Source organism: Neoarius graeffei, chromosome 6 (genome assembly GCF_027579695.1).
Source record: "Neoarius graeffei isolate fNeoGra1 chromosome 6, fNeoGra1.pri, whole genome shotgun sequence".
NCBI classification, from domain to species: domain Eukaryota; kingdom Metazoa; phylum Chordata; class Actinopteri; order Siluriformes; family Ariidae; genus Neoarius; species Neoarius graeffei.
Genome location: NC_083574.1, coordinates 38132824 through 38277002, shown reverse-complemented (window position 1 = coordinate 38277002; position 144179 = coordinate 38132824).

Below are 144179 nucleotides of genomic sequence, written 5' to 3'. Positions count from 1 at the left end.
TTGTGCAGCAATAACTGCAACTAAACGTTTCCGGTAACTGTTGATCAGTCCTGCACACCGGCTTGGAGGAATTTTAGCCCATTCCTCTATCCAGAACAGCTTCAACTCTGGGATGTTGGTGGGTTTCCTCACATGAACTGCTCGCTTCAGGTCCTTCCACAACATTTTGATTGGATTAAGGTCAGGACTTTGACTTGGCCATTCCAAAACATTAACTTTATTCTTCTTGAACCATTCTTTGGTAGAACGACTTGTGTGCTTAGGGTCATTGTCTTGCTGCATGACCAACCTTCTCTTGAGATTCAGTTCATGGACAGATGTCCTGATATTTTCCTTTGGAATTCGCTGGTATAATTCAGAATTCATTGTTCCATCAATGACGGCAAGCCGTCCTGGCCCAGATGCAGCAAAATAGGCCCAAACCATGATACTACCACCACCATGTTTCACAGATGGGATAAGGTTCTTATGCTGAGATGCAGTGTTTTCCTTTCCCCAAACAGAATGCTTCTCATTTAAACCAAAAGGTTCTATTTTGGTCTCATCTTTCCACAAAACATTTTTCCAACAGCCTTCTGGCTTGTCTACATGATCTTTAGCAAACTGCAGACAAGCAGCAATGTTCTTTTTTGAGAGCAGTGACTTTCTCCTTGCAACCCTGCCATGCACACCATTGTTGTTCAGTATTCTCCTGATGTTGGACTCATGAACATTAACATTAGCCAGTGTGAGAGAGGCCTTCAGTTGCTCAGAGGTTACCCTGGGGTCCTTTGTGACCTCAACGACTATTATACGCCTTGCTCTTAGAGTGATCTTTGTTGGTCGGCCACTCCTGGGGAGGGTAACAATGGTCTTGAATTTCCTCCATTTGTCCACAATCTGTCTGACTGTGGATTGGTGGAGTCCAAACTCTTTAGTGATGGTTTTGTAACCTTTTCCAGCCTGATGAGCATCAACAACTCTTTTTCTGACGTCCTCAGAAATCTCCTTTGTTCATGCCATGATACACTTCCACAAACATGTGTTGTGAAGATCAGACTTTGATAGATCCCTGTTCTTTAAATACAACAGGATGCCCACTCACACCTGATTGTCATCCCACTGATTGAAAACACCTGACTCTAATTTCACTTTCAAATTAACTGCTAATCCTAGAGGTTCACATACTTTTGCCATTCACAGATATGTAATATTGAATCATTTTCCTTGATAAATAAATGACCAAGTATGATATTTGTGTCTCATTTGTTTAACTGGGTTCTCTTTATTTACTTTTAGGACTTGTGTGAAAATCTGATGATATTTAAGGTCATATTTATGCAGAAATATAGAAAATTCTAAAGGGTTCACAAACTTTCAAGTGCCACTGTATGTATGTATGTAGGGGTGGCACGGTGGTGTAGTGGTTAGCACTGTCGCCTGACAGCAAGAAGGTTCGGGTTTGAGCCCCGTGGCCGGCGAGGGCCTTTCTGTGCGGAGTTTGCATGTTCTCCCCGTGTCCACATGGGTTTCCTCTGGGTGCTCCGGTTTCCCCCACAGTCCAAAGACATGCAGGTTAGGTTAACTGGTGACTCTAAATTGACCATAGGTGTGAATGTGAGTGTGAATGGTTGTCTGTGTCTATTGGGGCTTTTCTACTACCAATGCGGCTGAGTTGGGCTGAGCCGTGCGGTGCTGAGTTGGGCCGAGTCGAGCTGAGTGGGGTTGTTGGGGTTGCATTTCAACTACAACCACGCTGAACTGTGCTGGCTGGAAGTGGGTGGACACATTGGGTGGAGTTAGCGAAAGTGGGTGGACGTCACATGATGTCGTTAGGTGGTGCAAACAGTGACATCAGTGACCTTTTAAGTGGTAGTCTCACGACCCGGATAGTAAACAATAAACATGGAGGACATGGAGTCGTTAGTGTTGCTGGTCTTGGTGCTGTGGCTTGTTGTCACCGACAACACCAACAGATACTGGCAAGAGCGTATAGATGAGGCGAGGCACATAATTTGTCGGAATTCTTCTTCTTCCGGGTTTACGGTGTTTACAGATGGTGGTTCCCAGCGTGCTCGCGGGGCATGTGTGGGCATGTGAGGACACTCCTCCTCACCAATCAGTGCACAGGGGAGTGCCCCCTCACGCCCCTAGCCCCACTCAGCTTGGTTTGGCTCACTTCAGCCCCACTCCAAAACCATGCGAGTTTTGGGTGCTGAGTAAGGCTGAAGTAAGCTCAGTCGTGCTGCTCTGAGGTAGTCGAAACGCGAGCTGTGTTGGGCTGAAGTGAGCTGAAGTGAGCTGAAAAAGGGTAGTGGAAAAGGCCCATTTGTGTCAGCCCTGTGGTGACCTGGTGACTTGTCCAGGGTGTACCCCGCCCTTTGCCCGTAGTCAGCTGGGATAGGCTCCAGCTTGCCCGAGACCCTGTAGAACAGGATAAAGCAGCTAGAGATAATGAGATGAGATAAACATTACATGGCATTTAGCAGACACTCTTATCCAGAGTGACATATAATGAGTGCAAAAGTCAGGTACACGAAGTGCTGAACTTCTAGACAAGAAAGTTCTAGTGCCAACTGAATAAGTGACAGCAATACCTTGTGTAATGTTCTGTTGAAATACCAATACTCAAACAGCCAAGGAAACAAACCAGCCATTTAAAGTTCAGCTAAATAGAGAACTCAAAACAGCTAACCCCAGGCTAGACAGTACACAGGTCAGAGGAAAATGGCCAAATTGTTTTGAGCTGCCTGGAAGGATATAGTAACTCATAGCAACTCTTTACAACCATGGTGAGCAGAAAAGCATCTCAGCATGCAACAGCAGGAGACCATATTGAACCATTTTTTTTAAGTGATTCTAAATTGATCATCCATGACCTCCTGTTTCCTGTGGGTATAAACATGAGGTGACAACAATACTAAATTCCAGCACACGCCAATAATCTAGTCACCAGTCTAGTCATTTTGGCACTCAGCAGCTCCACTCCCCAGCTTGATGACTACTCACTGTGACTACTCATTACATACAGTCATGTAGTATGCACTGTGCAGCATTTTTTTTCTCTGCAATGAGTCATATAGTGTCTAACTGCTCTGCAACTAGTTGCAAATACAATGATGAGAAACAGTCAATAAGAAACTGAAGAGGCAATCGAATTAATCCATTCTCATGCACCACAGATCTCTGATTCCAGTTTATCAACCATCTATTTGTGTGGGAAACCAAGCATGAAACATAAGCACAGTAGTATTACTTCTGGAACAACTTACAGTGGTGCTTGAAAGTTTGTGAACCCTTTAGAATTTTCTGTATTTCTGCATAAATATGACCTAAAACATCATCAGATTTTCACACAAGTCCTAAAACTAGGTAAAGAGAACCCAGTTAAACAAATGAGAGAAAAATATTATACTTGGTCATTTATTTATTGAGGAAAATACTCCAATATTACATATCTGTGAGTGGCAAAAGTATGTGAACCTCTAGGATTAATAGTTAATTTGAAGGTGAAATTAGAGTCAGTTGTTTTCAATCAATGGGATGACAATCAGGTGTGAGTGGGCACCCTGTTTTATTTAAAGAACAGGGATCTATCAAAGTCTGATTTTCACAACACATGTTTGTGGAAGTGTATAATAGTACGAACAAAGGAGATTTCTGAGGACCTCAGAAACAGCATTGTTGATGCTCATCAGGCTGGAAAAGGTTACAAAACAATCTCTAAAGAGTTTGGACTCCACCCATCCACAGTCAGACAGATTGTGTACAAATGTAGGAAATTTAAGACCATTGTTACCCTCCCCAGGAGTGGTCAACCAACAAAGATCACTCCAAGAGCAAGGCGTGTAATAGTCGGCGAGGTCACAAAGGACCCCAGGGTAACTTCTAAGCAACTGAAGGCCTCTCTCACGTTGGTTAATATTAATGTTCATGAGTCCACCATCAGGAGAACACTGAACAACAATGGTGTGCATGGCAGGGTTGCAAGGAGAAAGCCACTGCTCTCCAAAAAGAACATTGCTGCTCATCTGCAGTTTGCTAAAGATCACGTGGACAAGCCAGATAGCTATTGGAAAAATGTTTTGTGAAGGATGAGACCAAAATAGAACATTTTGGTTGAAATGAGAAGCCTCATGTTTGGAGAAAGGAAAACACTGCATTCCAGCATAAGAACCATATCCCATCTGTGAAACATGGTGGTGGTAGTATCATGGTTTGGGCCTGTTTTGTTGCATCTGGGCCAGAACAGCTTGCCATCATTGATGGAACAATGAATTCTGAATTATATCAGCGAATTCTAAAGGAAAATGTCAGGACATCTGTCCATGAACTGAATCTCAAGAGAAGGTGGGTCATGCAGCAGGACAACGACCTTAAGCACACAAGTCATTCTACCAAAGAATGGTTAAACAAGAATACAGTTAATGTTCTGGAATGGCCAAGTCAAAGTCCTGACTTTAATCCAATCGAAATGTTGTGGAAGGACCTGAAGTGAGCAGTTCATGTGAGGAAACCCACCAACATCCCAGATTTGAAGCTGTTCTGTATTGAGGAATGGGCTAAAATTCCTCCAAGCCGGTGTGCAGGACTGATCAACAGTTACCGCAAACATTTAGTTGCAGTTATTGCTGCACAAGGGGGTCACACCAGATACTGAAAGCAAAGATTCATATACTTTTGCCACTCACAGATATGTAATATTGGATCATTTTCCTCAATAAATAAATGACCAAGTATAATATTTTTGTCTCATTTGTTTAACTGGGTTCTCTTTATCTACTTTTAGGACTTGTGTGAAAATCTGATGATGTTTTAGGTCATTTTTATGCAGAAATATAGAAAATTCTAAAGGGTTCACAAACTTTCAAGCATCACTGTATTTGCCATGTCATGGCCAATGATTATAACAGGAAAAGCAAAAATAAACATGATCATGACATGATTCATGGTGGAGTGCAGTTTAAAAATAGTTAGGTTTCTCTTCAGTACACACTGGTCATGTCTCTCCAACAAATATTCTATGCACTTTTTTTTTCAATAGTAAATAGTGGCAGTAACATGACGGGCAACTCTGGTATTTATTTTTGTGAAAAAAGCAAGATGTGGGGATCAGTGCACTGTGTGCACCTTGTCTGAGAGCAATCATGTAGTGTGTACTCCAACACCAAACAACTGATTGCAAGCAATTCAGGTCATGTACTGTGAGGAGGTCAGCGAGCCCAAGATTTTGAAAGTCATGTTGTGCGCACTCGACATTAGTTATTTTTCAACATTAGGAAGATCATAAAATACACAGATGAAATGAGACAAATTGCTATAAAAATAGACATATGCCTGAAAATGACTGTATCTACAGTTAACAGAAAAAAAAATCAAGACATTTAAAACCACCAGAGCTGTAATAAACCTGCCTGGGAGAGGACATAAGTATATTTTCTCCCATATACAGTAAGGAAGATTGTTAGAAAGGCAAACATTTCTCCCAGGATAACGGTTGGACATTTGCAGCAAATGGTAGCATTCTGAAGTGTCTCCAAATCTTCAAATCTGCAATTAGGCACCACTTCCATGCCAACAAACTATTTAGAAGGCATGCCAGAAGAAAGCCTTGTCTTTCATCTAACCACAAATGAGAGCGTTGAAGCTCTCTAGACACTGCGGGAACTGACTGGAACTAGGTCCTATGCCAATAATTGTAATATGTGGTATTGTTAAAACATTATTTAAGAGTTTTATATACTTAACATATATGTGTTTCAATTAAAGGTGACATGATGGTCATACTTTCAGTGTGAGAGTAAGCAAATTAACCACAAACACATTTTTCATAAGGGTGGTTTTTTAAATCCCATCTTTATCAAGGATGCCAATCATTCCAGAGCTGAATGTACAACTGCGTTCCAAGTGACCTATTTGTTAGAACCAGAATATCAAAATGTAAAACTCCAAACTTCAATTAAATATTTTCAGCAACTTAGAACCCCAGATATAGAGGATTTTCTAGAATGCTAAATAAAGAAATATCACTTGTTCATAAGCACTTTGAGTGTTGCTGATTATCCACTGTTAATTATCCTCCTGTTACATTATCATCAGTGCAACTATGAACAATAATTGCATCACTTTAGCAAATATTTATGGCTTAAATAATTACAATCACCAATTATTCTCCAATCTATTGCATTTCACATATTTCATGATGGAACAGAAGGACAATTTTTTAAGATCACAAACAGCCTGTAATACAAAGAGCTGCATTCGAACAGAAATATTAAAACAATATACAGTACAAATGGACTCCAATGCTGTCAAATGCTCGATTCTGATGTCTTGCCATGCTTCTCATGTTACTAAGAAATAGCAGAGTCCTCACTAACTGAATGTTCTTGTGTCACGACAGCTTTACTTCTGATTGTTGCAAAGCATTGACACTGGAGACTCCTTCTAAAAAAATGCAAAATACCATTAAAAATCTCATAGCAAATTGCACCATGTCAATAATTGCACACTTTTTAAAATATGTTTATAGCAAATCCCTGATGTGGGTGGAGTACAGAAGCAAGGCAGGCAGGACCTGAGGTTCTTACAAACTTTTATTTTTATTTTTTTAAAGAGAGATATCCAGCCCCCCCTCCCCCCCCGACGGGACAGGAAGTCCGCCACCACCATCTGTGCCCCCGGCCTGTGGACCACCTCAAACTTAAATGGCTGGAGGGCGAGATACCAATGGGTGATCCGCGCATTGGCATCCTTCATGCAGTGAAGCCACTGGAGGGGCGTGTGGTTCAAACAAAGAATGAAAGGGCGCCCCAGCAGGTAGTATCGGAGGGCGAGGACCACCCACTTGATGGCATGACACTCCTTCTCTATCGTACTGTATTTGCTCTCACGCATCGAGAATTTCCGGCTGATGTACAGCACCGGGCACTCCTCGCCCTTCACCTTCTGGGACAAAATGGCCCCCAGCCCTCTGTCCGATGCATCAGTCTGCAAAATAAAGGGGAGAGAAAAGTCAGGGGAGTGTAAAAGTGGCCCCCCACACAGTGCAGCTTTTACCTCAGAGAAGGCCTGTTGGCACTGCTCCATCCACTGGACCGGATCTGGAGTCCCCTTTTTAGTGAGATCGGTTAGCAGACTGGTGACATCCAAATAATTAGGTATAAACCTATGATAATAGCCAGCCAGCCCCAGGAACCGTCTCACCTCCTTTTTGGTCTTGGGCCTCGGGCAGGCCGCAATTGCTGCAGTCTTGTTAATTTGGGTATGCACCTGCCCATGACCCAAGTGGAACCCCAGATACAGTACTTCCACCCACCCAACTGCACATTTTTTTGGGTTAGCTGTGAGGCCCGCTCGCCTCAGCGACTTTAGAACGGTCCTCAGGTGCTCCAAGTGCTGCGGCCAATCATGGCTGTAGATATATCATCCAGATATGTGGCTGTGTAGGCAGCGTGAGGGTGGAGGACCCTGTCCATAAGCCACTGGAACATAGCAGTGCCCCAAATAACCCAAAAGGGAGCATGACAAATTGGTGTAATCCAAATGATGTGGAAAAGGCCGTTTTCTCTCAGGACAGAAGAGTCAAGGGGATCTGCCAATATCCCTTTGTTAGATCCAGTGTCGAATAAAAGTGAGCAGCGCCTAACCGATCAAGCAACTCAATGCGAGGCATTGGGTATGCATCAAATTTAGACACCGCATTGACCTTTCTATAGTCCACACAGAACCGGACCAACCCGTCGGTCTTGGGAACCAGGACCACTGGGCTGCTCCAGTCACTGTGGGACTCCTCGATTATGCCCATTTCAAGCATGGCTTTGAGTTTGTCCCGAACTACTTTTTTCTTGTGTTCGGGCAAGCGGTAAGGGCGGCTACGCACTACCACACCTGGGGGCGTTTCAATGTGGTGTTCTATGAGGTGGGTATGACCAGGAAGGGGCGAGAACATGTCGGAAAGTTCCTTTTGCAACTTGGCCACCTCTGTGAGTTGGGCCGGTGAGAGGTGGTCTCCACAAGGGCCCGGAGTGGTCTGAGATGTTATCTTTTTCACCTCCAGCCCCAGCTCCGCCTTCTCCAGAACTACCAATGCCAGTGCCACGGGGACCCCCTCATTCCAGCGTTTTGAAAGGTTGAAGTGGTAGATTTGCAATGCCCTGCCCCTATCTGTTCGCCTCACTTCATAGTCAATGTCCCCAACTCGCCGTGTGACCTCGAAGGGCCCTTGCCACTTGGCAACTAATTTGGAGCTCGACGTGGGCAATAATATGAGCACTTTGTCTCCCGGCGTGAACTCTCTAAGGCACGTGCCCCTGTCATACAGCTGGCTTTGACATTCTTGTGTCTGCCGCAAATTCTCCTGGGTTAGGTGTGTGAGGGTGTGGAGTTTTGCGCGCAGGTCAAGAATGTACTGGATTTCGTTTTTGTGAGGCAAAGGTCCCACCTCCCAGTTTTCCCATAGCACGTCCAGAATGCCACGCAGCTTACGTCCATATAATAATTCAAATGGAGAAAACCCCATGGAGGCTTGCTGGACCTCTCGTACTGCGAATAACAGGGGCTCGAGCAACTTATCCCAATTATGTGCATCTTCACTTACGAATTTCTGGATTATGTTCTTGAGTCTTTGGTTAAATCGCTCTACTAAGCCATCCATTTGTGGGTCATAGACACTGGTGCGGATAGACTTAATCCCCAATAACGCATACAGCTCGCGCAGTGCGTGTGACATAAACTAAGTGCCTTGGTTGATCAGGCTTTCTTTCGGAATTCCAACCCGGGAGATAAAGTGGAAGAGCACTTCCACAATACTGCGTGCTGAGATATTGTGGAGAGGCACTGCTTCCGGATATCCATTGCATAGTCCACCAGAACTAGAATAAAGCGATACCCTCATGCCGACCGATCTAATGGCCCAACGAGATCCATCCCAATTTGCTCAAACGGGCTCTCGATTAGAGGAAGAGGGCGCAAAGGCACTTTTGGAGTGGCTGCGGGATTTACTAATTGGCATTCACGGTATGCCACACACACCACCAACAGACATCCCCATGAATCCCTGGCCAATAGAACTGGGCCATTATTCAGGCTAGTGTTTTATCTTGCCCCAAGTGTCCAGCCATGGGATTAAAGTGAGCTGCATGGAATACGAGTTCCCTCCAGCTCTTTGGGATTAACAATTGGGTTATTCGTTCACTAGTTTGAGTGTCCTGCGTCACTCAGTACAATCTATCTTTAATAATAGTCAAATAAGGGAAGGTCAGTGCCGCGCTTGGCTGAAGAGTTTGACCATCGATTACTCTCACTTGGTCAAACGCATGCTGCAGAGTCTCGTCTCGCGACTGCTCTAATGGTAAATCCCCAAGGGAATCCCTGAGAGAGGGAGGAGGAGCGGGCTGCTCCTCACTTTGATGCGGTGCTGATGTAGCCAGCTCTGTGACAGCTTCTTCAGTCAACACCACACTGGGATCTTCCCATGACCGACTAGTGCAGGACCCACTAAGTGTTAAATATTTCATCAGCTTTTCAAACCCTGGCCAATCAGTACCCAAAATCAACGAGCGTGTGAGATGAGGACTAACCACCACCTTTACTCTATGCATTTGGCCCCGGAATAGAATACGGACAGACACTAAGAGATAATTGTAAACATCCCTTTGCACACACAACACTTTCACAGCTTGTGATCTCCCCAATGCCTTACCTTGCACCAGGTTTTGGTGAATTGAGGTCTGATTACAACTGGAATCCACCAAAGTGTGATATGTATCCCCTTGAACACTTATCGGTATGCGATACATTACGGCCCAATCGGGGGCGATCTCTGGCGCGTTGGGGATCCGGATCATGGCTTCCACCTCCCTTGTGGAACCTTGATTCTGGAGATGCCCCGGCTCCTTGCTGTGCCAGCATACCGGCCCAGGCTTTCCCTCTGCACTGGTGTTAAGGGTGTCACTCACCTGAAGGGGGAAAGACACAGACACGGAAGAGGGAGACAGGAGGACACCACGGGTGCGACAGGCCAGCTGGGGGGGGGTGTCAGCCCCTGCCTCCGCGATGGGGGAATGGGGCGAGAGGGAGAGAGAAAGAGAGAGGGGAGAGAAGAGAAACAAGGAGAAGTGTCTTCACCTCATCCGCCTGTCGTCGGAACCGCCGCCAGATGGTCCTCCGCCAACTCGATGGCTCGCTGGAGCAATGCTGGGTGGTGACACTGGACCCATTCTACCGTTCCTTCTGGAAGCCAGGAGATGAACTGTTCCAGTGCCACCAGGTCGATGATCCTGTCGGCATTGCATTCTTCCGCCATCAGCCACCACCGGCAGGTGTCCCAGAGTTGTTGGCCAAATGCGAACAGTTGGCCGACCTCCTCCAGGGTCAGCTTCTGGAACTGCTGGCAATGTTGCTCCAGGGAGCAGCCGACCCGCTGCAAAATGGCCCTCTTGAGGTCGGCATGGTTGAGCCGGCTGTCAGCAGGGAGCTGCTGCCCCATGAGCTGCCCCTCACCTGTCAAGAGCGGGAGGAGGCGAGCCGCGTACTGCTCGATTGGCCACCCCCATGCTTGGGCTGCTTGCTCAAAGAGAGCGATGAAGGCTTCAGGCTCATCATGCGGGCCCATCTTCATGAGGGCCCATCTTCATGAGGGTGACATGAGGTATTGTTGGACACCCCTGCCGATGCCAGCAGATGCCGGAACGCCTGGCGAGCTTCCCGCTGGGTCAGCACCAAGGCTTCCAATCATTGTTCCTGGTCTTTCAGGATGGTGGTCAGTGCTTGATGCTGGTTCTGCTGGGCAGCAGCGAGAGCATGGACGAGCTACATAATTGTCAAGGACTCCATGGGGTGGTTCCCTTCTGTACTCAATCCCGGGTTTCGGCACCACTGTAGCAAATCCCTGATGTGGGTGGAGTACAGAAGCACAGCAGGTGGGACCTGAGGTTCTTACAAAACTTTTATTTTTATTTTTTAAAGAGAGATATGTAGCTTTTCAGCCTCAGACATGTGCGCACACACACACACACATTCTGGTCGGGAGCCTCTTTTCTCTGCTCTCCCCCTCCTTTTATGCTCCGTCCCTGTACCAAACACACACACATTAATTAACAGCAGGTAGAATGACTTAGCCACCCTGCCCTCCATTCACAGACTGCTGCTTGGCCACGCCCCTGCTGCCACAATGTTTATGTAGAATGTTCCCCAGCAGCACAGCAGAGGAGTGGCTAGCTGGCTTACTTAGCCAAGAAACCCTCGGAAAAGCAACCCAACTCAGAACACACTGGATGGGTGAAGAAGAAGAAGAAGAAGAAGAATATTCCCCATAAAAACCCCTGAGTAAGTCGTGAACAGAAACAAGATAAACCTTGCAACTGGAACTACAGTCGGAGTTACTGTTATAGAAAAGTAGTCAACACCTTCCAATCAGAATGAAGCATTCAGCAGCATTGTGGTATCCACAACTTTCCTGAACGCTGACCTTTCCCATGATTCATTGCTGTGTTATAACGGAAGCCATGATCTTTCTTCTGTTCTACTGCGTTGATGTTTGTAGCTTACACTAACTGCTAGGTAGGTAAAATCAAAGATGGCTAAAATATGGGTACACGGGTCCAATTTTCTGATGTGCTCTGAGGATAATATGATCAGAGTGCCCCATCCATCTACCCTCAAGGAATAGATAGACGACATGGAGTTGTGGCCCGATGTCAGCTACGTTGGCACAATCAATTATTTTATTCTTTCTGAGGGCATTGATGGTGAGGAGCTAAGGAACTACAAAAGCACGGAGGTGTACAATTATTTACACAGTAATAAAATTGGCAAAACTATGTCTAAAAGAGGGCGAGTTTGTTTGCTTTAAGGCTGAGATCGAGCTTAGCCAGAGCAAACAAAGGGAAATCCTGCAGTCATGCAGCAGCTAGCATCTGGAAGGTAGGCTATATCAGAGTAGAGAGACTGTATTATTGTATTGGTTTACTAATAATGTAGTGCTTATATACTGTAAGTCGCTTTGGACAAAAGCAAAAGCTCGGAGAGAAGCATAGGCTAACTATTTTAAAGCCGATGCTGTCAAACTTTGGAAACAATAAACATCTCATCTCATCATCTCTAGCCGCTTTATCCTGTTCTACAGGGTCGCAGGCAAGCTGGAGCTTATCCCAGCTGACTACGGGCGAAAGGCAGGGTACACCCTGGACAAGTCGCCAGGTTATCACAGGGCTGACACATAGACACAGACAACCATTCACACTCACATTCACACCTACGGTCAATTTAGAGTCACCAGTTAACCTAACCTGCATGTCTTTGGACTGTGGGGGAAACCTGAGCACCCGGAGGAAACCCATGCAAACACGGGGAGAACATGCAAACTCCACACAGAAAGGCCCTCGTTGGCCATGGGGCTCGAACCTGGACCTTCTTGCTGTGAGGCAACAGCGCTAGCCACTACACCACCGTGCCGCCAACAATAAACATACCATACTTAAATAATTCCTTGTCTATGTATTTGTCCAAGCTTCTTCAACTTCTTAACTACTTTGATCATTCCAGATACTGGATGGTATTTGTAGGCTGTTTGTTAGTACTTCAGCACTGGTCGCACTTGGATTCACTTGGCTACTGAGGCTACATGCATTTATTGTTAGTCGCTTTGAATTAAAACGCCAGCTAAATGACTGTAATGTAGTGTAATGTTTGAATAATGTACAATATCTAAACAACAATTATATTAAATTAATGTCGTTGATTCAGGTCCAAAATGCAGTAGTTAGTGAGTGGAAAGACAGGAAATGCATGTACAAATGAGCAGTGTATGATGCTGGACAGCACATCTTGCAATTCTGTTTGTGCTCAAAAAAGATTCCATTCATAAAATCTTTAAGCTTTCACGAGTTGTTTGTGCACCCGACAACACACATTGAACCAAAAAAAGACATAATTTAAAAAGACGTTTTCCTCTGACGAAAACATGGTTGTCATAGCGAGCTCCACTTGGCTATGTTCGGCTCCCTCAGCCTCAGCTGCTTGGATAAATGGGAACTTAAAAAACGGCATCTGGGAGAGGCAGGTGTCATGGCGACCCCCATTGTCTCTCGCAGGAAAGCTGTGGATAAACTGTATCTCTTTTTTGTTCTCTTAATCACTGGAACATATTTTACTTTGTCAAAGAGCTTATTTCTAATTGCTTGTTGTTTTTCTGTGTTTATATATGTACCTGTCCTCTTTCTTCACCAACTCATGAAATGTGTAACAAAGGGCTCTCAGAGACAGAGTAAGGAGCCATGCACACTAGGTTTACTGTCAGGCAAATCCAGGTCAGTACCACAACTACTCTAATATTAAGACAAATTCAAAACATAGTAAAGGACAGAAATCCGAATAAGCATCAATGTCAATGGGCCTAGGCAATGGCCAAAACCTAGCAACCCTTACAAAAAAGAAGTTTATTCAAGTGTGCTTCTAATATGCTTCTTTGAAACTAAAAATTAGAGAGAATGCTTTCAGTTTACTTTTTATTTACTTATCAGAGATATACTTAATAAAGTTATATATAAGTATACTTGGCTTATACTGAAAAATATATAGAAAAGGTTAAGCTTATACTTAACCTTTTGATCAAGATATACTTTACAAAAGTGTAATAAAGTATTAAAATATTTGTGCCTTATGTTTAAGTGTACTTGCCCTATAGTTGTGCTTCAGCATTGTTGACTCTTAGGTATGTCTGTGGTTTCATATAAGTTTTTTTTTTCCCCTCCTGAGTGGGATAGTTATTATTATTCATCTCATCTCATTACCTCTAGCCGCTTAGAGCTTGGATGTCAATTTAAATTGTCATTGGCATGTTTTTATACTTTGGCATTTAACGCAATGTTGCTTTAAATTTCGATTTTTAAAGAAAATGAATATGTTCTTAATCCTGAGTATCTGTTGTTATTTTATGAATTCTTACCTTTATAACTTCATTGTAACTTAAGGTACAAAACACTTAAGTTGTCTACTGGTAGTATGCATGAGGTAAGGGTTCGGGCTAGAAAACTAATAGTATACCTTGAAGGGTAATTGCAGTACACTTCAAAGCTAAAAACTGGACTAGATGTATATAACCAGTAACTAATAGTATACAGTGGTGCTTGAAAGTTTGTGAACCCTTTAGAATTTTCTATATTTCTGCATAAATATGACCTATAACATCATCAGATTTTCACACAAGTCCTAAAAGTACTGTAGATCAAGAGAACCCAGTTAAACAAATGAGACAAAAATATTATACTTGGTCATTTATTTATTGAAGAAAATGATCCAATATTACATATCTGTGAATGGCAAAAGTATGTGAACATCTAGGATTAGCAGTTAATTTGAAGGTGAAACTAGACTCAGGTGTTTTCAATCAATGGGAAAACAATCAGGTGTGAGTGGGAACCTTGTTTTATTTAAAGAACAGGGATCTATCAAAGTCTGATCTTCACAACACATGTTTGTGGAAGTGTATCATGGCACGAACAAAGGAGATTTCTGAGGATCTCAGAAAAAGCATTGTTGATGCTCATCAGGCTGGAAAAGGTTACAAAACCATCTCTAAAGAGTTTAGACTCCACCAATCCACAGTCAGACAGATTGTGTACAAATGGAGAACATTCAAAACCATTGTTACCCTCCCCAGGAGTGGTCGATCAACAAAGATCACTCCAAGAGCGAGGAGTGTAATAGTCGTTGAGGTCACAAAGGACCCCAAGGTAACTTCTAAGCAACTGAAAGCCTCTCTCACATTGGCTAATGTTAATGTTCATGAGTCCACCATCAGGAGAAAACTGAACAACAATGATGTGCATGGCAGGGTTGCAAGGAGGAAGCCACTGCTCTCCAAAAATAACATTACTGCTCATCTGCAGTTTGCTAAAGATCACATGGACAAGCCAGAAGATAGTTTTCACATGACGTCACAGAGTCGGGGATTCCCTGGTGGCAGCCATCTTGGAGGGCTAGCTTACCGTACGGGTCACTGAGCACACATTGTAGCGCGCGAGTTACATTCATTTATATATTATTTACATTTATAGTTACATTACTACTATTTAAAGATAGCAATGGTGCACACCTGTTGTATTCACGGCTGTCGTAATAGGTCAGATGATGAAGTCAAGCGGAGCTTTTATGGAATTCCCACTGTACGGGAGCAAACAAAGAAACTCAGCATACAAAGGAGAAATCTATGGCTTGCGAGAATCAACCGCAAGGATTATCAGCCTTCCAAACACAGCAAAGTCTGCTCCGATCATTTTATAAGTGGTAAGTTGTTTAAATAAACAATCAATTGTGTTTAAGTTTGTTTTTGGAAACCAAAACATCGTGTAAACAATCTCTGGAGAATGCCTAACTGGAACCGCTGAGTGTACGTTTACATTGTAATGTACACTTAATATCGCTCATTTGTCACGTTTCTATTTGAAACTTCTCACTTCACTCACGCAAGGGTCATTTTTGAAAAACATTTTAGGTCTATTCTGTATGATTTAATGTGTTTGGGATGCAAACAGTGCGCCTTTTGGCGGATGCCGCCTGAATCGCGCAGATCCGTTTTTTTTTTTTAGGGGGGGCGTTGGAGTGTCTGATAATAATTTCAAAGTAAATTCTGTATTAAAATTACTAAATAAGCAAATCCGTTACAGTCCATGAAACAGGAAGTATAAGGATAAGAAAAAAAACAGTTTAAATCGGGAAGCTGCGCACATTTGCGCAGCCCGAGTGGCGTGCAGGACTGCGCAAATGTGCGCAGCTTCCCGATTTAAACTTTTTTCTCATCCTTATACTTCCTGTTTCATGGACTGTAACGGATTTGCTTATTTAGTAATTTTAATACAGAATTTACTTTGAAATTACAATCAGACACTCCCAACGCCCCCCCACCCCCCAAAAAAAACGGATCTGCGCGATTCAGGCGGCATCCACCAAAAGGCGCACTGTGAATATATAAAGTTGTATATATCAGACAGCCTTTAAAGTTTGATGAAGTCAGTTTCAGGCTTTGGAGCAGGCTTTGGCAGTTTCAGGCTTTGGCAGCCTTGCATAGTCACTTGAAAATGCATCTTTGTCCACTTCGTAGGGGTCAATTCCCCCAATCAAGGCCAGTTTGGCTGCATACCGTTGTCGTGAGATGTCGTCTAATGTATCTATATACTTCTGTTTGCTTGATTTTGCCGACATTGATCTTTATTTTAGAAAACTGACTATATAACTTCATAAATTCGTCCGAGATAACGTAGCCGGTAGTGGCGATGGTCCGTTTTGTTTGCCCTCCAAGATGGCAGCTGGGGGGCGTTCCCCGGAATGCCATGACGTCAGTGAAAACTATCTATTGGAAAAATGTTTTGTGGATGGATGAGACCAAAATAGAACCATTTGGTTTAAATGAGAAGCATTATGTTTGGAGAAAGGAAAACACTGCATTCCAGCAAAAGAACCTTATCCCATCTGTGAAACATGGTGGTGGTAGTATCATGGTTTGGGCCTGTTTTGCTGCATCTGGGCCAGGACGGCTTGCCATCGTTGATGGAACAATGAATTCTGAATTATAGAGATCTTGCAGTCACATGACCGGAAAGTACACAGCCGCCATCTTGTCGGTAAAAAACACTGCTGAATACTGCTGCACTCGTGTACAAAATGGATAAATTTCAACCAACGGACTGCACGGCTCATTTTTCTAATGAACAGATAACTAGATATATGTCTAAAATAAACGACCTACAGATTAGTGACCCTTATCGATTACCGGATGTAGTTTTCACGACCGTGTCAGTGGATATGGAATTGCCAGAGGTGGAATACCCAGATGTGTATAATTACCTCATAAACTTTCCCTCGCTGTTCAGTGGTGAAGCACTGCATGCTTATAAATCTCTGGACAGTTATCTTTACAGAAATTCAGGATTTGTCAGCCGCCCTCAGATGCGGCATCTTGTAAACAAGAAAATAACAATCATCATTGGATGGGTAAGTCACTTAAGTATTACTAGTACTGATACTATATATATTAGTAGTACCTAGTATAGCACTGACCAGCCGATTATAGAATAGAATAAGGTAATTCCAGCTGTAATTCTAAATCGTCCATCTTGTTTACCATGGATCTGACGTTGGAGAGATAGAGGCTTGGCAGTGGAGATTTGAGTGGCTGTTTTCTGAGCTTAGTCAACAGGCTGGCTCTGCAGCCTCGGTTTTGCTTCCTCTCCCGATGCCGCCTCCTTCGCCTGCCAGACCAGATAACAATCCACGGAGACCCCGCTGGTCTCGCTATCTCGTCCGGAATGTTGTGCATGCGATGGAAATCGCTACAAACCGTCATTTTCTGCTGGAAACCAATGTCCAGTAAGTCCATACGGTTGTAGTGGATATTGAAGTCCGGTACAGACGAACAACACGCAAAAATACACACAAAAAACATAAACATGCACAGGTAGGGACAGCTTGTAGCTGCAGCCGTTGTAGTAGAATTGTATATAGTAGGGTTTTCCAGAAGAAAAGGTAGAAGTAGAAGGTGGAAATATGGTGTTTGACCGACAAGATGGCGTCTGTTACAATCTGGATCGGCTGTGACGTCACATGCAAGATCTCTATACCAGTGAATTCTAAAGGAAAATGTCAGGACATCTGTCCATGAACTGAATCTCAAGAGAAGGTGGGTCATGCAGCAAGACAACGACCCTAAGCACACAAGTCATTCTACCAAAGAATGGTTAAAGAAGAATAAAGTTAATGTTTTGGAATGGCCAAGTCAAAGTCCTGACCTTAATCCAATTGAAATGTTGTGGAAGGACCTGAAGCGAGCAGTTCACGTGAAGAAATCCACCAACATCCCAGAGTTGAAGCTGTTCTGTATGGAGGAATGGGCTAAAATTCCTCCAAGCCAGTGTGCAGATCTGATCAACAGTTACAGGAAATGTTTAGTTGCAGTTATTGCTGCACAAGGGGGTCACACCAATACTGAAAGCAAAGGTTCACATACTTTTGCCACTCACAGATATGTAATGTTGGATCATTTTCCTCAATAAATAAATGACCAATATTTTTGTTTCATTTGTTTAACTGGGTTCTCTTTATCTACTTTTAGGACTTGTGAGAAAATCTGATGATGTTTTAGGCCATATTTATGCAGAAATATAGAAACTTTTAAAGGGTTCACAAACTTTCAAGCACCACTGTATTTACAATATGCTATGAAGTATACTTTTATAAAGCAAAAAGTGGACTAGAAGTGTGTAACAAGTAAACTCATAGTATATTTCCAGTATACTACAAAGTATACTTTAGTAAACTAAAAAGTGGACTAGAAGTATAAAATAAGTAAACTCATAGTATATTTCCAGTATAGATAGTTTTCACATGACGTCACAGAGTTGGGGATTCCCTAGTGGCGGCCATCTTGCGGGTCAAGCTTACCGTACGGGTGACTGAGCACACATTGTAACGCGCGAGTACAAAGTCTTCAAACGAACCCAAGCAGGCTATTTAAAGCTAGCAATGGTGCACACCTGTTGTATTCACGGCTGTCATAATAGGTCAGATGATGAAGTCAAGCAGAGCTTTTATGGAATTCCCACTGTACGGGAGCACGAAGGCGAATAAACAAACTCAGCATACAAAGGAGAAATCTATGGCTTGCGAGAATCAGCCGCAAGGATTATCAGCCTTCCAAACACAGCAAAGTCTGCTCCGATCATTTTATAAGTGGTAAGTTGTTTAAATAAACAATCAATTGTGTTTAAGTTTGGTTTTGGAAACGAAAACATCATGTGAACAATCTCTGGAGAATGCCTAACTGGAACCGCTGAGTGTACGTTTACATTGTAATGTACACTTAATATCGCTCGTTTGTCACGTTTCTATTTGAAACTTGTCACTTCACTCACGCAAGGGTCATTTTTGAAAAACATTTTAGGTCTATTCTGTATGATTTGATTTGTGTTTGGGATGCAAACAGCGCGCCTTTTGGCGGATGCCGCCTGATGAGATGAGAGGATGAGGACTTTGCAGGACTGCGCAAATGTGCGCAGCTTTCCGATTTAAACTGTTTTTTTTTCTCATCCTTATACTTCCTGTTTCATGGACTGTAACAGATTTGCTTATTTAGTAATTTTAATACAGAATTTATTTTGAAATTATAATCAGACACTCCACCGCCCCCCCTAAAAAAAAAAATCGGATCTGCGCAATTCAGGCGGCATCCGCCAAAAGGCGCGCTGTGAATATATAAAGTTGTATATATCAGACAGCCTTTAAAGTTTGATGAAGTCAGTTTCAGGCTTTGGAGCAGGCTTTGGCAGTTTCAGGCTTTGGCAGCCTTGCATAGTCACTTGAAAATGCATCTTTGTCCACTTCGTAGGGGTCAATTCCCCCAATCAAGGCCAGTTTGGCTGCATACTGTTGTCGTGAGATGTCGTCTAATGTATCTATATACTTCTGTTTGCTTGATTTTGCCGACATTGATCTTTATTTTAGAAAACTGACTATATAACTTCATAAATTCATCTGAGATAACGTAGCCGGTAGTGGCGATGGTCCGTTTTGTTTGCCCCGCAAGATGGCGGCTGGTGGGCGTTCCCCGGAATGCCGTGACGTCAGTGAAAACTATCTATACTATGAAGTATGCTTTTATAAACTAAATAGTGGACTACTGGTATATATGTTTACATGTGGTATACTTGCAGTACAAAATAAATAAATAAATAAACACTAGTTGTATACTCAAAGTTTACTTCTCTTAGACTTAAAGTATACTTTTTATAAACTAAAAGTGGGCCAATTTAGTCCCAAGAAGGATTAGATTAGTTTACTTACAAGTATACTGTAAGTACATTGATATCAGTATACTTGGTACACAAAAATATACTAATGGAAATATACTTTAACTTTACTTAAGCATACTTATTAAAATTAACTTGAAGTATACTTCTTTTTGATAAGGGAAGGCAAGATAAGGTCATACATAAAAAAAAAAAGTAATCCAAAACAAACATGGCTCAGAACTTAAAAGGCTGATGAGCAAACTGCAAGGGCATGAATACTGAACTACTGAAAAGTCCATGTGCTTTTTATTGTGTTTAAACCAGAACTGAGATAAATTAAGAAATGACTCAAGATTCATGGAAGGGCACCCTCTGGCATTCTCGAGGAGAAATGTCCAGGCTCCATGTAACAAAAAGCATGCATACTGTAGATATAAATTAAAGGTAATTCCTCACCATTCCATAGAATGTAACTCATTCCTCCAAGAAATTTCAAATACACCTAAATGACAGAAAACCTGTGCAGATGAAAGCACTATACTTTTCATTTTGGTCAAACCCACAGCTATGTTTACTGACTCAGCATTAACATGATTGGCAAATTAGGAGTTTCAGTGACTAACTAGATTCCAATGGCCAAATTTCAGTGACCGACCCAGACCTTTCATGCCTCTTCTGTAATTTCAGTCAGATGATATTACAGTGACATGACTCTCTATCCCCAGAGATGGCTCCTTATTAGAAAGAGTGCATTTTAAATGTCTACTTTAATGTGCTGAACTCTCTCTCTCGCTCTCTGTGTGTCTCTCTATCTCTGTCTCTCATACATACATTCTCTCTCTCTATTTTCTTCTTTTAGAAGCAAGCTTAAAAAGTCAGAAAATGGGCTTATGATAGAAATAAGCTTTGCCCCTATGAAAACCGCTTGCAGATGTTTACTATTTAGATGCTAATTTGCTGGTTTAGATGAATGTTTCCACTCCATTGAGAGAGCTAAGTGAGATGTTTTGTGTTTGTGGCAAGTTTGATTATTGCATTGGAAGTTTGAACGGCGGGTGGGAGGTTAATGGAAGTTTCATGCACATTCATCTGCAGTCTCAAGGCACCTGTATTCCTGCAACACTAAAACCTGAATTGTGGCACTCAATAGAAGTCAAACAGGGCAGCACAGCAGTGCAATGGGTAGCACTGCCACCACACAGCTCCAAGCTCCCTACTTCATTCCAAAGCTTGGATTACTGTTTGTCTGGCATGCTGCATGCTCACCCCATTTCAGTATGGGTTTCCTCTGGGTTCTCCAGTTACCTCCTACCTTCAAGAAAATATACCATTAGGTGTATTGGTAATGTTGAATTGCCTGTAGGTGTGAAAATGTCAGCATAGTGCCCAGTTCAGTGTGTATTCCTGCCTCCTTTCCAGTGTTCCAAGCCTCTCATCCAGTGGGATAGGCTCTAGATCCACCACCATCCTTCATCCACCACCATCAATCCTGACCAGGGTCTGGTTGTTCAAAACATGGTTACTGTAATGCCAGGTTAACCTGTAACTATCCATTAAAATTTTAACTAACCGTTAGTTAACCAGCCATTAAAAAATTGTTTCTTGGAGCTAATTTAACCATATCATTAGCAAACCAATTGGTTTAGCCCTAACCAGTTGGTTATGACATCACACCATGTCAAAATCAATCCCACAATGCCATGCTCACCAAGTCTCCTGACTTGGAAAAAACTGCTACTTGCATAAAATCTAAGAGCAATGAGCACCTGCTCCTCAACGGACAATGCATGGCTTCTTCATGTTGGGTGTTCAAATCTTCTTGCAACAAATCAAATATATAACAGAGACATTCTCTACCAAATCAGTACTGATGTTGAAGTTCTGTGTCATTGTATCGAAGTAACTTGTTTGGTTCTCGCCTGAATTCTTTTGGACAGTGTGCATTAACAATCAAAAACATGCCAACAGCATTTGCCTATAAGATGAATGCCATTTTGATGTGTACAGTACATAACCACTTGGTTAAAAGATAACAGAGGCTGGGAGGTGTGTTAACTTTAACCACTTGGGTAACTTTAATGGAGTTTTGAACAACAGTTTAATGGTAGGTTATATTTAACATACATAATGTTAAATAGTGATTTAACCATTGGTTAAAAGATAACCATGTTTTGAACAACTGGACCCAGGACAAACTTGCTTACTAAAGATAAAGTGATGATGTACAGTAAAGGTGTAATGCAATGCGTCAATCTGTATCTATATCTGTTTAGTGTTCCAAATATCCATATCTCTCTTCTTCTTCTTCTTTTGGCTGCTCCAGTTAGGGGTCGCCACAGCGGATCTGTTCCACATATTTGATTTGGCATAAGTTTTACACTGGATGCCCTTCCTGATGCAACCCTCCCCAATCTATCTGGGCTTGGGATTTCCAAATACCCATATCTGTATTTGTTTAAAAATGCTATTTAATGATGGATACTTAACTATGATAATTCAAAATATGCCGTTCTCATTCAATCATCCTGAGTGCATGTACTATAACAGGATTATAACAGCACTAACAAAATATACTGTGTAATATGGACAATTTAAAAATTGAGATTATTATTTGCAGAACAACATTTTAATGTGTTAAGCAAAACTACTGAAGAGAAATTTTCAAGCAATAAACTTCCCCGCAAAGGAAATAAATCTGCAAAAATCACTAGTACAGCCAGTACTGAATGAGGAACTGGAAGAAAAAATAAAGCAAGCAGGAAATAGAAAGTAATCAGTCCACATTTCTTTCCATCTGTTATATTCACCTGTTATATTAAGGTGCTGATTACAATTGAACGATGACCTGTAATGAAACATATTATGACATTAACCTTCACAAGCTTGAGCAAGAATGTGAGCTCATAAAAAAGGCATAAAACCACAAATTACTGCCAAAGAGATGGGCATGTGCAATTTCTCTCAAAAAACTAGTTTACTACTTGGAATATATTAAAGAAGCTTTAGTTAATCATGTGTGTTCATATTTAATTGCTGTCACAAAGGCAGATACCAATACAATCCTCCGCTGTGAGGATAAATGGACTTGAATGAATTTGCATGGATTTACACCACTTAAAAAGTGTCGGCTGCAATACTTGGGCTTTGTGATGAAAAACATGGCTTGTGTTACACAAACAATTTTTTAAAAAAGCTTTTTTTTGTTGTTGTTGCATATGATTGTGTTCCAGGGTAAAATAATTTGCTCTACATGAGGATTTAAAGACTTGGTTATTAATGTGCTTTCTGTAGGTGACTAAAGGAGATGGAGATTAAAGCACCTTCTGTTTCCTCAGCAGATAACCAATGCACGCTGTATAAAACAAGAAACAACAAATCGTGCCTAACATGGATAACCCTCAGTTTTGTAAACCTTTATTTGAATCACAGCAGGGCCACTGAGCACTTGAAACAGGTTATAAAACAAGGTTGGATGTTTTGCTGCCATTAATTAAAGACACAACAGAAAAGGAAATGGAGAAAGAAATCATTCGTAACCCAACTGCACTTAGATTACTGTGGTTAATGAAAATGTCATACTAGGTTATTCGTCGCATAAACAGCTGTTTGAAAAGATGTTTCAACTGGTGTCATGTGCCTTGGAGCAAGCTGGTATGCTCTCCATGGTTGGTAGCTGTCATGTGATAGGGGAGACCTGCATAGTGGCTAGGTGGGGAAGCCATGGCCTAATGGTTAGAGAAGCAGCTTTGGGCCCAAAATGTTGCTGGTTCAATTCCCTGGACAAGCAGGAATAGTTAAAGTGCCCTTGAGCAAGGCACCTAACCCCCAACTGCTCCCTAGGCTGCTCTGGGTGTGTTTATGTCACCCTGGATAAGAGTGTCTGCTAAATGCCATTAATGTAATCTCTAAATTGGGAGGGTGTCATACTGGCTTCTTTGTTTGCTTAACTCCTACCCTAGTTTTGACCTGTGACTTGTTCTCCATCTCAAACAGTGCATTTTAGTCAAGTCAACTTTATTGTCAAATATGCTGTACATGCTTGACATACAGCACAGATGAAATTTCAGTCCTCTCTGACCCACGGTGCAAACAGGCAATGCAATAAATAAAAATAGAATAATTGAAATAAACAATATAAGCAGTATAAGCAGTCTAAATAAGAACTAGACATAGACTAAACACTCATATACATACACACACACACACACACACACACATATAAATTGGAGCAAATAAACAGTCAAGGGCACTTGAGGTATAGCAGGTAAACATGAAATAAAGCAGTATAAACAATAAACTAATAGCTGTTAAGGTGAGGTAGTGTGGAATAGTGCAAATGAGCGAGGATTTTATATCATTTTAGTGAGTCATAGTGGGTATAATTTACTAAGACATGGTGTACTATTAGTCAGGGGCATTGTAATCATTTCTGGCACCCCAAGCAACATTAATCTTGGGGTACTGAAAATTTTTTGCACACTGTTTTTAAGGTACTCAAGGAAAATGTAAGTATATGATTGAACATTGTTGTGCTTCACTGAGTTTTTCTTCTGTCAAAAATCAGTCATCCTGGTAATGGCTTCAGTAAAAGCGTTATTATTATCTCCATGTTCAGGGACCTTTTATTCAAATGTTTTTCCTTTATTATTATTATTATTATTATTATTATTATTATTATTATTATTACTAATAAACACTGCTTGGGTACACATCATTGATGACTGATTCCTTTTTAAATCAAAAAACATTTTAGGTAGCTAGCTATGGCATCTCTTGTGTTAAAAAAAAAAGTGTTTATTCAGTCAAGCACTTCTGGCCAACTCTCTGGAGCCACAAGCAATTGAGTGTACTGCGTGTTGGTAAATGCCACCACCGTTATTTGTATCTGGATGATGCAATAAAACCACTGATGGACACTTGGGAGCAAAAGAGAGCTGTCAGCCAAAGCACCATGCAAGAATGGATACACACTGAATGCAAATTAGGAGAAAGAAAGAAAAAGATCTGACTTTTTTTGTTTTGGTAAAATCTGCATCTGTTCCTCTGGAGGCTGTTTTGTCACAGGCAAACTCTTTGGAAAGGTGTTATTTCTGTGAATGCAAAAGGTTAGAGTTTGATTTTAGATGTAACGAATGTACAAGTATTACATTCTTTAGTACACGGTGTATAGTATGTACTGTGCTGTTATAGGAAAACAATAAGTGGTGGAGATTATGTAAGGAGGCCTGAAACAAAACAGAGTTACTTTCACCACATCAAAGTTGATTTTTTTTTTTTATAACAGCATGTCCCAAAGCGTTTTATTCACCTTATACATTCAGCAGCAATTTGGCAACAATTACAAGTTTTTATTTAACCATGGCACATTTCTTTTTAATCACTTTTAAAGAATGGTACTTTTTCATCTGTTTCTAGTTATGTTTAATGGAACATTCATGAAACAACCTAGTTCATGTTATCACTTATATTACAGAATCTACAGTACCAGTCAAAAGTTTGTACACCCCTACTATACTCATTCATAGGTTTTTCTGTATTTTTACTATTTTCTACATTGTAGAACAATACTGAAGGCATCAAAACTATGCCGTAACATATGGAACATGTATAGAATTATGTGGTAAACAAAAAAAAGTGTTAAAAAACAAAATATGTTTCATATTTTAGATTCTTCAAAGTAGCCATTTACTTACCTTGATCACGCTTTGCACATTGGCATTATCTTAACCAGCTTCATGAGGTAGTCACCTGGAATGCTTTTCAATTAACAGGTGCCTCATCAAAAGGTAATTAATGCATTTTTTGCCTTCTTAATGCGTTTGAGATCAAACAGTAATAAACATACAGTAAATAGCCCTATTCCACAACTGTAGTAATCCATATTATGTCAAGAACTGCTCAACTAAGTAAAGAGAAACAACATCCATGATTACTTTAAGACATTACACTACTGTTCAAAAGTTTGGGGTCACTTTGAAATTTCCTTATTTTTGAAAGAAAAGCACTGTTCTTTTCAATGAAGATCACTTTAAACTAATCAGAAATCCACTCTATACATTGCTAATGTGGTAAATGACTATTCTAGCTGCAAATGTCTGGTTTTTGGTGCAATATCTACATAGGTGTATAGAGGCCCATTTCCAGCAACTCTCACTCCAGTGTTCTAATGGTACAATGTGTTTGCTCATTGCCTCAGAAGGCTAATGGATGATTAGAAAACCCTTGTACAATCATGTTAGCACAGCTGAAAACAGTTGAGCTCTTTAGAGAAGCTATAAAACTGACCTTCCTTTGAGCAGATTGAGTTTCTGGAGCATCACATTTGTGGGGTCGATTAAATGCTCAAAATGGCCAGAAAAATGTCTTGACTATATTTTCTATTCATTTTACAACTTATGGTGGTAAATAAAAGTGTGACTTTTCATGGAAAACACAAAATTGTCTGGGTGACCCCAAACTTTTGAACGGTAGTGTAAGTGTTTTTTAATTAAGTAAAAAACAAAACAAAACATTGAATTAGAAGGTGTGTCCAAATGTTTGACTGGTACTGTACATCACATCACTTTGTCTCTATATTTATTTTCTCTCCTGTGAAGTAAATAAGAAAAAAAAAAGAAAAAAAAAGAAAAAGCAACCCCGTTATGGGACAGAGAATAAACAAAACCTTAAATCCTAAAGATTTTCCTCATGCATGAAAACTTTAAGGGATGATCAGTCCTTTAAATTTGACTGCTACAAAGCACTGACAATGGAGACCCCTTGCAAAAATGTTAAATAAATGACTCCTCAGACACAAACACCCCCACCCCCACCCCCGCACACCACCACAAAAAAAAAGCTACATCAACAGTTATGTGTTTAATCCATTTATGTGGAGAGTTCATCATACACGTCCCTGACAAAGCTGTGACAGTAGAAATGATAACAAGGCATGAAACATGAAGCATGAAATAATTTATTGCCGGAACTCTTGTCTGAACCATACTGTGAAGGAAAATGAATCAAAACCTTCTGACAGATCAGAATCAAGTATTCAGCAGTGCTGTGGTATAAATATTATATACTGCATTCCATTTCTTCTTTCGTGTTTTCCTATTTGTTCTATTTCTAATTGGTGTAGATTAATAGCTACATGTCTGAAAACTCATATACTTTATATTCTGGTCCAATGTTCAACTGTTTATAAAAGCCTAGTGGAGAATAACTATGAAATCTCACAGTGAACTGCAAGAGTGAACTCTTCAAACAATGCATCTTAGAGGGTGCAGGAGAAGTATAAATCATAGTTGCTAGTGAATAGGGAGTAACACCATTTCAGATACAGTATTTGTTCTTTGACACTATCTTGGTGAAGACAGGATAACAGATAGCGCCATATAATTCTAAGGTCACACTGTGTTAACCTTGTCTTCCTTTATTCTGACCCCTGCCATGGACTGTGGCATTATCTCACAGGGAAGCCTGCCTAAAAATAATCGTATAGCAAACTCCTTTGATGCAGCACTTTTGCATCATTTATGTTTTAAAACCAGGAAACCTCCAGTTCTCTACCAGGTTATGGTCTATGAGTCATATCTTACTGCGCCACTACTGCCCACTTAAATTTGAAGACAACTCACTATCCCTTTGGCATACTAATTCAATGCACCACAGCATGCATGGGCTAAAAAAAATGGACTTTCTCAGTTAGTGAGGTCAAATTAAAACAAAAGTGTGAGTTGAAGAAATGTTTATTTGGCATGAGGATTATGCAGCTGCCCTGAGACTGATTACAGGGTGTAATGTGGAAGATAAGCATTTATGGCAGGTTTTATTCGAACTGGTTATTGGATCTGTTTATTGATGCCTTTTTACAGGGAATCTTTGATAATAAATGATGCATGCATTCATCCATAATTCAATACTTCACCACAAAATTGGCTGGCAACAACACACTATATACAATGTCGCAAAAGTATTCATCCCCCTTGGTGTTTGTCCTGTTTTGTTGCATTACAAGATGAAATTAAAATGGATTTTTGGAGGGTTAGCACCATTTGATTTAAACGTGTCTACCACTTTAAAGGTGCAAATTGTTGTTTTATTGAGACACAAACAATAATGAAGATGAAAAAACAGAAATCTGTTGTATGCATAGATATTCACCCCCTTTCCTATGAAACCACTAAATAAGAGCTGGTCCTACCAATTCAGTTCATAAGTCACATAATTAGTTTATTAAAATCCACCTGTGTGCAATCAAAGTGTCACATGATCTGTCACATGATGTCTGTATAAATCAACCTGTTCTGGAAGGACCCTGACTCTGCAACACGACTAAGCAAGCAACATGAAAACCAAGGAGCCTCCAAACAGGTCAGAGACAAAGTTGTGGAGTAGTACAGTATAGATCAGGGTGGGGTTATAAAATTATCCCAAACTTTGAATATCCCAGGGAGCACCATTAAATCCATTATAGCAAAATGGAAAGCATATGGCACCACTACAAACCTGACAAGAGAAGGCCACCCACCAAAACTCACAGACTGGGCAAGGAGGGCATTAATCAAAGTTGCAACAAAGACACCAAAGATAACATTGAAAGAGCTGCAAAGATCCACAGCGGAGATGGGAGTATCTGTCCATAGGACCACTTTAACCTGCACACTCCACAGAGTGGGGCTTTATGGAAGAGTGGCCAGAAAAAAAGACATTGCTTAAGAAAACCCGTTTGGAGTTTGCCCAACAGCATGTGGCAGACACCCCAGACAGATGGAAGACAATTTTTTGGTCAAATGAGACTAAAATTGATCTTTTTGGCCATCATGCGAAATGCTATGTGTGGCACAAACCCATGGGAAACATTTAAATTTATTTGAATACCTTCGTCAAAGCCCAGACCTCAATCCAATTGAGAATCTGTGGCATAACTTGAAGATGGCTGTACACAAACGCAACCCATCTAACTTGAAGGAGTTGGAGCAGTTTTGCCATGAGGAATGGGCAAAAATCCCAGTGGCTAGATGTGCTAAGCTAATAGAGACATACCCCAAGAGACTTGCAGCTGTAATTGCAGCAAAAGGTGGTTTTACAAAGTATTGCCTTTGGAGGGTGAATACCTATGCACACTCTCTCTCTCTCTCTGTGTGTGTATATATATATATATATATATATATATATATATATATATATATATATATATATATATGAATGAGAGAGAGAGCATCTGTATGTATGAATCTTTATAAAAAGGATGTTTCTGTTTTTCCTGCGGTTATGTCACAAAATCTGATGACAAGAAATAAATGTTTCATTTTTGCTAAAAGCTACAATCAAACCACATCCTACCACTTATATTCTCTCCTTCTGTCTTTCCAAATGCTGACATAACTGTCTTCTGCTGCCTGCATGTGGCAGAATAAATTTGAGTCTATTGTATTATTCAGGGCTTTTCCTTAGTTTGAATCCAGAAATGCAAATGTGGATGAAAAACGAATGGATCTTATTAGGGAACAGCACGATTTTGTTCTTGTTGCTAAGAGGCCCCTTGCTGCTTTATTTCACTATTAGCAACACTAATATTTTTTGGTTTAGTGTTGCTTTAATTATGTTTTCTCTTTTATAAAAGAAATGCAGCTGGATGTATTTTCAAGACATGCGTCAATGAATAGCATATGGTACATAAAATCATGATTTGGAAGTGTAGTTCAAGTCATCATCACTGCAGCATATTATAATGAAGGAAATCATGAACAAGGGCTATGTTTAAATCTGAGAAGAATTCAGTTGCGAGTTATCATCACTGTCTATTTCCTTTTTTTTTTTTACAAAACAGACCTTTCCATGCATGTAACTGTCTGTAAGCATGTAGGCTGGAGAAAGTCTTCATTTATCCAAAGGGCAGTTGTAGGTTTCTGAATGAATCACTTGTATAACCTGGTGAGTTTCCATGCAATGACTTTTCATGGTAGTGTAGTGGTTAGCAATGTCGGCTCACAGCAAGAAGGTCCTGGGTTCGAGCCCAGCGGCCGACGAGGGCCTTTCTGTGTGGAGTTTGCATGCTCTCCCCGTGTCTGTGTGGGTTTCCTCCAGGTGCTTCGGTTTCCCCCACAGTCCAAAGACATGCAGGTTAGGCTAATTGGTGGCTCTAAATTGACCGTAGGGGTGAATGTGAGTGTGGATGGTCATCTGTGTCTATGTGGAGCCCTGCAATAACCTGGCGACTTGTCCAGGGTGTACCCCGCCTCTCACCCATAGTTAGCTGGGATAGGCTCCAGCTTGCCTGCAACCCTGTAGGACAGGATAAGTGGCTACAGATAATGGATGGATGGATGGATGGATGGATGGATGGATGGATGGACTTTTCAGGCACGTTTGAAAAATCATACTGTTCAATAAAAAAAGAAAAAAAGTGTGTGCCTCTGAACACCATGTTCTTGAGTATGCTCTGATTTAAGAGAATAAAAGAATATGCACTGGCATTTCAAAACGACAGTTTTTGATTCAAGTTCAGAGCTCTTCACTCTTCCTTTTTATATTTTTATCTATTATAAATGATAAAATGTGACGTAGTCTTGGCCTCCACATGAACATTTTGTTCCACAGGCACAATATTTTTTAGTGATGTAATCTTTCTCCTCTCCCACTTACTTCTTTGTTGAGAGAATAGTATGTTCTCCAAAAATGCCAACCATGCCCACTGCTCCACAATGCACCAATTATTATTACAATAAATTGGTCTCAATTTTCTCAGTGAATTTTCTCTATTTGTGCAGATACACAATATGACTGTCAAACCTCTAATAGTGGCTGTATCATTTCGAAAAAAGCTTATGTACTACATATTCGGCTTATATCAAGGTAGGAATGCTGATACAACAATGATCATTTCTCCCACTTATACAATACTTCTGGGAACATGATTTTCGCTCTCTGTTCAAAGTTTAAAGACAAAAATTGCAGTGATTTTTTTCCATGTTTGTCTGACCAAATTAGACCAGAGGCCAATTCACATTCAGCCCAAAGCTCAAATATTACATTACAGGCATTTAGCAGACATTCTTGTCCAGAACAACATACAACATACCCTGAGTAGCCTGGGGAGCAGGTGCCTTGCTCAAGGGCACTTCAGCCATTCCTGCTGGTCCAAGGAATCAAACAGGCAACCTTTTGATCCTAAAGCTGCTTCTCTTACCATTAGGCCATAGTATTAACAAACTACCATTGTTAAGTCAAGTCAAGTTTATTTGTATAACGCTTTTAATAATAAACATTGTCACAAAGCAGCTTTACAGAAAATTAAAGACTTTAAACATGAGCTAATTTTATCCTTAATTTATCCCCAATGAGCAAGCCTGTGGCGATGGTGGCAAGGAAAAACTCCCTCAGATGACATGAGGAAGAAATCTCAAAAGGAACCAGACTCAAAAGGGAACCCGTCCTCATTTGGGTGATAGAGTGATTATAAATAACTTGTTTCTATAACAGTGTTCTATGTAGGCGCAATAGGCTTATCAAATCAGTCTCATGTAAAAAGGGATCAGTCTCATAAATTAATTAATCATTAATTCAAGTGTCGAATAGTTTATAGCTAAATTATTAAAATCAATGGAATAACTTAGTGGTGATGTTGCTATAGTTTTAGCGTGTATTGTAGCTCTAATGTAATACATTTACCCTAGATCTATGACATTCATATAACAACCAAATGGGCGAAGGCAATTAGAATACTTGTTTGGCAGAGGTTGGCACTCAGTGAATGTTGTAGCAATAGACAGGACACAGTTTATTCCAAAGATACCATTTATTGAAATAGCTGACATGAATTAGCAAACTAATACTGATCAGATACAGCAACAATAGCAGCCAAGGAATTATTCAATATAAATGGTGATACAATGTATACAGGTAATAATCAGTAGTGTATAGAGCAATAGTCAGTAGTAAGTAGAATAATAACCAGCAGTAAGTAGAGTAAGAAATCAGCAGTGAATATGATAACTAAGGCACTAATGGTGACCAGAAGTAATAGGCTATATGCAAGTTTACAGTGTAGGGGTGTGTAGATGTTAAAATGTGAGAGGGAAATCACGTGTTTATGTGTGCCTGTGTGAGTGTGTGTGTGTGTGTGTGTGTGTGTGTAAGAGTGTGTGTGTGAGTGTAGGCATGTGTGTACATGTGCACAGCTGCGCACTAATGAGATGAGGAGGAGCTAGGGAGAGAGGGCGTGCGCAGGTGCACGACAAGGAGGAGGGGAGTGAGGCTGTGTGCTCGCAAGGGCGAGATAGGTATGGTATGTGAATGTAATGTGCGAGCCTTTGTGCTAGGCCTTGCCTAAAAGGGGATGGGCAACAAGGAGAGCACACGAGGGAGAGACAAAGGATCTATAGCTTAAAACTAGTCCAGCTAGGCCTTAAACCCCAAACTTCTACTCAACCCTTAGCTACTCCTGAAATCCCAACGTTGAGGGGTGTAATGTGATGGAGGGAGTTAAAAAAAAAGAGCGAGAGGGAGAGAACGCATGCATGATCTAACTAAATACAGATAGTAAACAAAGCCAATCAAACTACACGCGGTCTAAGACCGACCATCATGTGAATCAAAATGCATACATTTTGATAGGGCAGCCCCCCTACACCTATATAGTCACAAATCAAATGAATTCAAATAAACACTCTTCACATTAACTAGCCACAACTAAGACTAACAACTGCCCAGATGCCAGCCTTATTTGAGATCGCTCTTGCTTGGCGACTGAAAGTGCGCCGTCTGTTATCCAAAGACAGTGCAGAGCGCAGGTCCAGGGAGAAAACAGTTCTGTTCCTTTTGCTTTTACAGCTCATCAGCTGAAGATTTTCTGTGTCCCGTCGGTCGTCGGATGATCTGGAAGGAATCTTGTTTGTAGTTTGTCGACAATGTGAAAGGGAAAAGGGATCTGGTCACCTTTTCTCTTTAAAAATACTGTGTGGGCTGCAGTAACTAACCGATTCAGTTAGTATTGCAACTATGCGAGGATCAAATACATTGAACTTTGGCTAAAGGTCCGGTATCAATAGCTCGTTCTTTGTCCTTTGTTCTTCTGTAGCACAGATGCAATGATGTCTCTTTCACATGTGGGATCCACTGCCAGAGAGAAGGAATTTCAATTCCGCCGCGGGTTTAAAGCACAGTTGTGACGTCACTGTATTTGGCATCCAGTATCATCTCTGTATCCAATACCATTACAGGGACTCAGAAGAATGGGCAGAGATAGAACATGGCATCGAGTACAGGGATTTTTGTGTTCAATGCTGTACAGTGGAAGGGAGAAGATGGTTCATAAAGTGAAGCAGGGAATATGGCTACGGCATGGCAACCCCCCTACACCTATATAGTCACAAAGTATACCGTAACTGTGAAACCAGGAAAATCATTATAGTTTTAACATAAAGTCTCTTTTGTTGAAGTTATAAATTGTTCATTGATGGAAACTTGAGTGCAAAACTGTTCATGACAACTGCAGTCCTAAAGTTAGCAAGTCAACTGTAGTCCTCAGACATAAATGCATTACTGTAAGTGTCCAGAGCATCTTCCAAGTGCAACTTTCAACTGTCCATATGGGGCCATCCTCTACGGGAGCAATGTGATGAGACTCCAGCCAGACGTAGAGCACCAGGATGGATCAGGCAGGTCCAAGAAGCAGAAGAGGTCAGCATCTTACTGGTGTCTCAGGATCGACATATAACTCAGAGGGACAGACAGAGGGAATGGGCTGGGGGAAAGAGAGAGAAAACACAGGTTGTTAGGTATGCCCAGTGTCACCTAATGAGTAAGAACAGGATACACTTGGCACTGAGTGCAAGCAGGGACTCTGGCAAAACTAACTACAACAGCATAACTAAAAGGGGAGAGCCAGAAGGTAACACAGTCATGAGGGCACCCTGGGACATAAAGCAGCCGGCCACTACATCGTCAACAAACCTGAGTGAGCAAGTGAATGGGGGGATGACAACATCCACACATCCCAGTTTACCAAAACTATGCCTGAGGACCCTCCAGATCTACTCCTTTACCTAACAAAAACTATTAACAAAAGGCTTGATTAAACAGATACTTTTTTCAGCCTAGACTTAAACACTGAGACTGTGACAGAGTTCCAAACACTACATTGTACTTGAAGTGGTAACACTGTTTTCTGATTGTTCTTGCACAAAGGATTATGGTTGAGTGAGTCATCTCTATATCATATGGCCCACTGCTACATTTCATTATATTACAAAAATAATATTGAAACAGCCCATTGTACCAATTTCCCACTGTATTAACATTAAAACTTATGCATGTAGGGTTCACTATGTGGTAGCATCTGAACTATGAGATAGTTTTCACTTTCTCTATAGCCATATCAAAATGGACATTTTCTGTCTCCATGTGGCAATAAACATGCACAGTAAACTATGTTTTGTTCATTCTATTGTCAAGTACATGTTTACACACACATTTCTGAAAAGTTGTTTTACCAACTAAAAAGGTCCTTACTGTCTTCTTGGGAAAGCCGGCTTCAAGCTTTCTGCAGCTTAGTTCTACTTCCTTACTAGCGGTTAACTTTAGCTATCTAGATACGGTATACATGCAGTCAGGTTCATAAGTATTTGGATACTCATTCAATTTTCATTATTTTGTCTCTGTATACCACCACAGCAGATTTGAAATGAAGCAGTCAAGATGTGATTCAAGTGTATACTTATAGCATTAATTCAAGGAGATTAACAAAAATAGTGCATTAACTGTTTAGGAATTACAGACATTTTATTTTTACACAGTCCCTCCACTTTCACAGTCTTAAAAGTAATTGGAGAATTGACTGATAAGCAGTTTCATGGCCAGTTATGGCCTGTTTCCTCGTTATTTCATGACAAATTAAGGAGATAAAAGTTAATTCCAAATGCTGCATTCACATTTGGCAGCCGTTCTGCTAATACTGATCGCCTGGCCCCTCCTCCTCCCCTCTGCTCCTCCCCAGCCCACTCACGACTGCTGTCTGTCCTGGCTCCCCATTGGTGGAATAACCTTCCCATTGAGGTCAGAACTGCTGACTCCATGTCCACCTTCAAGTGCAGACTGAAGACTCACCTCTTCAGGCTGCACCTCTCCCCTGCTTCCCTGCCCACTGTGTAACTGTGTTTCAGTCTAGATCAACCCAGGCTGTGTACTGTCTACCCAGGGGTTAGCCATTTGAGTTCTCTATTTAGTTGTACTTTGTATAGTTGGTTTGCTTACTTGGCTGTTTGAGTATTGATTTGTCAACAGAGTATTTCACTAGGTATTGTTGTCATTTGCTCAGTTGGCACTAGAACTTACTGATCTAGAAGTTCAGCACTTCATGTCCCTGACTTCTGCACTCATTGTACATCGTGCTAAATGCCATGTAATGTCATGTAATGTTTATGGGAAATTTAAATATGCAGTGCAAAGAGGTGTCGATGCAAGTGAAGGAGGCCATGGTTACACTGGAAAAACAAAACAGACCTATCAAAGAATTAGCAGAAACTTCAGCAGTGGCCAAATCAACAATTTGGTACATTCTTAAAAAAGAAGGAATGTATTTGTGAGCAAGACCAGTGAAGGCAATGACAGTGGGTGATTGCAGAATTATTTCCTTGGTTAAGAAAAAACCCTTCACAACATCTAACCAAGTCACAAACACTCTCAAGGAGGTCGGTGTATCATTGTCAAAGTCTACAATTAAGTCTGCCCAGTTCAGGACCAAGATTCTTTCAACAGATGAAGCCAAAATTAACTTGCACAAGAATGATGGGAAGAGAAGCGTATGGAGAAGGGAATGGAGGACTCATGAGCCAAAACATACCCCATCCTTTGTTAAACATGGTGGAGGCAGTATTATGCCATGGGCATCTGGGGAAGCCATGGCCTGATGGTTAGAGAAGCAGCTTTGACCAAAAGGTCGCCAGTTCAATTCCCTGGACCAGCAGGAATGGCTGAAGTGTCCTTGAGCAAGGTACCTAACGCCCGGCTGCTCTGGGTAGGTTGTATGTTGCTCTGGATAAGAGCATCTGCTAAATGCCATTAATGTAATGTATGGTTGCCAATGGAACTGAGTCACTGGTGTTTATCACTGATTTGACTGATGATCAAAGTAAAAGGATGAATTCAGAAGTGTATAGTGCTATACTTTCTGCTCAGCTTCAGTCAAATGCTGCAAAAATATTAGGATGGCACATCACAATACAAAAGGATAATGACACAAAACATACTGTGAGAGCAACCTAAGAGCTTCTTCAAGCAAGGGAATGGAATGTTCTTGAATGGCCGAGTCAGTCACCTAACCTCAATACAACTGAGCATGAGTTTCACTTAAGGAAGACAAAGCTGAAGGCAGAAAACCCACAAATAAGCAATAAAGGTTTGGCAAAGCATCTCAAAGGAGGAAACTCAGCATTTGGTGTTGTCCATGGGTTCCAGACCTCAGGCGATCACTGACTGCAAAGGATTTGCATCAAAGTCTAATGTATATATATAAAAAAAAAATCCCAATATTTATGTGAGTTTGTCCAATTACTTTTGAATCTGTGAAAATGGAGGGACTATGTTAAAAAAAAAAAAAGCTGTACTTCCTAAATAGTTAATGCAATATTTTGCTTTTTTTCATGCAGGATAATCAATGTTAAATTTACTGTTTGAATTAGATTGAATTAAATCCCAGGTGGCTTCTTACTCACTATATGTACACAATGTATGAGTGTGTGGATTTTTCTGCTATACGTAGAGCACTATATGTCCACAACCAAGCCATTGGGACTCAATATAGGATGGCTTGTATAAGGTGCTGCTACAGTACATTAGCTTTTCATTTGCAGGTGTGGCATTTGCTGGATAGGAATGTTCACTCACTTACTTTCAGTAACCACTTTATCCTAGTCAAGATCATAGTGGACCCAGAGCCAATTTAGGAATGCACCCTGGATGGAATGCCAGTCTATCATAAGGACCATGCACACACATTCACACATTCACAACTTGAGGCAATTTGTCTTTGCCAACCCACCTACTGGGATGTTTTGGAAGAGAACCTGGAGGAACCCCACATAGACATGGGAAGAACATGCAGAGAAACTCCATAGAGACAGTCATCCAAGTCTGCAATTGCACCTGAGGCAATGGAGCTGTGAGACAGCAACTGTACCAGACATAATAGTTTGTTATAGATAGCTCAGTAGATTTCTGACTAGCTAATAGCCAAGTCAGTTAATGACTGATTATATGGAAAACGTAGGTGGGTAACTAAACTTAGCATTCAGACATGTCTGTCAGCAGCTGTAGATAAATTGTTGGCACTGAATTTACCTGTATGCAAACTAGTTTGATTTTTTTTTTCTTTTAATATACAGTACCAGCACAGTGGTGTAGTGGTTAGCACTGTCACCTCACAGCAAGAAAGTTCTGGGCTCGAGCCCAGTGGCCGACATGGGCCTTTCTGTGTGGAGTTTGCATGTTCCCCCTGTGTCTGCATGGGTTTCCTCTGGGTGCTCCGGTTTCCCCCACAGTCCAAAGACATGCAGGTTAGACTAATTGGTGGCCCTAAATTGACCATAGGTGTGAATGTGAGGGTAAATGGTTGTTTGTCTCTCTGTGTCAGCCCTGTGATGATCTGGCAACTTGTCCAGGGTGTACCCCACCTCTTGCCCATAGCCAGCTGGGATAGGCTCCAGCTTGCCTGCGATGCTGCACAGAATAAGTGGTTATGGATAATGGATACTCAGTACCAAAATTAATGCGAGAATAATCCATATTGCATTGCTGACTCTCAGCTCCAGGGTCACTAGTCTGATCCTGAGCTCAGGTTACTATCTGTATGTAGTTTTGCATTTTCTCTCTGTGTTCATTTGGGTCTCCTCTGGGTGCTCAGGGATCTCCAGTTTCCTCCCACTGTCCAAATATTTGCAGGTAGATGGACTGGTTATGATCACTTGCCCCTAGGCATGAGGTATGGATGTATGCGTGTTTGCATGATGCCCTGTGATGGGCTGGCAGCTCGCCTGGGGTGAGTTCTGCCACCTTCTGCCCAGTGATACCAGTATAGGCTCTGGATGCATTGTGAACCTGACCAGGATATGGCAGTTACTGAAGAGTAACAAAAAAATGAATGAACGAATGAACAAATGAATTTAATTCTTAATAAAAGAAAAGTCTGGGCCTGCTTATGTACCTTTCCCTTTGGGCCAATGTTTTTTTTTTTTTAATCTGTTATTTGAACCAATTTATTATTTAATACAGTAGAAAACATGTTCATCAAAACAAGTTGAAGTGCTATTATCTTGTCTGTCATAAATAGGAGTGCTGACTTTACTTGAAGAAAACAAGAATCAGTCATTTCCTGGCATTTTTTTTTTCAAGCTTACTCCCATTTCTATTCACCCAATGTATTGACATTTATGTGGACACAATAATCCACTGGCAACCATTCAGTGACATGCTTTCTACAGAACTTCTATTAAAACATATAATGATGAATGTGTTAAAGTTGCCAATATTCTGGTCTAACAGATTGAAAGAGTTTTCTGTGAAGGCCGTACTTTATGTCTTATGTACTTTATGAATACATGCACACAATTATTTTCTGAAAAGATAATGCAGTCTATAATAATATTTATAGTACATTTATAAAGCGTTAATGCAGTATGAGCAATGTTTATAAAAACATTATAAATCAAAATGCCAGTTTATGTTGTGCATTATGTTCATTCATAGACACACTGACACCTGCCTTGATTATTTCTCAAACAAGTGAGTGAATATATACATTTTTTTTTCCAAAACAAAATTAACTCTATATACAAGCAGATCAACTCCACTCCCATCACTCCCTCTAATGTCCCCTTTCCCTGTCCACCACCAGCTGGATCTTTCTCTGCTTTCTCATTAGTCGATGATCAGTATGTCCTCGGCTTAGTATCTAAATCCAGGCCTACCTGTCTCCTCGACCCTATGCCCACCTCTTTGGTCAAGATTTGCCTGCCAGTTCTCTGCCCCCTGCTGGTCAAGATAATAAACTCGTCCCTTTCAACTGGATTAGTCCTTCAGGCTCTCAAAACAGCAACTATCACTCCTGTCTTGAAAAAACCTGGAGCAGCTATTGATGATTTTAAAAATTATCACCCCATTTCCAATCTTCCCTTCATTGCAAAAGTCCTAGAGCGTACTGTTGCCAATCAGCTCCAAGAGCATTTAGCCCAATATAATCTTTGGGAGAAGTTTCAGTCTGGGTTTAGGGCCATGCAGAGCACCGAGACTGCCCTGGTCAAGGTTGTCAATGATTTGCTGTTAGCTGCTGACACTGGCCATGTCAGTATACTTGTTCTCCTTGACCTTACAGCAGCTTTTGACACTGTATGTCACAATCTTTTATTGAGCCACTTAGAAACTCTGCTTGGCATCACTGGTTCTTCTTTAGCCTGGTTCAAATCTTATCTTACCATGAGAGAACAGTTTGTGTCAGTTGGAGACTTTAGATCCCCTAAATCACCCCTCCTTCATGGTGTCCCTCAGGGCTCTGTCCTGGGACCCTTACTATTTGTAATATACCGGTACATCCTCCCTCTTGGCCACATAATACAGCATTATGGGCTCAACTTTCATTGTTATGCAGATGACATCCAAATTTACATTCAAACCAAACCCTCTCACCCACTCCCTCCGTCCAATCTTGTCAACTGTCTAAATGCAGTTAACAATTGGATGGTGCAGAACTTTCTTAAATTAAATCAAGACAAAACAGAAGCCATCCTTATTTCCACCCCTTCTATCTTGAAAAAACTGGAGCACTCACAGCTATCTATTCCTGGTTATTTCACCTTCACTACTGTTGAAGTAAGAAATCTGGGTGTTATTCTGGACTCTACTCTCTCTTTTGACTCACACATTAAAAATATTACTAAAACAGCTTTCTTTCACCTGAAAAGTCTCCAAACTCCGTTCCTCTTTAACTTCATCTGCAGCAGAAATGCTTATACATGCTTTTAAAGACTGGACTACTGCAATGCCCTACTCGATGGCATCCCAGCCAAGCAACTAAATAGGCTGCAATATGTCCAAAACTCAGCTCCTAGGGTACTCTCACACCAGGCCCTGGGATCATATTACTCCTATTCTCTACAACCTGCACTGGCTCTCAGTCAAATACCGCATCCAGTACAAAATTATCCTGCTTGTCTATAAATCCCTACATAACCTGGCCCCTCCCTATTTATCAAATCTCCTAACTCCATATCAGCTACCTCTAAATCTTCACTCCACAGATGTCCACCTATTAGCAGTCCCTGACTCTCAGCTCTGCTCTATGGGTGACAGGGCTTTCAGTGTAAATGGCCCTAAGCTGTGGAATGCCCTGCCACTAGTGTTGCGCCAATGCTCAACACTGTCCACTTTCAAAAAACAGCTAAAAACACATCTCTTTAGCTTGGACTTTTCTCTCTGATTTTTAATAACGTTATTATTATTATTGATTTCTTATGATCTTATTATTGTTGTTCTTATCCTATTGTTTTGCTTTTTATTGTTGTTTGTTTATTTATATATATATATATATATATATATATATATATATATATATATATATATATATATATATATATATAATTTCTAATTGCAGATAATGAACAGACTTGTTGTATAACCTAAACATAATAATTATAAATTTTATTTTGAGCTCTAAGTAAAGTGAGACATATAAAAAATCAAGAGTAATCAACACCATTTTTAAAGTAATTTAGAGCATGAAGTTTACTACTACTACTGATGATAATAATAATAATAATAATAATAATAATAATAATAATAATAATTGTATAACTTTTATAGTTATATCAACTTTATATAATTTTCAGGTGAAGAGCATATGAGATACTTTCATTTCTGTGATGTGTTATTAACACTTTATAACATATGTTCATAATGCATTATAAAGATAGCTATAAAGTGTCATGTATTTTATGAATAACACATAGAACAACAATGCATATAATGCATTATAAAATGATACAAATGTGTTTTGAGCACACTATAAATATGACCTTAATGGAAAGTGGTACCATTATCCTTCTGTACTAACTTTTGGATCATTATTAGTATCTGGTGGTAAAGCATTGCACCAAAAGTCCTGTCTTTGTGTTAGTTAAATGAGTCAGTAAATGCAGGGTACTAGCCTGAAGCTAACCCTGTCACAGTCCCTCGCACCTCTCCCCCATTTGCCCACTACCCATATATCCTGAGTGTGACGGTCCACAGATGGCTGCTAATTAGCAGGCAAATTAAAAGCGGCTGATTGAGATTGGGAAAAAGCCTGTGGCCTTCACTGAAATGGTCTCACTAAAGAACCAGAGAATGGCCATTCAACTAATGCATCATTTATGAAGAAGATAAACTCAACAGGGTAGCAGCAGTATTCCCTTACTCTCAGAAATGAAGGAATTAACTCTAACAAGCGTGACAACACAGAGAACAAGCAGCTGTGTTCAAAGGAAAGTGAAGGTTATTACTCAAATTTGATATGATACTGACAACGACTGCTCCAGTTTAATCCCAGGAAATAACATAGATTCTTTACTTAGAAAATGCACAGGAATGCATTTTGTTTCTGAAAAGTAATTTAAAAGGGTAACACCATCATCACAGATTCTCAGTTACATAGCTGATCCAACTGATTCAAACTTTAATCTACTGTATAATAAAATAATTTAAAATGGGAAAAAATGAATACCAGTTTGAGTACCAGTTTAGAAGAAGAAGCCGTTTTTGCCACATGCACACTCAAGCACAGTGAAATTCATCCTCTGCATTTAACCCATATGAAGCAGTGAACACACATATGCACACACACAAATAGTTAACATGAACATGCGCACACACACACACACACACACACACACACACACACACACACACACGTGAGCAATTAGCACACAAACATACCCAGAGCAGTGGGCAGCTATGCTACAGTGCTCAGGGAGCACTTGGGGATTTGGTGCCTTGCTCAAGGGCACTTCAGCTCAAGTCTGCCCCATGTTAACCTAACTGCATGTCTTTGAATTGTGGGGGAAACCAGAGCACCAGAGGAAACCCACACAGACATGGGGAGAACATGCAAACTCCACACAGAAAGCCCCCCGTCAGCCATTGGGCTCAAACCCAGAACCTTCTTGCTGTGACACAACAGTGCTAACCACTACACCGCTGTGCCGCCATTTATTATAACATGATCTCTGCCTTTATGACTACATATTTATTTAGAAAGTGCCCAACTGTTCAGTACATAATATTTTTCATGACTGACTGAAAAATACATTTTTTTTTTTGTCCTGAAAAATATTATGGAAACATAATGGATGGATATTGTCAATAAACCTGCTGAAAACATTCAGACTACAAACATGGACACTTTGAACTACACTCCCCAAGATTCACGGTGCTCTCTGTCTCCTGACTACTGATTACAGCTGTCTTTCATCTTCCTAATCACCTCTCTCCCTACTTAAGCCACTTACTCAATTCCAGTGCGAAGTATCGTTCTGCTCTTTCCAGTTCATAACAATCCTTGTTATTTCTGATTGCCTCTTGTTTTCTGACTCTTGCTATTCCTCTTCATGTTTACGCTCTTTGTTTTTCCTCTACTACCGTATGTTGTTTGCTGATCAACCAACCCTCACTAGTTTCCTGACAGTGCCTGCACCCTGACAGGATACTTCTCTGCCATTGATGTTGTGTAAGAGGTGAGGCAGACTGCTCTTAACATCCAGGGACGCTTACTAGGAGAACATCAGCAGATGCTAGCAGACCTTAACACTCGTATGGCGTAACTAGCTACTGTGATGTTGCAGGCCCTCCAAACCTGTCCCGAGTCTTCTCCGAGCCCAGCACTGCAACTTCTTTTTCCGAAAAAATTTGCTGGAGACACTCTCGCTTGTAAAGGTTTTCTACTCCAATGTTCCATGTATTTCACTACTATGCCTAACCTGTCTGATGAACACAAGATTAAGTTTCTTTCCTTCCTCAGTGGTAAAGCAATCCGATGGGCCAGTGTTGTTTGGAACAAAGGCGGTGAGCAGACGAAATCTTATGAGCAGTTCCTCACTCAGTTCAAGAGGGTGTTTGACCATGAACCTGAGGGAATTGAAGTAGGCAAGACTTTACTCACCATATCACAAGGTTCCAGAAGCAAAGCTGATTATGCCTTAGATTTCAGAACACTAGCAGCAGCCAGTGGATGGAATGATCCTGCTCTGAAAGCTGTTTTCCGCCAAGGTCTGCATCCTGAGATTCTGAGTGAGCTCGCCTGCAGAGATGAGCAACTCACACTGGACTCTCTCATCGACCTAGCTATTCACCTTAATCATCTGTTGGCCCATCAACCCTCCATTCAGGAAAGCGTAAAGCTGGCTCAAACTTCTGAGGACAGTTCACCCATGGAAGTGTCACACACCTGGCCAACATGCTCAGAAAGTTCAAGTAGGAAAAAAAGAGGGTCTGTGCTTCTATTGCGGGAGCTCTGAACACCAGCTTAACCTCTGTCCCATCTGTCCACCCCGTGCCGCTCCAACAGAAGGTCCAGCATGCAACGTGAGTCCAGTAAGAAAGTTAAATTCCAAATTGTTCAAGGTCCCAGTGTTATTAAGGTTGGCATCTTCCACACATGTCCTTTCTGCTTTTATTGATTCAGGGTCAGAGGGAAACTTTATGAGCAGTTCAGTCACTCAGAGGTTCAACCTGTCAACAACCCCTCTTCAAAGTTCACTCAGCATTAGGACCATCGACAGAGGACCCACAGGAGAGGGTTTTGTTACCACGCGTACCAGACCAATTCACATCCAAGTGGGCGTACTGCATTCAGAGCTCATCGCCCTTTATGTCACCACAACTGTAAGTCATGATATCATTCTTGGTTACCCTTGGCTTCAACTTCACGACCCCTGAATCTCATGGCAGAATAAAGAAATTATCCAATGGTCACCAGCATGCTTTCAAAGCTGTATCTCTCATCCTCAAGTCACTCTCTTGTCCACCTCTGTGGACAGCCCTCAGCCGGACTCCCTGGACAATGTCCCTGAATGTTATCTGGACCTTAAGGAGGTCTTTAGCAAGGGAAAGGCTTGTGGGCTACCACCTCACCAGCCCTATGACTGTGCGATTGACTTACTGCCAGGCATGTCACCACCACATGGGCGTACAGTTAGGTCCATAAATATTTGGACAGAGACATTTTTCTAATTTTGGTTCTGTACATTACCACAGTGGATTTTGAACAAAACAATTCAGATGCAGTTGAAGTTCAGACTTTCAGCTTTAATTCAGTGGGTTGAACAAAATGATTGCATAAAAATGTGAGGAACTAAAGCATCTTTTAAACACAATCCCTTCATTTCAGGGGCTCAAAAGTAATTGGACAAATTAAATAATTATAAATAAAATGTTCATTTCTAATACTTGGTTGAAAACCCTTTGTTGGCAATGACTGCCTGGAGTCTTGAACTAATGGACATGACCAGACACTGTGTTTCCTCCTTTTTAATGCTCTTCCAGGCCTTTACTGCACCAGTTTTCAGTTGCTGTTTGTTTGTGGGCCTTTCTGTCTGAAGTTTAGTCTTTAACAAGTGAAGTGCATGCTCAATTGGGTTGAGATCAGGTGACTGACTTGGCCATTCAATAATATTCCACTTCTTTGCTTTAATAAACTCCTGGGTTGCTTTGGCTTTATGTTTTGGGTCATTGTCCATCTGTATTATGAAATGCCGACCAATCAGTTTGGCTGCATTTGGCTGGATTTGAGCACACAGTATGTCTCTGAATACCTCAGAATTCATCCGGCTGCTTCTGTCCTGTGTCACATCATCAATAAACACTAGTGACCCAGTGCCACTGGCAGCCATGCATGCCCAAGCCATCACACTGCCTCCTCCGTGTTTTACAGATGATGTGGTATGCTTTGGATCATGAGCTGTACCATGCCTTCACCATACTTTTTTCTTTCCATCATTCTGGTAGAGGTTGATCTTGGTTTCATCTGTCCAAAGAATGTTCTTCCAGAACTGTGCTGGCTTTTTTAGATGTTTTTTAGCGAAGTCCAATCTAGCCTTTTTATTCTTGAGGCTTATGAGTGGCTCGCACCGTGCAGTGATCCCTCTGTATTTACTTTCATGCAGTCTTCTCTTTATGGTAGATTTGGATATTGATATGCCTACCTCCTGGAGAGTGTTGTTCACTTGGTTGGCTGTTGTGAAGGGGTTTCTCTTCACCATGGAAATTATTCTGCAATCATCCACCACTGTTGTCTTCTGTGGGTGTCCAAGTCTTTTTGCATTGATGAGTTCACCAGTGCTTTCTTTCTTTCTTCCTCAGGATGTACCAAACTGTAGATTTTGCCACTCCTAATATTGTAGCAATTTCTCGGATGTTTTTTTTTTCTGTTTTCGCAGCTTAAGGATGGCTTGTTTCACCTGCATGGAGAGCTCCTTTGACCGCATGTTTTCTTCACAGCAAAATCTTCCAAATGCAAGCACCACACCTCAAATCAACTCCAGGCCTTTTATCTGCTTAATTGAGAATGACATAATGAAGGAATTGCCCACACCTGCCCATGAAATAGCCTTTGAGTCAATTGTCCAATTACTTTTGGTCCCTTTAAAAACAGGGTGGCACATGTTAAGGAGCTGAAACTCCTAAACCCTTCATCCAATTTTAATGTGGATACCCTCAAATGAAAGCTGAAAGTCTGGACTTTATGTCCATGTCCATTATATAACTATAACTTGAATATGTTTCAGTAAACAGGTAAAAAAACAAAATTTGTGTCAGTGTCCAAATATATATGGACCTAACTGTATATATCCCCTCCCCCAAAAGGGACACAAAGCTATGGAAAAGTACATTCAAGAAGCCCTCAAGCAGGGTTACATCCATCCTTCCAAATCTCCAGCTTCTGCAGTCGTCTTCTTCATGGAGAAATGGGGTGGTGGTCTCCAACCATGTATTGATTACATGGTATATAAACCAGGTATCGGTAAAGTGCCCATGTCCTCTTCCTCTTGTTCCTGCAGCCTTGAAGCAACTCAGATCGGTGAAGATCTTTTCAAAATTTGATTTACGCAGTGCGTACAACCTAATCAGGGTTAAAAAGTGTAATGAGTGGAAAACTGCCTTCAGCACTAATGCCGGCCATTTTGAGTACTGGGTAATGACATATGGCCTTCTTTGGCTCCTAGCGTGCTCCAATGCCTGATTAAGGATGTGATACAGGATATGCTAGGCAGATATGCCATCGCTTATATAGACAACATCCTGATCTACTCCCCAGATGAAGGAAGTCACCAAGAACATGTGAGTGCAGTTCTCAAATGCCTGCTTCAGAATCACCTCTATGTCAAAGCGGAGAAGTGCGAGTTCCATCAGAATCATATCTCCTTCTTAGGATATATCATCAGCACTGAAGGAGTTAGTATTAACTCATCCATGGTCTCTGCGGTCATGTCCTGGCCTATGCCCACGTCCATAAGGGACCTTCAGCATTTCTTGGGCTTTGCGAATGTCTATCGCCATTTTATTAGGGGTTTTAGCACAATCGCTGCTCCCTTGACAGCTCTGCTAAAGAAGGGACCTAAGCGCTTCCAGTGGATCCCCGCAGCAGAAGAAGCCTTTAGCCGTCTCAAACATGCCTTCACCTCCGCCCCAGTCTTACAGCATCCTGACCCATCCAAACCTTTCACCCTCAAGGTAGATGCATCTGACACAGGAGTAGGGGCAATCCTGTCACAACATTTTGGGGAGAAACAGAAACTTCATCCAGTAGCTTTCTTTTCAAAGAAATTCTCTTCTACAGAAAGGAACTACAACGTTGGTAACAGAGAGCTGCTTGCCATAAAACTAGCCCTTGAGGAGTGGCAACACTGGCTAGAGGGACCCATTCACCCATTCATAATCATCATGGACCACAAGAATCTTGAATATCTCAGGAAAGCCAAGAGATTAAACCCTCACCAGGCCAGGTGGGCTCTCTTTTTCACACACTTCAATTTCACCATTTCATTCTGCCCCAGCTCCAATAATACCAAAGCTGATGCCCTATCTTGAGTCTTTGTTCCTTCTCATCAAGATTCTGTCACCTACCCCATTCTCCCATCCCAGTGCTTTCTACAGTCCATCACCTGGGACCTAGACAAGGAAATAAGGAACTCACAACCTCAAACTCTCCCCAACAATCTCCCACCTGGCCTACATGTGCCTAAGCACCTTTGAGGCAGACTCATCACTTAGGCTCATGCAGCTCCTGCCACAGGACACCTGGGCAGTCAAGATACTCATCAAATACTAAGGAACAAGTACTGGTGGGAGAACATGCTCACAGAAATTAACCAGTTCATCACCTCATGCTCTGTCTGTGCCCAAGCTAAGGTTCCTAGAACCCCTCTGGCCAGCAAACTGTGCCCCCTCTCTGTTCCTTAGAGACCGTGGTCCCACATAGCCATCGATTTCATCACTGACCTCCCTCCCTTGCAAGGCAATACCACCATAATGGTGACTATCGACCGCTTCTCCAAAGCTCTTAAGCTCATCCCATTACCTGTCATCCCCACAGCATCCCAAACAGCTGAACTACTATTTCAGCAAGTATTTAGATACTATGGCTTCCTTGAGGACATAGTCAGTAACTGGGGCTCTCAGTTTATTTCATGCTTTTGGACTTGCTTCATGGAAAGATTAGGGGTATCATTGAGACTCACATCTGGATACCATCCTCAGTTGAATGGCCAAGTAGAAAGAGCCAACCAAGAAATTGGCTGTTTCCTGAGGATCTTCTGCATGCATAACCAGGGGGACTGGGCACGCTTCCTTCCATGGGCCGAGTATGCACAAAACATCCTCAGACACTCTGCAACCCAATTAACACCATTTTAGTGCATACTTGGCTACCAACCACCCCTGTTCCCTTGGGATGACACGTCAAGCCAGGTACAAGCCATGGAAGACTGGTTCACACACAGCCAGACAATATGGGAGGAGGTACACCAACATCTGGAATTGATCAACACCAAGTATAAAGACTATGGAGACAAACATGGAGCAGACAATCCAAACTCTTCCCCGGGTGGCCACGAGAAACCTCAGAGAACCCAACACCTGTAGAAAGCTTCAGCCACAATATATCGGGCCATTCAAGGTGCTATGTTGCATCAACGAGGTCTCATACCATTTGGAACTCCCCCCTCACAGTAGGTTATCCCGCACGTTCCACGTCTCAAACCTGAAACCTCCCATGCCAGGACCTCTTGCTGAAAATGCACGGGTCCAGGAGCACCCAGCTCTCAACATAGAGGGTGAACCCATCTACCAGGTAAATAAGATCCTCGATTCTAGACAAAGAAGAGGGCAAGTCGAATACCTGGTAGATTGGGAAGGTTATGGACCCGAAGAACAAGGCTGGGTCTCTGCTAAGGACATTCTAGACCTGCTCCTCAAGCAAGAATTCCATGGTCTACATCCCAACAAACCAGCACCCAAAGGTAGGGGGCACCCTAGAAAGAATGGAGCTCCCAGAGGGAGCTCCTGGGGGGGGGGGGGGGGGGTTTCTGTCAGGAAACCTGCTGAAAACATTCAGACTACAAACATGGACACTTTGAACTACACTCCCCAAGATTCACAGTGCCCTCTGTCTCCTGACTACTGATTACAGCTGTCTCTCATGTTCTTAATCACTTCTCTTCCTACTTAAGCCACTTACTCACTCAGCTCCAGTGTGAAGTATCATTCTGCTCTTTTCAGTTCATATCAAGCCTTGTTATTTATGATTGCCTCTCATTTTCTGACTCTTGCTATTCCTTTTCATGTTTACGTGCTTTGTCTTTCCTCTACCATGTTCTTAGCCAATTGCCCGACCCTCGCTAGTTCCCTGACTTTGATTCCTGTCTCACGTTTTGGCTTTGTCACAGTTTGCACCCCGCTCTCCTCTGCACATACATCTGTAAGTGTCTGCACCCTGACAGGTGTGTGTGTGTGTGTGTGAGAAACTGCTTATCCTGTGCAGGGTCAGAGGCAAGCTGGAGCCTATACCAACTAACTGTGGGTGAGAGGCGAGGTACACCCTGGACAAGTTGCCAAATCATCGCAGGGCTGACACATAGAGACAAACAACCATTCACACCTACAATCAATTTAGAGCCACCAATTAATCTAACCTGCATGTCTTTGGACTGTGGGGAGAACCTGGAGGACCCAGAGGAAACCCACACAGACACGGGGAGAAAATGCAAATTCCACATAAAAAGGCCCCCATCAGCCGCTGGGCTTGAACCCAGAACCTTCTTGCTGTGGGGCGACAGTGCTAACCACGACACCACTGTGCCACCCTTTTATATATATTATTCCACAAAATTGAGTCATATGAGTTGATATTTTGTTTTTGATTTTTGTTTTTTTTGTTCCATATTTTGTTGCTTTTTTTTTCTTTTTTTTTTTTGGGGGGGGGTTGAGTTGAGTTTGAATCCTTGGTTGGTTCAGCAAAATGCTCCTCCATTTTGTTTTTCTCTACTCACAGTATATGAGCTGAGAGCCTAGTAGTAGATTAGCCAATCAGAGTGTGCGATTGCTCATATCCAGTGAATGCTTTATATATACAGTTATATATATATATATATATATATATATATATATATATATATATATATATATGGGCGGCACGGTGGTGTAGTGGTTAGCACTGTCGCCTCACAGCAAGAAGGTCCGGGTTCGAGCCCCGTGGCCGGCAAGGGCCTTTCTGTGCGGAGTTTGCATGTTCTCCCCGTGTCCGCGTGGGTTTCCTCCGGGTGCTCCGGTTTCCCCCACAGTCCAAAGACATGCAGGTTAGGTTAACTGGTGACTCTAAATTGACCGTAGGTGTGAGTGTGAATGGTTGTCTGTGTCTATGTGTCAGCCCTGTGATGACCTGGCGACTTGTCCAGGGTGTACCCCGCCTTTCGCCCGTAGTCAGCTGGGATAGGCTCCAGCTTGCCTGCGACCCTGTAGAACAGGATAAAGCGGCTAGAGATAATGAGATGAGATGAGAGTGTATTTCTGATTAGTTTAAAGTGATCTTCATTGAAAAGAACAGTGCTTTTCTTTCAAAAATTAGGACATTTCAAAGTGACCCCAAACTTTTGAACGGTAGTATATATATATATATATATATATATATATATATATATATATATATATATATATATATATATATATATATATATATATATATATATATATATATATATATCACACACATATACATATGTATGTGTGTGTATATATGTGTTTTTTATATATATATCAGCTGGATAGTACAGTGGTAACGCTCACTGACTACGACGCAGGAGATTGGGGCTCGAATCCCGGTCGGGGCAAAACATCATCCAGTAAGGGTCCTTAGGCAAAACCCCTCATGATATATCAGCCTACCTCAGGAATGAGTGAAGACATAACTGATAGAGTCATACCGGCTCAGACGTCGCCCGGGTCAACAAGGTCTGCGTCAGTTGCTAGGGAACCAGGGCAAACTGATAAGAAATGGGCTACTGGAACAAGACATCGATGGACGAGGACAGAAAATACGGATTTGCTGGAATGCTACTATACAAGGGATACATGCAGCGATTGTGGGACCATTGGATACTTCGAAACCCACAATCAAGGCTAACAAAGAAACAGCTATTAGCCCAGTGTTCCAACATAACGTAATCGAAATCTATTATCACAACTAGAGATTAATGAAATACAACAACGATGCTACGGCAAGGGGGAGCCAGGAAGACAGGTCAGCGGCGAGATGTCATCATCCCCACAACCAGAGATTGGGTACCAAGCCCCAACAGCTAACAAAATCAACACAAGAGCTGCTGACCTGAGAAGGAAGATCGTGACCCAACTGGAAACCTGGAGCCCCTGATGAATACCGAAGCTGAGTTGCCAAGTACCTTCAGAAGATCTACTAGTAGATGTGAATGCTGCTCTGAAGACAATCTCCACAAGAACCATCACTGAGACCAACAAGCTGATACACAGTACAGCAACAGTAATCATGGAGATGCTTGGACACAAGGTGGGCTCGGGACATAACAAACAGTATCCACCATGGAAGAGATGATTAGAGGCCAAGATAAAGGCAGCATGGAGAGAAGTTAGCCAGCTAGCTGAACTACAGAAAGGGAACATGGTGAATAAAGGGGCACCCAGGAAGTACAACTCACTCTCCATACCAGAGGCACTCGAAACTGCCAAACAGCGACTAACAGCTCTGGCCACCCGGTTGAAGAGATACACCAAGGAGGGAGAGGCCAGGAGAATAAACAAGCTGTTCTCCACTGAACCAGCCAAGGTGTACTCTCAGTGGCAGGGGAACAACAACCGGTCAGACCCACCAAGAGCTGAGGTGGAAAAATATTGGAAAGACATATGGGAAAGAAAGGCATCACACAACACCGATGCCCAATGGTTAGTGGACCTAAGAGCTGACAACAGCAACCTCCCAGAACAAGAACCAGTAACCATCTCAATGGCAGACATCAAAGATGAAGAGCTGGACAGCACCAGGCCCCGATATGATCCATACGTACTGGCTGAAGAAGCTAATTGCACTCCATGAATGCCTAGCAACACAGATGAACCAGCTGCTGAGGGATGGAACCCACCCAGAATGGCTAACCCAAGGCAGGACAGTCCTAATCATGAAGGACCCCCAGAAGGGACCCATCCCATCCAACTACCGGCCAATTACCTGTCTCTGCACAACATGGAAGGCCCTGTCAGGCATCATTGCGGCAAAAATGAGTAAGCATGTGGCTCAATACATGAGCGAGGCACAGAAAGGAATTGGCAGTAACACCAGAGGAGCCAAGCACCAGCTACTGGTCGATAGAACAGTTGCCCGAGACTGTAAGAAGAGACAGACCAACCTGTGCACTGCCTGGATTGACTACAAGAAAGCCTATGACTCAATGCCACACACATGGATACTGGAATGTCTGGAACTGTATAAGATCAACAGGAACCTAAGGACCTTCATCCAGAACTCAATGGAAATGTGGAAGACAACCCTAGAGGCCAACTCAAAACCCATTGCCCAAGTCAACATCAAGTGCGGCATATACCAAGGAGATGCACTATCACCACTGCTGTTCTGCATAGGCCTGAACCCCCTCAGTCAGATCATCACGAAGAGTGGCTACAGGTACTGATTCCGTAGTGGGGCAACAATCAGCCACCTGCTCTACATGGATGACATCAAGCTGTATGCCAGGGACGAGCAAGAAATTGACTCGCTGATCCACACCACCCGGATCTACAGCGATGACATAGGGATGTCATTCGGATTGGACAAGTGTGGCCGGATGGTCTCAAAGAGAGGCAAGATGATCAGGGCTGAGGGGATTGACCTACCAGAGGGCAACATAGGTGATATCCAAGACAGCTACAAGTACCTTGGCATCCCACAGGCTAATGGAAACCATGAAGAAGCCACAAGGAAGTCAACCACAGCCAAATACCTCCAGAGAGTAAGGCAGGTCCTGAAAAGTCAGCTGAATGGTAAGAACAAGGTCTGAGCCATCAACATGTATGCACTACCAGTCATCAGATACCCCGCTGGTATCATAAACTGGCCAAAGGAGGAGATAGAAGCCACAGATATCAAGACTAGAAAGCTCCTCACCATGCATGGAGGGTTCCACCCCAAGTCCAGCACCCTGAGACTATACACTAAGCGGAAAGAGGGAGGCCGAGGGCTAGTGAGCATCAAGACCACGGTCCAGGATGAAACATCGAAAATCTGAGAATACATCAGAAAGATGGCCCCAAAGGATGAACTGCTAAGTGAATGTCTCAGGCAGCAGAATCCTGATGAGAGTGCAGAGGAGGAGGAGGAACAGACAACCTGGAGAGACAAACCCCTACATGGCATGTACCACCGTCAGATAGAGGAAGTGGCTGATATCAAGAAATCCTACCAGTGGCTGGATAATGCAGGACTGACAGACAGCACAGAGGCACTAATCATGGCAGCACAAGAACAGGCCATAAGCACAAGAGCCATAGAGGCCAGGATCTACCAGAGTAGATCAGACCCAAGATGCAGACTGTGCAAAGAAGCCCCTGAAACAGTCCAGCACATAGTAGCAGGGTGTAAGGTGCTAGCTGGATCAGCATACATGGAGAGGCACAACCAAGTGGCTGGGATAGTATACAGGAACATCTGCAACCAGTATGGAATAGAAGTACCCAAGTCCCAATGGGCCATACCACAGAAGGTGGCTGAGAACAACAGGGCCAAGGTTCTGTGGGACTTCAGCTTCCAGACTGACAAACAGATCCTGGCTAACCAACCGGACATAGTGGTGGTGGACAAAGAGCAGAAGAGGGTGGTGGTGATAGATGTGGCGATCCCAGCTGACGCCAACATCAGGAAGAAGGAACATGAGAAACTTGAGAAGTATCAAGGGTTGAAAGAGCAGCTGGAATGGCTGTGGAAGGTCAAGGGTTGCGTGGTCCCCGTGGTAGTGGGGGCACTTGGGGCAGTAACCCCCAAACTGGGAGAGTGGCTCCAGCAAATCCCAAGAACAACATCTGAAGCCTCAGTCCAGAAGAGCACAGTCCTAGGAACATCGAAGATACTGCGCAGAACCCTCAAACTCCCAGGCCTCTGGTAGAGGACCCGAGCTTGAGGATGACATGGATACCACCCCCCCGCCGGGGATGAGAAGAAGATTTTTTATATATATGTCTGTGTGTGATATATCACACACGTGTGTGTGTGTGTGTGTGTGTGTGTGTGTGTGTGTGTGTGTGTGTGTATATGTATGTATATACCCTGATTCCAAAAAAGTTGGGACAAAGTACAAATTGTAAATAAAAATGGAATGCAATAATTTACAAATCTCAAAAACTGATATTGTATTCACAATAGAAGATAGACAACATAGCAAATGTCGAAAGTGAGACATTTTGAAATTTCATGCCAAATATTGGCTCATTTGAAATTTCATGACAGCAACACATCTCAAAAAAGTTGGGACAGGGGCAATAAGAGGCTGGAAAAGTTAAAGGTACAAAAAAGGAATAGCTGGAGGACCAAATTGCAACTCATTAGGTCAATTGGCAATAGGTCATTAACATGACTGGGTAAAAAAAGAGCATCTTGGAGTGGCAGCAGCTCTCAGAAGTAAAGATGGGAAGAGGATCACCAATCCCCCTAATTCTGTGCTGACAAATAGTGGAGCAATATCAGAAAGGAGTTTGACAGTGTAAAATTGCAAAGAGTTTGAACATATCATCATCTACAGTGTATAATATCATCAAAAGATTCAGAGAATCTGGAAGAATCTCTGTGCATAACGGTCAAGGCCGGAAAACCATACTGGGTGCCCGTGATCTTCGGGCCCTTAGACGGCACTGCATCACATACAGGCATGCTTCTGTATTGGAAATCACAAAATGGGCTCAGGAATATTTCCAGAGAACATTATCTGTGAACACAATTCACCGTGCCATCTGCCGTTGCCAGCTAAAACTCTATAGTTCAAAGAAGAAGCCGGATCTAAACATGATCCAGAAGCGCAGACGTCTTCTCTGGGCCAAGGCTCATTTAAAATGGACTGTGACAAAGTGGAAAACTGTTCTGTGGTCAGACGAATCAAAATTTGAAGTTCTTTATGGAAATCAGCGAGGCCGTGTCATTCGGACTAAAGAGAAGGACGACCCAAGTTGTTATCAGCGCTCAGTTCAGAAGCCTGCATCTCTGATGGTATGGGGTTGCATTAGTGTGTGTGGCATGGGCAGCTTACACATCTGGAAAGACACCATCAATGCTGAAAGGTATATCCAGGTTCTAGAGCAACATATGCTCCCATCCAGACGACGTCTCTTTCAGGGAAGACCTTGCATTTTCCAACATGACAATACCAAAGCACATACTGCATCAATTACAGCATCATGGCTGCGTAGAAGAAGGGTCCGGGTACTGAACTGGCCAGCCTGCAGTCCAGATCTTTCACCCATAGAAAACATTTGACGCATCATAAAATGGAAGATGCGACAAAAAAGACCTAAGACAGTTGAGCAACTGGAATCCTACATTAGACAAGAATGGGTTAATATTCCTATCCCTAAACTTGAGCAACTTGTCTTCTCAGTCCCCAGACGTTTACAGACTGTTGTAAAGAGAAAAGGGGCTGTCTCACAGTGGTAAACATGGCCTTGTCCCAACTTTTTTGAAACGTGTTGTTGTCATGAAATTTAAAATCACCTAATTTTTCTCTTTAAATGATATATTTTCTCAGTTTAAACATTTGGTATGTCATCTATGTTCTATTCTGAATAAAATATGGAATTTTGAAACTTCCACATCATTGCATTCCATTTTTATTTACAATTTGTACTTTGTCCCAACTTTTTTGGAATTGGGGTTGTGTATATATAGTGTGTGTGTGTGTGTGTAATCAAGGTTTTGTAAGTGACACAAAGTAGAGTAATTAGTAAGGATATAACTTAAGATGTGAGTTGATGGGACACAAAATTCTCTTACAATGTATCCGACATTCAGCAGCTCATCACGTAATTGTGCCTGGGCCCGCCTGCTAAATGCACTCTGCGTGCAGTGAAAACTGCACTTTAAAGCTGCTGTGAAAAGGCCAACCATAAAACTATTAAACAGCACTGAACTAAAAAAGCATTTCAGTAACATATACATTTGTCTACAATCATATTACTCAATCGTTATACCGTATGTGTTTTTACATCTGTTGTAACCCTAATGGTGTTTAAGAACAAGTTAATTTTTTAGGTAAAGGTACATTAAGACTTTCAATTTTAATTGAAAATATTTTCTAATTTAATCTGCCTTGTTGTTTCCTGCCCATCCACTGTGACTGTTCTTCACTCATAATTGGAAGAAACCATGGTCGATGCAAGCTTCGCCAGCACTTTTCTGAAGACCGAAATGGGACATGCTATGACACTGGATGTTGAATGCATGCGCAAACAAGGATCACAATACACCATTCAGGACAGGGCCCAAACCTGTGGGAAAACTATAGACCATAGAAAAATGGCAATACTGCTTGGAGCAACATGCATAAAGTTAATTTCCCTTTGGTTTTCAGATTAAGATAAAATCATGGAAAAACTGACCCAATTTTAGGCCTGGTAAGGTTACTTGCTGGTTGTAGTCATGGTGGTGTTCCAACATTTGAACAAGTTAAAGTGTAGATAATGTGTCAATCATAATGATGTGTCTCAATTAAAAGTGTCCTCAGTTAAAATGTATTCAGTCAAAAATGAACTCTAGGGAAAGTCAAAAAGATTGATGTCGTAAAAAGAAAAAAAAAAGGTACCCTATGGGTACATGTGGCCAGAGCCGGTTCAGACCTCCATGGGGCCCTAGGCAAAATTCTGCTAAGGGGCCCTCTTAACTGAACCCCAAAATGTTCAACAGTCGCACCTGACACCCGGTGCTTCCACTCATCTCCCCCTTTAAACATATTGCACTAGTGTCACCACCTGTTGGTCTAACTCCAAATAAATACAGACCAAATCAAATCGAACTAAATGTGTAACAAATTACTCACCATTAAAAATGTCCCTTTCTGCACTTTCTGGATGCAAAACCAGCAATGATGTCGTCATATGATATTTGCTTCCCCACATCATGGTTGATGCTCATGATGGCCAAACCACTCAGACGTTCCTGGGACATGGAAGATCTCAGATAGTTTTTGATCATTTTTAACTTGCTGAAGCTCCTCTCAGCTGAGGCAACTGTACTGGACCTGTGCTGCTGCTTGTACTGGCTGAGGCAGCTGCATATGACTCATCTGTGCTGGTTGAAGGTGGCTCGTCTGTGCCTGTCCTATCTGGTTCTGTCCCTCCACTGGCTGACTGGCTGGACTCTGTGCTGCTTGTTAGAAACTTAAGCATAGCACCTGTAAAATATAGATAAGGCTACTATTAATTCAGCTACATCAAATTGGCTGCACTTGTTTTACCTTCAGATACTGTACTTAAAGGTCCCATGGCATGGTGGTTTGTTGATGCTTTAAATGGGCTCGTGGAGGTTTCCGGATGTTATATCCGCAGCCTTTCTCGAAATGAACCCTCGGCACGTAGATAGCCTCCTGGGAGAAAGCCCCATTTCAGCGCTTTTCCCAGTGCGTCGTTTTGCTAATGAGAAGCAGGAGGCGGGGAAGGGTAGAGGGTGGGGGCGGGTCTTATCATTAATATTCATGACATGTAAACGTGTTACCTCTGATTGGCTAACAGCACTGTGACGCTACCTCCAGTGGGTCAGAACAAGCGGATGTGGGTGTCTTACTATGGCGAGAGAGAAGGAACAAACCGCGAAGGGAAAAATACTACACGCTGATGTCATTAAGGTGCGACGCGAGGAAATAAAATAAATTCAACAAATGTTTGGGTTTTTACTGAACAAACAAACAAATAAAATGAACGAGTGACTTAAAAAAAAGAATGTGGGTGTCTTTGTAAAAACTGTTTTGATTGGCTATTATAACAGAGCATGCTGCATGCTTTTTGGTTTTGTAGCGCAGAGTACCTGGCTAACTGCAGGAAGCGGTTAGCTGCACAGCTAATGTAGCCATTGCAAGGCTAATGTGGCACCGATTTTAAAACACGGCAAAACGACTTAACAGTTATACACTTACTTGTTCGGTGTTTGTGGCTGATGCGGCAGGGATGCTTGGTACGGACCCAGGCTTCAGTGACAGTTGATGTGCAAAACCTGCCCTGTACTGTCCCAAGTTGTGGAAACATTCATCAGGAAAATGCTTCCGACAAACATACACCGTCTTAGGTAGACTCGACGGCGTATTATTGGAGTAAATAAAATTAAGCCACTGCGTCTTCAGGGGCTCTCCCGTCGGCAGTAAAAACAGACTCCTTTCTGTGTTGTCACATCCATGTACAGCGCAACTTCCATGTTTGGTGGCAACTTTTGAGCTGGGCGGGCAATCCATACAGTGGGTGGGAATCCAGAGGGGAGGCGTGGGGATCATCTCCCTTGCTGACGTAGTAAAGGGAAGAGTTTATCAACGCGCCGTTTTGACGCGCCATTCTCAAATGTTGGGCATAGTTTGGTTTACACATTATGAAATTTCTAGCCACTGGGGTGACTTAAGAAGGTCAGAGGAACTCATTTTAAAGTTAAAAAACCTCAGAAAGTGAAAATTTCATGCCATGGGACCTTTAAAATGTAGGTGATTTAGATTATTATTTAGCCTATTTAGCACCATTGTCATAATATTTCATGAGTTTTATTTATTCACTAATATATCTGCATCTATATTTGCCTGTGGGCTATCCAAGCAAACAAAATTCAATCTTAGTAAATATTTATCCATTACTTTCCATTTTGTATAAGTGCAGTCGTAACTACACTCAGAACGATTGATATAACACTTAAATTGTAGAAGCCAGCAAGACGCACACGGAGACCGTCCGGGGTTCACCCAGGGCTCACCACCCTGTTATGTAGGTCAAACACCGACTAGCCCCGTCCTTCCCACTCGGAGAGGAGAGTTAGCTGACTGCTGTTCCCACTGTTCATTTTCATGCAGTTTCTTTTTTCTTTTTTCACTCCCTGAGGGATAACTCCGCTTCATCTTGCTAGGTGCAAGCACATGCACTGGGAATCTGACGTGCACGAGCAGCGCGACGGACGGTCACGTCATCACTTTTTTTTTTTGTTCCCCCCCCCCCCACAGGGCCTCTATGAGTTTGCGGGGCCCTACGCAACGTGCGTACTGGGTGAACCGGTACTGCATGTAGCAACTACAACCCTGATTCCAAAAAAGTTGGGACAAAGTACAAATTGTAAGTAAAAACGGAATGCAATAATTTACAAATCTCAAAAACTGATATTGTATTCACAATAGAACATAGACAACATATCAAATGTCAAAAGTGAGACATTTTGAAATCTCATGCCAAATATTGGCTCATTTGAAATTTCATGACAGCAACACATCTCAAAAAAGTTGGGACAGGGGCAATAAGAGGCTAGAAAAGTTAAAGGTACAAAAAAGGAACAGCTGGAGGACCAAATTGCAACTCATTAGGTCAATTGGCAATAGGTCATTAACATGACTGGGTATAAAAAGAGCATCTTGGAGTGGCAGCGGCTCTCAGAAGTAAAGATGGGAAAAGGATCACCAATCCCCCTAATTCTGCACCGACAAATAGTGGAGCAATATCAGAAAGGAGTTCGACAGTGTAAAATTGCAAAGAGTTTGAACATATCATCATCTACAGTGCATAATATCATCAAAAGATTCAGAGAATCTGGAAGAATCTCTGTGCATAACGGTCAAGGCCGGAAAACCATATTGGGTGCCCGTGATCTTCGGGCCCTTAGACGGCACTGCATCGCATACAGGCATGCTTCTGTATTGGAAATCACAAAATGGGCTCAGGAATATTTCCAGAGAACATTATCTGTGAACACAATTCACTGTGCCATCCGCCGTTGCCAGCTAAAACTCTACAGTTCAAAGAAGAAGCCGGATCTAAACATGATCCAGAAGCGCAGACGTCTTCTCTGGGCCAAGGCTCATTTAAAATGGACTGTGGCAAAGTGGAAAACTGTTCTGTGGTCAGACGAATCAAAATTTGAAGTTCTTTATGGAAATCAGGGACGCCGTGTCATTCAGACTAAAGAGGAGAAGGACGACCCAAGTTGTTATCAGCGCTCAGTTCAGAAGCCTGCATCTCTGATGGTATGGGGTTGCATTAGTGCATGTGGTATGGGCAGCTTACACATCTGGAAAGACACCATCAACGCTGAAAGGTATATCCAGGTTCTAGAGCAACATATGCTCCCATCCAGATGACGTCTCTTTCAGGGAAGACCTTGCATTTTCCAACATGACAATGCCAAACCACATACTGCATCAATTACAGCATCATGGCTGCATAGAAGAAGGGTCCGGGTACTGAACTGGCCAGCCTGCAGTCCAGATCTTTCACCCATAGAAAACATTTGGCGCATCATAAAATGGAAGATATGACAAAAAAGACCTAAGACAGTTGAGCAACTGGAATCCTACATTAGACAAGAATGGGTTAACATTCCTATCCCTAAACTTGAGCAACTTGTCTCCTCAGTCCCCAGACGTTTACAGACTGTTGTAAAGAGAAAAGAGGATGTCTCACAGTGGTAAACATGGCCTTGTCCCAACTTTTTTGAGATGTGTTGTTGTCATGAAATTTAAAATCACCTAATTTTTCTCTTTAAATGATACATTTTCTCAGTTTAAACAATTGATATGTCATCTATGTCCTATTCTGAATAAAATATGGAATTTTGAAACTTCCACATCATTGCATTCTGTTTTTACTGACAATTTGTACTTTGTCCCAACTTTTTTGGAATCGGGGTTGTACTTATAAATAAAATTGTTTTCTGATACCATGTCCATACAGGAAATATAACATATATATATATTTACTCTATGAGGCAGTAGCCACAAAAATGAACCGTAATCCAAAAACGGACAATTTAAAAATCACAGAAGCAAAATATACCAAGTGTTTGTACTTTATATTATTCTACTCTTACCTCCTACAATTTTCGAAACTGAAACCTCCGAACCGAGGCTGACGTACACACACTGTCGCCGTGACAGAAACTCGTATTTCCCGGAAAAGGCCCAGCGCTAGAGCTCAGTGGTCTCTTTTCGACAACTTCCTGTAACAACTCGGAAGTGCTTCACAGCTACATCACACATGGCACCACTGGCCAAAGAAGGCGAGGAATGGGGGACGACCTGGAGTATATTTTAACATAGGAACGCGCTTTCCCTCGATAATAAGCATAAACATGTCTGAAAGCAATTTCTTTCATCTAGTCCATTTATTTCGAATGGTGAACCGAATTGTATACACTCACTGGCCATTTTAATAGGAACACTTGTATGCATATGCTCATGCACAGTGCTCTATTATTACACTCATTCTTACATTCTTAAAACACTATGACATAGTGGCTACAGCCTCTATGTGAGGCAGTAGCCACAAAAAGTATTTTTTTTAAGTGATGACATTAAATAGGAATTTGCATGATTCTTCATAGTTTTCTACATTAATGAATTTGCTTGATCTCATCTCATTATCTCTTGCCGCTTTATCCTGTTCTACAGGGTCGCAGGCAAGCTGGAGCCTATCCCAGCTGACTATGGGCGAAAGGCGGGGTACACCCTGGACAAGTCACCAGGTCATCACAGGGCTGACACAGACAACCATTCACACTCACATTCACACCTATGGTCAATTTAGAGTCACCAGTTAACCTAACCTGCATGTCTTTGGACTATGGGGGAAACCGGAGCACCCGGAGGAAACCCATGCGGACACGGGGAGAACATGCAGAGTTTGCTTGATGATGAAAATAAATGTAAATAAAATGCACAGGATCCCAGTCTACTGATGTGACACATGCAAGCTGGATTAGAGAAGAAACCTTTGAGATGCATACTTCATACAAGTGTTTTAAAGGTCTAAATTAGAAAGTAAGTAGTAAAAATGTACGAGTATTCAATTCCACTTGTTCAAGTATTTTACACACCTGATGATGTAAGTGTATAAACATAGTTTATATCATAGTTTTGGTTCAGATGAAGAATTAAATATACCGTCCATCCATCCATCTTCTACTTATCTGGATCTGGGTCATGGGGGTAGCAGCCTAAGCAGAGCAGCCCAGACTTCGCTCTCTCTGGCCACCTCCACCAGCTATTCTGGGGGAATACCGAGGTATTCCCAGGCCAGCCGAGAGATGTAATCTTTCCAGTATGTCCTGGGTCTACCCCGGGGTCTCCTCCTGGTAGGGCATGCCCAGAAAACCTCCCTTGGGAGGAGTTTGGGGGTATCCTAACAAGGTGCCCAAACCACTTCAACTGACTCCTTTCAATGTGGAGGAGCAGCAGTTCTACTCTGAGTCTCTCCCAAATGACCAAACTTCTCATCCAGTCTCTAAGGGAGAGCCCAGCCACCCTGCAGAGAAAACTCATTTCTACCACTGGTATCCGTGACCTCATTCTTTTGGTCACTACCCATAACTCGTGACCATACCGGTAGGTGAGAGTGGGAATGTAGATGGACCAGTAAATTGAAAGCTTTGCCTTTTGGCTCAGCTCTCTCTTTTCCACCACAGACTGGTTTAGCATCCGCATCACTACTGACACTGCCCTAATCCATCTGTCCAGCTTATGAATGGAATTAAATATACCATTACTGCATATTTCCAAATCATGTACAGTGGTGCTTGAAAGTTTGTGAACCTTTTAGAATGTTCTATATTTCTGCATAAATAAGATCTAAAACATCATCAGATTTTCACACAAGTCCTAAAAGTAGATAAAGAGAACCCAGTTAAATGAATGAGACAAAAATATTATACTTGGTCATTTATTTATTGAGGAAAATGATCCAATATTACATATCTGTGACTGGCAAAAGTATGTGAACCTCTGGGATTAGCAGTTAATTTGAAGGTGAAATTAGAGTCCAGTGTTTTCAATCAATGGGATGACAATCAGGTGTGAGTGGGCACCCTGTTTTATTTAAAGAACAGGGCTCTTTCAAAGTCTGATCTTCACAACACATGTTTGTGGAAGTGTATCATGGCACTAACAAAGGAGATTTCTGAGGACCTCAGAAAAAGCATTGTTGATGCTGGAAAAGGTTACAAAACCATCTCTAAAGAGTTTGGACTCCACCAATCCACAGTCAGACAGATTGTGTACAAATGGAGGAAATTCAATATCATTGTTACCCTCTCCAGGAGTGGTCGACCAACAAAGATTACTCCAAGAGCAAGGCGTGCATTAGTTGGCGAGGTCACAAAGGACCCCAGGGTAACTTCTAAGCAACTGAAGGCATCTCTCACATTGGCTAATGTTAATGTTCATGAGTCCACCATCAGGAGAACACTGAACAACAAATGGTGTACATGGCAGGGTTGCAAGGAGAAAGCCACTGCTCTCCAAAAAGAACATTGCTGCTCATCTGCAGTTTGCTAAAGATCATGTGGACAAGCCAGAAGGCTATTGGAAAATTGTTTTGTGGATGAATGATACCAAAATAGAACTTTTTGGTTTAAATGAGAAGCATTATATTTGGAGAAAGGAAAACACTGCATTCCAGCATAAGAACCTTATCCCATCTGTGAAACATGGTGGTGGTGGTGGTATCATGGTTTGGGCCTGTTTTGCTGCATCTGGGCCAGGATGGCTTGCCATCATTGATGGAACAATGACTTCTGAATTATACCAGCAAATTCTAAAGGAAAATGTCAGGACATCTGTCCATGAACTGAATCTTAAGAAAAGGTGGGTCATGCAGCAAGACAACCCTAAGCACACAAGTCATTCTACCAAAGAATAGTTAAAGAAGAATAAAGTTAATGTTTTGGAACGGCCAAGTGAAAGTCCTGACCTTAATCCAATCAAAATGTTGTGGAAGGACCTGAAGCAAGCAGTTCATGTGAGGAAACCCACCAATATCCCAGAGTTGAAGCTGTTCTGTATGGAGGAATGGGCTAAAATTCCTCCAAGCCGGTGTGCAGGACTGATCAACAGTTACCGGAAATGTTTAGTTGCAGTTATTGCTGCACAAGGGGGTCACACCAGATACTGAAAGCAAAGGTTCACATATTTTTGCCACTCACAGATATGTAATATTGGATCATTTTCCTCAATAAGTAAATGACCAAGTGTAATATTTTTGTCTCATTTGTTTAACTGGGTTCTCTTTATCTACTTTTAGGACTTGTGTGAAAATCTGTCATATTTATGCAGAAATATAAAAAAAATTCTCAAGGGTTCACAAACTTTCAGGCACCACTGTATCTATGATGCTTTGCCTCAAAGAATTAAACCTGTTCAAGCCACTAATTCTAGTCAGCCATTGTCAATGCTATGTGTTGGTGGAGAAATGTGTTAGACAATCATTATTTACACTTCTGTGGCATGGATCCATTACCTTGTGATGCTGCCACCAGGCCTGCCAGCCACTGCTGATGACCTTGATCCTGAACAACTGTCCGTGCTGTTGGTATAAATCAATCAGAGCCCCTGTATTCATTTATTACACCTGCTGTGCTTCACATTTGTACTCTGTTCATGAAACAGTTTTTGTGAGTTATACCAGAGTACTTTAACAAGACATATATCAAGCGCATGACACCAGATAAATACACTTGTGAATCTCGATAGTGCTTTTGGAGCCTTTCTCTTCAGGGGTTTATTATAATTGCAAGGCTGTAAACTATCACAGAAAGGTGTAAAATAGTGGGAAGTGGGCTAATATCAAAGACTTGGTGTTCAGAAAATATCTTTTTGTTTTTTTATATTGGTTAGGTTATTGTCTCTACATATACATACATATAGTGACACTAGATTGTGTAGTCATGTGTTTGAGTGTAAATGCAAGTCTTAAAGGGGCAAATTATTGTGTGTCAAAAAATATGTCAATTTATAAATACAGTGGCATGCAAAAGTTTGGGCACCCTTACTGAAAATGTCTGTTACTGTGAATAGTTAAGTGAGCAGAAGATGAACTGATCACCAAAAGGCATAAAGGTAAAGACGAGACATTTCTTTTCAGCGTTTAATGCAGGATTTGTGTATTATTTTTGTTTTGTACAATTGGAGAGTGAAAAAAGAAAAGGAACGCCATGCGAAAGTTTGGGCACCCCAATACATTTGAGTTCTCAGGTAACTTTTACCAAGGTTCCAGACCTTAATTAGCTTATTGAGCTGTGGCTTGTTCAAATTCTTCGTTAGGAAAGGTCAGATGATGCAGATTTCAAAGCTGTATAAATTCTCTGACTCCTCAAACTTGTCCCTAAAATTAACAGCCATGGGCTCCTCTAAGCAACTCCCTAGCATTCTGAAAAATAAAATAATTGATGCTCACAAAGCAGGAGAAGGCTACAAGAACATAGCAAAGTGTTTTCAGGTAGCTGTTTCCTCAGATCATAATGTTATTAAGAAATGGCAGTTAACAGAAACAGTGGAGATCAAGGTGAGGTCTGGAAGATGAAGAAAACTTTCTGAAAGAACTGCTCATTGGATTGCTAGAAAGGCAAATAAAAACCCCTGTTTGACTGCAAAAGACCTTCAGAAAGATTTAGCAGACCCTGGAGTGGTGGTGCACTGTTCTACTATGCAGCGACACCTGAACAAATACAGTGCCCTCCACAATTATTGGCACCCCTCATTAAGATATGTTCTTAGGCTTCTAATAAATTCATTTTTTTAATAATATAGGACAACAATGCAAAAAAAAAGAGAAAAATTTAACCTTTAATTCAAGTGCATTTATTCAGTGGGAAAAAAATCCCACATTAAGAAATAATTCTTTTACATGAAATCATGTGTGCCACAATTTTTGGCACCCCTGATGTTAATACTTTGCACAACTCCCTTTTGCCAACAAGACAGCACTTAATATTCTCCTATAACATTTCACAAGATGGAAGAACACAGAGAGAGGGATATTTGATCATTCCTCTTTGCACAATCTCTCTAAATCATCCAGAGTCCTGGGTCCTCTCCTATGCACTCTCCTCTTCAGCTCACCCCTCAGGTTTTCAATTGGGTTGAGGTCTGAGGACTGAGATGGCCATGGGAGGAGCTTGATTTTGTGTCTGGTGAACCATTTTTGTGTAGATTTGGCCACATGTTTAGGGTCATTATCTTCCTGAAAGACCCAGTGATGACCCATCTTCAGCTTTCGGGCAGAGGCCACCAGATTTTGATTTAAAATGTCCTGGTATTTCAAAGAGTTCATGATGCCATGCACCCTAACAAGGTTCCAGGGGCCTTTGGGAGAGAAACAGGCCCACAGCATCACTGATCCTCCCCCATATTTCACAGTGGGCATGAGGTGCTTTTCCGCATACTGATCTTTTGTGATGTATTAGAGTGTTTGTTGCCAAAAAGCTCTATCTTGGTCTCATCTAACCAAAGCACACAGTCCCAGTTGAAGTCCCAGTACCACTTAGTGAACTCCAGACATTTACGTTTATGCTTGTAAGTGAGAAAAGTTTTTTTTTTTTTTTTTTCCGTGCATGCCTCCCAAACAGCTTGTTGGCATGTAGATAGTGCCTGATGGTTGTTATGGAGACTTTGTGACCCCAAGATGCTACTCTTTGATGCAATTCTCTAACAGTGAGCTTTGGAGAACTTTTTACTTCTCTTACCATCCTCCTCACTGTGCGTGGTGGCAAGATAAACTTGCATCCTCGTCCAGGCTTGTTTGCCACTGTTCCAGTTGCTTTAAACTTCTTGATTCCTCTGACTGTAGATATGGACAGGTGTAGGCGAGTGGTTATTTTCTTGTAGCCATTGCCTGACTTATGAAGGTCAACACACATCTGCCTTACTTGAATGGTGTGTTCTCTTGTCTTTCCCATGTTGAAGAGTGGATAAGAGAAATAGGCCTCTGTGTCACATCATATTTATACCCCAGGGAAACAGGATGTGATGAATTACTAATTAAAGGTTCCTAGATACTCTGATCAACTTTATAAACTACAGTAGAAATGACAGAAATGCTTCAATTACATTTATTTTCTAGGAATTGTTATGGGTGCCAATAATTGTTGAACAGGTGATTTTATGAAAAATAATTATTTCTTAGTCAGGTATTTTTTTTTTATTCACTTGAGTTAAGGGTTAAATTTTTCTACAATTTTCAGTGTGAGATTATGCTTCTGCAATAAAAAAAATGAATTTATTTTAAGGCTTTTAACACGTCTTAACCAGGGGTGCCAATAACTGTGGAGGGCACTGTATGACCTTCATGAGAGAGTCATCAGAAGAAAATCTTTCCTGTGTCCTAGCCACAAAATTCAGCGTCTGAAGTTTGCAAATGAACATCTTAGCAAGCCTGATGCATTTTGGAAACAAGTCCTGTGGACCGATGAAATCAAAATAGAACTTTTTGGCCACAATGTGCAAAGGTATGTTTGGAGAAAAAAGGGTGCCAAATTCCTGGAAAAGAACACCTCTCCAACTCTTAAGCATGGGTGTAGATCGATCATGCTTTGGGGTTGTGTTGCAGCCAGTGGCACAGGGCACATTTCATTGGTCGAGGAAAGCATGGATTCGAATCAATACCAACAAACTCTGGAAGCAAACATCACACCATCTGTAAAAAAGTTGAAGTTTAAAAGAGGATGGGTCCTACAATAAGATGATGATCCAAAACACACCTCAAAATCTACAATGGAATACCTCAAGAGGCACAAGCTGAAAGTTTTGCCATGGCCCTCACAGTCCCCTGACCTAAACATCATTGAAAATCTGTTGCTAGATCTCAAAAGAGCAGTGCATGCAAGACAGCCCAAGAAACTTGTAGAACTGTAAGACTTTTGCAAGGACGAATGTGTGAAAATCCCCCAGGTAAGAACTGAAAGATTATTAGCTGGCTACAAAAAGTGTTTACAAGCTGTGATACTTGCCAAAGGGGGCGTTACTAAGTACTGACCATGTCAGGTGCCCAAACTTTTGCTTCAGGTCCTTTTCATTTTTTGGTATTTTACACCTGTAAATCTCATCTCATCTCATTATCTCTAGCCGCTTTATCCTGTTCTACAGGGTCGCAGGCAAGCTGGAGCCTATCCCAGCTGACTACGGGCGAAAGGCGGGGTACACCCTGGACAAGTCGCCAGGTCATCACAGGGCCGACACATAGACACAGACAACCATTCACACTCACATTCACACCTACGGTCAATTTAGAGTCACCAGTTAACCTAACCTGCAAGTCTTTGGACTGTGGGGGAAACCGGAGCACCCGGAGGAAACCCATGCGGACATGGGGAGAACATGCAAACTCCGCACAGAAAGGCCCTCGCCGGCCATGGGGCTTGAACCCAGACCTTCTTGCTGTGAGGCGACAGCGCTAACCACTACACCACCGTGCCGCCCCGACACCTGTAAATGATGGAAATAAAAATTTAATCTTGCGGAAAATATTAAAGAAATGTGTCATCTTTACCCTTATGCCTTTTGGTGATCAGTTCATCTTCTGCTCACTTAACTATTCACAGTAACAGACATTTTCAGCAAGGGTGCCCAAACTTTTGCATTGCATATTATATCTCATCTCATCTCATTATCTCTAGCCGCTTTATCCTGTTCTACAGGGTCGCAGGCAAGCTGGAGCCTATCCCAGATGACTACGGGCGAAAGGCGGGGTACACCCTGGACAAGTCGCCAGGTCATCACAGGGCCGACACATAGACACAGACAACCATTCACACTCACATTCACACCTACGGTCAATTTAGAGTCACCAGTTAACCTCACCTGCATGTCTTTGGACTGTGGGGGAAACCGGAGCACCTGGAGGAAACCCATGCAGACACGGGGAGAACATGCAAACTCCACACAGAAAGGCCCTCGCCGGCCACGGGGCTCGAACCCGGACCTTCTTGCTGTGAGGCGACAGCGCTAACCACTACACCACCGTGCCGCCCTGCATATTATATGTGTATTATAATTAAACTGAGTAATCTCTGAAGGGGCAGCATGGTAGCATTGTCACCTTATAACTCCAGGGTCCCTGATTGGTTCCTGACCTCAGGCCGAGGTCAGGACCTGAGTTTCTGTGCATGTCCTCATCATCCTAACCCTATTTCTTCCCACTCTGCATGTACCAGTAGGTGCACTGGCTACATTAAATTGCTTGTAGGTGTGAATGTGTGTGCATGGTGCCCTGGGATGGACATGTATCCCATTCAGAGTGTGCTCCTGACTTCACAACAAGTGTCCCTGGAATACTCTCCAGCTTCACCACAGACCTGTCCAGGATAAAGCAGTTTCTGAAGATGAATGAATGAATGAACACTGTGAAATACTGTGAAAGCAAGGGATAAAAGATACATTTAAGAAGAAGAAGAATTTATCACTCCTAGACTCAAGCACAGACTTAAGCACAGTGAAATTCCTCCTCTGCATTTAACCCTTCTGAAGCAGTGAACATACACATGAACACACAAGTGAGCAATGAGCACACACACGTACCCAGAGCAGTGGGCAGCTATGCTACAGTGCCCAGGGAGCAGTTGGGGGTTTGGTGCCTTGCTGAAGGGCACTTCAGCCCAATCTTCAGGCCATGGCTGCCCCGTGTTAACCTAATCGCATGTCTTTGGACTGTGGGGGAAACCGGAGCACCTGGAGACACAGGGAGAACATGCAAACTCCACACAGAAAGGCTCCTATCGGCTGCTGGACTAGAACCCAGAACCTTCTCGCTGTGCCAGTGCTAACCACTATACCACTGTGCCACCATCTGAAACAACTTAAATGATGTGAACTTCAGGATGTGAACATTATTTACGTATTTCCTAATGTTATACTGCAGTGTGAAATATTAGGATAACCAACTTGACTCAGTACAGCTCCCCACTTGAGTGGATAAAAAAGTGTGAATAGAGAATAAATGAGACACAACTCTTTTTTTTTTAGCAAACTCTGCCTACACACAAAACTGAGTAGCAGATGAGTTGAGAGAAAATTCGTGCATGCACAATTTTGATATTAACTTTACATGTGCTTTACTCAACTCTGAATACAAGCCAGAGACTGCATTTGAAAAGAACTTAAAATGACATTGAAGTTGGGTGTCATTAGCATCTCCAGCACTCTTTTTGTTAAGACTCCCCCCCAGTTGATGGAAGTTTCTATCAACGTCAGCACTTTCCTCTTTACATTCTAAGGGTTATGTTCTGAATGTTGATTTAATATAATACCCCAGCATTTAAAGTCACAGGATTGTCCCAATTTAATCAACCTTGTCCTGACAGTCCTGTACTCTCCTGTATGATGAGACTCTTCTTATATTCACTCCATTTGTTGTAGGAGATATATACTGGCTGGTGACTAGGAGGTTCTGAAATATAGCCTTTTTAATGCGTCTTGACCTTGATTGCTTTAACATTTCAAATATATTCAGATTGTTCACACATAATTTACTGCACTGATAAATGTGATGCCTTGCCTAATTATTTCCAAATCAATTAAGACATTTAGCATTAATGAGCTAAAATGGCTTAGATCATTTTTACCACAGTTTGCATTAATATTGTGGCTTTTTCTTTAAAGAGGTTAGTTTTAGGCTCAAGAGAGGCCTAAAAAATTTTTTAAATGAATCTTGACAATGCCACAGCCACTTGTGGCATGGAGTGAAAGGAGCAAAAATTGGCCATACTTTCAGGGTGGGAGGGATGGCATGTGCTGTCTCCACAATCAGTCACAGAAATGCTAGCTAACACTAGCCAGTGAGTTCATTTCTGAGGAAGACAGCAAAGAATGTTTTCCTCCAGGGTGTTATGCTGCCCTTTCACAGCAGTTAAAAAATGTGTGTGACTGGCTTCCTGTGTCTTAGAGGAACCACATGCTAGACTTCACCCTCTCTGATTGATAGCTGTTGCAAGATAGGGGAGAGCTGGCTGGTGGGTGGCAATTGGCAGGTCAATGTATTGGGGTGAAAATTGGAGGGGGAATCTCTTTTAATTGTGGAAGACATGCTGAATTATCAATAGTGAAATTATTATAGTTGGAAAAAAGAGCACTTTCCTTTAAAGTAGTAGTCACAGGAGTACATGACACATGCATAATCCCTTCATACAACTCACATAAACTATTGCTGGGTTTCAGTCACATGACTTTTCTTATCGGTTTTACCAGAAGTGAAATAGCTGGTGGTCTAAAGGCTGCCATAGTGCAAACAACTAGCAATAACTTATCAGAGTATGCTCGTAACCTAGAAGCCACTGCTCGCTTTAGATATATTCAGAAGATTGCTCTGTGCAATTGAATTGACCCCTACAATCTGGGAAAGAAGGATTTGTCATACGATCTCGAAAACTACCCTTCAGTTGAGTTCCCCGACATCTCGAACTATCTGGTGTTGCAGACATCCTTCAACACTGCAAAACACATGAAAGCATGGAAGAGTATGGAGGCTTACAACTTTATTCTATGTGGCTGGGTAAAGGACCTCGGTATCAAGTCACTGCCGAATGAATTCTGTATTGTTTTTGCCCGTGTAAGTATGCTTTTTTAAGCTTTTCATTCGCATCTTTAAAACGAAGCGCTGCAAGTTGAAGTGTAAACAAACAGCAGTTTGCTTGATTCTCACTTGCATTGGCTCTTATCTCTCAGGTAAATCATTCACAAAGATCATCCAAAACCCCGTTAAAGACCTGGATCTTTGTTAAACAAGATGGAGAAGAGATCATGGCGCATTGTAACTGTATGGCTGGGGAAGAATTTTGTTGCAACCTTCATGCATATGGACTTTGTGAGGAGTAAACAACGAAACAGCTGGGGACTTTAGCGCTTCATGACTAAAAAAAGTACCATAAAATAATGACACATAGCAAGAAAAGTACTTGGAAAACACTAATGACATAGCTGAGAGGGATATACAAATCTTTCACGAGGTGATCACTGCAAACTCGAGCATGCTTTGACTCGGCTCCCTTCAATTTCAGTGAGAGGTTCAAAAGCCACCTTTCTCAATGTCTTTTTGTGAAATCCTGTGTTTGTTCACCCTTTTTTATAAGTTCACAGGGAACCTTGAAGAAACTTTTATCAGTTTCACAGTTTGATTGATTTGAACAACCTAAAACAATGCAAGTGTATGTTTTCATGTGAGCAATGCACCTTCTCCATACAAACATTTTGTCAACTGAGCTTTGGTAGACCACCAGCTAAAGTTTTGAATAACTAATGAGGCAGATGTGACGTCATGTGAAACCCAGCAATTTATTCATGCAAATTATTTTATGTAATGTACAGTACATACCATTCATTTTCCTTCAGCTTCTTCTGGTTTGGGCCATACTACAACAAGCTGGGAAGGTTAATCAGTTCTCTATTCCTAGTCCTTTTGGAGGTTTCCTGACATTCCCAAGCCAGCTGTGAGATATAATCTCTCCAGTGGGTCTTCAGTCTGCTCCTGGATCTTTAATCAGTGGGACGTGCCTAGTACAGCTCGAAGGGAAAATGACCAGGGGGCACCCTTATAAGGTGCCCAAATCACTTCAATGAGTTTCTCTCATTTCAAAATAACAGTGGTTCTACTGCAAGGCTCTCTCAGCTTGCCAACCAGTCACTGAGAGTCACATCAGCAAACCTTCAGAGGAGCCTCATTTCCACCACCTATACTTGTGATCTTATTTTTTTTCCATCACTATCAGCAGCTCCTGACCATAGATTAAGATAGAGACATGGACTGACCAGTAAACATACTGTAACACTGCTGTCATGGACCTGGTCCATTTGTCAATCTTGTGCTCTCTTTCTCAAACACTTGAGAAAAAGATCCCAAGATATTTAAACTTCTCCACCAGGAGCAAGCTCTGTTCCCTCATCTGAAGGCAACAGCTCACTTGTTTTTAAGAGAGAAGCATGGCCAGAGTTGGTGGTATGGGTTTTCATCCCATTGAGCAAGGATCAGTGTGTCTGTGAAGGTTCTCAGTCATCCAGGTCATAGTAAACCATAGATGCTAAAGGAGGCAACTGGACTTGTTTGAAATTCTTGAAGATGTTTCACATCTCATCCAAAAGGCTTCTTAAGTTCTGTCTGACTAGTGGGGAGTTCCAGGTATTTATCCTCTAGTGGACCAAAAGCAACCCTCAGGACAGCCATTGAGGTCACACATCACTGAACAGAGGAGGTGGTCTGAGGCTACATCCACACGACAACGGCAACGAGATGTTATTTAAAAATATATCGCGTCCAAATGGGCAACGATCAGTAAAATATCAGGTCCATATGGCAACGCAACGCTTGCTGAAAACGATGCAATACACATGCCACACCTGTAGGGGCACTGTAAGACGGTCCCTTCTGAGACACCAGAACAATAGAAGAAGGATGCATACGCATAAACTATTATGCGCGAGACTTCATATTAGCCACAAAGTCAGGAAAATCTGTTCGTAAAATTACATTATAATGACCAAATACAATGAAAAGTATTTTTCCAGTCTCACCTGTGAAAGGTAATCCCATGTGATCTCGTTTGGACGGCAAACCTGTTGGTACAGTTAAACGCAGCTAATCTTTATTCTCTGCTTTGACTTTTCCAATATGGCAGCGAGGATGACATATGATTCTACGCGGAAGGCGGCGTCTTTAATGGTCCGGAATAAATTGAATACTACACGTTGATGGATTAATTTGTTGTTTCTCACCTGTGAAAGGTAATCCCATGTGATCTCGTTTGGACGGTAAACCTGTTGGTACAGTTAAAGGCAGCGCATGAATCTTTATTCTCCGTTTTGACCTATCCAATATGGCGGCGAGGATGACGTATGATTCTACGCGGAAGGCGGCGTCTTTAATAGTCCGGAATAAATTGAATACTACACGTTGATGGATTAATTTGCTCCTCTACGCCCTTTTTGAGGAATGTACTGTAGGACTAAAACCAACATCTGAAGAGGTGAGATCGCTCCTTTTTTCCCCTATTTTTGCTGGCAGGATTGACTCTGCCCTAAGGGCAGAGTCTCTCTCTCTCTCTCTCTCTCTCTCTCTCACTCACTTTGCACCATTACACAATAAATATTCACAGTGAAAATATTTTGTAAGCGCGTTTCATGAACCAAGTTATAGGATTTGTTGACAACTCGCATCGCATCGCAATGAGAAGATCATTGGCACTACTGGTGTTAAGAATCAGACCATTTCATAAATGAATATTTTGCTGTAGAGCTGCAGTGTTTGTACAATTGCATGTTTTTGCTTGACTATTACTGTCACTATTCTGCTTCTTGCATTACTACTGTGAACTAACACTGAACATAATCTCATCTCATCTCATTATCTGTAGCCGCTTTATCCTTCTACAGGGTCGCAGGCAAGCTGGAGCCTATCCCAGCTGACTACGGGCGAAAGGCGGGGTACACCCTGGACAAGTCGCCAGGTCATCACAGGGCTGACACATAGACACAGACAACCATTCACACTCACATTCACACCTACGGTCAATTTAGAGTCACCAGTTAACCTAACCTGCATGTCTTTGGACTGTGGGGGAAACCGGAGCACCCGGAGGAAATCCACGCGGACACAGGGAGAACATGCAAACTCCGCACAGAAAGGCCCTCGCCGGCCACGGGGCTCGAACCCGGACCTTCTTGCTGTGAGGCGACAGCGCTAACCACTACACCACCGTGCCACCACTGAACATAATAATAATAATAATAATAATAAAAATAATATCCAAGCTCGTGTTTCACTCTCACTAGTGCTCTGTAAGGCTTTTTCCTGGTGATATCCTGGTGATATTCGTTACACTTCTACCCGGGGTGAAGCACTCACAGTCATGTGGTTGTGACGTCATCGTAAACAAATCCGTTCTACTCATCCAGATGACTTCACAATGGCAACGTTGCCAGATCTTTCCACTCTGGAACCCGTTCTCAAAAAGATTGCGTTTTGGGCACCCAAAACGCCGGTGCCGTGTGGACGCCAGGCCTAAACGATAAGCAATTGTATCGGAGTCACCTGAATCCGTTGCTGTGTGGACAGGGCCTGAGACACCCCTTATCAGCCACTGATGCACGACCTTGGCACACGTCCCAGAAAACTGAATACACATCCACACCAAGACTCAGCTGAGTTCAGTGACTTACATGATGGCAGAGAGAGCCAACGACCCACAGATCACCCTAATAACCCTCTAGGCTGCTAACACTGTTCACGCCTTGCCTTCAGTGATCCAAACACCTGCAGGATGACTGAGAGGGTCAGTGACACATGTGACCTCAATGGCTCTCCTTAGGGTTGCTTTTGGTCCACTAGAGGATAAATACCTGGAACTCCCCACTAGTCAGACAAAACTGAAGAAGCCTTTCGGATGAGAGGTGAAACGTCTTCAAGAATTTCAAGCAAGTCCAGTTGCCTTCTTTAGCACCTATGGCCTACATCAGTGGCACACTTTCGCAAGATATTTAATCCTAACATGTTTTTTAATGTCCTCAAGCAATGGCAAGGCCTCTTCTCTCACCTGAATGGAGCAGCCCAATCTCTTCAGTCAGAAAACCATGGCCTCATATTTGGAGTTGTCTGTTTTAATCCCACTCAGCGGTGAAATTTTGATTGATTGTATGTCCACTTTGGATGGTGCCAAAAGAATAGCATCCGCAAATAACAGAGATGATACCTCTAGCCCTCCATACTGGACACCTCTGCAACCTTAGCTTTGTCTTGATTATATTTTTAATCTTATATTACAGACCACTGGAGTAGTAAGGTACATTTACCCACAAGAGCCATGTGACAGAACTTGAGTTTGTTTGCAAAAGTATGTTTACTTGTGTGTACAGCCTCAGCATTGTATAATTTCAGTGTTTGCACATCACCCACATGATTTTTTTTTTTTTTTAAGGTGACTTCTTTGTTTCGGAGAGACAAAAGTAGAACAAATGGACAGCGTTAAGATGTTATGTTATTTATCCACACGATAAGTCTTCCTGCAATTAAATATGCTCATTATTTTTATGGTCATGGCTATCTAATAGTGGGAAAAATGGAAGTAGAGTTAAAAACAGGGGCAACACAGCAGCACTGTGGTGTAGTGGTTATCACTGTTGCCTCACAGCAATTAGGTTCTGGGTTCGAGCCCAGTGGCTGATGGGGGCCTTTCTGTGTGGAGTTTGCATGTTCTCCCTGTGTCTGTGTGGGTTTCCTCTGGGTGCTCTGGTTTCCCCCACAGTCCAAAGAAATGCAGGTTAGGTTAACATGGGGCAGCCTTGGACTGACATGCCCTTGAGCAAGGCACCTAACCCCTAACTACTCCCTGGGTGCTGTAGTATAGCTGCCCACTGCTCTGGGTATGTGTGTGTGCTCATTGCTTACTTGTGTGTGTGCATGTGTGTGTTCACTGCTTCATATGGGTTAAATGCAGAGGAGGAATTTCACTGTGCTTAAGTGTGCATGTGACAAATAAAGGCTTCTTCTTCTAACACTGTATAATGCCAGTTGAGGCACTGAGATGTCCTTTCGGGTTTGTCTGAGCTGTCTTTCCTAACTCTTTTACAATCAGCACATTTATCCCACCATGCTTCAAAACTAGCAGCTCTTTTGCCATTACCATGCACATAACAGTTACATACTCAGAGTAGTTACAATATCAGCATAAATAAAGACAGTCTTTTCCATTTACCAGCCCATTTTAGATTAAGCCAGTGACAAAATGGTTCAGTGGCTGCATTGAGATTTGTGGCAAAATCCACAAATGTGGCAAAATTCCTTTTAAGGAATGGGAGGTGGATTTTTTCATTGCTAAGGCACAGCTGTGTAATTATCTAAAATGTCCTTAAACCGACATTTCTGAGAGGGTTTTCGGAATCGATTTAAATCTCATCGAGCCGAGAGAAAGCCCAAGAGTCACAGCACATTACAGCGCTTTTATGTGCACTTTGATTTCGCTTTGCATGCACGTAATTTGGTATCACACTGGAGCGGGAGGATGCCCAACTGTGACTGAAATGATCAGCCATCCTGAAGGAGAGGGGGTGCAGGTTTAGTAGCTCTGATCCTGCCTGTGTCTCATTGCTCCATCCTCTTTGCCCTGCAGCATCTCCAGAAGATGAGAGCAGGTCGTTGGCATTACAAGCCAAGCTCTGACGCTGCTCCTCATCAGACTGTCTTTCAGCACAGAGAAAGAAGAAGCAGCATGTGTTTTAAATATGAAGTGTCCCTCTTCCCTTGGAATCAATTACCGAGAGAGAGAGAGAGAGAGAGAGAGAGAGAGGGACCCAAGGCTAAATGATCGCAATCATATAAACCAAGTTCATAAAATGATGCAGGAAACCAGTCAGTAATTCATATGCATTTGGTTAATGGTTCTGCAGTAGACAGCTAATGCAACTACAGAGTGAGTCATGCCTATTACATTAAGCTTTTTCCTTGAACAACAGTTCAAGATGTTAAGTAGCTAGCAATCAAATAAACTTTTATCTTTAAAGACTAACTCAACTAAATCTTGTCATATCTATTGGTACTTCTGCATCTATTTGTGTAAATTTCTTCAAATTCAAATGAATAAGACTGGTGTCAGGTGTCATTTAAATTTAAGCACAAGAAGTCATAAAAGACCACCACACATAATCTAAACTATGTTTAAGTAAGTTTACGAAGTTGTTAAATTATTAATTTAGGCTCCAAGTTTGATCTTGAGCTCAGATTGCTGTCAGTGGGGAGTTTTTGATGTTTTCTGCATGTCTGCCTGGGTTTGCCAGTTTCCTCCCACCTCCAAAAAACATGCCGCCAGGTCCAGGTTTCCCAGTGTGTGGTGCCCACACCCCTGGAGTCTCACAGAATGCCTCTAGGGGGCATAGAAGATGAATAATTGTAAATTAAAAATAAGAATTTTTATCCATCCATCCCCCGTAACCGCTTATCCTGTGCAGGGTTGTGGCAAAATGGAGCCTATCCCAGCTGACTATGGGCGAGAGGCGGGGTACACCCCGGACAAGTCACCATGTCATTGCAGGGCCAACACATAGAGACAAACAACCATTCACACTCACGTTCACACCTACGGTCAATTTAGAGCCACCAATTAGCCTAACCTGCATGCCTTTGGACTGTGGGGGAAACCAGAGCACCCGGAGGAAACTCACACAGAAAAGCCCCTGTCGGCCACCGGGCTCGAACTCAGAACCTTCTTGCTGTGAGGCAATAGTGCTAACCACTACAAGAATTTTTAGCAATCTAAAATAAGCTGTTAAACTGTTTGAAAGTTTTTTTTTTTAGCTTGCATACAATTAAAAATATCACAAAATTTCAATGCACTGCAGTCCAATTATTGGAGTTCAGTGCATTGGACTTTGATGATATTTTAGACTCTGATGATTACATAGTGGCTATGTAATCAATAGAGTCTAAAATGTCTTAGCATGTTCACCGGACATGTACCTGTCGAGCCTTTTGTGGAGTTATCCAGGTTTCTAGCCATCGCCTGACATTACGGTTTGATATACAATGCATGATTTTGTTGCAATTTGTTCAAACATTGTTGCAGTGCAAAATGTCAAGCACATTTTGTTGCATTCTCTCTTAATCAAATTTGTTAGGCATTGATTGTTCTAATGACTGCAAATAATAATTAATAATTTTTATGCATTATTAAATTCTAGGCAAATATTTAATGTCGTTCTAAATCTGTCACTGTGTAAGGCCCAACCCTCTCCTCGCCTTCAGAAATTATTTTTTTCTGCAGCTTGTGCCATACGTTACTTTTTGCTATTTTTAAAACTATTGTTGATCTGTTGTAATGGGTGGCACGGTGGTGTAGTGGTTAGCACTGTCGCCTCACAGCAAGAAGGTTCTTGGTTCGAGCCCAGTGGCCGACAGGGGTCTTTCTGTGTGAAGTTTGCAAGTTCTCCCCGCGTCTGCATGGGTTTCCTCTGGGTGCTCCGGTTTCTCCCACAGTCCAAAGACATGCGGTTAGGTTAACATGCGGTTAGGCACATGAAGTGCCCTTCAGCAAGGCACCTAACCTCCAACTGCTCCCTGGATGCTGTAGCATAGCTGCCCACTGCTCTGGGTATGTGTGTGTGCACATGTGTGTTCACTGCTTCAGATGTGTTAAATGCAGAGAGGAATTTCACTGTGCTTAAGTGTACGTGTGATAAATAAAATTCTTCTTCTTCTCTTTAAACTGAAATTGTTAGCCTATGAGTGTTCTAATGACGATAAATAGTGGTAAATTATTTTTATGTATTATTAAACTCAAAGTAAATATTTTAAGGCTGTTGTAAATATTCACATATATATTTCCCCCTTTTGATGATAATATGTATCAGAACCTGTACATATTCCTCACTCTCTCTCACTCTTGAAATGCTCCAGCTGGTGTGTAGCTTTGTTGCAATCTGTAAATGCATTTGAATGTTGATCTATTATATTAAATTGTTGATCTCCTCAGCACTGTTATGGCTTTCCCAGTTGTTATCCATTCTTTTGTGTTTGATTAAATATCAAACTTGATGCCTTCATACAGCTATAAATGTGCTATGTTGCATCGTGTGTGTGTGTGTGTGTGTGTGTGTGTGTGTGTGTGTGTGTGTGTGTGTGTGTGTGTGAGGGGGTCAAATTGGTCAGGATGGTGAAGAAGGTGCATGATATAAAATGTTTCAGAACTGCTGCTATCAGTGAATTGGCTATGCAGCATTGCCTCATTATATGAATGTGTGTGCATAGTGTCCTGTGTTGGACTGGTATGAATTAATTAATTAATTAATTGTTTGGGGTGGCATGGTGGTGTAGTGGTTAGCACTGTCGCCTCACAGCCTGAAGGTCCTGGGTTCGAGCCCAGTGGCTGGTGAGGGCCTTTCTGTGTGGAGTTTGCATGTTTTCCCTGTGTCCGCGTGGGTTTCCTCCGGGTGCTCCGGTTTCCCCAACAATCCAAAGACATACAGGTTAGGCTAACTGGTGACTTTAAATTAACCGTAGGTGTGAATGTGAGTGTGAATGGTTGTTTGTCTCTCTGTGTCAGCCCTGCGATAACCTGGCGACTTGTCCAGGGTGTACCCCACCTCTCGCCCATAGTCAGCTGGGATAGGCTCCAGCTTGCCTGCGACCCTGTAGAACAGGATAAGCAGCTACATATAATGGATAGATGGATGGATGATCTGTCTGTCTGTTTTGTATTCAAACTGACCCATGTGAAAGAAACATTATGTGTAGATGGGGGAAAAACAAACAAACAAACAAAAAAAACAGATATCCTTGAGGAACTCAAGTGTCCGGTATAAAATAAACAGTAACATCAATCCATGTCATCTCTCTCTCTCTCTTTCTGTGTGAGAGAGTCTCTATTTCTTAAAACTAAGTTTATTTATTTATTCATTCATTTTCTCCAAATTTGATCCTGAGCTCAGATTACTAACAGTATCGAGTTCCGTATGTTTTCCCATGTCTGCCTGGGTTTACTAGTTTTCTTCCAGCTCCCCAAAACATGCCTCAAGATAAATTGGCTATACTAAACTGCCTCATAGTATGAATGTGTGTATGTGTGAATGTATGTGCATGGTGCCCTGTGTTGGACTGGTGTGTAAATAAATGAATGAATGAATTAGTTAGTTTGTTTGTTAGTTAGATAGTCACACTGACCCAAAACATTCAAAACATTATGTGTATAGTACCTTATAATAAACTACAATTCCACAATAAAATGTTCCAATAACCAGATAACCTTGAAGAACTCAAGGTGTCCCGTATAAAAGAAACAGTAACATCAGTCTATGTCATCTCTCTCTCTCTCTCTCTCTTTCAACTTAATTCAATGATCTTTATGGGTATGGCCATTATAGCAGTTACAGAATTGCCAAAGCATTGTAATAAAAATAAATTAATTAATTAATAAACTCTGAAAAAACAAATATCCATAAACAAATCTATCTATCTATCTATCTATCTATCTATCTATCTATCTATCTATCTATCTATCTTGATGGAGTACAGTATAAGGCAATGCCACTCTGGGTATCTGTTTAATGCTTCAAAAATTTGCATCTATATCTGTACTTCGATTTAAACTAGAAATGGGTGTGCCATGAACTAGATATTTTTTTTTAACTGCAAATGAACCCTAACACTATGCTTCCAGACTCACAGTGGAAAGACCCCAGAGGTCTGTGAATTGCATTTCTGACAACTCAAATAACCTGAGTTCATAAAAGTCTCAATGAGACATGCAACTGATTTTTTAAATCCCACTCATTATTATTATTATTGTTGTTATTTTTGTACCTGCCCATGATATTTTCGAACAAATTTTGTTCTATTTCCCAAAATATAAATAAACTCATATGGTAATTTAAACCACTGCAACCCTAATCAGGCTCTTACAGTATTAAAGATGAATGAATCAGTGAATGAATGAAATGTGTTGATGTTAATTAACATGGTGATTGACAGCTCATTCATACCCACATGAATCCAAACTCCTCCTGAACACACACTTGACTTTTTTGTTGTGTCTTTCAGGATCTCTGTCTCAATACACAGGGGGAAGCCATGGTGTAAAGGTTAGAGAAGCAGCGTTGGGACCAAAAGGCTGCTGGTTTGATACCCTGGACCAGCAGGAATGGCTGAAGTGCCCTTGAGCAGGCATCTAACCTCCAACTGCTGCCTACTGCTGTGGGTATGTCAGGGTCCTGTTGTACGTCACTCTGGATAAGAGCTTCTGCTAAACCTGTCATGTACACACCTCTGGTGGCAATCAGATGTCCTGTGTACTTTTTTTAGATATCTTTATAACTAGCCCTTCTCCTGTTTGTATCTGTATATCTGTACAGTGTCTTGCAAAAGTATTCATCCCCCTTTGTGTTTCTCCTGTTTTGTCGCATTACAAGCTGGAATTAAAATGGATTCTTGGATGGTTAGCACCATTTGATTTACACAACATGCCTCCAACTTTAAAAGTGAAAATTGGTGTTTTATTGTGACATAAACAATAATTAAGCTAAAAAAAACAAACAAACCCCCCCCCAGAAATCTGGAATGTGTATAGGTATTCACTCCCTTTTGTATGAAACCCATAAATAAGAGCTGGTCCAACCAATTCACTTCATAAGTCACATAATTAGTTGATTAAGATCCACCTGTGTGCAATCAAAGTGTCACATGATCTGTCACATGATGGCTGTATAAATCAACCTGTTCTGGAAGGACCCTGACTCTGCTACACTACTAAGCAAGGAACATGAAAACCAAGGAGCACTCCAAACAGATCACAAAGTGGTGGAGAAGTATAGATTAGGGTTGGGTTATAAAAAAATATATATATATCCCAATCTTTGAATATCCCATGGAACACCATTAAATCCATTACAGCAAGGTGGAAAGAATATGGCACCACTACAAACCTGGCAAGAGAAGGCCACCCACCAAAACTCACAGACCGAGCAAGGAGGGCATTAATCAGATGCAACAAAGACACCAAAGATAACACTGAAGGAGCTCCAAAGATCCACAGTGGAGATGGGAGTATCTGTCCATAGGACCACTTTAAGCCATACACTCCAGAGAGTGGGACTTTATGTAAGAGTGGCCAGGAAAAAGTCATTGCTTAAAAATTCACATTTGGAGTTTGCCCAACAGCATGTGGCAGATTCCCCAAACACATGGGTGAAGATTCTCTGGTCAAATGAAATTAAAATGTATCTTTTTTTGCCATCATGGGAAAAGTCATGGGTGGCACAAACCCAACCCCCTGGAACACCATTCCTACAGTGAAGCATGGTGGTGGCAGCATCACGCTGTGGGGATATTTTTCATCTGCAGGGACAGGAAAGCTGGTCAGGACTGAAGGAAAGCTGGATGGCACTAAATACAGGGCAATTCTGGAGGAAAACCTGTTCGACTCAGCCAGAGGTATGAGACCGGGACAAAGGTTCACATTCCAGCAGGACAATGACCCGAAACATGCTGCAAAAGCTACACTGGAGTGGTTTAAAAGAAAACATTTAAATGTCTTGGGATGGCCTCATCAAAGCCCAGACCTCAATACAATTAAGAATCTGTGGCATAACTTGAAGATTGCTGTAGACCAATGCAACCCATCTAACCTGAAGATGTTGGAGCAGTTTTGCCTTGAGGAATGGGCAAAAATCCCAGTGGCTAGATGTGCTAAGCTAATAGAGACATACCCCAAAAGACTTGCAGCTGTCATTGCAGCAAAAGGTGGCTCTACAAAGTATTGACTCTGGGGGCATGAATACCTATGCACACTTCAGATTTCTATGTATGTTTTTCATCTTAATTATTGCTTGTTGCACAATAAGTCAACAATTTGCACCTTTAAAGTTGTAGGCTTGTTGTGTAAATCAAATGGTGCTAAACCCCCCCCCCCCCCCCAAATCCATTTAAATTCCAGCTTGTAATGCGACAAAACAGGACAAACACAAAGGGGGATAAATACTTTTGCAAGACACTGTATATGTTCAGAACACTATGGTGGGGGTGTGGCCGACCGTCAGCTGTGGACAGAGAGGAAGCAGGTTGAACCGGCAGGTAGTGTGTGATGAGTCTTACCTGTGTCTGATCGCAGGCAGTTTATTCTTGTGTGTTTTGTTTGTATTTTTTGAAGGTAGAAACATGAGAATTGTTCATGTAAAAAACAGAGTGGAAAGACACAGAGGGAGAGATGCAAGGCAGATATAGAGGGGCACTTGGATCTTGGGCACCCAGGATGTTATCAAAGTGGCCATATCATCATCATCCTTGCTGAACAAAATGGAATAATGCTCATTAGAGATAATGTCTTCCAGCAGCAATGTCTGCTCTATTACAAAGGATTCAAATAAAACATGAGTTCATTGCTTTTTCAAAGACAATGTTAAAAGCACATTATTGCATTTTATTCTGTGACTGAATGTTCCCATCATTGCCCCCGTGAATAAATGCTTCATTTTAGTAAAAATGGAATATAAATCTATCGAAATATCAACAATAATGCTTTACTTTTGAAGGGTAGCATTCATAAGGCTCAATGATGATGACAAAAGATGCCAACAGACATAAAGATACACAAATATTTAGGCTTATTTCAAAATTACAGTTTTGTCAGTTTCATGTCAAGGTGACTGTAGGTATCATGCCGCCATCTTGTGTCAGAACTACAATTCCCAGTCAACTTCCGTGTGACCTACGTCACGCGTGGGCGGGATCATCTACGTCATCATACAAGGAAACATAAAACAATGGGACAACGCTTCCATCTTTGCTCTCTCACGTCTAGCTCCCGATGGATCTGGATGTATAAAGAGGCGCGCTCTCCACCCCAAAAAGACGTCTTCTTTCTTGCAAGATCCATCACTCAGCGCGATTTTCCTTCTTACCCTTGGCAAAGGTAAACTCTAGAGCCGCGCGATCTTTAAACTCAACCTGAGTTACAACTTGCATTAGAAGTGACGTCACGACTGCAGCCCAGGCAGTCAGAAGTTAAGAAGCGATTGAATCCTTTTTAACTCAAAAGCGCTGTGCATCTTATTCTGATCAGAGACTTTTCCTCACGAACGCTGAGGTTCGGACCAAGAACCCTCTGCTTTCCACGGGAACCACCCAAGTGCTCCGCTGGACCCGAAAGTTTTCTCCGCCTCCATCACGAGCGGCTCACGTGCTCCCACGGCGAGGCCCGAAACTACACCGGCGAATAGTTCTTCATATCTTGCTAAAGGCAGGATTAAGTAAGATTTTGGCATTTGGGCATAATTAGGATAGTCTTAGGAATTTGCTTTTATTTGAAATAGTGTGAATTTAAACCCAGGTTTATCTGTTACACTGTTAGACACGCAGCGTGTTGATTTATTTTGGTTCTATGTTCTCTCAATTGTTTAATAGATAGGCTGCGCATGCTTCTCTCTTTTATTCTTTACTACTAACATATAGTTCTCTTATTATACATCTTGATCTCAAGATTTCAGTGGATTCAGTATAGTTATGAGCTAGTGGGTTAGCTACAGCTTCCCTTTTGTCTGCTTAGCAACACAAAGCTAATCAAGGCCTACCATGTGCTCATCAGGCCTGATAAACCACACCTCAGCTAGAAATCCACAAGTTAGCTTTTAGTTAGCTACGGCTAATACCCTTGTCTTTAGCAACACGTGCTCAGTAGGCCTCACCAGGCCTAACAAACACACTTTAGCTAGGCCATAGGGCCTTTCACAAACACACTAGCAACACAAGGCTAATCTAGGCCTCCACCACGTGTAGTTAGCTACACGAGGCTCAACACAGAGCTAATCCTTTGTTCTGTTTAGATAACATTCTTTTGTTTAGCTACCAACAAGCTAGGCCTCCACCACGTGTAGTTAGCTACACGAGGCTAAACACATGGTTAAGTCCTACACACACACACACACACCTCACTGCTTGTATATATTGATTTATTATTTTTATCTTTTTATCTTTGTATAATAAATTCATTTATTAAACAAACTGTGTTTATTTGTGAACAACATCTGAAGTCCCCAATCTTCTCGAAGAATTCAAAAAGGGTGCAAATGTTATATAATATGGTAAGTGATCTTAATAATTTGGAAATGTACCATAATTTAGCTGTTTGGTAATTTATTATTAAGCACCAGGATTAATGGTATGATTCACTAAATGATTCATTGAACGATTCACCAAATGATTCACTAAACGATTCATTGAACGATTCACCAAATGATTCACTAAACGATTCATTGAACGATTCACTGAATGAGACTGATTCTATGGTATGATTCACTTCAAGTGAGTCAAAGTAAATGATTCAATGGGATTGATTCATTTTAATTATTGACCTTCAAAATTTAATGAGACTGATTTAACGAGATTGATCACTTAATTTCAATAATTAACTGATTGCACCCACAGTGACCCAACATAATTCTGATGTCAAAGCAATTTGATGCAGGTTTGCTGTCAAGGCAACCTGATAGTTTTGATGTCAAGGTGACCAAACACAGTTTTGAAAAGAATATTGGAAATTGGTAGGAAACTGGGAGGAAATAGTTATTATGATCTGCTAATGTAGATCCGCCTGGAAAATCTGGTTGTTATTTAATAATTATTTGTCAAAGGTGAAATGAATATCAGTAAATAATAACCAATACTAAGTCAAGGTTATTATTCACCAATATTCACCGAGCCTGAGGCGAAAATTGTATAATTATATAATTAAGCCATTCAGTCAACCTATTCTGTATGTCCATCAGTTTCAGTGAAGACCATTCTAGTCATCCTGTTTAGGAGGGAGGGGGGAAGGAAAAAAAAGTGAAGATGATTAGGTCTATCTGTGAGTGTGCAGATGACTGAAAAGTCCTATTTGTGCACAGAAGGTGCGCTTGCAGTGTGGACAGACAATGGGGGGACATCATCTGGGAGAGTGTTTGCCCGTGATTTTCTGGCCTGTCTCTTCTGCTCTGCTGCAGCAGTCCTGCTGGCTTCATACAGCTTGGTGCATTTGTGTACAGCAGAGCACCATTTGAGTCAGTCCAGAGCAACTTCCTCCCAAAGGTCAGAGTTGCTATCAAAACCTTTAAGGGATGCTTTTAAGGTATCTTTAAAGTGTTTCTTCTGACTTCCTTGTGACCTCTTCCCTTGCTGTAGCTTGCCACAGAAGAGTCTTTTGGGCAGCTGATGGTCTGGCATGTGAGCAGTATGTTCAACCCAGCGTAACTGGGACTGCATCAAGATGGGATCGATGCTGGGAAGGGCTGCTCGTGCGAGAACCTCAGTGTAGGGAATCCTGTCCTGCCACTTGATGTTCAGCAACCTATGGGTTGCATAGGAACATACGCTACATTCACACTGCAAGGCTTAATGCTCAATTCCGATTTTTTTGTGAAATCCGATTTTTTTGTGAGGTCGTTCACATTAACAAATATATGCGACTTGTATGTGATCCTCAGTATGAACGAAAAGTGACCTAAAAGTGTTCCGCATGCGCATTGCAGGATACGACGACGTCACACGCAGTGAGCATGGCCAGTGTTTACGGAAGTAAAACTGCCCGGTTGCGGTATGACCCATCCAATCTAGCTTGAATAGCTGTATCCCCCCAAATGGAAATCAGCTCCCTAACCTCTGCGTCCTTCCATTGAGAAGATTCAGAACCTTCACAGCCCGAAGCGTCCCTCGCATTGATGTCATGCGCAGGGGCGCAGATACGTTTTTTGAACGGGGGGGGACAAAAAACTGGGGGGGACAAAGCTGCCAGCAAACCAACCCCAACCCCGATATGCCTGTCAAACTCGTTGTGGGTTACCATAGCAACCAAGCTCGAGCTCGCAACCTGTGCAGTCTGCGCAGCTCAACCAACCGAATATCAGTCTTTGTTTTATGTGAGTTGTTGCAACTATGTATACACTGCTGTGCACCTCAATAAACCGAATGGTAATTAGTCTTTTGATTTTTCCGTGAGGTTTGCCTTATGCAAAGAAAGACAGCATAGACATTTTTTCCTCCCTATAAGTGGGGGGGACCGAACGAGGTGAATTTAAATCTGGGTGGGACGAATCCCACCCTCTATCTGCGCCCGTGATTATGCGCCATGTTGTTGTAACTTTTTTTGAGAGACCCGCCGCCTACTTCAGCACAGAATAGTGACATTTGTGGCTTGTTGATGACGTGTAAGTCGGATGAATGCGACCTGGCGGTTCAGACTGAAGTCACATATGAAAAGAGCGGATAGGAATCGGAATTAGGACCACATATCCAAACGGCCTGGGTCGGATTTGAAAAAATCGGATCTGTGTCGTTCATATTGTCAATAAAAGATCGGATACAGGTCACATATGGGTGAAAAGATCGGATTTGAGTCACTTCAGCCTGCAGTGTGAACGTAGTTATAGAGTGCTCTCTCCAGTGGCTTCTTTGGGAACTTTTTCACTGACAGAGCAAAAATAAACAAAATATTTGACCATATTCTGTCTGAAATGTTAGTTACTCAATATTAATTTTTTTGTCTTAATTTGAAACAGGTGATGTCAACAGATGATTGTAATCACGATTTGGCACAAAATCAGCATCCAGGAAAGGCCTAGTCTTTGACTAAAAGTTGGGCCAAGGCTCTCCAGTTTGTCAACAAATACATGAGAAAATTATTGAAATATTTAAAAATAGTATTCCTCAAATAAAGATAGGAAAGTATTTGGATATTTCCCCCTCTGTGGTGCATAATATCATTAAACAATTCAAGGAATCTGGAGCAATTTTGGTATGTAAAGGGCAAGGGCTCAAGCCTAAGCTGAACACCCATGAACTCCGATACCTCAGTCGGCACTGCATCAAGAAATGTCAGTCATTTATAACTGATATCACCACATGGGGGCGGCACGGTGGTGTAGTGGTTAGCGCTGTCGCCTCACAGCAAGAAGGTCCTGGGTTCGAGCCCCATGGCCGGTGAGGGCCTTTCTGTGTGGAGTTTGCATGTTCTCCCCGTGTCCGCGTGGGTTTCCTCCGGGTGCTCCGGTTTCCCCCCACAGTCCAAAGACATGCAGGTTAGGTTAACTGGTGACTCTAAATTGACCGTAGGTGTGAATGGTTGTCTGTGTCTATGTGTCAGCCCTGTGATGACCTGGCGACTTGTCCAGGGTGTACCCCGCCTTTTGCCCATAGTCAGCTGGGATAGGCTCCAGTTTGCCTGCGACCCTGTAGAAGGATAAAGCGGCTAGAGATAATGAGATGAGATGAGATCACCACATGGGCTTGGGATTACTTTGGCAAACCTTTGTCAAGCACTACCACACAGAGTTAAAGCCACAAATGGCAGTTAAAACTTTACTGTGCAAAAAGGAAGCCTTATGTTAACTGTGTCCAGAAGTGCTGTTGACTTCTATGGCCTCGGAAGCATCGAAATGTGTATTGTGGTCAGACAAATCAGTGGTCCAGGTCTTTTTGTAAGAAATGGACACTGTGCGCTCTGGACAAAAGACAAAAAAGACCATCCAGACTATTACCAGCAACAAGTCCAAAATCCAGGGTCTGTCTTGGTATGGGGTTATGTCAGTGCCCTCAGCAAAGGTAACTAACACTTCCGTGATAGCAGCATTAATGCAGAAAATTACATTGAGATTTTGGGGCCGTCTTCTGTGGAAGAAGAGGGCGCTTGTCCTTTCTGTCCCCAATAGAGAATACGGGAGAGAAGACAACAACCTCCACATGGCCTCCCCTGCGAGTAGTGAGAAATGGTGCAAGACCAACTCATGAAACTAATGTCGCCGAAGAATCATCGAGCTGGCAGACAAAGGTACAAGCCAAGGTCAAGACCAAGGCAGAGAATGTCCTCCTTAGGATGGGCAGATACCCCCACCATCAAAAACCAAGGCCTGTCAGTGCTCCAACTCAACATCGAGGGCCTTACCATCGCCAAACTCGAAGGCATCAGGCATCTCGCCGATTCCAATAAAGTGGCAGTTGTTATCCTGCAAGAGACACACTGGGTTTCTGATGACAACCTCAAGTTGCCTGGGTTCTTCCTTGCTCGGTCCATCCGCAGCAAGATGCATGGAATGGCAACCTTTGTCTGGGAAGGATGAAGTTGGTCAGCCACCAGCCACTCTCCACCTGGCTGCAACATTGAGTGGCTGGTCACCAAAATCCAAGAAACATCTGTTGTGAATGTATACAAGCCCCCACCAACAGCGCTGACTGTATCATCACTTCCACCTGTGCCTGCTCCCGCCATCTATGCAGGTGACTTCAACTGCCAACATACAGATTGGGGTTACAACCACACATCACATGATGGTGAAGTGCTGAGTGAGTGGGCTTCTAACATTGAAGCACTGCTGCTTGTCGACCCAAAAGAGCCCCCAAGCTTCTTTTCTGCATGCTGGAACTCTTACACCAACCCAGACCTGGCCTTCGCCGTATGCTGCAGTAACAACCTGAAACAGGAGAGATGTGTCTTGGACAGGTACCCTCGTTCACACCACCAGCCATCCATCATCAAAGTACCACTGCTGGTACAGCCGGTAGCTGGCAAACCGGTTAGGAGATGGAATTTCAGGATGGCAAACTGGCAGTTGTTTATGGAAGAAACGGAAAGAAGAACTGCTGGTCTGCTGGACCCAGAAGCAGCTGATGTGGACGCTGCATACACCGCTTACTGTAAAGTTCTCCTAAGGGCAGCAAAGCACAACATCCCACGTGGCTACAATAAGAACTACATCCCGGGCTGGGATGAGGAGTGCAGCTGCCTGCTGCGCCAATACCAGCAGGAGAGCTCCAGGGAAGAAATGGACACAACAGCAACAACTTTCCTGCAGAAGCTGGACAACACCTGAAGGATTAGGTGGACTGAATAGTGGAATCTATCGACTTCACCCACTCTAGCCGGAAGGCGTGGCAGACCATCAACCTGCTCTCAGGGAGAAAAACAACACCCCGCAGGTGTCAAGTGACAGCAGATGCCATTGCTTCCCAGCTCCTGAAAAATGGCTGCTTCCCAGATGCAGACAAAAACTTCACACGACTGAGCTCGTGTGAGGTATCGTCTCTCTCCAGGGTAGCCAGCGTCGATGCCAACCTCTCAGGAGACTTCACAGCAGCCGAACTAAGTGCAGCAATTAACAAACTGAAGCCAGGCAAGTCACCAGGTTGAGACAATATCCACCCAGAGTTTGTCATACACCAAAGTGAAAGAACATCTTGCTGGCTATGCTCGTTCTTCTCAGCATGCTTCTGGAGGTCCAAGCTTCCAAAGACCTGGCACTGTGCTTCCGTCATAGCCTTGCCAAAGCCAAACAAACCTGCTGAAGATCAGAAGTCCTACAGGCCCATCTCTCTGCTCTGTGTCCCAAATAAGATCCTGGAGAGGCTGATTCACAGCCGCATTGAGCCAGTGGTGGACCCACAACTCCCACCAGAACAAGCCAGCTTCCACCGAGGCAGGTCAACAGTGGATCAGGTAAGCCTACTCACTCAGGACATCGAAGATAGCTTTCAGGATAACAAGAAAGCTGGAGTAGTAGTCCTGGACCTGACAGCCACCTATGACACCGTGTGGCACTGTGGACTACATTTGAAACTGTTGAGGATAGTCCTGGACCAGCACATGATGAGGTTTATCATGGAGATGCTATCGAACCATAGCTTTATCCTACAGACCAGTGATGGCCAGACCAGCAGGCTCTGAAAGCTGAAGAATTGTGTCCTGCAAGGCTCTATCCTCTCACTAATGTTCAGCATCCACATTCACGACCTGCCAGATATAATATCTACCAAGTACGGCTATGTGGCCGATTTGGCCATCATGCTTCGATGCCCAACATGGAAGGCGATGGAAAATGGTCTCAACCGAGACATGGGTATCCTGGCAGACTGCCTCCAGAAGTGGCACCTTCACCTCAGCATGGGCAAGACAGTGTCTGCAGCATATCATCTCAACAATCGGGAAGCAAGAAGGGAACTGGATGTGTATGTTGGCAACAACTGCCTGAAGTTCCAGCAAGCCCCCAAGTACCTTGGTATATGCTTGGATCGGACACTGTCCTATAAGCAACACCTGGATGAAGTGAAGGCTAAGGTAACAGCAAGGGTCTTGCTCATCCGCCGTCTGGTGGGTTTGACTTGGGGAGCTTCCCCCCAGACCCATCGCATATCCACGCAAGCCCTTGTCCTACCCGTAGCCAAATACTGTGCCCCTGCCTGGAGCAGAAGTCCACACGTGAACAAGGTAGATACTGCCATCAACAGCACCCTCCGGATAGTAACTGGTTGTTTGAAACCCACCCCTGTGTCCCACCTGCCAGTCCTTGCTGGAATCGCCCCGGCCAGTCTCCGACGGGATGCGGCTACCCTCACCCTGGCAAGAAAAGCCCAGAAGTATGATTGGCACATCCTGCACAAAGCCACAATAACACTGGCTCCACCAGGCAGGCTCAAGTCTCGCCATCCCTACAACAAGGCAGCACAAGAGATGCTACAGTCTATCCCTGAGGACTTGTCCAGAGATGCCTGGCTGGCAGCATCCTGGAAACAGACATAGGAGACGTCTGGGCCCTCCCGCATCCAACAATACATCAGGGACCCAGGAGGCGGTGTAAAAGGAGAAGACCTGCCACACCACCTGTGGACCTCGCTGAACCGTCTATGCACTGGGGTCGGCTGCTTCAAGTCATCTCTGAAGAAGTAGGGCCTATCGGACAGTGCGGCATGCGAGTATGGCGAACCTGAACAGACTGCCGAGCACATAATCACCGGCTGCCCCCTATACAGCCCACCCTCAGAAGCTGGCCTCTTCGATTTAGGACCAGAGACGAGGGCATGGCTGCACGACACTGAGTTGGCCATCTGATGATATACGAAAGAGAGAGAGAGAATGTGTGGTGAATTTTGAGATGAAAAATATGACAATGATGAACCCAACTGTTGCACACCTTCAGATCTGTTTGCAGGAAGGATGGAACAAAATAACACCTGAAACACTTCATCACTTGGTGTCTTCCCTAAACACCTTTGTGATGTGAAAAGGAATGACAACATTATAAACTGGTAAATGCTTTATCATCTCAACTTTGTGTTGCAAGAATCAAAATTGTATCGTGTTTATTTTGGGGGAAAAATCATGAGGTAGAACATCAAATAATGTGCTGTTGCATTGTTTTGAGTGCAATACAAGTCAAACATTATTTTCAAGTCATTGTTTTCAGTTTTTATTTCAATTTCAACATACCATCCCAAATTGTTCTGATTTGGGGTTGTAGAACTGTTGCATCAAAGCATTATCACATTTGCAATCATGCTGTTGCAGTGAATATCAGCATGGCTCAGAATACTGTCTGTGTGGAGTTCCACATTTTGTCATGGATTCTGTCGGGGTTCTTCAGTTTTCTCCGACTTCCAAAAAAATGTGCTTCTGAATGTATTGGCTATACTAAATCGCCAAAGTGCTCTATAATTTTGATGTCCAATGATGTAAAATGGTAATCTTTGGCAAATTTCTGTCATCTATTGTTGTGCTGTTATTGGAAAATAATAAATGACTGGATGGTGTGTTTTTTTTTTTCTTGTAAGGTTGTTGTCTCATACAACAGCACATCTGGAGGCATAGTCACATCAGGTCTCATTGAAGTGATCCTCATCTCTCCATAACTCTCCACTTGTGTTCCACAATGCTCAGTGCTGAGTTTCTTCGTGTTCCTTCTCTATATCCACTCTCTTTGTTAATCATATCACCATATAAGTTTTCATACCACTGCTATATTGATGACACTCAACTCATCCTCTCCTCCCTCCCACTCCCACTCTTCCTCCCTCAGACACTCATATTTCTGCAAGAATTTCAGCATGTCTGGCAGACATCTCATCATAGATGTCAGCTCATCTGCTGAAACTAAATCCTGGCAAAACTGAGCTGCTGTACATCCCTGGAGATGCATCCTCATGTCTCAATCTTGTGATCTACCTGGACAACTCCCAGATCTCTTCATCTGTCATGACATGCAACCTTAGGGTAACCATAGACAAGCAGCTGTCCTCCTCACTTCATATCACTAAACTGACTCAGCACCTGTTTCTTCCATACAGCAATAGGATCATCCACCAGTTACTATCCACATAAGTACAGTGGGACAAAAAAGTATTTAGTCAGCCACCAATTGTGCAAGTTCTCCCACTTAAAAAGATGAGAGAGGCCTGTAATTTTCATCATAGGTACACTTCAACTATGAGAGACAGAATGGGGGAAAAGAATCCAGGAAATCACATTGTAGGATTTTTAATGAATTAACTGGTAAATTCCTCAGTAAAATAAGTATTTGGTCACTTACAAACAAGCAAGATTTCTGGCTCTCACAGACCTGTAACAACTTCTTTAAGAGGCTCCTCTGTCCTCCACTCGTTACCTGTATTAATGGCACCTGTTTGAACTCGTTATTAGTATAAAAGACACCTGTTCACAACCTCAAACAGTCACACTCCAAACTCCACTATGGCCAAGACCAAAGAGCTGTCAAAGGACACCAGAAACAAAATTGTAGACCTGCACCAGGCTGGGAAGACTGAATCTGCAATAGGTAAGCAGCTTGGTGTGAAGAAACCAACTGTGGGAGCAATTATTAGAAAATGGAAGATATACAAGACCACTGATAATCTCCCTCAATCTGGGGCTCCACGCAAGATCTCACCCCGTAGGGTCAAAATGATCACAAGAACGGTGAGCAAAAATCCTAGAACCACACGGGGAAACCTAGTGAATGACCTGCAGAGAGCTGGGATCAAAGTAACAAAGGCTACCATCAGTAACACACTACGCCGCCATGGACTCAGATCCTGCAGTGCCAGACGTGTCCCCCTGCTTAAGCCAGTACATGTCCAGGCCCGTCTGAAGTTTGCTAGAGAGCATTTGGATGATCCAGAAGAGGATTGGGAGAATGTCAGATGAAACCAAAATAGAACTTTTTGGTAAAAACTCAACTTGTCGTGTTTGGAGGAGAAAGAATGCTGAGTTACATCCAAAGAACACCATACCTACTGTGAAGCATGGGCATGGAAACCTCATGCTTTGGGGCTGTTTTTCTGCAAAGGGACCAGGATGACTGATCCATGTAAAGGAAAGAATGAATGGGACCATGTATCGTGAGATTTTGAGTGAAAACCTCCTTCCATCAGCAAGGGCATTGAAGATGAAACATGGCTGGATCTTTCAGCATGACAATGATCCCAAACACACTGCCCGGGCAACAAAGGAGTGGCTTCGTAAGAAGCATTTCAAGGTCCTGGAGTGGCCTAGCCAGTCTCCAGATCTCAACCCCATAGAAAATCTTTGGAGGGAGTTGAAAGTCCGTGTTGCCCAGCAACAGCCCCAAAACATCACTGCTCTAGAGGAGAGCTGCATGGAGGAATGGGCCAAAATACCAGCAACAGTGTGTGAAAACCTTGTGAAGACTTAGAGAAAACGTTTGACCTCTGTCATTGCCAACAAAGGGTATATAACAAAGTATTGAGATGAACTTTTGTTATTGACCAAATACTTATTTTCCACCATAATTTGCAAATAAATTCTTTAAAAATCAGACAATGTGATTTTCTGGATTTTTTTTCTCATTTTGTCTCTCATAGATGAGGTATACCTATGATGAAAATTACAGGCCTCTCTCATCTTTTTAAGTGGGAGAACTTGCACAATTGGTGGCTGACTAAATACTTTTTTGCCCCACTGTAACTTAGGTCCTTTTTCAGTCACTTATCATTTCAAGACTGGATTACTGCAACTCATTCCTGGGAGGGCTCGAACACGGACCTTCTTGCTGTGAGGCGACAGTGCTAACCATTACACCACCATGCCGCCCGCTTTATACAAAATCTCATCTCATCTCATTATCTCTAGCCACTTTATCCTGTTCTACAGGGTCGCAGGCAAGCTGGAGCCTATCCCAGCTGACTATGGGTGAAAGGCGGGGTACACCCTGGACAAGTCGCCAGGTCATCACAGGGCTGACACATAGACACAGACAACCATTCACACTCACATTCACACCTACGGTTAATTTAGAGTCACCAGTTAACCTGACCTGCATGTATTTGGACTGTGGGGGAAACCGGAGCACCCGGAGGAAACCCATGCGGACACAGGGAGAACATGCAAACTCCGCACAGAAAGGCCCTCGCCGGCCACAGGGCTCGAACCCGGACCTTCTTGCTGTGAGGCGACAGCGCTAACCACTACACCACCTTGCTGCCCGCTTTATACAAAATATCCAACAAAATAATTTCTGCTTAAGATGTAAACAAACCAGTGAAATGACAGTAGCAATTTGTGAAAAATGCCATTATAATAATAATTATTGAAAAAAACGATATGTTCTTACCATCAAATACTTTCATTCCATATTTTATTGCTTTTTTATTTTGGGGTGTTTTGTTTTCTAGTAGAGTTTTTATTTCATCCTCGGATGGCTCAGCAACATGCGCCACCATTTTGTTTTTCTCTACTCATAGGATATGAGCTGATAGCCTAATAGTAGAGTAGCCAATCAGAGCGCTTGATTGCTCATATCCAGTGAATGTGGAGAAATATATATATATATATATATATATATATATATATATATATATATATAAATGAACAATTGTAATAATTGGCAAATTTCTAGGATATACATGGAATAAAACACTTCTGAGATACTGTTATAGGAAAATAATCAACTTCAGGTTGGTAAAAGAAAGAAAGTCTGGTTCACACAACCCCATCACTGAACATTTTCCTAAAACAACACACTCTTTATTAGTACTGTAGATAATCTTAGTTAACCCTTTAATGCGCAACATGGGTCACAAGTGACCCGGCTGCGTTTAATTTGCTTTTTATCTCTGCAATAAATTATTTTCATGACCCCACACTCCATGAATTCCTCAATTAACTTGTTTTTGTTCATTTCAAAACTTTTTTAAATTTATATCTCTAAACAATTTTAAATAAAAATACTTTTTTTGTCACTACCCCTCTAATGCACAACATGGGTCACAAGTGACCCGCATTCATTTTCTATGGAGTTTTGTTGAAGGTTTAGTGTTTCTTAGCTAGTTTTTTTTTTTTTAAATTAATTTTTCATTTAATTTACCAAGTTTCCATCACTTATTCAGTTTTTTTTCAAACATTAATTATTCTTTTCATTAATTTATGGTTACCCATTGAATTATAACACTTTTTATGTAGCTATATTATATTTGCACACATGGGTCACAAATGACCCGCATTAATTTCCTATGTAAAAGAATCAGAATTTATTTGCAGTAATAGAATAAGAATCAGAACAAGAATAAGAATCAGAATTTATTTGCAGTAATATTTGAAATTAGTTTATTTCATCATTTAATATCAAAATTTATCATTACATATTCAGCTTTTAAAAAACAGCAATAATTATGTTCATTCCACTATGGCTACTCCATGAATTGGAATACATTTTGTGAAGCAGTACAGCGGTTGAACACATGGGTCAGAAATTACCTGTGTTGGCTAAGTGATCGTGATTAAAGAAGTCCCAGACAGGGGCCATTTGGCCTTTTTACCTAGAAAACCCACAAGAGGGCCAATTGGCCCCAAGTCCTCCCTGTAGACATTCATTTTGTTATGGAAATGTGGCTGTTAGTTACCTTACAGCTTAGAAATGAAATCTTACAATGCCTGTTGAATGTTGAATCTCTGCATCTTCGTTACTTGGAGAGGAGCTTCTTTCACCACAAAATTCTTGAGGGAACTGAAGCGATAGTCCATGTGCACTGAGGTATTTATCCATCAAACAATTGTCTGGTTGCAGTCACATGAGTCGTTATGGTCACATGGGACATTCACATGTTCACATTTTAGAATAGAATGTGTTTTTATTCCTCATTCTCACATTCACACAGAAGTAGCCAACATGACTTCACCACTGAAGTGTGAAGTGTGTGAAATGTGACCTCCTCACCCCACAAACTGCCACTAACAGCCTCATTACCATAACAAAATGAGTGATTAGTGTATTGGGGAAAAGCGGTCGGGCCAAATGGCCCCTATGTGGGTCTTCTAGGTAGACAGAAAAATGCTGGGACTTCTGGTGTTAAGATAAAAAATATAATGCGAACCGGCGGCACGGTGGTGTAGTGGTTAGCGCTGTCGCCTCACAGCAAGAAGGTCCTGGGTTCGAGCCCCGGGGCCGGCGAGGGCCTTTCTGTGCGGAGTTTGCATGTTGTCCGCGTGGGTTTCCTCCGGGTGCTCCGGTTTCCCCCACAGTCCAAAGACATGCAGGTTAGGTTAACTGGTGACTCTAAATTGAGCGTAGGTGTGAATGTGAGTGTGAATGGTTGTCTGTGTCTATGTGTCAGCCCTGTGATGACCCGGCGACTTGTCCAGGGTGTACCCCGCCTTTCGCCCGTAGTCAGCTGGGATAGGCTCCAGCTTGCCTGCGACCCTGTAGAAGGATAAAGCGGCTAGAGATAATGTGATGTGATATTATGCGAACCATTTCACTACAAATAACAAAAAAATAATATTATAAAAATCTAAATCATTTCTAATAGTAATCTGATTAAAAAGGTTGTTGGTATATTTAAAACATTAAACATTGTACATTATGTACAGCAACTAACACTGTAAACACCAATACTGAACTTCACTGCATTAGTAGCTATAGTGAGCCATGGACAACTGGAATATTAACTTTCAAACTGTGGGGAAGTGGTAAATGTAACTGAATAAAACTGATTGGGTAAGATAATATTATATTGGCATGGGCACAGGCTTGTATACATTGAGAACGCGCCGAGACAGCAGTCTCAGTTCTTACATGTATCACAAATGACCACAGTAACTGAATGGTCCTTGCATATAGGCCGTGTGCATTTGGAGCAGGAGAGGGTGACTTTCCTATCTCTGGCAGTTGGACAAAGGCTGCATCTCTTCCTCTTGGATTTTCCTCCCTGTCTTAAGTCCTCTTGTGGATGGGTGGTCTCAGCACTCCCCCTTTTCACACCACATGTTGCCATGGCCTCAGTAACATTCCTCCGGAGATGAACAGAGGTCTCCATGCGCCTGTTCATGTGAGGCATGATGAGCTCTTTGGCCAACTCCTTGATGAAAAGCTGCCGTGCATTTGGCACACCATTCATATAGTCAGGGTGTTGTGCAGTAAAGATGGTGAAGGCGTTCAGTGCTCTGGCATGTTTTGCCAGAGCACTGTACAATTATCTTCAATAATAACTCTGTAACAGTTGTGTAATAAATATGTAATATTACAACTGAAAATAAATACTTACACGTAGTTTTGCAGAAGCAGCTGTGTAAACTTCTAAAATGAGTGTCAACAGTCAGCGATCAACAGTGGTCCGACTTTAAATGTTTTCCTGACAGGAAACACTTGCAAATATCATAGTTCCTCAGAACACCAAATCTAGGTTAAATTAAAATAAACTTAAGTAAAAAATTTTTTTATGCTTCAAACTACCTACTTTATAAACTTTTTAAATATTGTAGGTGAAAGTATTGATTTTTTAAGGTGTAAGTGAGAAAACCATATCCATGCTTGGAATTACATTAGAAATGAATGCGGGTCACTTGTGACCCATGTCTGCGAATTAATGGAGAAATTACAAATACATGTTTATTTATGAGATACAAAAGTAAAAATGATAAAAAATAGTTTTTGTGCATCAAACCCTACCTAATCTGTCAATTTATAAAATATTATAGGGTTAAATGCATTGTTTCAAGAAGTTGTAAGAGAGAAAACCATGTCCTTGCTGGAAATTACATTAGAAATGAATGCGGGTCACTTGTGACCCATGTTGTGCGTTAGAGGGGGTTACAATAGCTTGCGCATTAAAGGGTTAAGGAGGCCTTAATATTTTGAGTGAAATGAAATGGTAATGGGATCACACGCTTGAATCCAGAAGAAGGTTGTTCCTCTAGATGATATATAGCCTTTTCTCGGTGTTCTTTCTGATAAATTGGTGCATGTTGCTAAAGATAAGTAATCGTTTTGCCCTGTTGCTCATATGGAAAAAAAATATGCTGGTATATCACAGGGCTGTACAAACTCTGGAGCTCTGTATATCTCTTTATCATCACCTAGAAAGGAGAATAACTTTGTGCCTAAAAGAGCCAAACATTGGATCTCAGACTGGATGGGCTGTATCAGAGAGGTGCATGCATGTGTGTGGAGGCGTGTGTGTATGTGTATGAGTCTGGTTTAAGCGTCTCTGTGTCCTGTCTGGTGCCAACTCCTTATAATGCACTTTTTATAGGCAGCCTGTGAGTTCCTGAACATGGTGAGCCGTGTTACAGAATATCAATGACATCCCTCTGAGGCAGTGCAGTAAAGGAATGTGGCCTGAACTGGCCTGGCTCATGTAGCCAGACACACTGTGTGGGTTTCTGTATGAAATGGAATATATATATATATATATATATATATATATATATATATATATATATATATATGTATGTGTATGTGTGTGTGTGTGTCTGTTGAGCCTGTTGAAAGTTATGGCTATGGATCTGATCTATATTGTATTTATGTAATGCAGGAGAACAGGAGCTGCCCGCAAAACATGCGCGGGCTTTAATCCTTCATATGAAACGGTCCCAGAGCACACAGCACTGGGCCAGCCTGAATCTGCAGGGAAAATTGACCGGTTTGACCTTTGCAGATCATGCACTGTCTCACTCTGTGCTCAGCAACTGCTCTGTTGGTGAGGACATTTTAACTTTTACAATTAAGGCTCGCCTCCAGGTCCTCCCAACAAAATATAATCTGGCTACCTGGTATCCTTCAGATCATAACCCACACTGTATCTTTCACTGTTCCACTGGTCAAATTGAAACAATAGCACATATCTTTAATGGCTGTAGTTTTTACAAAGGACTTTACATTGCTAGGCACGACCGATTAGTTGACCTGGTCTTTGACAGTATTAAAGAAATTGTAGATGAAAGAACAGACATGCATAAACACAGTGCAGTGCAAATGGATTGGTTTAATACTGAAAATCATGACAATGTTCAATTGAATGACTTTCCAAATACTCCAGATATCACCATCATAAATGAAAGCAATAGAACAGTAATGATTATCGAAATAGGCTGCTCGTTTGATTTATACATGGTTACTTGTTTTAACACCAAGATGCTAAAGTATCAGACACTTGTGGAGTCAATTATGTGCCTTGGTTATAATTGCAAATTAATTGTTCTTGTATTTGGGAGCCTTGGGCATGTACATAAACTTGTCCTACATGGGTTGCAACTGTGTGTCCTATGCAAAATAAGCGCTAAGAGGCTGGTTAAATATTGCTCAATTTCTGCCATAATAGGTAGTTTGTCCATCTGGAGACGGAGATGTCATATTTATCCATAAACATTGTTAGACTCATTTTTTTATGATCACACTTGCCAATCTACAGAGTATTTCCAATAATGTTTGGATCTGCAATCCTTCCCTGTGTGATGATCCAAATAAAAGTATTAAACTGTCTGCTGAGCCTGTTGAAAGTTATGGCTATGGATCTGATCTGATCTGATCTATATTGTATTTATGTAATGCAGTTGTAAGAGTAGTCTATGAAGCTTTATACTATCTGCCTGTTTCTTTTTTATTCCTGTCAAACAGTGTAGAGAATTTTCACTAAAATAAAATATGTAGCTTTTACTTTTTTGTTGAAGTTACGTATTTCACTTAAGTGGAAATTCTGCTTTCATTTCAAAACATTGATCCATGAAATATTTTCCCAGTGTATCTCCGACAGTCCTTGATGGCAACTCATCGAGCCATAATAAAACAATATATTGCTTTGATCAGTACAAGGCTCTCTATTTGACATGTCAACATATCAAGCAGTACTTTCTACATTCTGCATCATCAAGTAAACTAGACTACACAAGGCATAGTATCAATTCAATCAAGCCCACACTCCCTTCTCTGAAAAAGTAGCTTCCTCTTTATCTCGAATCAGGACAAGATACAGGGATTTAAGAAAAAAAAGGGCTTATTATAAGCATGCCCCCCCCAAAAAAAAGAAAAAAAAAGTAAGTACACTAGCATACTAACATATTAGCATACAGTAGACAGTGCAGGGGTGGCCAACCAGTTGGAGACCAAGAGCCACATTTTTTACTGTATTACCGCAAAGAGCCACATCATACACATGGGCACACGAACATCACCCATCCCTTCCTCTCTCTCTCTCTCACACACACACACACCTCTGCTCAGCCAGATTAATAGTAAATGTCACACACCAACATATTTACTCCTACAGTACTAAGACCACAGGCTGAGGCCAGTCATTTTTAACAATGAACATTGTGTGCACTTACTATGCATGCTGCTTAGTGGGACTCATGGCATTACCAAAAAAAGCCACACCATACACATGACCACACATGTCTACCATACATGTGACCCCCCTCACTCTCTCTCTCCCTCACAGACACACAAGCTCAAGCACGCACCTCTGCTCAGCCAGATTAATAGTAAATGTCACACGCCAACATGAGAGAAATTTACTCCTTCAGTCAGTACTAATACCACAGGCCAGTCATTTACAGCAATCAATATTGTGTGCACTTACTATGCATGTTGCTTAGTGGGACTTCTGACATTCCTTGCCTTGAACAATCCTCTTCAAATCTGGCTTGTATTCCGTCGTTGCCACTCGAAGCAGTTCTTTCACATGGGTGTCAGTCAGAACAGAACGATGCTTTGACTTCACGTGTTTCATGGTAGAGAACACAGACTCGCAGACGTATGTTGACCCAAACATTGACAGTATCTTAAGCGCAGCCTGTTTCACATTCGGGTATTTTTCCAATGGCACACTTTTCCAAAACTCAATGGTGCCTTCCCTCAAAACAGGTTTCAGTTGGTCTTCCTCACGAAGATCGATCATCTCCAACTCAGCTGCAGCCTCATCTGTGACAAGCGGGGCTTTCAAACAGTCCATCTCCGCATTGAATGGGTCAACGAGGAACGTAATCTGTGGCCTTTTCAGTTGTATATCACGGAACCAGGTTACAAAGCTTTCGTGCAGGTTTTCAATTAGTGTTGCATATCTGGCTCCTTGCTTATTCAGGGAGGCAGGAAGCTTTGAAATGAACTAATGACGACTGACATATAAGGCAGAATGGCTTGCCGTTACTTTCAACAAAAAAGTATAAACTCTCCCACTCTGTTAAAAATGTCCTATGTTCGTCTTCATATTTTCGTTTTGCTGTGCATTTTTTCATTGCCATTTTGAGAGGCTACTTGACACAAGATACACCTTGCCCAAAAACTTAGCGATTATCTCAAGCACATGCGCATTTGACATGACCTGAAAATACCGTAATATACCCAAGCAAAGCGAAGATGTATTTGACGAAAATACCATACTGAACTCAAGCAAAGTGCACACGCACATAAAAAAAAAACACAAACACAAACTTCGATATGAACGTAAGAGCCGCATGACACCAGGCAAAGAGCCGCATGCGGCTCGCGAGCCGCGGGTTGGCCACCCAAGCAGTAGTGAGACCAGCTGTGATGTATGGATTGGAGACCGTACCCTTAACGAAGAGACAGGAGGCAAAGTTGGAGGTGGCGGAGTTGAGTATGCTAAGGTTTGCGATGGGAGTGACAAAGTTGGAAAGGATAAGGAACGAGCACATCAGAGGGACAGCACGTGTGGAGAGCTTGGGAATTAAGCTAAGAGAGATGAGGCTGAGATGGTACGGGCACATCCTGAGAAGAGATGCAGAGCATGTGGGAAGGAAAATGTTGAGGATGGAGCTGCCAGGCACAAGAAAATGAGGAAGGCCAAAGAGGAGATACATGGATGTGGTGAGAGAGGACATGAAAGTGGCAGGTGTGGTAGAGAAGGATGCGGAAGACAGGGAGCAATGGAGACGAAAGATCCGCCGTGACGACCCCTAATTGGGAGCAGCCAAAAGAAGAAGAGGTTGTTTACCTGCATTTTGATTAATACATGTAACTTGTATTGTGTGTTTAAGTTACCGGTATGATATTATTTAATTTGCTTCAGAATGTGATTGTCTCAGTTCATCTGATTATTTAATTAGCCTTTTTATCACGTTTTATCAGTGAAAATGCATGCATGTACATGTCTGTTGCATAAGTTATAACACCTATTCTGTTTTAATGAGAGTCAACCCACAATCAGTGAAGTTAAATCAGTCTTAGTTGAGCATGTCGGTAACAGTATTTCTTACTTTCACCATAAATTTTTATTTATATGACTTTGGTCTATAGCTGTTAAAGGCCTCGGCCTTAAAACTGGTTCCTGCTGTGACGTCATGCACTCAGGACTGGCTGGCTCATACCCCTTTTCCACCAAATCAGTTCCAGGGCTGGTTCGGGGCCAGTGCTGGTTCACAACTCGTTCAACTTGCGAGCCAGCTGAGAACCAGTTTGCTTTTCCATAGCTCGCGGTGGTAAGGGAAGACACATCATTACATCGCTGTATACGTCAGTTACGTCATTGTATACGTCATTATGTCACTGTATACGTGTTACGTCGCGACGTTTGCATAAACCTTGGTGCGAATATCGAAGCAAAAACAACACGGAAGAAGAAGCAGCAGCAGCAGCAACAACAATAATAATAATGGATGACTTCACGTTTGTACAGCTGCTGCTTCTTGTCGCTTAAAAATGGCGATCTTTCATGGTCTTGTTATTGTTGTTGGTCTTAACAACTCCGCCCCCCCGCTGACGTAAGCGGTTCTTTCCTCTGGCCCAGCAGAGAGTTGGTGCTAGCCTGAAACCGTTTTTTCTGGCCCCAGAGCCAGTTCTTTGTCAGTGGAAACAGAAAACTCGGTTCCAAACTAAGCACTGGCCCCGAACCAGCCCTGGAACTGCTTTGGTGGAAAAGGGGCATCAGTGGGGCAGCTCGAATGCCAACTTTGCAGTCGATTTTAACTCTCAAAAATATATATTTTTTATTCCCATTTATGCAGCATACAAGAGTCAAGGATGGAGATACTATATCATCTCATCTCATTATCTCTAGCCGCTTTATCCTGTTCTACAGGGTCGCAGGCAAGCTGGAGCCTATCCCAGCTGACTACGGGCGAAAGGCAGGGTACACCCTGGGCAAGTCGCCAGGTCATCACAGGGCTGACACATAGACACAGACAACCATTCACACACACATTCACACCTACAGTCAATTTAGAGTCACCAGTTAACCTAACCTCCATGTCTTTGGACTGTGGTGGGAACTGGAGCACCCGGAGGAAACCCACGCGGACACGGGGAGAACATGCAAACTCTGCACAGAAAGGCCCTCGTCGGCCACAGGGCTCGAACCCAGACCTTCTTGCTGTGAGGTGACAGCGTTAACCACTACACCACCGTGCAGCCCGGAGATGCTATCCACTCAGAAATTTATTTTAAAATAAAGGCTTTGCATATCTCCTTTAAGGTCTGGTGTATGTGAACACTTTGGCTTCCCATTAAGTTGTGATGCTGACATGACTGAATGGTGGAAAGAAACATTCCAGGGTGCTGCTTCTTTTTCTTCTTCTGCCTCTTCTTCTTCTTCTTCTCCCTTGTTCAGCACTGTTGCTAGGTCAGGGTCCATGTGGACCCTATTGATTCACATGTCATATTAATTGGAGCATAGTTTTATGCCAGATGTCCTTCCTGCCACAACATTCCCATTTCTGGGCTTGGGAAACAACCATTCACACACACATTCACACCTATGGGCAATTTAGAGTTGCCAATTAGCCTAACTGCATGTCTTTGAACTGTGGGGGAAACCGGAGCACCCGGAGGAAACCCATGCAGACACGGGGAGAACATGCAAACTCCACACAGAAAGGCCCCCGTTGGCCATTGGGCTCGAACCCAGAACTTTCTTGCTGTGAGGCAACAGTGCTAACCACTACACCACTGTGCCACCCAAAAATATTCCAGGGTATTGAAGCTGCCAAATATTTATGCAATATACTGGCATTAATGCTGCATACATACGGCTAAATGCATACTTCCTGATTCAATCCAGGCTAAAGGAATCACTGTGGTGATTGGGAAGTTTGGGTTCACTTGTGCAGGCTGCAACATTCAAGATTCATGTCTTGGGCTACAGAGAGCTAGAATACTGACAGCGTAACTAGCTAACAGCAGAATAATAAAAGCCCCATGCCTCAAATATGCCCCCTTGTGAGTCACAGCTGTTTTTAATTTTGCTGCATTCTAATGCACATCTTTTGTTTTATGTGCTGCTAAGAGTCTGAATGGATCACACAAACACTGTCACTATTAAGTTTCAATGATAGTACTTTTATAATGTCGAATGTCTTCATTGATTAAAAATGGAAATAAATCTAAAGCATGTACTCAGGCATTCCTTTAAAATATTCCCCTATATGCTGCAGTGTTCGTGTCACCAGGACTCTGTGTACTAGTAATTCAGTGATGTGTCAGTGTGCAGGAGATGAGGTCTAGCCAAGCCTACTGGAAGTGAATTATATCCTTTCAGTTAAATCTGGCCATTTCTGCAGTGCTGAACTGCAAACTCTGAAGACTCCAGTCACGCTGAGCTGCAGCATAGACCAGAATTGACTAGCTTGTTGAAGCTATTAGCATCAAGCATGTGGGAGGAACAGCTCTCTTTAAGCTATCTCTCTCTCACACACACAGTAATTTACTTGCTTTCTCCATAGGTTAGACATGAAGGTGTCTGTCATCTTCTGCAACATATGGTAACATTATGATGCATGTTAAATGCTTTTTGTGTCATGCAACACATTTCACAGGTCTACCATACGTTGAGTAAAAGATTTGATTTATTTATTTAGTTTAGTACACGTGCATTAGTGAAATTCTCAATAATTTTCAATGCAAACACACTTGTCTATACTGCAATAGGAGCCAGATTAGAATATTGGCTAATGCTTTATTTGAAGGGTATCTACATTGACATTCATGAGATATTCATAGACCATGCATGAATCTTTGATAAAGTAATGCTGGACTATTTATTAAAGGTTTAAATCAAAATTTATGTGCTGGCATTAGAGGAACTCTGCTACCAGTAACTTGTGAGTTTTGCAATAAAGTATATGGTAACATTTTAAAGTGTTTATTTGTAGTGTGACACAAACCACTGATCAGCTGATCAAACCACAGTTGCTACATGCCACAATACACGATCCTCCTCGATTTTCTTTTCCTCACGCAAAAATTCCAAAGCTGGGGGTTCCCATGTTAGAAGTCATGTATTTTGTAAACTGCTAGCTCCACGGCCAGGCTACCAACCTTATTTTGATCATGAATCAATACTCGGCCCAACATATATATATTTTTCAATTCAAGTCGATAATGTTGCTCCAAACGGTTGATTTTTTTTTAACTAGGAAGAAAACTTCAAATCTACTCTGCCAGTGCTACCATTTTTGAAATCACATGATGCATTGCTGCATGCTGATTGGTTGAAATGTGAGTGACATTGAATCCGTCTACAAGAAACCACACACCAATGTTTTGAATGTGAACTGTCAAAATGAGTAACAAAAACAGGACTAAAGGCTCACAACACACCTTGTCATGGTATGGAAGGGTTGGAAATTAAACAAGTAGTACACAAAGTCTATTGGTCAAACAGCGCAGCATGTAAAGTTCACAAGCACCATTTCAAGTTTTTGCCAATCAGCATTCAAGAATGCAGTCACATAGGGGTGTGCAAAAATATTGATACGGCGATATATCACGATACTTTGTCTTCCGATTCAATATCGATACTCAAAATTTGAATATCGATATTTTTTCAAATAATAAATCATGTTTCAGACGGGTTGTAAATCCTGTATGACTTCCGCACCTCCGCTCCGCGAGGTGTCGCTGTGCCGCTCCCTCACTGCAAGGCACTCTTCATCTTCTCTTTTTTCCCCAGCGGTTGCAGTGAGGAAAAAAAAAAACAAGCAAGCATGGCTGTTAACGTAAACCTAGAGACGCCGCTGAACTTTAAGGCAGATGTTTGGAGGCACTTTGGATTCCAAAGGAAAGGAGAAAAAAAACAGTGAGCCGGACAAAGAGTATGCACTCTGCAAAACCTGTTTCGCTCCAATTAGATATTCAGGTAACACAACAAACTTGCGAACTTACTTAGCACGACACCACCCCGACATATTAGCTCAGCCGGAGCCACCGAAACCCGACCCGAAGCAAACTACACTGGACAGCGCCAAAGTCCTCCCGTCTACTTTAGTGATGTGTGACTTACTGTAACTGTGAACTTAATTTTGTCATTTAAGGCCAAAGGCAAGAAGCTGCACTTTATCTTGCATTTTCAATTTTAGTGTGTGTGAGACACTGCATTTTATTTTGAGTATTTACTCTAAGTTCAGAAGAAACATGATTCACTGAGGTTTCAGTTCAGTTTCAGTGTGTGGACACTGACCCACACTGCACTTTGTTTCATATGTGCTCAGGGAGACTAAGATGCCCACTGCACTTTTCAATGTGTTTCAGACAGTGTGTTGTTCCTGCAAAATAAGCACAAGTTAAATGTTCTCAGGTATATGTTCTCAAGTTTACAAAGAACAAATTGATATTAGTGTTAGCACTGAAATGTATGTGCAGTCTGCAGTGCAAGTTTTAAGTTTTCATAAAACAATTTGATTCTGCTTGTTAAGCAGCACTGATGTGTCCATGCTTACAGAAAAGTTGATAATACTAGCACAGAAATGGGAATTTTCTGTATGTTGTAGTGAAGCAACTCTTGGTTTTGCCAGCAGTGGAATAGAGACAAATATATGTCTGGCAAGAGTGTGTAGTTATGTATGTGAAATGTAATTTTACAGTGATCAATAAATTCTGATTTTCTTCAGTGACACAGATATCGTGATGTGGTTGAAATTTCTTGCAATATATCGATTATCGCAGAATCGCTGTACCGTGATATTATCGTTATCGTGGGCAAAATATCGCCATAGTATCATATCGTGAGGTATCTGGTGATACCCAGCCCTACAGTCACATGATTTTCAATCATGACAGCGCCAGCAATGTAGATGAACTTTTCGGCTCGATTCAGAAAATCAGCAGCAGGGGACACTAATATTAATTTGAAGTTGCCGACATGTTAATTCAGGAAACCTTTATTGTTTTGTGATCAAATGGAAACTGACAGATTGCATGTGGAGTGGACAGGTCATGAATTACAGCTGTGGGGATTTTTCTGTATCATAACTTGGAGGAAAAGAAGACGGAGGAGGATTGTGTATTGTGGCATGTAGTGACTGTGATCAAAGTGGGTATTGCAGCAAACAGCCAGAACATAACCTCTGAAAAATGAGATCAAACACTAAATAAAGAGCCTGAATATACATGAATGAATATCTATGCGAGATCTATGCATTCAATTCAGTCTCCAAATCCTATGCTGATTGGAATGCCTATTTCAGACATTTCATTCGGTGACTGTGTATTGAGCAGAACGACTTGGCATTAAAGAAGGTAAATTACTGGCTCATGTTCTTGGTAAGCTAGAGTCATGTTGTCTGAAAATCTGACTCCCACTGATGTAGATTGGAGTTAGCCACATGGTGTCAAGAATACAGGGAATAATGACCTCTTTCCACAGTACTCTATCCAATTTTAAATGCTGACTTTTTTGTGTGTGTGCACCAGTAGAAACCCTACTCACATGGTCTATGGGGTTACATGGATGTCTCTCTGAAGAGTCAGCCATTGTAGTATTTCTTGTATGGGCTACATGTGCTTTATGAGATTGAAAATACTGGTTTTCCAAATTCTTACCTTTCTCGTTCAGTTCAATAGCAGAGAGTCCATCAATTTTAAAGAAATCAGATAGGTGAGTAGTGACCACCTTTTATGAAAATGTGTCCAGAAATATTCAGAGCAGAGAAGATGGGAAAGCAGCAGTGATCATTTTTGAGACAGTTAGAAGGCACGTTAAAACAATAATAGACACATTTTACAAGTGTGCGTGTGTATCAGGGGGTGTTTATAACTAGCTGTCAGGGCAGTAATATGGAATTCCTAGAAGCTCATTACCCTATACTCCCCCCTCCCCAACTCTGTCTGTCCATCTGAGTTGCATGTTGATCCTGAGGCCGAGATGCTGACCTCTTCTGCTCCTCGGACTTGCCTGATCCATCCTGATGCCCTACATCTGGCTGGAGTCTCATCACATTGCTCCTGTGGAGGACAGCCCCATATGGACAGTTGAAAGTCGCATTTGGAAGATGGCTCTGGACACTTACAGTAATGCATTTATGCCTGAGGACTACAGTTGACTTGCTAACTTTAGGACTGCAGTTGTCATAAACAGTTTTGCACTCAAGTTTCCATCAATGAACAGTTTATAACTTCAACAAAACAGACTTCATGTTCAAACTATAATGATTTTCCTGGTTACACAGTTATACTTTGTGACTATATAGGACACTGTTATAAAAGCAAGTTACTGTATTTATAATCATGCTATCTGTTATCACCCAGATGAGGATGGGTTCCATTTTGAGTCTGGTTCCTCTCAAGGTTTCTTCCTCATATCGGCTGAAGGAGTTTTTCCTTGCCATCATCGCCACAGGCTTGCTTATTGGGGATAGATTAGGGATAAAATTAGCTCATGTTTAAAGTCTTTAATTTTCCGTAAAGCTGCTTTGCAACAATGTCTATTGTTAAAAGTGCTATAAAAATAAACTTGACTTGACTACACTTCATAGCATTTCCTTGTTTAACTCTGTTTTCAAATGCATTCCCTAAGTATTGAATCCATGATGAATGAAACCAGTTGTGTTAGAACTACTATTGAACACAGTGTACAGAAATGTTTCGTATGTACACTATGTGTGTGTGGTTCACACCAGTGGTTTCGCTGTGGTTCCATAGATAAAAAGAGAAAGCTAGGATCAATACTAAGGTTGCAGGCACACACTGTGATTCTACTGTGGATTCAGATATATTGAGCAAAAATGAAGCTCAATACTGAATCAATATCGGATCATTTGTTCAACAAAAGGAAGTGAATAGTCTTTTAGTGATGTGTGTACTTTGCCCAGTGGTGGCCTTTGGAAAGAATGCAAATCACATTCCCTGGTGTCCCAAACAATAATCAAACTCACACACAGCTTTAGGGGTGTAACACTACCAGTATCTGTATCTGTTTAGTGTTCCAAATATCTGTATCTATGTGATCTACCATTGCCTAATGGTTATAGAAGCAGCTTTGGTACCAAGAGATCACTGGTTCAATTTCCTGGACCAGCAGGAATGGCTGAAGTGCACTTGAGCAAGGCACCTAACCCAACCTGCTCCCTGTGTTAGGACTAGGACTGTTTTGGCCTCTAGAGGCCGCTGTTATTTCCTTTTCATGTCGTGTTTATTTTGGCCTCTAGAGGCCGCCACTGTTCCTGTGTTTTGTGTTTGTGTTAATTGCCTAATTATCTTCACCTGTGTCCTTAATTAGTTTGTCTATTTATACCCCTGAGTTCAGTCCTCTTGTCACGGAGTCTTTGTGCTGTTATGTTTATCTCCAGTTTCCTTTGTACTGTGTTTTTTGATCTTCTTAGCTTTTGAATTTTTGCACTTTGCTTTTCTTTTGGATTATACTCTTTGGTTTTTTTTTTGTCTTTTGTTTTGCCCTGTATATAGTGTATATAGTTTAAATAAACCTTTTGATTCTTTTTCTACTTCCGCCTCACGCCTCTGCATTTGAGTCATCCCCCTGGTGGCCTAGTGGGGGTTTGCTGGATTATCACACCAACGAACCAGGTTCGAATCCCAGCAAAACCCTAACAGAAAGACTCCGTCATGACCGACTCAGCAGAGGCTGCTTCAACTGTCTACCCGGCCAACCTTCAGGGAATTATGGCAGCTTTGACACGCTTCGGAGCGACCATGGACGCTCATGGACGGACGCTCACCAGCCAACGTGAGGCCCTCGCTCGCCACGAGGAACTGCTTCAGCAAATTGGGAAAACCCTGGCACAGCTGACATCTCTGCCTGCATCTCCTGCTCCTGATCCAGTTCCTGCTCCTGATCCAGCTCCCACTCCTGCTCCAGTGCCTCCTGCAATGCTGCCTTCTTCACCTCGTGAACCCAGCCTTCCTGCACCACAGAGGTATGACGGCAAGCACAGTGAGTGCCGAGAGTTCCTTACCCAGTGTCAACTCACCTTTGAGCTTCAGCCTACCACCTACACTACGGATCGCCGCAAGATTGCCTTTGTGATCACCTTATTAGCTGGTAAGGCGCGAGCCTGGGCTACTGCTATCTGGCAAAGACAGGGACCTGAGTGCTTTGATTTCCAGCTGTTTTCTGAAGAGATGCTTCGGGTCTTCGATCAGGCAGACATCAGTACCGACGCAGCCCGAAAGCTCATGTCCATCCGGCAAGGAGGAAGCGTCGCAGATTACGCCATCTCGTTCCGAACACTCGCAGCAGTAAGTGGATGGAACGAGACTGCCCTGGTGTCAGCCTTCCACCATGGTCTGTCTGACCCCATCAAGGACGGTCTGGCCTCTATTGGATGCCCAAGTGACCTCGAAACCCTCATCTCACATGCTATTCATCTGGACAACAGGATGAGAGAACGCCACCAAGCCTTGAGCCCCCCCAGCCTCCCTACCTCTACCTGGAGACCGTCTACCTCCTTCAGTGACTGTCCAGAACCCATGCAAGTGGGTCGTACTCGCCTCTCCGCATCTGAGAGGGAGCGCAGAAGGAGGGACAAGTGCTGCATCTACTGTGGCAAGCCTGGTCACTTCCGAGCATCATGTCCCGAACTCTTGGGAAAAGGACCGCCCCGTCCAGCCGAGGGAGGGTTGTGACGGGGCCTACCCTCTCTCCCGGACTCCCTGGCCAAGGAATCTACATCCCGGTCTCCATCTCCTGGGGTGAGTCTGTCCACTCTTGTCAAGCTTTGATAGACTCAGGGGCGGCTGGGAACTTTATGGATATTCACTTCGCCCAAAGCATCAATATACCTACTGCACCTCTTGAAGTCCCTCTGTCTGTGTCTGCCCTCGATGGTCAAGCGTTAGGTGATGGAAGAGTCACCCAAGTTACTTCTCCAGTCTTCCTCCAGTCTCAAGGTCACAAGGAAGAAATATCCCTGCACCTGATTCCTTCACCTGAGTTCCCAGTTATTCTAGGCCTTCCTTGGCTTACTCGCCACAACCCTCGCATAGACTGGGTAACAAGCCAGGTTGTGGAATGGGGCCCTGCATGCCATGCCTCTTGTCTGCTCTCTAGCTCTCCTGTGTCTCCTGCCGAGCCCCCTGATCTCACCGAGTTATCTCAAGTTCCCACAGAGTACTGGGATCTCAAGGAGGTATTCAGCAAGAGCAGGGCCGCCGTTCTTCCTCCGCACCGGGCCTACGACTGTGCCATCGACTTGCTCCCTGGGACTACCCCTCCTCGTGGCAGACTGTGCAAACTCCCCTCTGCTCTTGAAACTGCGAAACTTTTGTTTAATCATGTCTTCCGAGTCTTTGGTCTTCCACAGGACATCGTCTCAGACCGAGGGCCCCAGTTCTCCTCCCGAGTGTGGCACGGGTTCTGCAAGGTCATCGGAGCCACTGCCAGCCTCTCCTCTGGGTTTCACCCACAGTCCAATGGTCAGACGGAGAGGCTCAACCAGGACCTGGAAACCACCCTGCGAGGCCTGGCTATGGATAACCCGACATCGTGGAGCACCTGGCTGCCATGGGCGGAGTACGCCCACAACACCCTGCAGTCATCGGCCACCAAGCTGTCGCCATTCCAGTGCCAATTCGGGTTCCAGCCACCTCTGTTCCCGGACCAGGAGGAGGACGCGGGGGTGCCCTCGGTCAACCAATATGTGAGACGGTGTCGCAAGACCTGGAGCAAGGTCAGGAAGACCCTCATACAGACCTCCAGAACCAACCAGACTCAGGCCAACCGCCATAGAAGACCTGCACACGCTTTCCGCCCTGGGCAGCGTGTTTGGCTGTCCACTAAGGACCTTCCACTGCGGGTGGAGAACCGCAAGCTTGCTCCTCGCTACATTGGCCCCTTCAAGGTGGTGCGCAGGGTGAACCCTGTCTCCTACCGGCTCCAGTTGCCCCGGACTCTGAGGATCAACCCCACTTTCCATGTTTCCCTGTTACGGCCCGTACTGACGTCTACGTATGCCCCTGCCCCTAGGAACCCCCCACCCCCCCGCATCTTCCAGGGGCAGACTGTGTTCACTGTGAATCGCCTGCTTGACTCCCGCCGGGTCCGCGGCGGGTTGCAATATCTGGTGGACTGGGAGGGCTATGGTCCTGAGGAGCGCTGCTGGGTTCCTGCTCGGGATGTCCTTGATAAAGAACTATGTCGGGACTTCCATTCGGCCCATCCGGATCGCCCTGGGAACGTCAGGAGACGCTCCTAGAGGGGGGGGTCCTGTTAGGACTAGGACTGTTTTGGCCTCTAGAGGCCGCTGTTATTTCCTTTTCATGTCGTGTTTATTTTGGCCTCTAGAGGCCGCCACTGTTCCTGTGTTTTGTGTTTGTGTTAATTGCCTAATTATCTTCACCTGTGTCCTTAATTAGTTTGTCTATTTATACCCCTGAGTTCAGTCCTCTTGTCACGGAGTCTTTGTGCTGTTATGTTTATCTCCAGTTTCCTTTGTACTGTGTTTTTTGATCTTCTTAGCTTTTGAATTTTTGCACTTTGCTTTTCTTTTGGATTATACTCTTTGGTTTTTTTTTTGTCTTTTGTTTTGCCCTGTATATAGTGTATATAGTTTAAATAAACCTTTTGATTCTTTTTCTACTTCCGCCTCACGCCTCTGCATTTGAGTCATCCCCCTGGTGGCCTAGTGGGGGTTTGCTGGATTATCACACCAACGAACCAGGTTCGAATCCCAGCAAAACCCTAACACCCTGGGCTGCTCTGGGTATGTTGCATGTCGCTCTGGATAAGAGTGTCTGTTAAATGGCATTAATGTAATGCAATCTGTATCTGAGAAATTAAACCTGAAGTGGGCTTGGCCTAAACTAGAAAGTGTTTTTTTTTTTTTTTTTTTTTAAGAAATATGAAACCCACAACTCTACATCTGTAAAAACTGGAAAGAAGAAGTAGAAATGTCAGCATAGTCTGTGAATTCTGGCACTGACTGTTCCTCAACCTCAGCTACATCACTTGATCATAATTGGCCAAAACTAGAGATTCACATGGGATTGAATGAACAAATGGATGCTTTAAGTGCATCACATAGTACTGCACATTCATGTGGTCTTTCCATGTCCTACAAGATTCATATCTGTCTGCTCAAGTACCCATATGAAAGAAAAAAAACCTCACACTCGTCTGACTTTTCTGTTGCATTCCACAGGATCCCAGTCTTGACGCACAGCTCCATTCTCAACCAGTTTACCTTCTGTTCATAACTGTACTTGTATCTCTCTGCTCACACATTACCTGCTTGGTGTGAATCATGTATTTGTATTGAGTTACATCTCTGCTATTTTGTTCTGAATATTTCCTTAGTTGGACAGTGCAACTAAGATTTACACACTGTAAGTTTCATCATTACATTTCTCTGGCTCATGCGTCCATAGCTAGAACCATGAATATAGGTTGAGCAGTTCATTTTTTTTTCTTTCCTTTGGAAATCAAATCAGCACTTGAGCTCCCTGACAGATTGGCAACCTGTGAACCTGTACCCTCCCTCTCACCAGTATCAGTTGGGGTTGGCTCCAGCTCACCCGCAACATGCAGTGGATAAGTGGCATAGAAAATGCTTGAATGATTGAAAATCATCACTTGGCTGTTCTAAAATTGCCGAATGTACCTTTAAGGCATTGTGTATTCACAGAACCTGTTTCCTAATTTCATATTATTGAGAATAAACATGAAATAACACCCAATACACTATGCAGAAAGACAGATTCATATATTTTTTGCATATACGAACATTGTTTAAACGTTATACAAATGCCACAGAATGCCCTAGGCACATGAAAGTTTTATTTTCAACTATCAAGAAAATATCTTTCTGGTTTAATCATATTAATAATGACAGCTTTGGTTCTCTTGCACATGTACAGATTTGTTTGTGAGCCTGCAGCAATTTGTTCTCCAGGTGTAGTGTTCTTCTGCTGCCCACACACCATGGTGTTTATCAGAAACCCAAATGGTGGCGAATCAGTGGATTTAAGCAGTTATTCACTGAAAGAGCAGCACTAATGCTGTGTGGAATTGCTTGTAGAAGAGGTGGCCATGTCAAGGGCTTTGCTGTATTAAGTTTCGTTCACACATACAGTGCATGTACATAAATTAGCTGGGTTAAAACCTACTCATTGGGTAATATCAGAGCTGCTTTAAAGCCTGAGCCCTTCCAAAAGGGTGCTGAGAATATGAGAGCAATGTATCTCATTACCTTGTTACACATATTACAGCCCACTTGATGAAACCATTTAAATGATGTCTTAGATTTCTAAGAGGGTGATGTTATATTATGTATTGTGCATGTGAAAAAAATACAAAGAGGCAGTGAAGTATATCTATAGATATCCGCAGATTAAAGCTTTAAATTTTCATCTTATCAAGGAGTGTGTAGGTGTGATGCAGGTGTAGTATTTCATCAACTCATTTTGGGAGCCTGGGACTACTTGTGTGACTAAGGGTGCTTTCATTCTTGCCATATTTTTCTCAACCACCAGAGCATGATTTACATGCAATCCTATGGGAAGAGATCATAAGGTGGACAAAATGGGCAACTTGGAAAAGAAGAAGAAGAAAAAAAAACAATGCTTTTGGCATTTCTTTGGTCATACTGGAGCATTTTCAAAGGTTTTCAAAACCTTTGTTTTTTGTTTATTCTTTTACACCTTTTTTTTTAATCTCCTGACCAATCAAGAGGTAGTGCAAGAAACAAACAAGAAATAAAAATAGAGGACTGGAAGAAAAATGAGTTTTGTTAGAGAGTAAATAAAAGGATATTTACATTTTATAATTGTAAATATTTAATTGGTACTATTCCAAAGTTGCAAAGTTACAGAAGTCTTGAACCACAAGTTGCAAGAAAACAAGTGCCAGAGCTTTATTTCAGTTTAACATCCCATTATTCTGACTTAATAACTTGTTTACATGTCTGTTTACATGCAGCCTAATGGTCCGTTAATAACCCAACTGATAACTCAATCAGAATAGAAAATGTACATGATAACATCAGTTTGTAGCAGATACAGGAAGCACATTAATCTCAGTACATTTTAGCCTTTAATATTCTCAAAAAAACAACAAGGATATTGAACATACACATCATAACACAAAAAGAAGGGGGGAGGGTAAAACTCTTGATAAAGTGTTTACTTCTTGTATTCACAAACAATGGACTTAAATGTTGGTAATACCAGGCGATGAGGTGGCACGGTGGTGTAGTGGTTAGCGCTGTCGCCTCACAGCAAGAAGGTCCGAGTTCGAGCCCCGTGGCTGACGAGGGCCTTTCTGTGCGGAGTTTGCATGTTCTCCCCGTGTCCGCATGGGTTTCCTCCGGGTGCTCCGGTTTCCCCCACAGTCCAAAGACATGCAGGTTAGGTTAACTGGTGACTCTAAATTGACCGTAGGTGTGAATGGTTGTCTGTGTCTATGTGTCAGCCCTGTGGTGACCTGGTGACTTGTCCAGGGTGTACCCCGCCTTTTGCCCATAGTCAGCTGGGATAGGCTCCAGCTTGCCTGCGACCATGTAGAACAGGATAAAGCAGCTAGAGATAATGAGATGAGATGAGACTAGAAGATGAGTAAAAGTGTTATACTGATGGATAAAGTGTTTGTTTTGTTATTTTCAGCAAGAAGAATGTCTTTGCTCCTGACTGTTGGGCAAATATGAAATTCTGAGCAAATTTACTGTTGTCACAAACTCTTCTCCTCTGTGTCCTTTTAATAATTAATAAGGCAGCACAGTGGTGCAGTGATTAGTACTGTCGTCTCACAGCAAGACGGTTTTGAGTTCAAACCTCATGGCCAGCCATGACCTTTCTGTATGGAGTTTGCATGTTATCCCTGTGTCTATGTGGCTTTCCTCTTGGGTGCTCTGGTTTTCTGTCACAGTCCAAAGACATGCAGTCATCTGGCTACTCTAAATTGCCCAAAGGTGTGAATGGTTGGTTGTCTCTGTGTTAGCCCTGCGATAGTTCGGTGACCTGCCCAAGGTGGACCCTGCGTCTCACCTGAAATATGTAAGCTCAGATTGGCTCCAGCTTCCCCTTGACCCTGATGGATAAGTGGTATTGATAATGGATGGACATGTACAGTAAATGACTAAACCTCACTCCATGCATGAGCATAATTTTGGATTGGATTACATAGAACATCCAGAAAAACGAGGATCGCCTACAGAGAATTAAATTTATTAAACATGCTTTTGTAGTTGATTCAGAATCTACAAAAGCAGCGAATTCATTTGGACTTGCAAAAGTCTCTGTATGTAAACATACCCAATGTAATTGAAAATCAACCCATTTGGGTCCCATTTTAACTGTTGCTCCCCTTCTCATGGTTGTTTATTGATTATTTATTATTGGTTTTCCCCTCATCACCAGAATTAAAAGCAATTCCGTCGTCTGTCGTTGTCCATCCACAATTTACAAAAATCACTACTCCTCCTACAGGATTTCCATCAAACTCACATACAATGTTCCCCAGCTCGGTGTGCATAAAAGTTGTCAAGATGGTGGTGCCACATCATATTTACGATTTTATGGGTGTCTGAAATTTTTGGGTGACTCATCACATTAAACGCTACTCTTTGTAAACTGCTGGGACGTTTTCATTGAAACTCACCCAGAAGACTCTAAAGACATATTACAACAAGAAATGTTCACCAGGTGGTACCACCTACCATGGATGACGCTACAGAGGGGTCATGTGCAAATTCACAAAAATTGCTACTCCTCCTACAGGAGTGATCAGATTTTGATCAAATTCATATGGAGTGTTCTGCAGGTTGGTGTGCATAAAGTTGTCAAGACGGTGGTGCCACCTGTCATATTTAACATTTTATGGATGTTTGAAAATTTTGGGTGACTTGTCACACCAAACACTACTGTTCACAAACTGCGAGGATGTTTTCACTGAAATTCACCCAGAAGACTCTAAAGATACAGTGGGGCAAAAAAGTATTTAGTCAGTCACCAATTGTGCAAGTTCTCCCACTTAAAAAGATGAGAGAGGCCTGTAATTTTCATCATAGGTACACTTCAACTATGAGAGACAAAATGAGGAAAAAAATCCAGAAAATCACATTGTCTGATTTTTAAAGAATTTATTTGCAAATTATGGTGGAAAATAAGTATTTGGTCAATAACAAAAGTTCATCTCAGTACTTTGTTATATACCATTTGTTGGCAATGACAGAGGTCAAACATTTTCTGCAAGTCTTCACAAGGTTTTCACACACTGTTGCTGGTATTTTGGCCCATTCCTCCATGCAGATCTCCTCTAGAGCAGTGATGTTTTGGGGCTGTCACTGGGCAACAAGGACTTTCAACTCCCTCCAAAGATTTTCTATGGGGTTGAGATCTGGAGACTGGCTAGGCCACTCCAGGACCTTGAAATGCTTCTTACGAAGCCACTCCTTCGTTGCCCGGATGGTGCGTTTGGGATCATTGTCATGCTGAAAGACCCAGCCATGTTTCATCTTCAATGCCCTTGCTGATGGAAGGAGGTTTTCACTCAAAATCTCACGATACATGGCCCCATTCATTCTTTCCTTTACACGGATCAGTCGTCCTGGTCCCTTTGCAGAAACCAGCCCCAAAGCATGATGTTTCCACCCCCATGCTTCACAGTAGGTATGGTGTTCTTTGGATGCAACTCAGCATTCTTTCTCCTCCAAACGCGACAAGTTGAGTTTTTACCAAAAAGTTCTATTTTGGTTTCATCTGATCATATGACATTCTCCCAATCCTCTTCTGGATCATCCAAATGCTCTCTAGCAAACTTCAGATGGGCTTGGACATGTACTGGCTTAAACAGGGGGACACATCTGGCACTGCAGGATTTGAGTCCCTGGTGGCGTAGTGTGTTACTGATGGTAGCCTTTGTTACTTTGGTCCCAGCTTTCTGCAGGTCATTCACTAGGTCCCCCCATGTGGTTCTGGGATTTTTGCTCACCATTCTTGTGATCATTTTGACCCCACGGGGTGAGATCTTGCATGGAGCCCCAGATTGAGGGAGATTCCCAGCAAACACAAAAATGTTTATATAACGTTGTATAAACGTTTGGCTAATGTTTCAGAAACGTTACAAAATAACGTTTATAAAATGAAAATTTGTGGACAATTTTTTCGTTTTATAAACGTTTGAAAAAACGTTATATAAACGTTTAAAAAACATTCTGGAAACCATCATACAACATTCTGGAAACGTTTCAGAAACTTTTTTTAAAACATTGTATAAATGTTTCTTAAAACCATTTAAAAACAATAGTAAAACGTTTCTTTAATGTTTTAGAAACGTTATTAGAAACATGTTAATACCTGTTAAACTTATAATATAACAACACATTTTTGTTATTGCACTTAAGTTTATTTCATTCCTCTTTGCAAGTTCAACAAAACCGATTTGAGAGCAGAGTTTTTTTACATAGACAATATTCACATTTACATATAAAGCCCTCATGAACAGCAAAAATGATAAAGATACTAATATTAAAAATGTATCTAAATTTATTAAAGAAGCCTTGCTACTAAGAACCAAAACATTAAAGTTAACGTAATCATAGCAAATGCGCAAAATCAGTTAAAAGTTGAAATAAAAAAGCAAATTAAATCAAATAAGTTGTTTGGCCAATATGTTAAATGGCTTTAGTCCATAAAGTCTATATCCGTCTAAATTAGTCCATAAGTTGAGGCTTTCCTCATTCATCCCCTTGGTCTTCCTCTGCAGCTGCAGGATTGGTGTCCTTTTTGCCCTAAAAAATGATTGGAGATAATTGCGAGCCTTCGATGAAGGAGATTTTCTAAGATAACTTCTAAGTGGACCCGGCCTTCTCGATCTTGTCCCAACAGCAACACGCTCAAAATGGCGCTACTTCCGGTCCCTGCGCCTGCGCAAAGGCGTAGGTCGCGCAGGCGCAGGGAACCAGCGAACAAAATGCCAGGGCCAAAAGGGCATGTATTTTAGCAAATATAAAACGACGAATGTCGTCTATCCAAATTATTCAAACCATACTTGATAATTACGAGACTAGAGCCACACATTTAATGATTTATCTATCTATCTAGATTTACATCTAAAAAATATTTAGCTAGATCGAAGGTTTTTTTTTCAACGTTTATTAAACGTTTATACAACCACTTATTTTCCATAAAATTATTCCCATTTTTTGATACTTTTTAAAAACGTCATCATGTAGTGTTTATAATCACACAATTAATTGTAGAAATTTTAATATTATCTGTTTTAGCCAGAAGTCTCCGAATATGTATAACGTTTTATAAACGTTTCCTAAACGTTGTGAATGAAACGTTTTAAAAAGAACGTTTATAAAACGTCAATAAAACGTTACTCATTTACTGATTATTTTGATAATTGTAATACAATCATTATGACATCTTAATATCTAAAAATACCAAGAGATGATAAAAAATGTGCCACGGGTCAGCAAATATGACTTTATAAAATTTTCACCAATGTTTCATAAACGTTTCATAAATGTTTAATAAAACCTAACCTTAATGCAACCCAAATGAAACGTTTTATAAACGTTTTGTGTTTGCTGGGTTATCAGTGGTCTTGTATGTCTTCCATTTTCTAATAATTGCTCCCACAGTTGATTTCTTCACACCAAGCTGCTTACCTATTGCAGATTCATTCTTCCCAGCCTGGTGCAGGTCTACAATTTTGTTTCTGGTGTCCTTTGACAGCTCTTTGGTCTTGGCCATAGTGGAGTTTGGAATGTGACTGTTTGAGGTTGTGGACAGGTGTCTTTTATACTGATAACGAGTTCAAACAGGTGCCATTAATACAGGTAACGAGTGGAGGACAGAGGAGCCTCTTAAAGAAGTTGTTACAGGTCTGTGAAAGCCAGAAATCTTGCTTGTTTGTAGATGACCAAATACTTATTTTACCGAGGAATTTACCAATTAATTCATTAAAAATCCTACAATGTGATTTCCTGGATTCTTTCCCCCCATTCTGTCTCTCATAGTTGAAGTGTACCTATGATTAAAATTACAGGCCTCTCTCATCTTTTTAAGTGGGGGAACTTGCACAATTGGTGGCTGACTAAATACTTTTTTGTCCCACTGTACATATTCCAACAAGAATTTTTCACCAGGTGGTGCCACCTGCTATGGATGTGACTACACAAGGGCCATATGCAATTTCACAAAAATCGCTACTCCTCCCATAGGATTGATCAGATTTCAAACTCGCACACAACAACAGTGGCTGGTATGAGCTACAGCCTCATTGAGGCTGTTTTTATTTAAGATGGTTTAGCAAAAAAATCCAAGAGTGAAAGGAACTTAACAATGCTGACTCAAAGCTGAGAACATTTTTAACTTTTACAATGAAAATATAACCCAAACACACCACATTATTGCATGTAATACATTCTATTGTTCTTTGATTTGCTTCCTTGTACCTTACAGAGAGGCATTTATGAACCTCGGTGCATATTAACGTAGTGGCCCAGCTGAGCCGAAATAGCAGATTAGAAGTATCCTGTGGAGACTTGCATGTCTTTCTCAGTTGCTGGGATGGCAGCAAACAGAAAGCTTCAGTGTGAAACAAAACTTCAGCGAGGACTCATTGCACTGTGAATGCGAGAAGCTGACAGAAAGATTTTTAAGGTATGAACATCAAAAGCTCGAGTGTGCATGTTGGTTCCACAGTCTTACCTGTGTGCAGGAGAAGCTTAAAAGCTCTGCTGTCCTTCCTACTAGAACACCCTGCTGTTTAACAGTACTGATCTTAATGGCTTGCCAATACCCGTGGAGAATGGGGAATGTACAAAGACATGTTAGTCCAATCGGCTCTGCATTAACTAAGCATTAATAGTACTTTACTCTGATTGGAGGCATGCTTAATGAAGCACTAGATTAACATTTTAAAACACACAACCCAGTGCACAATGTGTTCCATACTGGGCATTGAACTTGTGTGTTAGTATCAGTGGCGTAGTCCATTGGGGGTCTATCAAGCATGCGTTATGTCTCAGAGACAACACTATAGTCATAATGACAATTACTACCATTACTACAATGAGGGAGGAAAAGCACATTTGGCCATTTTAAACATAAAACACTATTGATGTTTAGTCCAGGCAATTCACTGCCTCCTCTAACAATCTACAGCATACTGCCAATGGCACAAATCACTTATTGACCAAAGATCCACCATCAGGGATAAATTGGGGACAAAATTAGCTCATGTTTAAAGTCTTTATTTTTCTGTAAAGCTGCTTTGCGACAATGTCTGTTGTTAAAAGCGCTATACAAATAAACTTGTCTTGACTATCCAGTGCTTTCAGATATCTGTAGATTATAATTTAAAATGTGCATCAAAGCAGGCAGGTGGAAATTACATCATGAGCATCAGGATTAGTTTATTACAGAGTTGTGCAGAAATATTTACTGAAAATGTCATCAGCAGAAACTTTGCAAATAAACAATACATTTCTAAAGATCTATAGACTTTACTTTTTCAACCCTAGTTAGCTCATCTGGCTGACAGGTGATGAGCTTATGCCATCATGTGTTGTCCGTCGTCCATCCGTTGTCCGTTCAGCGTTGTCCACATTTCATGAAAATCGCTTCTTCTCTCTCAATTCACTGATTTTTATTCTTTGTGGCAGGAAGGTAGGTCTGCCTGGGGTACATATAGCTTCTACTCAAATTAGCATAATTGCAATTAGTAATGAAGATATGGAGTAATTAAGCCCTAATGAGCAGTTTTCACACAAATTGCTTTTTCTCCCTCAGTTCTTCACTGATTTTGATTCTTTCTGGCATGAAGGTAGGGGTGCCTAGGATGCATATAACTTCTACCCAGATTTGCTTAATTACAATTACTAATGAAGTTATGGACTAATTAAGCCTTAATGAGCAGTTCAACAAAAATCACTCCTTCTCAGTCAATTCTTCGCCATTTTGGATTCTTTCTAGCAAATAGGTCGGTATTCCTAGAGTGTATAGCTTCTATATATAGCTTGTATATAGTGTATATAGCTTGCAACATTTATTATGCAAGGTGGCCCACTTTAGATCATTCCTTCTGGACTAGACAGGGCCGGGGTGAGCTACACTGTTATTGACGGTCTCATTATAGATATAACAGTTTTGGTGAAATAGTTAGTTAGGTGTGTCCTTTGATGATCTTAATGCTGTATTTATTTATCAAGAAAAGTGGGAACAGGTAAAGTTTATAGTGTCTTATAAATGAAAAACAAACAAGTAAACAAACTCAAGCCTAAACTGACATTGACGATGTATTAATTATGTGCTCGCCTGCCAGCTAGGAATTAACTGACCAAAGCTTACATCTACAGTACCATCAAGACATCCAGTTTTCATTGTTGACAACAAATGACAAATGAAAATCCAGGCCCATCATTTTTTAATAAAGTCGTATAATGGCACCATGTCTCTGCCAATTTGGAATTTCAGTTGTAGGTAAAGGGCAGCATAGTGGTGCAGTGGTTAGGCCTGTTGCCTCACATCAAGAATGTTCTGGGATCCAACCTCATTGCTGACTGGTACCTTTGTGTGTGGAGTGAGAGAAGTGCACATGAGAAGCACTCAGGACAAAATATGCTTTACTTGTAAGATTGTTTATATCCCCTTACCTTAAAGCTTGAAATTTCTGACACTTTCTAGGTCCATATGAAGAAGATGAGATGAATAAAGACCCCTTGAATAATAATACAATAATGAGTGTGTCCAAAAGGGATCCAACACAAACAGGCTTGCATAGATATGGCTCAAATTGCGAGCTTTATATAATGGTCCATCAGCTCAAGGCTATGGAGCATGTAATGTGAGCATGATTCCTGGGATATCTCACTCAAACATTCGTCCAGCAGTGAGACGTGGACAAAAGACTGCAGGAATTTCAACCAGAGTCCTGCATTTACTGCATATGCAACCACAGCCATAGGCATTAAATGTGGAGTTGCAAAACCTAATTGCAGCAGCAACGACTAGTCATTCATCGTCCTTTCTCCCTGTATTTATTGGACATGAAGAACAAATTCTTCTCATCGAAAGCTCTCTAGTGATCATCTCTGTTGTTCTTTACACTCCTCTGCTTCCTGTTTCTTGTTCTTCTGCCAGCTGTAACGATGATAGGAATTCGGCAGACTGTGTCAGTGATAAACAGGGGATGGTGATGGGAAAAGCAATGGTGATGGAAGTGGCACTGTGAATAATGCAGAGGATGGCTAGCAAGAATATGGCAGTGAAGGAGACAGTGACATTGATCGGACTGCAAGACGCCTGTACACTTTGTTTTCTGAGGTCAATGGAAGCACAATGCACAACACGCCACTTTGAGGAAGGGGTCGGTTAATTCTTAGGGTGAGTATGTGCAGTGTATATGTATAAACATTTCAGTGTAAGGTGTAGAGGTCATAATGCGAGTGTATGTGTCCATGTGTTGGAGATCAGATGTTATTTATCCGATGCATCTTCCTCTGTTCCCACAGGTGGCATCCCAGGAAAAATGACTCTCAGTTGTGTGTGTGCTTGAGTGCATGCGTGTATTTGCATGACACAGTGATGTGATTTTAGCAACAGCAGCAAGCAACAAGTAACATCTTCTCAATTTTATGCAACTTATATATCTATACTACTAAAGGAAGGCTCTCTGTCTGTCTGTTCACCTATGCAAATTGACACGGCTGGATGCACATACTCCATACTTTGCACATGGATTGGTAACACCCCAGAGGGGGCCAAGACAACATTTTTGATTTTCCAAAATATGGGATTAGTGCTAATCCAAGACTATTTATTTCCTGTAGGCTACATGCTTGCACTAACACACTGTGCTAATCCAAGACACTATCATCTCCCATAGGCTACATGCTCACGCTAATACACTACGCGCAGCCTCGGCAAGGAATCCCCTCCCAGACTTGCCTGGGAATTTCAATTGTACGGGACCTCATAAACAGTGCTCCTCGCCGGAGACTTCCACTAGGGCAGAGTCTACATCACTGAGGAGGTGTAGGGAGCGATTTACGTCATTTTGACAGAATACAGTTAAAACATACTGTATATATCACATGATATGTATGACCACACCCTAGGACCAGCACAGCCCCTGTGAAGAGCACCATTCAGAATAAATCAGGTTCAAGGGCAATAACTACGAGTAATATGCTAAAGTGACACATCCAAATGATTTGCTCAACTGATTCCTCAGACCAATCCTATAGCAAGTGTGGTCCAACATTTTTTTTTTAATTCCCCACGCTGAACTTTAGTACCTGCAATAAGTTGCTGTTTAATTGTTGAAGTTCCACTTGGGATAAATACATCTGCATCATGTCCTGTTATATATGACTTTTTGTTAAATGTGTATTGAGACATTATGAAGAAAAATAAATCTTGGAAGGAAGTAGCAGAATTTGTTCAAATCTCTAGGAAGTGTATATAGCAAGTACAGCTAGGTTGTTTTGCTAATCTGCCAAGGAAGCCAGTACAAAGACAAACATTTAATGCATCACTAGCAGTCATTGCCTGCAGGAGAGAGGAGACGTAGTAGTTATTGCCTGTCACTGAGGAGACATAGGCCCTGTCCACAAGGCAATGGATTCAGGTGAATCTGATAAAATTGTTTATCGTTTCGGCCTGGCGTCCACACGGCACCGGCGTTTTGGGTGCCCCAAAACGAAATCTTTTGAGAATGGGTTCCAGAGTGGAAAAATCTGGCAATGGCGCTGTTGCGAAGTCGTCTGGATGAGTAGAACGGATTTGTTTACGATGACGTCACAACCACATGACAATCCCGCCAGCAAAAATAAGGAAAAAAAAGGAGCGATCTCACCTCTTCAGATGTTGGTTTAAGTCCGACAATACATTCCTCAAAAAGGGCGTAGAAGAACAAAGTAATCCATCAACGTGTAGCATTCAATTTATTCCGGACCATTAAAGAATTCTGGAGGATCTCAGAATGTTGGTGTACCGGCTTCCATCTACCCCCGTTCATTCCTCTCTCTCTCCATCTACCCCCATTCATTCCTCTTTCCGCGTCTCCATTCAAAAAACGAGCACGTGATTTAAAGGGACTATAGCCATAGGACAGGGAGTGAGAAGGTGTGCGCGTGTGACAGTGACAGGGAAGAACCTAGGCTCATGCTCGCCCTGAATTTCTCTTAAAGTGAAGGCAGAAGAACGTTCAGCGCCTGGCCAGGCTTTCTATGTATTAATTTACATAGACGTTTTAATATGAAATATAAATAAGTGTCTTAGACAATAGATACTATTTTACGCTACTGACTAATAATCAAAACTTTATGTGGCTGATGCTACAGAAGAAGGGGTTTATGCACATGCGTCTACTTCTTCTATTGTTCTGGTGTCTCCGATGGGACTGTCTTACAGCGCACGTAGAGGTGTGGCATGTGTATTGCATCGTTTTCAGCAAGCGTTGCGTTGCCATATGAACCTGATATTGTACTGATCCATTGCCCATGTGGACGCGATATTTAAAAAAAAAAATCTCGTTGCCGTTGTCATGTGGATGTAGCCGTAGACTTGGCCCTTGCACTGATTGCGAGGTCCCGTACAATCGAAACTCCGAGTGGGGGAGGGGATTCCCTGCCAAGGCTGCGTGCAGTGTTTTAGTGTGAGCATACCGTATAGCCTACAGGAAATGAATAGTGTCTTGAATGAGCACAGTGTGTTAGCGTGAGCATGTAGCCTATGGGAAATGAATAGTGTGTTGGATTAGCACTAATCCCATGTTTTGCAAAATCAAAAATGTTGTCTTGGGCCCCTCTGGGGGTCACCAATCCATGTGCAAAGTATGGAGTATGTGTGTCCAGCTATGTCAATTTGAACAGGTGAACAGGCTGACAGCATTCCTTTAGTAGTATAGATTTTACATTACATTAATGGCATTTAGCAGATGCTCTTATCCAGAACGATGTACAACTCACGCAGAGCAGCCTGGGGGTTAGGTGCCTTGCTCAAGAGCACTTCAGCCATTCCTGGTGGTCCAGGGAATTAAACCAGCGACCTTTTGGTTCCAAAGCTGCTTCTTTAACCATTAGGCCACGGCTTATTAAATTTATATTTAGCTTTAGAAGCTAATACATATCTCCAAGTGACAACGGTCATGCTCAGTCCACATCCATGAGAGACAATCTACAACAAGTCAGTCCATGAGTGACTTTTTGCCTGCTACTGTGAACACACAAAGAGAAAAATATTGTTTTTCTTTGTCATAAGAAAGAAACTACAAATGCAGATTAGAGGAATGAGTGTTTACAAATGTTGCAGAGCTAACATTTATGATCCACCTTTGGGATGCTTGTCAAATGTTACTGCATTACTGGAGCTGTAACTGCCTTTAAGTGAGCTGTAACTGCTGTAGAACTGTCAAACTTGCATGCCCTTGGGTACTGTGATGGAAAAGAGTTTGAGCCTCTAATGCTGAGAAGGCCAGTACACAAAACCCATAAACACTGAGAAGTCGAGTGAAAAATCCCAAAGGGTCCGTTTTTATTGGGGAATTAACACAAAGTACTGAAGTTTATGTTTGGCCTGGGAAGAGCATGAGCCAGTCTAAGATTTTTCAGTTATACATGACAGCTAGAGTCTCTGGTATCTCTCTGACTGGGGAAAGGAGAAAATAGAAAGAAAGAAAGAATTGCTTTAAGCAGCTGAAAGTGATGCAGGGAAATTCACTATATTAACATATAAAAAAGAAAATAGAAGGAGCATAGAAGGAAGAAATGAAAGAAGAAAGAACAAAGAAGAAATTTGCTGGGTTTCAGTCATATGACTTTTCTTAGCAGTTTTACCGGAAGTGAAATAGCTGGTGGTCTAAGGGCCTCTGCATGCTCTTGCGACAAGGCTTTCGCAGATAGCTTTTCTCAGACAGTTGTAATTTATCGTTGAGCAGGGAATAGGCATGCGCGATGTTATTCACCGCATAGGCGTGCGCGATGTTATTCACCGCCACAACGCAAGGGGGCGCGAAGTCGCTAGGAGTAGTTGGTGGGTGTGGTTAGTGGAGTGTTTATCCTCCGGTTACTTATAATGACTAGAACTGGAGTGGTATAGATGTACGTACTTCCTCGATCAACCGCTTTTCGTGCTGCTCCATCTTCGCTCGTGTTTTTAAAAATGGCAGTAGTGAAAACAAACCAAACCGGGAAAGTAGGGACACGGAAGTGCGTGTACAGCGGATGTAGAGTGGACCTGGAGTGGACCAATCAGAGCCCTCTTGTCTGCGACGCTGTCTGCGAGGCTTCTGCGGTGGTCACAATTTTTGGGAGGTGCACGCAGAGCGCCTGCGAAGGTGGGGAGGCTACGCAGATGCCATCTGCGACGCCATCTGCGAGGACTGTGTTGTCAGCATAAATTGGCCTTAAATGGCTGCCGTAGTGCAAACAACTAGCGATAAATTATCAGAGTATGCTCATAATCTAGAAGCCACTGCTCACTTTAGATATATTCAGAAGATTGCTATGTGCAATGGAATCGACCCCTACAGTCTGGGAAAGTAGGATTTTTCATACGATCTTGAAAACTACCCTTCAGTCGAGTTCCCCGACATCTCGAACTATCTGGTGTTGCAGACATCCTTCTACACTGCAAAACAGATGAAAGCATGGAAGAGTATGGAGGCTTACAACTTTCTTGTAAGTGACTGTGTAAAGGACCTCGGTATCAAGTCGCTGCCGAATGAATCCTGTATTGTTTTTGCCTGTGTAAGTATGGTTTTTTAAGCTTTCCGTTCGCATCTTTACACCAAAGTGCTGCAAGTTGAAGTGTAAACAAACAATAGTTTGCTTGATTCTCACTTGTGTTTGCTCTTATCTCTCAGGTAAATCTTTCACAAAGATCATCAGAAACCCCTTTAAAGACCTGGATCTTAGTTACACAAGACGGAGAAGTGATCACAGTGCATTGTAATTGTATGGCTGGGGAAGAATTCTGTCATGACCTTCATGCATATGGACTTTGTGAGGAGTAAATAAAGAAATAGCTGGGGACTTTAGCGCTTCAAGACTAAAAAAAAGTACTGTAAAATAATGACACATAGCAAGAAAAGTACTTGGAAAACACTGATGACATAGCTGAGAGGGATACAAACCTTTCATGAAGTGATCACTGCAAACTCAAGCATGCTTCGACTCGGCTCCCTTCGATCTCAGTGAGAGGTTCAAAAGCCACCTTTCTCTACGGGTATGTCTTTTTGTGAAATCCTGTGTTCATTCACCCTTTTTTATTAGTTCATGGGGAACCCTGAAGAAACTTTTCTCAGTTTCATGGTTTGATTGATTCAATCAACCTAAAATAACGCATGTGTAAGGCATTTTTCATGCGAGCAATGCACTTTCTTTGTACAAATTTTTTGTCGACTGAGCTTTGGTAGACCACCAGCTAAAGTTTTGAATAACTAATGAGGCAGATGTGATGTCACGTGAAACCTAGCAATAGAGAAAAAGAGGCAGCTGGAAGAAGAAAAAAGGAGAAAGTGAAGAAAACTGGAAGAAAGGCAGAAATGAAGAAGAGGAAAAAATGCCATTAGTTAATTTTTCAGAAACCTAATAAATCATTGCATTACCATAATAAAAATGCAGCAAGAAAGTATGTAAGCAAGACCTAATATTTCCTTTGCTCCAGCTTCAAGAGAAATGATGCTCCTGTTTTAATATTTTATGATGTGATCATGATATAGGCAAAACGCATGAAAATTCAAGCCCAGATGGATCATTTATGCAAGTTGTTGCCTAGTGATGAACCAGATCAGAGCTGTCTAGTTAAAAATACCATGCAGTGAAAAATGATTCAACACCTATCACTGATATGGTAAGCAGCATTTAGAAAAATGAAATATTATTTTGTTACTTTGTCTAGCCAGACAGTAATTTGTGATTTAATCCAGAACTTTAAATAAAATAAAAAGTCATGTCAAGCGTGCTGTTGACAGTATTCTAACACCTCCTATGGCTGTGTGAAAGAATGACTTAGACACAGGTGACATTTCTCAATTTTACACTTACCTACCAGTAAGTGTGAGTAGGAACATGAAGGACAATGGAATATCGAAAGAACAAAGAAGTGACAAGGGCCGGTTTGGGAGAGGAGTGCAATTATACATGTGTGTAAGGTGTGTATTTATCTGGGGGGGAAGCCATGGCCTAATGGTTAGTGAAGCAGCTTTGGGACCAAAAGGTTGCTGGTTAGATCCCCTGGACCAGCAGGAATGGCTGAAGTGCCTTTCACTCAACACCCAAATGGTATGGGATATGTTGTACATCAGTTGGCACGGTGGTGTAATAGTTAGCACTGTCACCTCACAGCAAGAAGGTTCTGGGTTTGGGCCCAGTAACTGACGGGGGCTTTTCTGTGTAGAGTTTGCATGTTCTCCCCGTGTCTGTGTAGGTTTCCTCCAGGTGCTCTGGTTTCCCCCACAGTCCAAAGACATGCAGGTTAGGCTAATTGGTGGCTCTAAATTGACTGTAGGTGCGAATGTGAGTGTGAATGGTTGTTTGTCTCTATGTGTCAGCCCTTTGATGATCTGGTGACTTGTCCAGGGTGAACCTTGCCTCTCGCCCATAGTCAGCTAGGAGAGGCTCCACCTTGCCCGCGACCCTGTCCAGGATAAGTGGCTACAGATAATGGATAGATGGTTGTTGTATGTCACTCTGGAGAAGAGCGTCTGCTAAAAGCCATCAATGTAATGTGTATTTATCTGGTGCATATGGTGACCCTGAAAGGCAAATCACAACCACACATGAGAGAACAAAGCACAACAACAAATATTCCTTCTTCCTGCATACTGGTTGCTTTACTGTTTGCAAGGCCTGGGGCCAAATGGTGTATATGGTGCATTTCGTTCCGGTGAAAAAGATGGACAGTGCATTTGTCCAATCAGTGACGATCCTCGTCGATAGCACGTTCCTACTATTTCCGGTAGAAGTTACCGTCATTGTGTTTTCAGTTCTGCTGTTGTGTTTTGTGATTTGTTGCTTTGTTTTGGTATTTGTTGTTGTGTTTTGCTATTTGCTGCTGTGATTTGTCCTCCTTCCACCGTAGGTGCAGCAATCCATGTTATCCCTCAAAATATCACCTTATGCTTGAAGTGTGAAACCATACACGTGTATACTGTTCAGACTGTATTACCAGTCAAATGTTTAGACACACCTTCTACTTCAGTGTTTATTACTTTTATTTTTATTAATTAAAAGACACTTCACATCTTAAAGTAATGATGGATGATGTTTCTCTTTACTTAGTTGTTTGATTCTTGACATAATATGGATTAATACAGTTGTGGAATAGGGCTGTTTGTTATATTTTTATTATTTACTATTTATTGTTTGATCTCAAACGCATTAAGAAGGCAAGAAATTGCACTAATTAACTTTTGACGAGAAACACCTGTTAATTGAAAAGCATTCCAGGTGACTACCTCATGAAGCTGGTTAAGATAATGCCAATAGTGTGCAAAGTGTCATCAAGGTAAACAGTGACTACTTTGAAAAATCTGAAATATGAAACATAATTTTTTTAACACTCTTTTGTTTACCACTGTGGCAGTGGGGGCGTGGTCAAGCGTTGGTCTGTGAAGGGAGGGCGGGGTCAGGGAAGGTAAGTGGCAGAATCACTGCACCTGATGGGAATTAACCTGTGTTTGTGTGTCTTCCTCAGTGACCACGCCCTATAAGAGGAGAGGGAGAGCAGAGGAAGGGGGCTCTCCCGACCAGAACACGTGTGTGTCTGTGTGTGCGCGTGTGTGTGTGTGTGTGTATGTATGAGCGAATGCTGAAAAGCTGAAAATAAAAGAATTATTGAGAACTCAGTTCTGGCCTGCTGTGCTTCTGTGCTACACCCACCTGGTATAATACTACAGTGGTGCTGAAACCCGGGATAGTGCAGAAGGGAACGGCCACATGGAGTCCTCCCCCTTCCAGGACCTGGTCCATGCCCTCGCCATGGCCCAACAGAGCCAGCACCAGGTGCTGATCGCCCTCTGGAAGGAGCAAGAACAATGCTTTGAAGCCCTGGTGCTGGCACAACAGGAAGATTGCCAGGCATTCCGGCACCTGCTTGCATTGGCGGGGGCCCCGATCACCACCGCCGAGGACCCTCCCCACCTCACGCTAATGAAGATGGGTCCGCAGGACGACCCCGAAGCCTTCCTCACTCTTTTCTAGCAGGCAGCCGAGGCGTGGGGTTGGCCGGTGGAACAGCGCACGGCGCACCTCCTCCCCGTGCTAACAGGCGAGGCGCAGCTGGCCACACTACAGCTCCCCGCTGACAGCCGGATGGTCTATGCGGACCTCCGCAGGGCCGTTCTCCAGTGTGTGGGTCGCACCCCAGAGCAGCAGCAGCAGCGCTTCCGCGCGCTGCACCTGGAGGAGGTTGGCCGGCCGTTCGCGTTTGGCCAGCAACTCCGGGACACCTGCCGGTGGTGGCTGAGGGCCAACAACCGCGACGCCGAGGGAATCATCGATCTGGTGGCGCTGGAGCAATTTGTCGCTCGACTTCCGGAAGGAACCGCAGAGTGGGTCCAGTGCCACCGCCCGGTGTCGCTGGATCAGGCCATTGAGCTGGCGGAGGACCATATGGCGGCCGTTCCGATGGCAGGACAGTGTGTATCCCCTTCTCCCCTCTCCTCTCTCTCTCTCTCCCCCTTCTGTTCCTCGTCCTCGCCCCATTCCCCCATGCTGGGGCCGGCTCTACCCCAGCCGGCCTGCCGCACCCGCGGTGTCCTATCGTTTCCTACTTCTGTGTCTGTGTCTTCCCCCCCTCAGGTGAGTGATCTCCGGAACACCAGTGCAGAGAGAGAGCCTGGGCTGGTACGCTGGCGCTGCAGGGAACCGGGGCACCTCCAGCATCAGTGCTTGGTGATGGAGGTGGGTGCGGTGGTCCGGATCCCTGACACGCCAGGGACCGCCCTCGATCGGGCCGGAGCATATCGCATACCGGTGAGTATTCAAGGGAATACGTATCAGGCTTTGGTGGACTCCGGCTGTAATCAGACCTCAATCCACCAAAGCCTGGTGCAAGACGAGACATTGGGGAGAGCACAATTGTGGCAGATCACAGAATCCAGGGACACATGTCGGCCTGGGGGCATTTTGAGTTATTGACAGATTCAGAAAGTACAGTTTCTAAGCTTTCCAATGATGCCTTCCATGTGGAGATCTGACAATATTTGAAGAATGCGTGGCCTTTTGAAAGTGTATACTTCTTAAAACAGAAAAGGGAGAAAATCGCCCTCAAAGTTTTCCATCTCAGCTACTCTGGGTGTAGGGCGGGCACATAATGGTGCTCATCTGCATGACATTAAGGAAAGCCCTACCCCCTACGAGCTAGCATGATACTACTTTCATGTAAACAAAGATCACCACATCAATTTTCCTTCCATGCAAAGTATGCCCAACACAATTATGAAGTACAAAAATAAGTCCTAAAGTATACTTTAACGTTTTGTGGTTGAAAAATTACTCACACCGTAAGAAAGAAAGATAGCACGATGATGACACAACTAACACAACACTAGTTTCATGTAAAGCCTCGGTCACGACCGGCCGTATGTGCTCCTACGGCCGGTCTACATGCAAAAAACGCAAGAAACACACGGAGAGCGCGCATGAAACGCACGAGAGCGCGCGTGTGAAAAGCACGAGAGCGCGCGTGTGATGTGCTGATTTTCGAGCCGCAGACCAGCCGCAGAGGTTCTTTGTTATGTCAAACAAACTCTACGGGCGCTTACATTTTTTTCAGGTTGCAAGACAAACTTACGGCCAATGCGCGACTTTCTCCGTGAACAAAAAAAAAACGCAGCGATTTGGGAAACGCCAAAAATCACACGGCCAAAAAATCGTACGTCCGGTTGTGACCTAGGCTTAACCAAACCACAACACTCTCCGTTACATGCAAAAATAACCACACAGCCTTAGATTAATAAACTTACCCCATCAGAAAGAGAAACGGCGCCTTGCACACACCAATGCCTCTGATGGAATGTAATCCTAGAACGGTCCGTGTATCATCTGATCATTCACGTATTCCATTCAATCTGGAAAACGAGGTTGTGTTTTTTTTGCTAGAAATGGTGATCTCCGATGTAAATGCCATGTGTCTGTTTGCTTCGCGGTGTTTGCTCCTCTGCGCTCTGTTTAGTAACTCATTCCATAGTGAAATCACATGCCTGTATGCAGTTAAGTAGCCATGTGCTCAACTCGGATCATACAGCTGATTCGCGGAAAAAAAAACAAATGACTTAAATCATCATGTGAATGGCCCATATGGTAATTTACCCACACCCCCCAGCAGGCTACAGTCCTGACAAAAACGAGACAATTTGCAACAAAAAAGTATGCTTTTCCAACAAAACAATCTATTATCTGAAATACTGATTGCATTCTTTAAGATCTCAACTTGCACATGATGGAAAAAAACAAAAATCACAAATTTAAAAAAAAAATGCTTCTTTTGCGATTATCTCGGATTCGTTTCGGCCGACATGTGTCCCTGGATTCGGTGAGGGGTCACAATTGGTGAAGGTGTTGTGTGTGCATGGGGATGTTCACAACTACCCTTTAGTGTCGGTCCACATTCTTTTTCGAGGGGAGAAATTTAGAGTACAGGCGGCGGTTAATCCTCGCCTTACCCACTCGATAATTTTGGGGACTGATTGGCCGGGATTCAGGGAATTAATGACTCATCTAGCGAAGAGTGGGGCCTGCCATAATTTAGCGGGAGGAGGTCCCGGTGTGGCTTTGGCGGGAGCAGCTGTCACAGAGCCGTCCATGTCATCACCGCGTCAGAGTGAGGAGCAGCAGGCTCCTCCTCCCTCTCTCAGGGAATCCCTCTCGGATTTTCCATTAGAGCAGTCATGAGACGAGACTCTGCGGCATGCGTTTGACCAAGTGAGAGTAATCGATGGTCAAATGCTCCAGCCAAACGCCACCCCGTCCTTCCCCTATTTCTCCATTTTTAAGGATAGATTATACCGAGTGACGCAGGACACTCAGACTAAGGAGCCGATAACTCAGCTTTTAATCCCGAAGAGCCACCGGGAATCTATATTCCAGGCGGCTCACTTCAATCCCATGGCCGGACACTTAGGGCAGGATAAGACACTAGCCCGAATAATGGCCCGATTCTATTGGCCAGGAATATGCGGCGATGTCCATAGGTGGTGTACGGTGTGCCACGAATGCCAATTAGTAAATCTAGTGGCCATTCCAAAAGCGCCTTTGCACCCTCTGCCATTAATCGAGACCCCGTTCGAAAAAATTGGGATGGATCTCATCGGGCCATTAGATCGGTCAACATGAGGATATCGTTTTATTTTAGTTCTGGTGGACTATGCAATGCAATATCTGGAAGCAGTGCCTCTTCGCAATATCTCAGCACGCAGTATTGCGGAAGCACTCTTCCGCGTCATCTCCCAAGTTGGAATCCCCAAAGAGATTCTGTATGGGTTACTGGGAATTAAGCCTATCTGCACCAGCGTTTATCACCCACAAATGGATGGCTTAGTCGAACGGTTCAACTGCACCCTCAAAAACATAATTAAAAAATTTGTAAGTGAGGACACACACAACTGGGATAAATGGCTCGAGCCCCTGTTATTCGCAGAGCGAGAGGTCCCACAAGCTTCCACGGGGTTCTCCCCATTCGAATTATTATATGGGCATAAGCCGCATGGCATCCTAGATGTGCTGCATGAAAATTGGGAGGAGGGACCTTCAACAAGTAAAAATGAAATTCAGTACGTGATCGACCTGCATGCCAAACTCCACACCCTCACGCACTTAACCCAGGAGGATTTGCGGTAGGCCCAAGAATGTCAAGTCCGTCTGTACGACAGGGGCACGCGCCTTAGGGAGTTCACACCAGGAGATAAAGTACTCGTGTTTTTGCACACGTCGAGCTCCAAATTAATCGCCAGGTGGCAAGGACCCTTTGAGGTCACACGGCGAGTCGGGGACGTCGACTATGAGGTGAGGCAAATGGACGGGGTGGGGCATTACAGATTTACCACCTCAATCTGTTATAACTTTGGAACGAGGAGGTCCCCATGGCATTGGTGTCGGTGGTTCCAGAGAAGGCGGAGCTAGGGCTGGAGGTTCAAAAGGGAAAATTGAGATCGCCCACCGCTCCGGTCCCCTGTGGAGACCACCTCTTCCCGACCCAGCTCACAGAGGTAGCCCAGTTGCAAACAGAATTTTCTGATGTGTTCTTGCCCCTGCCCAGCCGCACCCACTTCATAGAACACCACATTGAGACGTCCCCAGGGGTAGTAGCGCGCAGCCGCCCTTACAGACTGCCTGAACACAAGAAAAAGGCAGTTCGGGAAGAACTCAAGGCCATGCTCGAAATGGGCATTGTCGAGGAGTCCCACAGTGACTGGAGCAGCCTGGTGGTCTTGGTTCCCAAGGCTGACGGGTCAGTCCGGTTCTGTGTGGACTATAGAAAAGTCAACTTGGTGTCTAAGTTTGATGCGTACCCAATGCCTCATATTGACGAGTTGCTCAATCGACTAGGCATGGCTCCCTTTTATTCGACACTGGATTTGACAAAGGGATATTGGCAGATCCCCTTGACTCCGCTATCCCAAGAGAAAATGGCCTTTTCTACACCGTTTGGCTTACACCAGTTTGTCACACTTCCTTTTGGGCTGTTTGGGGCGCCCACTACATTCCAGCAGCTTATGGACAGGGTCCTCCGCCCCCACGCCACCTATGCGGCTGCATACCTGGACAACATTATTATTTATAGTAATGACTGGCCACGGCACCTAGAACACCTAAGGGCCATTCTTGGGTCACTGAGGCGAGCGGGGCTCACAGCCAACCCAAAGAAGTGTGCGATTGGGCGGGTGGAAGTACGGTATCTGGGCTTCCACTTGGGCAAAGGGCAGGTGCATCCCCAAATCAATAAGACAGCAGTGATTGCGGCCTGCCCGAGGCCCAAGACCAAAAAGGAGGTGAGACAGTTCCTGGGGCTGGCTGTCTACTATCGTAGGTTTATACCTAATTATTTGGATGTCACCAGCCTGCTGACTGATCTCACTAAAAAGGGGGCACCAGATCCGGTCCAGTGGACGGAGCAATGCCAGCAGGCTTTCTCTAAGGTAAAGGCTGCTCTGTGTGGGGGGCCACTATTACACTCCCCTGACTTTTCTCTCCCCTTTATTTTGCAGACAGACGCATCGGACAGAGGGTTGGGGGCTGTTCTGTCCCAGGAGGTGGAGGGGGAGGACCATCCAGTGCTGTACATCAGCTGCAAGCTGTCGGTGTGCGAGGGCAGGTACAGCACCATAAAGAAGGAATGCCTTGCCATCAAGTGGGTGGTCCTCACCCTCCACTACTACCTGCTGGGGTGCCCTTTCACCTTCTGGTCGGACCACGTGCCCCTGCAGTGGCTCCACCGCATGAAGGATGCCAACGCGCGGATCACCCGTTGGTATCTGGGACACCAGCCGTTTAAGTTCGAGGTGGTCCACAGGCCGGGGGCGCAGATGGTCGTGGTGGATTTCCTCTCCCATCTGGGGGGGGAGTCAGCTGCAGGCTGGACGGCTCCCCGGCCTGAGTCGGGCGGTGGGGGTATGTGGCAGCGGGGGCATGGTCAAGCATCGGTCTGTGAAGGGAGGGCAGAGTCAGGGAAGGTAAGTGGCAGAATCACTGCACCTGATGGGAATTAACCTGTGTTTGTATGTCTTCCTCAGTGACCGTGCCCTGTAAGAGGAGAGGGAGAGCAGAGGAAGGGGGCTCTCTCGACCAGAACACGTGTGTGTGTGTGTGTGTGTGTGTGTGTGTGTGTGTGTGTGTGTGTGTGTGTGTGTGTGAGTGAACGCTGAAAAGCTGAAAATAAAAGAGTTATTGAGAACTCAGTTCTGGCCTGCTGTGCTTCTGTGCTACACCCACCTGGTATAATACTACAGCCACATAATTCCATATATATTCCATAGGTAGTAAAATAATCAAAACACAGGGAAAAACATGTTGACATGATTGCATCACATATGGTACAGCTGTGGTCAAAAGTTCACATACAGTGACATGAATGTCATCTTGGATCTGAATGTCATTGCAATATTTGGGCTTTCAGTGATTTCTTTGAACTGTTCTTTTTCTGTGGTTGAATGATTGTACAGCATACATCTTTAATTTAAAAAAAAAACTAGAATTTGGTGCACAAGTTTTAATTTTCTTTGGGTTTTCTGAAATCAATACAGGGTCAAAATTATACATACAGGGTCAAAAATTTACATACACTCAATTAGATTATGAATTCAGAGGTGCTGAAACTTCCAAAACGTTGCTTATCTTGCCAAGGCCAAGGTCTCTTAACTTTCTGTTAGTGATCATGATTGACTACAGCTGGTAGCTTCTCTGTGCCTTCATAAAAAGGGTTTGTTCACAGCACTCATTGGATTGACCAACACACAGTAAAATGGGAAAGTCCAAGGAGCTCAGTGCAGATCTGAGAAAGGATCGCAGATGTACACAACTCCAGAATGTCTCTTGGAGCCATTTCTAAACAACTGCAAATTTCCAAGATCAGTTCAAACTGATGCAATTTATTGTGAGGTGTAGTCACTTTGCCAAACCACTTTGCTTCAAGAAAACCAAAACACCCTCAGCTGAAAGGAAATTGGTTTGGATGGTCAGGAACAACCCAGGAACCACCATGGCACAGTCCTGCCATGAACTGGAAGCTGATGGATCACTGTCTACAGTTCAGTGAGTTTTACATCACCATGCACTTAGAGGCTGCTTTCCAAGAAATAACCCCCTGCTCCAAAAATTGACACCTTCAAGCTTAACTAAAGTTTGAAGCTGACCACATGGACAAAGAAAAAGCCTTCTGGAATATAGCTGTTTGGTCAGATGAGACAAAGATTGAGTTGTTTGGCCACAATGACCACTATGTACAGAGGGACACTGTACCAGCTGGTGGTGGTGGTAGGATCATAATGCTCTGGGGCTGTTTTGCTGCCAGTGGAACTGGTTTATTGCCAGAGTGGATGGAATAATGAAGAAGGAGGACTACCTCAGAATTCTTCAGCATAAACCATCAGAAACTTGAACACAACTTGGGACTTGGAAGTTATAACAGGACAATGAACCCAAACACGCATCAGACCTGGTTGTGGAGGATAAAGCAGGCTAACATTAAGCTTAAAACAAGTCCTGACTTCAACCCTAATGAAAATATATGGACCGTGCTTATAAGTCGAGCCCATGCCAAGAAAAAAAAAAAACCAACAAAAAAAAAAATTTATTTGACTGTACCAATTCTACCATGAAGAGTTATGAAATATCCATCCAGAATTCTGCCAGAAGCTTGTTCATGGTAAACAAAAATGTTTGGTCAAGGTGAATCTTGCGAAGAGACATTTTACCCAAATATTAGGTGTGCTGTATGTATATTTTAACCCTGTATGTATAATTTTGACTCTCTGTTGATTTAAAAAAACCCAAAGAAAATTAAAAATTGTGCACCAAATTCAAGTGTTTTTTTTTTTTTAAATTAAAGATAAATGCTGTATAATCATTCTGCCACATTAAAAGAACAGTTCAAAGAAATTACTGAAAGCCCAAATATTGCCATGACATTCATATCCAAGATGACATTCATGTCACTGTATGTAAACTTCTGGCCACAACTGTAATAGTTGCAGATTTGTCAGCTACACATTCATACTGTGAATCTCCTGTTCTACTACATGGCAAACGTGCTCTGTTGAGTTCAGATCTTGTGACTAGGAAGCCACTGTACACATGTATACTGAACTTGTCATGTTCATAGAGCCAGTTTGATATGACTTGAGCTTTGAAACATGGTACATTATCATGCTGGAAGTTTGGGGAAAGCCATGGCTTAATGGTTAGAGAAGCAACTTTGGGACCAAAAGGTTCGATTCCCTGGACCAGCAGGAATGGCTGAAGTACCCTTGAGCAAGGCACCTAACCCACAGCTGCTCTCCAGCCTGGTCTGGGTTTGGTGTATGTTGCTCTGGATAATCGTGTTTGCTAAATGCCTGTAATATAAAGTCATGAAGTAGCCATTGTAAGATGGTTAAATTATATTCAGCAACACCACTCATATTGACTGTATTATTCAAACAATGCTTGATTAGTATGAAGGGCCTCAGTGTGTGCCAAAAATCATCCTCCACACTGTTGCACCAATACTATCAGCCTGAACTGTTGACACAAGGCACAGGTTGAGTCCATGGATTCATGCTGTTCGTGATAAATTCTGACTCGACCATCTGCAGCAGACACTGAGATTCATCCCACCAGATGATGTATTTCCAATGTTCAGCTGTACTCTTTTGGTGAGCCTATGCCCACTGTATCTTCAAATTCCTGTTTTTGTCTGACTGGAGCGGAACATGTAGTCTTCTGCTTCAAAGTGTGACATGTTGAGGGGTTTTTTTGTTGTTGTTCTGCACACCATGGATGAAAAAAGGTGTCCAACCCCACCCACACACACACACACACACACACTTTTGCCATAGCCTTCCTGTCAGCTCAAACCAGTCTGGGCATGTGTCCTCAAATGTCCCAACATTGATAGGATTTATTTATTTTTTTAATTAAGAAAAAATGCCATGAAAGAAACCAAAGCTTTAATTTTGATTACTGGGTTCAAGGTTAGAGTTGGATTTAAGCGTTGAGGCATAGCGTTAATTATTTACATTGATATTTATGTCAATGGAAGAGCCTCACAATGATAGTTTGACAAGCATTTGTTTGTGCGATGAAAAAATAAGCATGTCTATTCATAACACTTGCTTGTTTAAAATTGTCCATGCCATAAATTTACTTTATGTTCAACATGTCACTTGAATTAGAGAAGCAGGGAGGAGACAGAAACCTTCAACTGAAACATGACAGTCATTTCATGGATTGTAATTTCCTGAAATAGATTTTTTTTTATATGTCACTGCTGACTGTATATGTTTATGTGCTAGTCTAAACACACAACATTTTTATTTTCATTTAAGACCAGCTGACCATTCTCTTGGGAGAGCTTTATAGCTTGGTGTGAGTTAAAGCACAAGAGGTTTCAGTGTCCTAACCAGAGACGTTATTTACCCATTTATATCATCCATATCATATGCTACATTATTGATTTTCAAATACGAGCTGTGACATATCTTTCGCTGTCATCCACTAGGGACATATGCACAACACTCATGGTTATTCAAGTTATGATACGTTAATTCAAATGCTGGATTCCCTGGAAGCTTTATTGTAAAAATCTGATCCTATCACCCAAAGCACATTCATTCCGTACTAGTATTTTAACAGGGCAATAACCATGACAAAGATGCACAGACAACTCATAAATAGGCATTCATGGCACAGTGGGGCATTGCAGTGGAACATCAGGCAGCTGTGGAACATCTGGAACATGCTGACTCTGCAGATCTGTGAGATCAGTCACACACTCGCAGCAGTCCATTGGGATGTTTCTTACACCGAATACCCTGCTGTCACTGGCTCCTCGCCATCGTTTAATAAGAACTGGGAAGAGTGCAGTTGTACCAAAGACAAGTGCATCTTTATCATTTACAGTCTTTCATAATTGTTTACACGTTGTTATTGCGCAGTGGCACACATTTCTCAATATCCAAAGCTCGGTAGTCTTTTCTCTAAGCCATTAGTGCTAAACACATTTTACTGCAGTTTGCATTCATTACAAACTCCTTAATCACTTCACACAGCTTTCCATCTCAATCACCCATTTCCCGAGATAAACTCGAAAGCTATATTTGGGAAAGCTAAGAAATAATATGCATACATTTATTCTACACTTCAATCTAATTCTCTTCTATAGTCTTTTTTTTTATTTATGGACAATATAATTGAAAGAGACGTACAATAGGTGTCTTAGAAAATAATGTGTTTGTGCAAGCTTTTATAATGCAGATCTGCCAACTGTTATTAATTATGTGTATAAACTCTACATTTTTACAGTGGCGTATGGAGCTATGAGTTATCAGTCAAAAATATGCAAAAAGAGCATTTTTTCACCAATAAAAAAGGAGCATATGAGCCAATCGACGTATGAATCTGGAAAGATTGACAGTTGCACAGCTGTTTTGAACCTCTTTCCCCATCTCTGCTACTGCTCTCATCTCAATTAGATTTTTTTTTTTTTACATTTGAAAGATGCAGTGCCATTGCTTTCTTTCAAGGTGAACAGGAAATGTTTTGAGTTCATTAATGTGACGTAAACTCATGTGAAGTAAAGTCATTAACTATATTTCTTATGGATGGCAGCAAAAGTAATTGTGAATAAAAAATGTGAAACAAATGGAACTTTAAACAAGTGGCACAGTGGTGTAGTTGTTCACACTGTCGCCTCACAGCAAGAAGGTTCTGGGTTTGAGCCCAGTAACCGATGGGGGCCTTTCTGTGTGGAGTTTATATGTTCTCCCCATGTCCGCATGGGTTTCCTCCGGGTGCTCTGGTTTCCCCCAAAGACATGCAGGTTAGGTTAATTGGTGGCTCTAAATTGACCATAGGTGTGAATGTGAGTGTGAATGGTTGTTTGTCTCTATGTGTCAGCCATGTGATGATCTAGCAACTTGTCCAGGGTGAACCCTGCCTCTTGCTCATTGTCAGCTGGGATAGGCTCCAGCTTGCCTGTGACCCTGTAGAACAGGATAAGCGGCTACAGATAATGGATGGATGGACATCTAAAACAGTCAAATGGCACTACATGGGGACTCCACATTATTGCTGTTCTCTGTTTCCAGGTCTTGTCATGCAATATTTAAATAATATTGGCTGGCTTTGAGTGGTCTAGCAGATATATTCCATTCAGCTAGCATGATATTGAATGAGTCAAAGATGTGTTCAATATCATGCTAGGTGAATGGAATATATCTGATATACCAGGGAAAATAAAGGCAGCCAATATTATTATTATACATACACATTCCTTTCTGGTGTTCAACATGTCTTTCTCTTTCAAAATTCTCTCAAAATCTTCTGTATTTAATGAGGCAAACCTGGCGGCCATGTTGTTTGCAAATTGTCACAGTCATTCGCTAGTGTGGAAGTTTTACGTCTCCAACATGTGACATCATGTTGTCTTGACAAGCATGCAATATCGCACTCATTCTCCATTGGGTAGAGTGATGCAGTACATGTAGGATAAGCAATATGCTAACAATATTGCATGCTGTCAAACCAAATGACTGAAACCTGCTAGAAGGGAATAGAACACATTTTTATTCCATTGAAAAAGCATCCTTTTTGTATAATAATTAAATTTACATTATGCTATATTGATAAGCCAAGGTTTAACCAGCTTCAGAATAGGACTCGAACAAAAAAAAATATATATATATACACAAGTTGATTAAAATAAATAGAGAAGGAGGGACAAAAGAACGAGAGAAAGACAAGATTGTCCTGCATTTCTAAATCTTAAAGTTAAGCTGTAATAACTGACCATGTTATCATTTTTATTCATATAGCACTTTTCAGCTGAGGCAGTATCACAAAGCAGCTTTATAAAAATCTGGATGCAGATTTAGATTGCTGATAAGCAATCCAGAGACCACAGTGATAAGAAAAAGAAAAAAACTCAGTCAAAAGACATGAGGAAGAATCCTTGAAATGAAATACAGTCAAAGAGCACTCATTCTCTTCTGGGTGACAACAGATAGTTCTTTTTGCCGTGGACCTGGTTGTCTGTATCAAGGGGGTAAGATTTGTCAAAGATAAATCTTTCACAAGAAGATAATGATCCCAAAGAGATTCATCCAAATCAATGCAGAAAAGCACTGGCCATTTCTCCAGCTTTGAATCAGCAGTCTGAATTGATGAAGACAATCTCCATGGACAGACACGACTAAATGAATGTGAAATATTCCACATATGCAATATTCCACTGCAAATGAAACCAACCTTATTAAAGACTCGAGTGTTAGTCTCTCCAGGGGATGTTTCACCATCTATCAATTATCAGGATGTTCATAGTTTTAATAGTGATATTTCTGATAAAACAATATTCAAAGCAATATTTTTGGAATTTAAATTGGGTTAAAACATCAAAACATGGGTCTTAGCTCATACGCATTATTTAAATAATATTGGCTAATGAGTACTAGATAATGAGTTGGAGATGAGTTCAATATCATCCTCAGTGAATGGAATATATCTGATATGCCACGATAAAAAGGCAGCCAATA